The 144,179-nt window shown below is 41.6% G+C and overlaps 1 protein-coding gene across 1 annotated transcript; it reads right to left on the bottom strand.

The window, feature by feature from the left end:
• Positions 1-57,378: 57,378 nt before the first annotated feature.
• Positions 57,379-86,427, bottom strand: AMIGO2 (adhesion molecule with Ig like domain 2). Its single transcript, XM_054989034.1, has 2 exons — positions 86,285-86,427; positions 57,379-59,078 (listed from the first exon to the last, which is right to left on the bottom strand). The coding sequence occupies exon 2, from the start codon at positions 59,006-59,008 to the stop codon at positions 57,443-57,445; it is 1,566 nt and encodes a 521-aa protein (XP_054845009.1). The 5' UTR covers positions 59,009-59,078; positions 86,285-86,427; the 3' UTR covers positions 57,379-57,442.
• Positions 86,428-144,179: the final 57,752 nt, after the last annotated feature.

Below are 144,179 nucleotides of genomic sequence, written 5' to 3'. Positions count from 1 at the left end.
ATGCACACAGTTTGGGGCTGAGTGGCAGCTTAATTTATACCACAGATCCTACTCAGAGGCAAGACTGCATCTTCTGCCCCAAGAACAAAGTCTGGAGTGATTGTTCCTGGGGTAGGACAAAGGATTTAGAAGTTGTCTCCAGGACAAGATGAAGAGCCGGCGAACTGTCTCCAAAGTGGGAAAACAAGCTGGTAAACTGTCTCCAGGGTGTGACAAAGAACTAGGAGGGTATGATTGGGTTTTCCTGAGTGGCACTAAAGTTATTAATTATGATTGATGACCCACGAAGTGGATGGGTGAAGCTATCAGCTCTTGGAATGGCTTAAGAATAGGAAAGTGGTTAAGATGTGATTGATAGGTGTGCTGTGTTGTGTAATTCAGGAACTCCCAGAAGGCCCTATTGTATCAGGATTCTTAGGGTGCCTCTGGGGTGTGGGAGAGGGTGAGTTGGCCTAGTCTGTCATTCCCCATGTTTGCACATTTCTTCTCCCGGATGGGTTCTGCCTGCTTGGGCAGCAGCAGCCTCCATGTTTTCTGCCTGCTTTTTAAAGCAGGCATCTTTGCTGGTTGGAGGGAAATGGGATGAGTACTTTTTTTTTGTTTCTGCATTAGTATCTTTGTGTCAGATTGCATTGTGTATAAGTGATTGCTATATATTTCTAAACAAGGCAGAAATACCTCTGTTTGTTGTGAATTACGGAGATGTCAGATACTGAAATCTTACTATGGCTACTGAAGAACTGGATCAAAACATGTTTGAAGCATGTTTTAATCCTTGGCAGTCAGCACTGAGTGAATTTATGGATCTGATGAAAGGTCTGAAAGAAAGGCTGGTACAGAATTACACTTGATTAAAAGGGCAGAAGACACAGGAAACTTCCTGTTTGGTTTTTCTGTTATATCTTTGGCCAGTTCTGTTGAATGTTATGGCTAGGGTTGCCAACTACTGATTGAGAAATTCCTGGAGATTTGGGGGTGGAGCCTGGGAAGGGCAGGGACTTAATCAGGGTATCATGTCATAGAGTTCAACCTTGAAGCAGCTGTTTTCTCCAGGGAACCTGATCTCTATAATCCGGAGATTATTTGTAATTCTGGGGAATCTCCACGACCCATCTGGAGCTTGGCAACCTTAGTTATGGCTGTCTTCTTCTCATGTACAAGTTGCTGATATTTGCTCATATGTATGTTTGTTTGCATTATAAGACACTTGACACAAAGTGAGAAAATGAGGGTGTACATTGTAAATAAATAAGACTGAGGTGTAAAGAGTAAATCAGAGGGTCTCTGATGAAACTTCATTTATTCAAGATGTGTGAAGAAATGGGTTGGAACAGTAGGAACCTTGATAAGCAATAACTTGAGGAAGCTGTTACTACAGAAGATGTGGAGGTATGAGAAGAGGAGCCCAGGAGGATGAGAGCAAAGAGAGATTGAGAACCAGTTTGGTGTAGGGGTTAAGAGCAGCAGGACTCTAATCTGGAGAACTGGGTTTGATTCCCCACTCCACATGAAGCCAGCTGGGTGACTTTGAGTCAGTCACAGCTCTTCCAGAGCTCTCTTAGCCCCACTCACCTCACAGGGTGATTGTTGTGGGGATAATAATAACATAATTTGTAAAACGCTCTGAGTAGGCATTAAATTGTCCTAAAGGGCGGTATAGAAATAAAATGTTGTTGTTCTTGTTGTTATTATTATAAGCAAGAGAGAAGAGCATGTACAAGAGAGAGAGCTGGACATGGGCATAGGGTTTCTAAGCCTGCAGAAGTAGGGACATTCTGCTATCGAAGCTTCTACTCTCTCATCACAGCACTGTAATTTAGCATCTTTAAGCAGCAGTAGGGCTACATTTCACATATTGAACTAACTCATTGTTTCTTTGGGGGCAGGCTTCCTGCGCAGTTCTAAACATCACAGCGTCCCCATCATGAAAAAGTGGTAAGCCTACCGGCCTATTTGCCTTTCCATTTGCAAGCTCCAAAACTTTGATGTTTGAGCTGTTTGTGATATGTAACTTTTCTATTGAATGCTGACTTTGCTTTATCTCTGAGATTTGCAGCCTGTCTATGATGGTCTCCATACATGGAATCAGTCCTGCCTTGATCTCTTCAGCTCTGGATTCCTTTGCTTTGATATCTAGCATTTTGACACGATTAAGAGGTCTGAACTGAAGAGGCTGCAGCCTTCTTATCATGTAGAGCTGGCAAAAACATAGGCCACTACAGCAGTGTGGATATCTAGGTAAGCAAGTCACTCTGGAGACCCTTGGCTCTGAGTCAGCGTGACCATGACCATGACCATGACATAGGTTTCTCAGTCTATCCCACTAAACTGAAAAGTTAGCTTCCGATCCTTAATGTTTCTGTCTTGTTAAAATAACATTCTGATCTGCTAGCATATTGCTCTCCCATTTGTATGTTTAATTCTGAACTTGGCCACAGTGAAGATAAAAATATATGCACAATGGGGCTACCTAGGGATAGGGAGGGTGTTTCTATAGTCATGGGAATATCCACAGATTTGCAGAAAAATCTTAAATTTAACACAAGCTGGAGGAGGGAAATAAACACAAAATAGTCTGAGTGATTACGTCTCACAAAACTACTTTAATGAGATCTCAGCAGCCAGTTTGGGTTGATGTTGTCCATAGCTGACTAATAGACTACTGAGATCTAGTGAGGCAGTCTCATGATTTTTTTATTGGAAATTTATTCTACTATAAAGATGATCAGTAGGAAGTGAGAAGGACTGGGCAGACATGAAGTTCACAGAAGCCAAGAGCGAATAGAAAGGAACATGGAGCAAAAAGGTGGTAAATGAGACAGGATAAGAAAAGGGCCCCTCTTCTAATATTAAATGGATATCTATTAATTCCATAATAAACATCCATTTAATACATGTTTTCTACAGAAAACAATATTTATCCTAAGTTCACTTCAGCACCAGTATTCACTGAAATTGAAATAAGGCCCCACTAATTTAACAAATAGGGTCTCAAGGGGGTATTTACCACAGGAATTTACCAGAAGGAAAGGACTCTGAAGTTTTGTAACTGCCTTCCTGCCAGTAAGTTTGGTGTCTAAAAGACCACATCATAGGACTGCTCTGCTTCCTTGAGACTGGATAATTGGGAGAGCAAATGGTAAGCAAACAAACAGCAATTAATTAGTTGCTGCACAACATGAATGTGGAAGAACTAAGCTGTGAAGAGAAGACAGCCTGTTTTCTGTGTGTTGCTTGCTGCTGTTAGGCGAGATGAATGACTTCCCTGAAGCTGGAAAGAACGTGCCCCCGGGGTATCCACTACAACTCTGAGTTGATAGGAAAAGAGTAAGTGGTCAGATGGACTCATAAGAGGCCGGGAAATCTGATGTCAGTGGTCTAAAGAATTTTACAGCAGAGAAGCTTCACTTCCATTTTAAATACCAAATATAACCAGTAGACAAAAAGAAATTATGATTGTCATAGGTGGGGGCTGGAAATAACCTGGAATTACAGTGGAACTCCAGACTACAGAGATCAGTTCCCCTGGAGAAAACGGTTGCTTTGGAGGGTGAACTATATGGTGTTATACCCTGCTGAGGTCTCTTCCTACCCCAAATCTTACTCTCCCCAGTCTCCATGCCCAAATTTCCAGTAATGTTTCAACCCCTATTTAGCAAGCCTAAAAGAAATATATTTTGTTCTAGGGTTGCCAGATGGGCTCCACGAAACTTCTGGACACAAGGGAAAGGGAGGGGCAGTACTCATATGATGATTGATTTTTGTGTATGAGAAAAGTACACACACTCCTGGCTCCAGCATGACAACATCACTTCCAGAAGTGACTTCAATGCACCGCCCGCAGCTATTGTTACCACTGGGAGGGGTCCTTGATGGGATGGAAGTACAGTGGGGAGGAGAGAGGAAGCAGGAGGAGGGCCTCCGACACACAACTTCCGAAGTTATCGCTTTAGAAGCCACCGCAAGGGCTCAACAGAGCCTTTGGCATCCGGATGCATGCTTGGCCAACAGGAAGCTCCCTGGGTGACCATGCTGATCCTGCACTCTCAGCCTCTCCTCCCTCACAAGGCTGTTGTGAGGAGGAAATGGAGGCACAGAGATGGCGAGAGACACTTTGGGCCCTGGTGGGGAGAAGTGGAGGAAAGCAGTATCCGTGTTGCCTCTGACCCACAGGCGTTTCACAGAGGCTTGTTTCATGGGACAGAATCTTGAAGTGTAAGAAATGGGATGGTGGGACAAGAGATCGTGGTGGTTCTTCAAGTCAACTCTATATAAATGCTTTAATAAAAAACCAAACCAAACCCTAGAGCTCAACTAAGAATGGGAAGAGAAGCCACTTGATTATATTAAAGTCCATAAGGGGTACAAGGAGCACGTTCTCATTACCAAAACTACATCTCCCAGAAGGCAACACTAGTAGGGGGTGTGCAAAGTGAAACACCCGAGCCAAAAATATATACAGAAATAGCTGTTTCAAATCATTACCATAATTATCTGGAATGTAACACACATTCAAAATGCTTGCAATAGGGAAATCCTTTCCCCTAAATCCGCTGATTTTTCTTCAAGTTCCCATGCTTACCAGCCATGCTACATGAGCACATTTTTTCTCTGTATTGATTTCCTGAAAATGGCATTTCTCTCTTCCAAGCAAAGACCACTCGCAGCTTGTAAGGCAGAAAAGCCTTGGCTTGCTCAGGTGCCCCAAGAATTCAAACTCCCCTTCTGCATGGGCCTCTCTTGCAGCCCTGAGCCCCTTGCTTGCACAGGTTGTAACTGAGCTTGCTGAGCTAAGCTATGCTTTGCACTGGCTTAGATTTGCTTTACAGAAGCTGAGGTGTGTATTGCAGAACGTTGATTCATTGCAGAAAGCTGGGCAGTCCAAGAAAAGACCATACTGTCTGGGTGAAAACTGGACACTTGGCAACTATTTAGTTCATGAAGGTCTCCTTCAGATTTTCTTTCTTTTTTTTTAGTGTTGTGGTTGTACATAGGGTTGACACGTTGCCTTCCTCTCTTAATGGGACAGGGGCCTCGGAACTCACCTTCGGTTTGCTCTTCGTGCAAATGCACTCCCAAACCTATGCAATGACGTCACTTCCCAAACGTGACATCATTGCACAGGCCTGGGATCACATATGTGCTTTGCACAGGGCCAATTTGAGCCCTAGATGGGCCCAATCCGGCCATTTTGGTGCCCAAATCGGCCCTGTGCGAAGTGTGGGAGTACTCCTGATGTGGTGTGATGACAAGAGTGATGTAGTCGCACCGCCTTGGGAGCACCTCCTGGTGGCCCGTTCCCCCCCACCTTTTCTCCCTGCTGCCCTGGTGAGTGGTGGCAGGGGTGGAGAGTGGGAGTGGGGCATCCCCTGCCCCCACTGGGGGAACAGCAACCTGATTGCCACAACTGCTTCAGATTTTATTTCAGTCATTGCCACCAGAAAGCTGAATTGTGAGAGTGCCTCTTCTGGTGCATAAGCATGATTCAGGCCAATTCTGCCAAACACTAGGGAATCTTTCCTTTTAGGGAAGGTTGCCTAGGCCCAAACAACATAGGCAGCGCTTAATGCTGCTAACACTAATGCAAAAAGATATCTGTGCAATTTGGCTTCTCAGCAGCAATTGCAACACTAAAATCTGAAGCAGGCAAAAAAATCCTCCTCACTTTGAGGGACGAATGGTCATGCTTTTGAACTGATCTCTGGGCAATGCCTGAGTCATCTTTATTTGATCTATTGTGCTTGACATTATTCTGGCGTTGTTTCCTTACTGTAGCATCAATAGTCTTACTATGTTAGGCTGTCGTAATGGAATTATTTTGGGGACCATGCAGCGTTTTATTTAGCGAACTCTGTTCTGTACTGTTTATTGCCAATGGGGAAAAGTGCAGAATACTTTAGTGGCTAGGACCAGATTCTGAGGGCTCAAACAAACGACAGCAGCATCACCTAAACCACTACGTTGTAGTGAAGGCTGTGGCTTTATTCTCATGGCTTATGGTGCCTAAAGGTTTCAGCCACCCTCAAACAATAATCCATCTATTTGGCTTGCAAAGATAATCTGAATGAGCCACAAAGCCTTTAAATATCTAGGCAGCCCTTTATGAAAGTTAGCAAAACCAACCACAGAAGCATCTATATATTCCATTTCTAGCACATTAGTACTTTCCCTGGCTTTCTTCTCCTGGTCACCTAAATCTTTTTTGAGCCCACTCATGATAACATCACACATCCAGTTCCAGTGGTTCCACATTCCTTCTCTATCCCTTATTTATCCTTAAGAATATATGAAATGCCTTGTTGGACCAGACCAAGTTCTATCTAGCCCATAGGTGGCAATTCACAGCTGAGATGGAAACTTACTTCTTAACTTTACCATGGGTGGAGCTTGTCCTCTGAGAGACTTGGACAATCTGCAAGTCCCATTTGTGATAATTGATTCCCACTGGCCACCATATGGAATTGAACCCAGACTCTGCCTGCCTTGAGAGAAAGAGAGAGAGTGAGCAAGAGAGAGAGCTTCTGCCTCTCACTCCTCCTGGCTTTCAGTGGAGGCACATTCTGCCTAGAAGATCCAGTGACACTTACTTAGAGCAGCTAGCTGAGGGGTCCGTTAAGATCAAGCCTGGGGAAATAAAGATATTGCCCGTAGGCTTTCAGTCTGCGCAACCTGACTGTGGTATAAGGACTGTGTGAATGCAGGGGATCTTGGTTCTTCTTGACTTCTTCCTATTTTTAATTTGTGCCTTTGATTTTTCTTCCATAGATCCTGAACTTTGGCCTTACCCCAATGTTGTTTGCTTATGTCATACTTTCCCCAACACTACAGCTACCTGACCTGTGGCTTAATGTTTCTTGTTTATTTATCCTTTGCATTCAACCATTTATGGCAGCCATTTTGTTCAGCTCAACTATGGTATAATAGAACCACAAGTTCTTACAAACTTAATCTTCTGTTACAAGCACCTGTGTAACCGTTACTGTGCCTGCTCCCTTACATCTCATTAATAAACAAAACACGTTCAGTATATCTCCTACTGGATCCAACAACAGCTGCTACTGTATTTAGTCTGGGATATGGTCCATCATATGGGAGGCTTTTTTTACTCTAAGCTTCCAGTATATTTCAGTAGTTGTTTGTTGATGCTGCATGCTAGACCTAGCCTTAAGGGGGGAAAGAAGCAACGTCTGTCAAAACCTGGCTTCTTGAATCACTTTAGGAAATTCTTGTTCATATGTTGATGCTTTCATGGCTGCAAGTGAATCTTAAGGCAAGCACATTAGTGTGCCATCTGTTTCTGTGGCCTTTATGGCGAGGAATTCAATATCACCAAGTTTCAGAGCACTGTGGAGAGCATGAGTCTCCACTCTCCATACTTGCGACAGGTCTTATTTTTGTGCATAATAGAAGGCTGGTGACGTGCCAATGAAATCACTAAAGACTGAATGAGTTTACCCTAGTATGTGGTGCAGTTGCCTGTATATTCCTTTTCCTCCCCAAGACGCTGTGTTCTTGGCCATCTAACTATCCTAGACACAAGGACATTATTGTACATATATACATCAGCCGATGCAAATGCGACCAGGTCCTCGTTTTTCTATCTTTGACAGGCCAGGCAGCTTGTCCCCTATCTTTCATCCCACGACTTGACTACAGTGGTCCAGGCAATGGTCACCTCTAGGTCAGACTACTGTAACGCACTCTACGCAGGGCTTCCCCTGAATCTGATCGAGCTGGTGCAGAATGCGGCAGCGCGTGTCATCACAGGATTGCCGATGCGTGAGTATATAATGCCAGCACTGCGTCAGCTGCACTGGCTACCGGTGGAGTACCGAATCAGGTTCAAGGTTTTGGTATTAACCTATAAAGCCCTTTGCGGACTGGGACCGGTGTATCTGCGGGGCCGCCTCTCCCCATATGAACCCAAGAGGACTCTCCGCACCAGTAAGAAACATCTGCTAAAGGTCCCTGGCCCCAGGGAGGCCTGCTTGGCATCAACCAGGGCCAGGGCCTTCTCGGTCCTGGTCTCAGCCTGATGGAACGCTCTGTCTAACGAGACCAAGGCCCTGCAAGATTTGTTATCTTTTTCCTGGGCCTGCAAGATGGAGCTGTTCTGCCAGGCATATGGGTGGTGCTAGGCGGAGCCCCCCTGGCCAGTTGGATTAGGCCTTCCCCACCACCAATACCCCCGCTTAAAAACCTTTTTACTGCGAAGATGATCTGGAGATGATTTAGGTTTGTTCAGTTGGACTTTGTGCTGCTATGTTGATGTTTATATGTATTTTAAATTGTGTAAATTTGCATGTTTTTATGGTTGCTAATTTATAATAATTGTTTTATATATTTTAACCTCTATGTATCTGTAATCTGCCCTGAGCCTGTTGGAAATGTGGAGAGGGTGGAATATAAACTGAAAATAAATAAATAAATATAATTTTATCTGCCCTATCACTTTCCTGCTGTTTATATTTATTGTTATCACCAGCCCTTATCTGGCCATCTACCAGGCCAGGAAATTGCATCTTGTGACTGTTTAGCGTACTGCTTACTATTAAGATTGAGCCTGCACAACTTGTGACACCTGGATCAGAGCAGTGTATGTGGTGAGAACATTTAAATGAATGCAGGACAACATGGGATGCTTATATATGAGAATGCTGTAGGAATGCTGTCCTAAATATTCTGTCATAAATATTTGCGAGTTCGTATATGAGCATAGTAGATGGGCATCATAGATATAATAGTTTAGCATACGTGTTACCAAATTATGCTCTCAAGTCAAAAATATTGACAACAGATACTTTGAAAACAGAACCCACAAAAAGTTGTCCACTACTTCTCCTTTACTTTTTCCTGCTGCCACGCTCTGTTTATTACAAACTGCCTGGTCAAGACATTGGAGTCTGTCAGCATTGATTTGATTTTTATTGCTCTGCACTAATAGTGAAACCGTTTACAGAGTCTTTCTTCTATAAAACCCAGCCCAGCCTTTCTATGGTGTGGATGGGGAATGTGTGTCTTCCATTGAAAGTCTGTTTTGTAGACAAATAACTGTGATTTCAATCCAGTATAATTAAATTACAATTGGTGTCCAATTGACTTTGGAGACTTTCTAAAATTTGTATTAAATTTTTATGGAAATGGACAATTTTAATTGAATTTGAAACAAATTTAAAGCCTCAGCCCTGGCATCTTCTAGAATTTCTCTTTCTCCCTCTGTCTGTATATATTCAGACTCTCACGTTATGTTATGTTATGTTACAGGGTTGCCAGATTTCCCAGCAAACTGTTATGTTGCCAACTGGCATTTGAAGCACCAGCAGGAGGAAATGGGAGGTGGGAATGGGGAGCATTAATGTCACTTCTTGTGAAAACCGGAAGTGATGTCATGAACTCTCTAGGATTTGCAAAAAAATTATATTGCTTTATCATAGAATTTTTGCAAATCCTAGAGTTCATGACATCACTTCCGGTTTTCACAAGAAGTGACATTAATGCACCTAATTGCTCCCAGGGATTGTTGAATATGGCCTGACAAACTGTGTACGTGCATGCGTGCATGCGTGCATGTGTGTGTAAGAGAGAGAGTAGGGATGAAGTGATATACAGGATGCATTTTAATTAGGCTTAGCAGATTTTTTTTGGCAGCATTAATAGTGCTCTGTTTTGATATTTTTCAATAATCTCTTTGAAAGTGTTTCTCCTGGAGATCCCCACAAATTACAACTGATCTCCAAATGACAGGATTTAACATTCTCCGAAACATGGAGCCTCCATATGTCCTATTTTACCTAAATTGGAGACAATGGTGGTATTGGCACCAGCACGTGCTTGGTGTCAGGCCACAATCTTTGGTTGCGAATGTGGCCTGTCTCCAAGCACCCAGTATTAGACATGGCTTTGAATAAGGAAGTGGTGAAAATATAAGCCCTCTGGAACCCAAAACAATCTTTGGATCACCCCAAATCACACACCCCTGAACTCCAGAGACTGTCCCCTACAAGAGGACATGTGCTGGTGCTGATCCAGTCTCTGGTTCTGGACCTAAGGCCTCGAATGTGGCCTGTTTCCAAACACCCTGTATTAGACATGGCTTTGAATAAGCAAGTGGTGAAAATATAAGCTCCCTGAAACCCAAAACAATCTTTGGATCACCCCAAATCACACACCCCTGAACTCCAGAGACTGTCCCCTAAAAGGGGGCATGTGCTGGTGCTGATCCAGTCTCTGGTTCTGGACCTAAGGCCTCGAATGTGGCCTCCCTCCAAGCACCCTATATTAGACTTGGCTTTGAATAAGGAAGTGGTGAAAATATAAGCTCCCTGAAACCCCAAGTTGGCAACTACTGTAAGGAGGTGCTTCAGACACCCATTTGCCAATACCCAATACCACCATTGTCTCCAATTTAGGTAAAATAGGACATATGGAGTTCAGCTGAAATGGATCTCCAGGTACGGCAATCATAATATGGAGGGTCCTCAGTGGGGTATAATTTGTAACTCTCGGAGTTCTCTAGGTGGGTTGGCATCAATTGTCAGGTAGTACCTATGTGGGGTATAATTCCACATAGGCCAGCCTAAGAAGCCTCCATGTTTCGGAGAATGTTAAAACCTGTCATTTGGAGATCAGTTGTAATTTGTGGGGATCTCCAGGAGGGTTGACAACCACAGTGTCATCAAGCCAGGCGGCCTTAGCATGGACCTGGCTGCTGCCAGAACTGCCACTGTCTCCCAAAGAACCCCAGGAGCAGCGAAGGCTGAGGGTAAGGGCAGAGGCATGGACCAAGCACAGGAGCGCATGCCTGGCAGCCCATGGCCTTCCCCCTGCTGAGGAAATGCCAGGAGAGCCAGTACAGGATCTGATCTACTCCTCCTGAGTAGCAGAGATGAGCCAGCTTGGAGAAAGAAGCTTAATGAACCCAGCCTCACCTGTAGGAGAAACTCCCTTTATAAGGCCGCAGCTAGCATGGGATTAGCTAGTCACAATTGTGGTATTCTGGGCTTGGCTGTTGGTGAGCTCTTCGGTTCTGGCTGCCTGAGCCTTGGTGGGTCACAGTCTTTGATTTTGGAATCTGTTACTTGACCATGGAGTTTGACCTGAGAATCTTTGTTGTTGGCCCTGTTGTTGTCAGAACTTGCCTCCAACCTAGTGAGCAGGATACTTTTAATTCTTCTGTTTCTATTTGTTGCTCTCCATTATACTCTTAGATTATGTTGCTGCTGTTTCTGTGGGTTTGTCATGAAAATATGGTTTAGAGCAAATTATACTAAGTGATACATGTGTATTCTAATGAACTTTGTTTTAGAATTTCATTAGGCTGTCTTGGTTTGGGGCATAAATTGAGCCAAATGTGTACGTTTGGTTTTCTATAGTGCCTTTAATAAATATGAATCTGCCTTTCGGATCTCTTAGCGTATCTTTACGTTGGAAGGGTAAATATTTTTACTTTACCTTTTCAACATAAATTTTAAATTTCAGGCATGGGAGAGACGGAGCTCTTTCAAAGTGCTATCATTCTCTTCAACACCGACACCACACCCTCCGCTTTTCTCCATTTCTCAGCTTCTTCTGGTGGTAGCTAGGATAATTCACCCCATGAAGTAGGTTCAGGTATTTCTGCTGTTCTTAGTGCAGAGGTAGTCAAGTCAAGTTTATTATTACAGTCTGCGACCAGTACATATAAAACCATTTGCAAATCAGTTTAAAAGCAGTTGAGACTGGATACCGGGGAAGAACGATGAATAAATATAAGAGTAAAAAAATAAGATCATCTTAAATTAGTTGTTTAAGCTGCCTTATGTGATTTACGTTGCTTGTAGACCTGGGCACAGAATCTTGCTACTTGACATGGTGTCTGGTGATTCTGATCAGACAAAAGATAATCAAGTTTGATTTTATTTGAACTTCCAGGGAATCTTTCTACTAACGGACTGATGGTTTCCGCTCTAATTTTACTATGACTTGGGCAGTTGAAGAAGATGTGCTCCATTGAGTCAATTTCTCTTAGGGGGTAGGAGCAAAGCCTAAGAGAGTAATGGACAGCTTTAAACTTTCCTTCCAGAACGGCAGAGGGTAGAGTTGAACTTCTAGCTAAAGCAAATGCCCTTCTGGAGTTACTGGATTCAAGAAAGTAAAAATAGGCTGCAGGAGCGGCAATATATTTAGTAGTATCTGAAGAAATAAAACCTGGTGCTCTAAGAAAATGTTTGTCTTTCAATGTCTGTCACTCTCTGCTTAATGAGTGATTTTGCTCGGTCTAACCCCATGACTAGCAAACTTTGAGGGGAAAGACCCAATTTTCCCAGGGATTTCAGAGTCGCCTTTTGCCAATTAGATTGTCTTGGAATAACAGAGGGAGCAGACCTTGCGGGTTTAGACGTCCTGACAGCCATTTGAAAATTGAAAGGATGGTGATTCTGGCCTCTACCCTTAACATTCCTGTTTCCAGTCTAACCCATGAGTTAGGCATGCATTTGGGCACCTGTAATAGAGCTCTAAGGAATTTGGAGTGCACTCTCTCAAGTTGAGAGAAAGAGGAGGATGGCAGCCCCAAGAATGATCCGTATACTAATTGGGCCAATGGTTTGGCTTTAAACAAACTGAATGCAGCCAGTACATACTGCCCCCCTTGTGATCGATAGAATTTCAGTATACCGTGTGCTGTTTTTTCTCCCACAACAGCAATGAAGCTGCTATGTGTTGTTTTGGTACTTGAGGCTTGCAAAACTACACCCAAATATTTGAAGCTGGTAAGTTGTTCTAACTGATGCCCCTGAAGCTCCCATCGTCTGATCTTTGGATTTTTACCGAAAGCCAGGATCTTAGTTTTTTGGTAATTAGTTAGAAGGTGTTCAGTATCACAGAATTGGGAGAATTTTTTTAGGGCTCGTTTCAGCCCTATGGGGGTCCTAGAAAGTAATACAGCATCATCTGCATAGAGCAGTATGTGAATGTGCCTATTTGCTAATTTGGGAGGGTGCAATCCAGGGTCATTCAAAAGGTTTACCAAATTGTTGATGTAGAAGATAAACAGAAAGGGGGCTAGAAGGCACACCTGCCTGTAAGTTTGAATGGGGTCAGTCAAATGCCCAATTCGGCTGCACCTTACTCAGGGCAGTTTGCTTGTGCATAGCCCCCAAAAGGGACAGCAGTCGCCTATCAATAGAGGAGGCCTACAGTTTCCTCCAAAGTCTATTTCTAGAGACTGTGTCAAAAGCTGCTTTTAAATCAACAAATGCCCGGTAAAGTGATGCTTGGTCTCCTGTAGCATATTTCTCTACAAGGTCTTGCATTACTAGGCAGTGATCTATTGTTGACCTGCCAGCTCTAAACCCAGCTTGCTCATCAGCAATTATTTCCTCCTGTTCTAGCCAGTCTAAAAATTTCTTCAGCAGATGTTTTGTAGACAACTTGCTTACAATGCTTAGTAAGCTGATTGGTCTATAATTGGATGGATCCTCCTTCTTTCCCTTCTTATGGAAGGGGACTACTATAGCCATTCCCCAATCATTGGGGATGTAGCCGGTTTCATCAATATAAGTAAATAGGGAGGCTAGGAAAGTTTCCCACCAGTCCTTATTTGTTTTTAGTAATTCTGGAGATATTCCATCAAGCCCAGGGGCTTTTGCATTCTTTAACTGGCTAATATAAGCTTTTACCTCTTCGGCATGAACTGGGGGGCATTTGGCCAGATTTTCTATTGTTAGGGCAGGAGGGGGTTGAATAGGATCATCATACATTTTTTGGAAAAAAGAAGTCCATTTATCTGGGGGGATAGCGGAAGCCAAGGGGGAGGCAGCTGTGGAGGCGCGGTTTGACACTAGTTTCCAGAACACCACTGAGTTTTTGCTCGTAGCTGCTTCAGTTATATTGGCCCACAGTTTTCTGGTATGTTCTTTCTTACAGCGGGCAACCAGTGATTTATACTTCTTTTTTAAAAATGAAAGAGAACGATATGCATCTTGTCTGGTCTTTTCATCAGCTCTCAGTGCTAGCTTATAGGCATAGATTAAAGCATTTTTAGCACAAATACAGCTTTGATCAAACCAAGGTTTAGATGACAAATTGGTCTTGACCAGTTTTCCCTCTCGAGCACCTACCAAAAGTGGCCTTAAGGATTGGACGAGGTCATCATAACTCTGTAAAGGATTTTCAGATTTTGAGGAAACCTTAAAAGCTTGGCTATATAGTTGTCGGTTCTAGTGCAGAGGTATTTTTCCCTGCACTTGTTCCTCTGCAGCAAGTATGCTATGCGCATTGCTACAGCAGAATTTCCCTACTTTCCTCCCTTTTATTGCAGCCATGAAGCTGACTTTCTGCCCATTTCTTTCCAGACACAGCAGAATAGCTGTGAAGATTTTAGTGTTTTCCACTCTGCCTCTTCTCTTGGTGTTGTTGGGATACAGTTTGCTCTAAGAAGTGGGTTTTTTTCTTAGCTCTGGAGGCAGTTTCCCACCTTTTCCCTTTTGTTTTCCTTCTCACTTCTTGCTTGGCTTCCTCAAGTTGCTGAAAAGTTTCTTTTTCTAGCATTGGAAGCTATTTCCCCACTTTTTCCTGGCTGGCACAACAGAGTGTCTTCTACTCCCACCCCCTTCTCATGTTTGCTGTGAGACAATGAGAGAGAGAATTGTGTTGTACTTGAAAAGGAGATACTTTTGTCTGCAGTTACTTAATTTGTTTGCTTTTTTCTTTTTAGCTGGCTCTCTGGAGAGCTAAAAAGGAGTAGTTTCACTAAGGATTGTTCCTCTCAAGTTGACTGAGACTTCTGAGATAACTTTGAGTAATTGAGAGGGCGGTAGCAGAACAGCTGCAGGTATACCTGGGTGATGCCTCTATCCTGGATCCATTCCAGTCCAGCTTCAGGCCTGGCCATGGTACAGACCCAGCTCTGGTTGCCCTCACAGATGATCTGCGGCGACACCTGGACCGGAGTGGGTCGGCACTGCTGATACTTTTAGATCTTACAGCAGCATTTGACATGGTCAATCATAATCTTCTGACCCATTGCCTTGCCAATGTGGGGATTCGTGGAACAGCCCTGCAATGGCTGAACTCCTTCCTTCACAATCTAGGACAGAGGGTGGCACTCAGGGAACAGATGTCTGCTTATCATTCTTTGGTATGTGGCATCCCTCAGGGGGCGATTCTTTCCCCGATGCTATTTAACATCTATATGTGCCCCCTTGCACCGTTAGCCCGCAGCTTTGGGCTAGGTTGTCACTGGTATGTGGATGACAGTCAGCTCTATCTGCTGATGGATGGTGTTATGACCTTTACTTTCTTTAGGGTAGATTTTTCTTTTAATCTATCCCTTAACCCTCTGGGTAGTCTGCTGCCACCCGGAATATTTTATTCCAAGATATTTTATTTAAATTTTCCCTTTGGTAGCGTATCGGTTTCATAAACGTAGTTCTCGGTTCTTAAAGTTACTTCATTTACTCTCATTCACACAGCTGGCCTCTCTTTCCCTGACTGAGTGTCCTTTCACAAACATGCTCAGTTCAGGTTCCACACAGGTTATATTTCTCTCATAAACACTTCAACATATTCAGGCAGCACACAGCTAGCCTGCTTTCTTCTGACTAAAAATTTTCTCTCTACTCTCAGTCTCAAACTGCATTCACTCCACCCACCCTCTCAGTCCTCAACCAATCATATTGTCAAACTGTTTTAACCTAAGTAATGCCATATTTAATCGTGTAGTGTTTACACTTCTTTCCCTCCAGGCAACACCTGCAAGGAGCCGATTCCATGGGAAAGGATCCTGTCTTATCTGCTGTTTCGACCTTGGCCAGCTCAGCGCACCTCTGAGAAGTTTTGCTGTATGAACTCGGGGGGGAGGCTGGGCTCCGGGAGTGTGAAATGTAACAACCTTTGCTCTATGATTCATTCCTAGCAATGCTTTGCTCGGCCAGGATCTCTAATCCTGGAATATGCACATCTGGGCTTGAATGCTGTCTTTCACAGTAAACCTTTTGAAATCAAAAGAACTCGTCTTCTTGCAGAAGGGAGTGAAACAGACTATCAAGTCTGGAATGCCATAGCCTGACACATATCACTCACTCATCCATCTCCTTCACCCCCCACTCTTCACCTATCTCATCAAGCATTTAAAGATACATGCACACATTTACTTGGAATCATTACAGATGGCCAGTCCGATCTTGCTTTGGATTCCTTGGTCAAGGGTCTTGAGGCTGTGACGGTATGGTTACATCAGAGTCGCCTGAAATTGAATCCCCTGAAGACAGAGGTTCTGTGTCTGGATCATGGGGCAATCGAGCTGGGAACTGGCTCCCAGCTGTTGATGGGGTACAATTGAAACCTTCCCTGATGGTGAGGAGTCTGGGTGTGACCTTGGATGCTACACTTTCAATGGAGGCCCAGGTCATGACTGTTGCCAGGTCTGCCTTTTTTCATCTTCGACAGGGCAGGCAACTGGCGCCCTATCTTTCACCACAGGACCTGGCCACAGTAATCCATGCAACGGTCACCTCCAGGCTAGACTACTGCAACTCACTCTATCCTGGACTGCCCTTGGGTCTGACCCGGAAGTTACAGCTGATCCAGAATGCAGCGGCACGCATCCTTACCGGAACGCCCATCCAAGCGCACATTCATCATGTGCTGTGCCAGCTGCACTGGCTTCCAGTGGAGTTCCAGATCTGGTTCAAGGTGTTAACCTTGGTATTTAAAGCCCTTCATGGACTGGGACCTCCATACCTGTGGGACCGCCTCTTCCATTACGTCCCCTGCAGGGTGTTGCGCTCTGCAGACAAGCAACTCCTGGTGGTCCCTGGCCCAAAGGACATCCATCTGGCCTCAACCAGGGCGAGGGCTTTTTCTGCCCTGGCCCTGGCCTGGTGGAATGCTCTCCCGCTGGAGATCTGGGCCCTGTGGGACCTGTTACAGTTTTGCAGGGTTTGTAAAACGGAGATGTTCTGCTGGGCCTTTGGCTGAGTGCCAGCGAGTGTCCTTCTTCTTCCATCTAAGACCACCATTTCTTCCGGAGCTGCCCTCAGCCATCTGCCATGCCTGTATACGGACTCCCAATATTTGTTTAAGTAGCCTGCTCCTGGACTATTTTAATTATTTTTAAAAAAATATGATTGATTTTATGTTTCTGTGATTTTAATGTATTTTTAATGTTGTTAGCCACCCTTAGCCCATCTGTGAGGAGGGCAGGGTATACTTCAAATAAATAAATAAAAAAGTTACGGTGAGCTTTTGAGCTGCTTGATGTCTGTGGACAGGACCATTTAGGGGGTGCTCAATAGGTTTTCTCAGTTGCATTTTTTTCAAGAAAGTAATCTGTTTAAAACTATGCCCCTCTTGAGGTCTGTGCCCAAGGCGGCTGCCTAGTTGGTCTAATGGTAGCATTGGCCTTGTCTATAGTTATGGCAAACAGAAATGGGGAAAGGGGACAGACTTGTCTAGTTCCCCTTGCTAGATGGATATCTATTGAATGTACATTGTTAGTCCTAACTGTAGCTTTTGGAGAAAGACAAAGAGCATTAATGGCATTTTAGAATTGGTCGCCAAAACCCATTTTTTGAAGTAAAAGTTTTAGATATGGTATTTCCGCTTAATCAAATGCCTTCTCTATATCAAAGGCCAGAAGTAATGCAGGGGTTTTGTATGCTTCACAGAAATTAATTATAGTTAAAGTGTTACGTGTATTGTCTGGTCAAGGTGAATGTAGTTGGTTATTTAAATTTAGACAATGTTTTGGCAAATATGCTTGTAAAGATCTTTCGGTCTTGATTCAGTAAGGGTATTGGTTGAGAAGATTTAGTATTTGTAATATGGTTGTCCTTTTTTGGAGTAACTACTATTTCAGCCTCTGACCAAGATAGAGGGATGCTACCTCCTAACATAACAGAGTTGCATGTGGCAGTTAGTGGAGTTGAAAGTAGGTGAATGTATTTTTTTGTAAAAATTTGGCAGGGAATCCATCCCTTTCTGAAGCTTTGTTATTTTTTTCAAGGATTTGATAGTGACTGTAACATCTTCTGTTGTGACTGGTTGGTCCAGATATTGTTTATGTTCTTGTGAGGTTTTTTTCCAAATTTCCTGTGATGATAAATAATTTAAAATATGATTAGTGTCAGGATTGTCTGATGTACAAATGGTTTGGTAGTATTCAGCAAATACATCGGCTAATTTTACAGAATTAGTTTGAGTTTTTCCTGGGTGCCTTTAATAGCTTGTATAGAATGTGAGGGGGTTTTTTGCTCTAATTTTCATGCAAGCAAGTTTATAGATTGGGTGGCCTTTTTTGTGTTCATCTTCTAGTTTTCTTATTCTAGATATCATTTCATTTCTAATGTTTTCTTTTTGCTCTTCATGACAGGAGGCAACAGAGATTAATTTCCCTCTAAGTACGACTTCCATAGCATCCTACACGTGGATTTGAGGAATGCCACATAGTTTGTTTCTATTGTTTAATTTCTAAAGAGACTTCAGAAGAAATTTATTTGTTAAATAAAAGTGATTTATTTAGTTTCCAATTTGTTTGATGTCATTTATTCTCAGTGTACATTCTGTCCAAGCATAGTCTGTCCACAACTTGTCACCAATCCTTGATGTAAGAGTTTGACTAATTAATTTAGGAGATAAGAATATGTCATTTAAATATGTAATTTAGAAGATAAGAATATGAATCAATCCTTGTGTATATATTGTGGATAGAAGAGAAGTATGTATAGTATGTTACCAGTGGGTTTTGAAGATGTCACTAGATCAATAGATAAAGCCTAAGAGCCATTAATTGATCTGAGCAGCTTAGTAACTGTATTGTTAATTTTAATTGCTTTGACACGATAGGCAGTAAAATTTAAAAGGTCATTCAGAGAGGAGTGATACAAATGTTTACTGCTGACACATTGATTTACCCATGCTGAACGAAAGCAGAATTGAAAGCCAAGAGAATCAAGTGTACTCTGCATGAAGACAGCTCGTCAGGTTGTTTTGATCTACAAGCAGCTCTCCACACTGAAAGCAGTGAAAGCAGCTTTCTCAGTAATCATGCTTTGTGGTATTATCCAATACAATTTTTAAAGTTTGTATATGTACACTCACACATTATGCAATGCATTTATATTTTGTATCACTTTCATATTTATCAAAATACTTAATTTCACAGGTCAAGGGATGGTGTCATGGAAATATAAATAATAATAATAACTGTGCTTATATACCGCTCTTCTACACATATTAGTGCCTCACCCAGAGCAGTGAACAAGTTAGTGTTATTCTTATCCCCACAATGGAGCTGGGGCTGAGAGGAGTGGCTGACCCAAGGCCACCTACTGAGCTCATGTCAGTAGTGGGATTCAAACCAGTAGACTACTGATTATGGTTTAGAACACATACTTTGTGAAACATATGCATTCTAAATAACGCTGTATGAACATCACTGTAGTTCTTTTTCTAGTATGGTGTATAACTGGTGCTTTATCTTTGACAGCCAATTAAAAATAGTGAACAGTATCAGATACATGTTCTGTAATTGTTAGCAGAGACCAAGGATGATCTGGTCATGTAGCTTTTCTTGTCATTTTTACTATCCATATCTCTTATCTTGCAGCTGGGCATAGTGGTACTTTTGGCTAGGTAGAATGTCACATGATTGGAAATAGTAAAAAAGAATTAAATTATGATTGGTTTGATATTTATCTTTGTTATCATATGAAAAGATCTTAGATTTCTGCATAAGATAATATATAAAAATGGTAATCCAAATAGCAGATCAGGGTTTTGGCCAAAAGAAATCTCATGAAGATCTAGGCAGGAAACTTACCCTTGTAATATGTGCTACGGTAACTTGAATGCATTTCATCGTTAATCTGACTGAGTTAGATTTCATTAAGAAATGTTAGGAAACTTAATTCTTCTTGTGTTCATCTGTTCTATTTTTCTGTTTTATTTAAATAAACATTTATATTTTGATACCTCACGTAATGAAAACGACTAGCGTTTGTTAATGAAAGAAGCCATTAAACTCTTAGGAGGAGTCTGTCTCCTGGTTGGGAGAGTGCAACAAAAACATACATCCCGTTTATTTTGTACTGAAAAGCAGTTTCTCTAAAACAGAGAAACGTGTTTTCAGTTCTCACTTGAAGGTTTCAAGCTGCTCAGGATTTAAGATAAAACCTTCAACCCATCTCTACCGAGTATTTAATACTTTTTAGTTAATGTTTAAAAGTTATGTTTAATATTTATGCCTAATATGATTATAGAAGCAATACTATTTGAACTATCTATAAACTTATTTGAGTTGGATTGTTAGTAAAATTACAATTTTATGAAATTTTTACCATTTTATAACATTACAACTTTGTACCAAAAAAGTTTTGCATGTAGAAGAGGTTGCCAAAAATAAAATTCCCCATCCCCATCCCCATCCCCATCCCCATCCCCGAAGGGCGAAGGGCGAAGGGCGAAGACCAAAGACCAAGACAGCCGGGCCCCCGGGGGTCGCGGCTGCCATGGGAATTGGTTCTTCACCATTGGTCCCATCCCTCTTCCATCAACACTGCCTCATCTGGAGGAGATCCAACAGATAATGGGCTAATATGCAAGTATAAGCCAGCAGCAGGAGGCAGCACCACAGTGAAGCCAAGGACTATTGCTGCCTGTCTCCCTCGGCTCGTCTTTGCCTCACTTGCCTCATCATTGGTCATCTGTGGCTGGTGTCTCTGATCAAGAGGGATCACTGATGGGGCAACTGAGGCAAAGGCAAGCCAAGTGAAGAGGATAGGCAGCAGCTGCAGCACCAGGCTTTTCTGCACCACTAGACCACGGGCTGATTCTTGTCTAGCCAGCCTTATTGGCCCTCCTGGCTGCCTGGGCACTGACGTGTGTGTGTGTTGTGTGCAGACAAGTGGTACCCCAGACCACCATCCCATAGGAAATTTTCTCCTAGAGGCCATAATGGCAAACCTGATCTTGTTTAGAAGCCCTTTATCTGTTACATTCTAGAGTATGATATTTGCTGCTTCACCATCCTCAGTCTCCCCAGTCTTACAGTTGCTGACTCCTGCTTGTGCCAGCAGATTTAGGGGTAATATCAGAGGATGGTGTGGTTTAGGAAGGAAAGGAACCTCGGTGGCATATAATGTCATAGAGTCCTCCCTCCAAAGCAGCTATTCCAGGGGAGTTGATCTCTCTTATCTGGAGATCAGCTGTAACTCCAGGAGAACTCCAGGCTCTATCTGGAGGTTGCAACCTTACCCAGTCTCCTTCTCTTCAAATCAGCTCTGCTGTTCCCTCCTGTATGCTTGAACCGTCTCTCCAAGCACCTGCTGACACTTTATTCAAAACCCTCTTCAGATACCAATACTTCATGCAGCTTTCCAACCAAGCTGTCACGAATTTTTGCATCACTGATTTTGTTCACATTAATCCACTGTTCACTGTACAAACACACACACCCTTCGCATCATTTTTGCACTCACCTTCATTTTGACCCTCTAACTGAATTGGTCTATGGGAAGCAATCCTTAAAGTGGATTCCTTTTTTGGTTTATTATATATATTAATCGGACATCTCTTAATTTTTTTTTCAAATAAATAAACAAATAAATAACTGAAAAAATAAGACATATTTTTTGACTGTTACTTGGAGCATCCAGCCAGGTAACTCCTCTTCGCCTGAGGCTAAGTCCCAGGCTACCAACAGATAATTGTTGGGGTGGAGGGAAGTGAAAAACATGGTCTGGGTGTGCTTTCAGTCCCGAGTCTGCAGAAAACTGCAGTCTGTTTTGTGCTGTTCTGTGAGCATATTGGCATAGAAAGGGTTAATTGAAGGGTGCCAGTCCAGAGTTTTCATTTCTAAAATATTGTTCTGGAGTGTCTCTAACACATCCCACTGTTTTTTGTGGCACTGGCGTTTCTTTAGTGCCCGTTCCGGGCTGTTTTGTGCTGTTCCGGGAGCTTTTTGGCATGGAATGGGTTAATTAAAGGGTGCTAGTCCAGAGTTTTCATTCCTAAAATATTGTTCTGGAGTGTCTCTAACACATCCCCCTCTTTTTTGTGGCACTGGCCTTTCTTTAGTGCCCGTTCCAGGCTGTTTTGTGCTGTTCCGGGAGCTTTTTGGCATGGAACGGGTTAATAAAAGCGGGGCAGTCCAGAGTTTTCATTTCTAAAATATTGTTCTGGAGTGTCTCTAACACATCCCACTGTTTTTTGTGGCACTGGCGTTTCTTTAGTGCCCGTTCCGGGCTGTTTTGTGCTGTTCTGGGAGCTTTTTGGCATGGAACGGGTTAATAAAAGTGTGCCAGTCCAGAGTTTTCATTTCTAAAATATTGTTCTGGAGTGTCTCTAACACATCCCACTGTTTTTTGTGGCACTGGCCTTTCTTTAGTGCCCGTTCCGGGCTGTTTTGTGCTGTTCTGGGAGCTTTTTGGCATGGAACGGGTTAATAAAAGCGGGGCAGTCCAGAGTTTTCATTTCTAAAATATTGTTCTGGAGTGTCTCTAACACATCCCACTGTTTTTTGTGGCACTGGCGTTTCTTTAGTGCCCGTTCCGGGCTGTTTTGTGCTGTTCCGGGAGCTTTTTGGCATGGAATGGGTTAATTAAAGGGTGCTAGTCCAGAGTTTTCATTTCTAAAATATTGTTCTGGAGTGTCTCTAACACATCCCCCTCTTTTTTGTGGCACTGGCCTTTCTTTAGTGCCCGTTCCAGGCTGTTTTGTGCTGTTCCGGGAGCTTTTTGGCATGGAACGGGTTAATAAAAGCGGGGCAGTCCAGAGTTTTCATTTCTAAAATATTGTTCTGGAGTGTCTCTAACACATTCCACTGTTTTTTGTGGCACTGGCGTTTCTTTAGTGCCCGTTCCGGGCTGTTTTGTGCTGTTCTGGGAGCTTTTTGGCATGGAACGGGTTAATAAAAGTGTGCCAGTCCAGAGTTTTCATTTCTAAAATATTGTTCTGGAGTGTCTCTAACACATCCCACTGTTTTTTGTGGCACTGGCCTTTCTTTAGTGCCCATTCCGGGCTGTTTTGTGCTGTTCCGGGAGCTTTTTGGCATGGAACGGGTTAATAAAAGCGGGGCAGTCCAGAGTTTTCATTTCTAAAATATTGTTCTGGAGTGTCTCTAACACATCCCTCTGTTTTTTGTGGCACTGGCCTTTCTTTAGTGCCCGTTCCGGGCTGTTTTGTGCTGTTCCGGGAGTTTTTTGGTATGGAATGGGTTAATTAAAGGGTGCCAGTCCAGAGTTTTCATTTCTAAAATATTGTTCTGGAGTGTCTCTAACACATCCCCCTCTTTTTTGTGGCACTGGCATTTCTTTAGTGCCTGTTCCGGCCTGTTCCGTCTCGTTCCGGCTTTTACCCTGTCCCATTAATATCTGCTCTGAATTTCTGGATGGAAAGGACTACTAATGGATTAAATGGGTGTCTCTGCTTAGAATTGCACTTGAATACTGACCAGTTCACAGACAGTCCCAATATAGTGCTTACTTTTGTGCATAAAATACTCTTGCTGCTCTAATAAAGTATAAAAACAGTGTTCTAAAACTTTTTTCCAGCTGGCTGTCCATTATTCCCAACAGAAAAGTCTCAGGTTTCAGCTGAAGTTTAATCTTCAAAATCTTCTGCATCGATGATTGTATCTGCAACCAAAAACTCTTTGCTTTCTTACATGTCCACCACATATGAAAAAATGTCCCTTCTTGTTTAGCAGATTTCCAACATACATTCTTATACATTCCCTTATACATTCTAGCCAAATTTTCAGGAGTCATATACCAACGATACAGCATTTTGAAAAAACTGTAACATTGCCTACAGTGGAGGAATTGTTAACAAAAGTTTTGGAGTTTGCGTTAATGGCAAAACTTAGTGCATTAATTAGAGAAAGAATATTAGTTAACTTTTTGACTGAATGGAAACCGTTAATAGACTTTTTGCATGAAATGGATAACAAGGATTTGTTGCCATCTGGATTTATGGATTAAGAAACATGAACAATAGAAAAAAGAGGGGTTTTGTGATTAACTTAGAATAAGTGGGAATCTAGAAATGATATATACTTGTGGAGAAAATCAGAACTCAACTTGTAGTGTAATTTAGGTGTTTTTTATTTTCTTTTTTCTTTTCCTCTTAATTTTATAGATATATGTATTGTTAGTGTGTCATGTTTAGAATTGTGTTTTTTCTTATTCTCTATGTTTATTGTTTATTATGTTATGGTGTATAGTTTATAGTTTAAATAAAGAAAATTCAAATATAGTGATTACTATCACCAGCTACTGTACAAATTGAGTAGGTGAGCTGAGGACAGTCTTCAGCGGGATTACATTATTTAATCCTTCCAGGTGCACGGTGCAAATTTTTCATCATTTTGCAACAAATATTGCTTAAAATTGCCTGCTCTCAGAGCTCCCATAATTGTTTCTTGGGTGTATGCTCTTCTCTTGTTTGCTGTATTTAAGGACCATAAAACTGCTGGACACACGAGGTTACAGAAATAGAGATACAGGCACTCCAGTTTTTCAATTACAGGGTCCCTGAAAGAGAATTTCTTTTGACTTCTGTTGTACTCAGTTTCTGCAATACTCTGTATTAAAATGAAATTCAAAATTTCATTTTAAGCTTTCTTTGTATTAGTTTTTGACAACAATAATTGATTTTGATGAGGTCCTGAGATGGATATGCATTAGAATCACCACATTTTCTCTAAGTTGGAAAATGGTATTTTTTATTGATAGTCCATTCTCTAACAATGATTGAAACTCTGTTTAAGTATCATTGTCTTCACTGGTACCACATCTACTGGACTGCAGAAGGACATACTTCACTTATCCAAAGTCAAATCTGTCAAGGTTATTTGGCTGGTAATTGCACTTTGATATCAGAACAAAACTTCTACCCTCCTCCTTTTCCACATCATTGATCGGCCTTCTTGCTCCTCTTGACCAGATTTGTCAGGCGACATGTGTCCAATAAACTTTCTCCACTCAGGTCACTTGGTGCGCATTCTTCCTAGGAACTGTATAGATTGAAGAACCTTAATGCCTTCCTTTGCTTTAGGAATCTGTCAGCGCCTTTGTGATATCAACGGTCATTAAACCTATAATCATGCTAATCTTAGACTTATTTTCTCGTATGCCAATCAATAAGCTTAATACTAAGGAAAAGGAATAAAGGTATAACAACCATGGAAAAATATTAAGAATTATGAACAAGCCATATGTCCATAGAGTAGTTGTTACTCTATGTAAATTCCCACCATTTTGTGAACATTTTGCTCATTTTATTCATTTGATGGGTATCTGTTCTATACTGTATAAAGTTTCAAATTGGAAAAAAATACTGCTTTGTATTTGCTGGACTCCTTGGCTCTTCCCATCATCTGGTACTGAAAGGCCAGAAGGTTCCCATTCTTGGGCCAAAAGAATGTGTTTAGCAAAGTGTTTAACTGTTGTTTTGGGACAGAATCATTCAAACTCTGTTCGCTCTGCCGTGGCTGATCATCTGGGCATTACCAAATCAGCATTTCCTATTAATTCCATTTTACTTTAAAAATGACATCATCATACATTATAAATGTCCAGTCATCCCATTATTTTTCTCTCTCTACTTGTCCCCCTACGGTCTGCTGTCAGAACAATCTCTTTAATAGAGGATGTTGGAGTGATCTCTTTGAAAACATTGGGATTACATACAGTGCTTCTAGGACAGAGGAAATCTGTCTTTAGTCCTGTATCTAATTTCTTTTTCCCTGTAGTGCACAGTAGTTTTACCATGAGATCTCTCCATCTTTCTTGGCTGAATGCATCCCAGCAACAGCTTTCTACAGAGCTTACAAGAAGACAGAATTTTTTGCAAATTATTTTGGTATGTTTTATTCATACTGCTTCTGAAGATAACTAGCTTATTTTTTTATCATTCATTTAGGTCTTATCTATCAAACGGGTTAAGCAACAGGCAGAACCCCCAAGGGAACTACGTTAAGAAGGATTTAATAAATATCTGAATTGTCATGAAGGGAGGAAAAAACATGAAATAACTCCTCAGGCCTTCTTCTTTGGTTAACAATTGCAGCAGTAGAGGCAGTAAAGAGACAAATTAGAACTGCCATAATGTAATTGTCTGTTAAAAGATTTATTGTAGACGTCACACTTTCCTGAAAAAAATGGACTAGGTGTTTTAAAAAGTCTAATATTCCCACTGCACCCCATTAAAATCTTCATCAGACAAATAAGTATATATTATATTTATTTAATATTAGGTCAAGTTTCTCCTCAATGGAAGTCAACTTATTTTTCTTTTTCAGATTCCCTTTTCTAATTAGGTTTTTAGATGCTTTACTCTGTGCCTATGTGCCATTAAGTCACAACTGAATTACGGCAACCCCAGCAAGCAAGCAGCTTTCAAGGCAAGTGAGAAGCAGAGAGAGTTTGCCTCTGCAGGGCCTTCCTTGCTGGTCACCCATCCAAGTACTGACCCTGCCTAGTTTACAAGATCTAATGAGATTGGGCCATGCCACCTTTCCTCCTATGTTTTACTCTAGGCAGTTAAAAAAATATGAAGGGAGACCTGCAATGCAAAAGTGCAATACGAAAGAACAGAGTTTTGCAGTCCTGTTTTATCATTTTTTTAGTAGTAGTGATGAGTGAGCTCAATTTGGAATTAGCTGGGTGTGTTTGGAGAATTTTTTTTCAGCTAGTAGTGTAGGTGCAACTATGTTGATGGTGCCAAATTCCAATTGCCCCCTGGGAATGGTAGTCTGGTTTCACCAACTGTTCACTTATTGCACTACAAACGCCGTCACTGAGATCTGCTCAGAAATCCAATCACTCCTTTTGCCAAACAGGCAAGAGTGGATTTCATGATGGAAATGTTTTCAAGAAGCAATTAAGACAATTGATCCAAATAGAGACGGTACCAAACAAAAGCCCTTTGAATGAGTTGTTCATGCATTCACAGTGAGATTTTCATCAATCGATCACATACCCATGTGATCTCATATACGACATCACATTTAAACTGGCATTTGTGCAATACTGCTAGGCATGCACTGGTGCACCGCCTACTGGGGCTATGAATCTTTGGTTCTCCAGTCCTGAGCAGAGGAAGATTACATGGGTAGGATTTTCTTTACCTGCCAGCAATCAGATCTTGCACCAGCAGAAGGCATCGTCCGTGCTGGATCTGTGCTTTCCTTTCAGAAATGCGCTTGGAATTCCACAGGGCAATATACAATACAGTTTGCTCTTATATACCCAAAGTATGTTTACAATTAGTGATATCGTCTGCCCAGCCAGGTTCCTGGGTCAAGTTATCCGATGTGTGTCTTGCTTTTTGACTGAGTTCCCAAAGCAACTTGCAGTATTTCTGAAATGCAGTGGTCCAGTTTAAAACTGAAAGCATAAAAGTGAAGGGAAGTTTGTGGGAAGAATGAGGTAAATTTTAAAATACTTAACTCTAAAGCAAAGCATAACTGCCACAGAAAAAAGTATAAATCAACGGTTTACTCTTCGTAGAGTCCCAAGTCAAAACCAGAACAAAGTATTTATTTTGTCCTTTCTATAATTAGCCAATGTTGTGTAGTGGTTAGAGTGTTGGACTGGGATCTGAGAGACTCAGATTTGAATCCCTGATCTGCTATGGAAGCTTTCCGGGGGACCTTGGGCCACTCACACCCTCTCAGCCTAACCTACCTCACAGGATTGTTGTGAGGATAAAATGGCGGAGGGGAGAATGTCATTATAAGCCACTTTAGGACTTCATGTGGGAGAAAGGAAGGGTATAATTGCAGCAATAATAATAATAAAAATAGTTAATGCCTGCATTTTTCCACTCTCTGCTGCTGAGCTACATAAAGGTCGTAAAAAGTTCACAAAATACATGGGTATGTCTTAAGTGCATGTAATATGGATCAAATACATATGACAGTTTCCGACTGTGGAGAAAGGAAGGGTATAATTGCAGTAAAAGTGAAAATAAAAAATAGTGCATATGAAATGTCATATGGGACAATGTATTCACGGGGTTTTTTAAATCATGGTTTTTTAATTATATTTTTTAATATTCGCTGTGTATGTAAGTAATATTTAGTTGGGAACATGGGATTCAAGTAAGAGGACCTGGGTCTCCCACATCCTAATCCAGCACTCTAACCAGTAAATCACACTGGGTCTCATTATATTGAATCCAATGATTATTTGTTAGATTTGTGTAACCTGTCCTACAACAATTCTCATCAGGCACAAATAGGGTTGATGGTCTGCCAGTGGGGGCTGGGATCCCCTGCTCCCAGCCTCCTCCCATCTGTTACCACTCACCTGACCGGCAGGGGAAAAGATGCAGGAACAGGCCTCCTGGGGCGTGCTCCCAGCGTGGTGTGGTGATGTCCCAGGACTGACATTATTGTGCAGGCTCTGGGAGTGCTTCTGGAGTTTGCACCAGGCCGATGCCTGTTTGGAGGCCCAAATTGGCCTGGCAAGAAGCCTGGGAGCACTCCCAGGGCCTGCACAATGACTTCACTCCTGGAAGTGATGTCATTGCGCTGGGAGTATGCACGTGCTTTGCACACGGGTAAGAAGATTCCAAAGGCAAATACTGGGTCCCCTTCCCCTGTCAGGTGGATAAGGGGGCCTGACAACCCTAGGAACAAACCAAAATAAAGGTCTTGGAACATTTTACGTAAGGCAATATCTACTGGCCTTTTCCTTATCTTGCTAAAGAGTACAAAACATTCTTCACAACAGACAAGAAGTACATCATAATCTTTTGGTTCTAAACCAAGTATGTGCTGTTTTTGCTTACGCATAATGGCAAGTTCACAATGGCAGAGGAATATTATTCAGTAATAGTGAGAACCCAAATTTCAATACAAATCCTTTTTAATGATTAATTTGGCATCAACCACAACTAAAATTGAGTTTCCAATATGATGCTCATGTACTCTGAACTACAATGTGACTTCACAAGATATTTAAATTTCAGCCAATTGACCCCCATTGAAAAAACCTAACTAAAATGACTATGCCTTAGAGATGGTTCAATGGCCTGTTCTGATCATTAAAAGCCAGGTTCACGTCTCCACTCTGCCATGGAAGCTTGCTGAGTGATCTTGGACCAATCACACTCAATGTAACCTACCTAACAGGGTTGTTGTGAGACTAAAATGGAGAAGAGGAGAATTATGTAAGCCACCTTGGGTCGCTATTGGGGAGAAGGTGAAGAAAATAAATGAAGAAAATAAATAAATACCTGTCATTGAGAAAATGGCTGTTGCACTACACAGGCAGTTTGAAATTATGGCCAAATCCACACTTCCCTACCTTCTTCTTTTCATACACAATAATTGCGCTGGATTCTATCCTGCACTGTCCCAGTCTGTGTTCACATCCCCTCTCTTACTGTGGCAGCATTGCGCTCTACGTTGTCCACATCCCTTGGAGAATCGCGCATTAGGGGGCGGGTTTAGATCCACTGTAGCCGATGACAACATCACGTTTTATTTTATACTAGATTTCTGCTATAGCGATTTTTTGCTAAATTGCTATGGCGAGGCCAAATACCCCTTTCAGTGATAAACCACACAATGTAGCATCGCACACTCAGGCCAAGAGAAGCAGTGTTTTCTTTTTTTTTTATAAATTTTTATTTTTCAAACTACAAAACGCTACACAGCACTACACAAGACTATCACAAGGAAAGGGGAAAGGGAAGGGACAAAGGGGATGGAAAAAGAAAAGGGGGGGGATGACCTACAAACACTAAACACTAAACACTACACTTCAATGTTTTCCCTTCATACTGTCATAATACAAAAATAGCTCCATAGGATAATGATGGAGTGGTTAATCATACAGAGAATAGGCATTTCAAATTCTGATTAAACTTTCCTCCCCCTTCTAGGTCCCGGACGCAATTCTCTCTGTGCAACCGCTATTGCGGTGCTCTCCTCCTCCTCCCCCCCCTCCGGCTTCTCCTTTTCTTCATTCTCGGTGCAGCAGAATTCCGGGTTTTTATCCTCAAAATCCTTTAGTTGATCTTCTGATAGTATCTTATAGGCCTGATCTTTATATCTAAACCATATTCCTTCCGGGAATAACCATTTGTACTTTATTCCATGGTCCCTCAGAAGAGCTGCAAACTTTTTATACTTAAAACGCCTTTTCCGGACTAGAAATGGAACGTCCTTCAAAATCTTGACTTTCAAACCCATAAAGTCCAAATCCGCATTGTATGAGTTATATAGGATGGTGTCCCGAATCTTTTTAAATGAAAAGTCAATAATGATCTCACGAGGCAACTGTCGCTTTGTTGCATATTTTGAAGAAGCCCGACGGACCTCCAAAATGGCGCTTTTAACCTCTTCTTTAGTCGTCCTCGCGGGTATCGCCAATAGTTCCGAGACCACATCCCACAGATCCTCATTTTCCTCCTCTTTCACGTTTTGGAGACGCAAAATTGTCTGCGTTCGTTCCATCTGTAGCCCGATCAGCTGGTTCTCAACCAACTTCAGCTCCTTTTTTGTAGCCTTCACAAGTGACGCACTTTCCAGAGCAGACTTCTCTGCCCCCCCCGCTACTTCCTTAATGGTTTTCACTTCGCTTTCAATTAAGCCCACCCTTTGATCAGTTTCGTTCAGCTTGTCAACAAAGGGTTTTATGGCTTCCACCACCGCCCTGCGCACCAACTCTTCGAGCGACTCTCCCTTCAAGGTAGCCGAGATTGACTTACCGAGAGCGGGACTTTGCTTCTTTGCTGCCATTTTGGGGGGGGGGTGCCAACAAAATTCTGGAACTCACCGAAGGGGAAGAGCGAGTCTTCTTCAGATCAACCTCTCCTTCACGAACGCTTGTAGAACAGAAGGGATTCGCTTGTTTACAGGCTTCCGCCTGTTTCTTTTATTTGCCGTTTCTCGTTGCCCGGCGGCACTTGAGGCGCCGCGCACGTCTGCCGGCCTCCATAGGGACAAACGGGCAATTCCCCCCTGCATTGATTTCGGGGGGTTCTTCCCGCAGCGTCCCGGACCCTGGCTCCCTCCCTGGGAGTCCTGGGGGCTAATCCTTGCAGATCAGCCGCCCGGTCAGGGTGCCCGGTCGTTTCCTCCCGGACCAGCCGAGAGGAGCGTCCGGCATGGCTGAGAAAACGAAACCGAATCGAGAAGCAGTGTTTTCTGATAGTCATAGAGCCCCAGGAGAGAACGGGTCACTGGGAAGGACTGCGGGAGGTTGGTGCTGGCAGCACAGACTACTTATTTAACACTAAAATGTTATTGTAGAATAGCGGATTTTTGCTGTAACAGTAATTTCAACATTTCTTTTAAAAAAAAAAGGAGAGTAAACTTTGGCAGCCACAGATATTACCTAAGCAGTCCTTTGGCAGTAAAAAATGACACAAATGAAAATGATGACCCCCCCCCCGATGTCTCCACGGGCATTTTTAAGCGCCCCACTTCAGGGTGATATTGATGGGCAGGATTGTGCAATAGCACTAGGAATGCCCACTAAAAAAAAAAAAGCAATGTGGGGGGGCAGGCATGCTGTGGACAGAGTTAGAAACCATAATAATTGCACAGCAAAGAGGGATGGTATTCCGGAAAAGCTATAAACAAGGAAGTGGGGGCGGTTAAAAGGGGGTGGTCTCTTTATGAACCGCTTCTATTTGTTCACATCCATGGTGAGAACTACACAAGAGAAGTGTTAGAAAGCACGTCAAACTCATGTGAGGCACAACACAACAGATGCGAAAGAATGGCAGGATTGAGGTAAGAGTATGTGAACAGCCCCCTGAGAAGCACATAAATGGCAGGGGGGGCGGGGGGGGCGGGGAGCAGCACACTTGAGACGTGTGGATTCGGCCTGTGTCTGGAATATACAAGCAGGCCAAGACAGCTTCCAGTGATCAGGAATGGAATTCCAATACCCCCCAAAGCTCTGCCCAATCCTCAGCAATATTATCTTCTCACAGCTTCTTTCTTATCTCTCCCATTCTTCCTTGTATGCTGCCAGATTTTTTTATAAGCAACTTTCAAAACATATTTTGGATTATGCTGCAGAGAATAAAAAGATAGGAAGTAGAAGTCTATCAGAAATTAAATCATTCATATATGACAGCGTTTGACTTTAAACAAATTCTATGTAATGTCAAATGAGAGAGTAGCCTTTGGGGATTTACACACATATATGAGCTGGCAGGATTAATCTAGATGGCATGTTTGCCCTGAAAGAACGAAAGCCACCTCTGCAGCAGATGTGCTGTATTTATAGAGAAGAAAATTGTATTTGCAGCCACAGGAGTAAAAATGTACCAACAGTCTGGAGTGAACCCAGCTTCTGTTAGTGAGCCTTTCTGTAGCTTAACTTTAGGTCAAACACAGTGCTTCTGATACATGTTGCATTGCTGCTGCTGTTGTTTTAAATTAGGCCACTTCTTTTCATTCTGAATCAAAGAAGAGATGCGAGCAAAGAAGGCGAATCTTAGGAACATGTTTGCAGCTGGTTAAGATCGGGGCTGAGCTTCCATTCCCCTCCTGTGGCAGGTAGTGAAGCCTGGACACAGCCAGTGGTGAGTTTTTTGGCATGAATGAAGGGCAACAGCCTAAGTCTGTGGCCCTGAGAGAGTCAGCCCAGTGTATCCCGAACCAAATCGGAGGGTATTTTTGTGTATTCTATTGTTTTTTAAACTGCATTGTGGTATTTTTTCTCAAGCTGGTTCCCCCTCGGGGAGGAGGATAAAAATCTCTAAATAAATGATAAAACAAGCTGGGAGATTCATGCAAGAAATTCTCAGCATTTTGTCCTTTTAAAGAAGTGACAAGTAAGACCCTGAGTTGGACTATGGTATGTATGCGGGGTGGAGAATGAGGTGGGATAATAGATAAATGCTTTCCCACTTGAGTGTTCCCCAACCTAATATAACCCTCTGGGGACAGCAATTTGCCTCACTGGACAAACGTACAGATCCTAATTCAGAACCTGCAACCCCTTAGGGTCATTTTGGGGCAGGAAGTTGGCGAGAAGAGGGAGGTTTATGTGATCATTACCTAATCTGGAACAAAGTGGAAACAGGCTGATACTGACATCTGAACAAACATTTTGGAAATCTCCCAAGCTATTTAAATATAATTCAATATCATGCAAACAGACTTTTCTTTGGTTGCTGCTATTTAAATTTACGAAGTACAGTACAAAGGTTAAGCGACTGTGGAAAAAGCATATATCTGCCTACTAGCTTCTATCAGAAGTACAACAGATGCAAATACAGACGAACCTTGAGCTACAATTCTGCACTCAGAACACAGTGCATACTGCTAGATTCTGGGGTGGTCTTTTCAGGAGCTTGCAATCTCTCTGCCTGTACCATACAGCACATTCAATCTACCTGTATGCTATTGAGAACATGTATGAATAAGGACAGTGTTCCCTCATAGAAATTCAGCTCCAAGAGCCTCTAAGCTAACTTGAATACTCCAAAATATAAACGCAGGAGATGATCCACCCCATGCAAGTCAACAACTTGCACGGGTCTCACTAGAGAGACACTGAGAAGGTAACAAAGGCCAAGCCCAACTTATCCAAGTGCAGCAAGTGAACTAGACTAACAGGGGGCATAGGCTCCTAGCAAAAGCGCACCACTTTCAAGAGAGGAAGATTGGTCTTAAATAAGCATGGCTGAGAATTTACACACATGCATGCCACACCTTTAAAATTACTCTCCAGTTCTACAGCATTAATGTCTATAACATGAATGGGTAATTCTGGGAAGAATGAACAAAAGTATTGTTATCATTTTTACAGATCATAAAAATAATCTGTAAGAAAATTATCATAGGTTGAAGGACATTACTAGTCTTCATTCATATTCTAGAGATTTTATAGCTGGTTATGTATGCTGTATGTATGATGTAGCATAGTGGTGAAGTGGGTGGGATGTGCACTGCAGGTTCGACTCCCACTACTGCTATAAGCTCACAAGATAGCATTGGGCAGCTGCTCCTTTCAGCCCCAGCTCCCCAGCTGTATTGTGGGGAAAATAATAACACTGACTTTGTTCACGGTTCTGAGTGAGGCACTAATCTGTCCAGAAGGGTGATATATAAGCACACTGTTAATATTACTATATTAGTAACTAAGCCTGTTGTGGGGAAAATACAACCGGCTCTAGAAAGGGGAAGGTAAGCAAGCAGGCATTGCTTCCTCCCCCATACCTGATCCTGGCCAGGTGAAGGTGAGAAGCAGACTGCCACCTGCTCCACTTCTGATTTTGCTGGGTAAAGGGGGGGCAGGCATTGACACCTGCTCCGCTACTGACCCAAGCTGGGTGAAGGGAGGCAGGCAATGCCTCCTGCTCTGCGCCTGTTTCCAGCCAGGTGAAGGAGGGGTGGGCATTGCCACCTGATCTGTGCCTCATCCTGGCATTGTGAAGGGGGGACAGGCATTGCAATTTCTTCCATGCCTGATTCTGGCAGGGTGAAGGGGGAGAGGGCATTGCCACCTGTTCCACTCCTGATCCCAGCTGAGTGAAGAGGAGTTGGAAATTGTCTCCTGCCCTGTGCCTGCTCCCAGCCTGATCATGGCACCTGATCACGTGCCTGCTCCCAGCACCTGATCACGGCTAGGTGAAGGCGGGGGGGGGGGAGCATTGCCACCAGTTCCATGCTTGATCCTGGCTGTGTGAAGGGGAGGTGGGCATTGCACCTGCTCTGTGCCTGATCCTGGCCGGGTGAAGGGGGGGCAGGCATTGCCACCTGCTCTGTTCCTGATCATGGCTGGGTGAAGAGGTTTGGGTATTGTCTCCTGCTCTGTGCCTGATTCTGTCCAGGTGAAGGGGGGTGGGAATTACTGCCTGCTCTGCCTCTGATCCCAATGAGGTGAAGGGGGAGCGAGCATTGCCGCCTGCTCCACACCTGATCCTGGCTGGGTGAAGGGGGAAGCGGGCATTGCCTCCTGCTCTGCACCTGATTCTGGCTGGATAATGGCAGGGGGTGGCAATGGCCACATGCTCCACTCCTGATCTCAGCTGAGTAAAGGCAGGGGGTAGGTCTTGCCACCTTCTCTGCTCCTGATCCAAGCCAGGTGATGGCGGAAGGTCTGCTCCTGATCCTAGCTGCATGAAGGCGGGGGTGGGCATTGCCACCTGATCTGTGCCTGATTCCGTCCAGGTGAAGGAGGGGTGGGCATTGCCACCTGCTCCATGCCTCATCCTGGCAGGATGAAGGGGGCAGGCAATGCCTCCGGCTCTGTGCCTGATTCTGGCCAGATGAAGGAGGGGTGAGCATTGCCACCTGCTCTGCTCCTGATTCCAGCTAGGTGAAGGTGGGGGGGATGGACATTGCCACCTGCTCTGTGTCTGATCCAAGCTGGGTGAAGGTGAGGGGAGGGCATTGCCACCAGCTCCGCTCCTGATCCCAGCTAGGTGAAGTTGGGGAGCAGGCATTGCCACCTGCTCCTCTCCTGATCCTAGTTGGGTAAAGGTGGGGGGAAGGCATTGCCACCTGCTCCATTTCTGATCCTACCTGGGTGATGGCGGGGGGTAGGCATTGCTGCCTGCTGATCCCAGCCTGGGCTTTCTGCTGTGGCACACTCTAGGACGGATGGGCTGCCTCTTCTGGACTTCCCTCCATGGTAGCACCCTCTGGAGGTGCATCAGGATAGGAAGTGAGTTGTCTGGAACACCATTAGCCTTTTATATAGCAGGATGTGTGCATTGAGAACCAATTATTAGACTGAAAATTCAAAATACACAACTTAAGTAAGAAAAACTGGCTTACCAGAGTCCAAAAGAAGTGTTACAAAAGTTAGGCTAGCAGAGGGGAATCTGAGCTAGAAGCCACACATGAGAAAGCAATTGTATTTACTATTAAATACTGTCTCTTCAAAGATTTAAAAAGACAATGATAAAAAAGAATATTAATTAGAAATATAGCTATTTGCATGGCCATATTCAATACTAGTTTATTTAAAACTCCTGGTTCTCCAGTTCAAATCAGTTTTCTGGATAGATCCATTAAATCCTCTATGCATTTTACTACTTGTCTTACAGTGGTCTAAGACTGGAGTAACTGTATCGGACTGCACTGTGAATCTCTCAGGGCCCATGAACACCGATGCCCTAGGAAGTCCTCTTGAGCAAGTTTCGTTACAATAAAAAGCTGAAGACCACAGTCACTGTAATTTATTTCTGGATATTCCACAAACCATTCAAACAGACTAACTGTGCAATTCTAAGCAAAGTCATATCTTGCTAAGCCTATTGACTTCAGCAGATTTAGAAGGGCGCCACTTGACTTAGGAATGCATTGTAAACTGTGTTTTCTTACTCATGCATCAAATTTGTTTCATAGTTATTTTCTTTGTTCTCTTGATGAAATTCTGCATATTCAGGCCATTCTGATATGTAATAATGCACCTCCAATACTTGTAGACCCTGTCAGCAATGCCAGCTTGTTTCAGATGGAGCTGATTTCAAGGCCAATGTGAGATGTTCATCCTGAGTTGTCCATTTCTACTTTCAGTCGGGGGCAAATGCAGCTGCTTTTCCAGGCATTTATCTACTTTCTGCACATCCTGATTTGTTATATGGCAAAAAGTACTATTAATCGGCTCTTTCAAAAAATTACACCACTTAGTTATCTTTCTCTGCCATACTTGTGTGGAATCACACGTACTTGCTTTCTCATTATTTGATTTTTAAACCAATTTACACTAGCCATCTTTTGCACCTTTATACATGTGAAATCCATAAACACTGAGAATTGTTATTTCTAATTTTAGCATAGCCCTGTACCAACTTCATTTGATCACTAGTCAGGTTTGGAACAGGCCTCCAAAATGTTTCTTTGCGGTATCTTGGCTAACCTTGTGAGGCTTTGTCAAATAGAATTAGTAGGGTTCCAAAAACAATCCTGACAATAACAATACTAAGGCCCAGCTAATGAAAGTGATGGTTACTTTCCAATTTTAGGCTGGAACACCAAAATCTTTATAGAAAATTTTTAAAGCTTCACTGCATTAGTATTACTGGATTAGTTTAATAGAAAGCTTCAGAACCTCTAGAAGGGCAAGGCTGTAAAAAAAAAAACCCCACTTGGAACTGGTAGCAGTTTAAGGACAAACACTGCTACAAGATGGATGCTCAGTCTCTCTATACATTACTAAGTACCTAGGGACACTCTAGTGAACCTCATTTCACATGTCCCCTCTCCAACCTTCCATGTACTTGCTCGTACAGTCACACTTCAATTTGCTCCGCACAAATAAATTCACATGTTTGATATCAGTTCATCCTAAACTGCTAAAAGTATTCCAGTTTCAACCACATCCATTCATCAAAATGCAGATCTTGACACTTTCTCACATTTTAAAGAAATGCAAATTGGTAATTTAAAAGTTGTCAATGGCTGTTAGCTAAGAATACACCTCCCATATTTTCAAACAGGGTGGGGCAGGATGATGCTAAGGAGGTATGTGTTGGTTGTTTCCCTATATGGCTGACATGGGGCATCATCAACATACTATTTCTGGGCAACTGCCCTATGGACTCTAGTGCTGTTGCTGTGCTTTCTATTAGAGATGGGCACGACCAGCAATACGAACTAAAAAAAGCCATGAACAGCCCAATCAGCTGTTCGTGAACAAGCTGTTCGTGAGGCCCCATTCTAAACAAACAGGTGGTCGTTGCAAGCTTTGAGGCAATTTGGTGTCTGCTTCCCTATTCCAGAGGAGTTGAGATATGTCTGTTTGAAGCTACCTTTTGTGGTGACTGGAGCTGACGTTACTTTTTAATTTCAGCACATGTCATAACGTTGCAGTGTTGGAGCCTAGTGTACCCACCTTTCTCCTTGTCCCTGTATTCACTGATAGAGATGGGCATGAACAGCAATACGAACAAAAAAAAGCCACGAACAGCCCAATCTGCTGTTCACGAACAAGCTGTTTGTAAGGCCCCATTCTAAACGAACAGCTTGTCGTTGCAAGCCTTGTTCATCGCTGTTAGTCTTGCTGTTCATCAAGCCAGAGAGTCTGGCACCTGCAATCAGTTCCCTTGGCAACTCAGGCAGGGATTGTCTGAACTCTGTCTGAACTTCTACTGTTGCCCTGGAAACCCCAATCTAAGCCCAATTTAGCTTGATAGGCAGGTCTTCCTTTCAAGTGTGGAGCTCCAAATTTGTTACAAGGAAGCAAAGAGCAGAGGGGAGGGGGGCTCCCAGCTCTGGTTTTGCAGACAGTGAGGGAGAGGCAGTTGCTGTTGGCATTTTGAGAGAGAGACAGGGAGAGTGCATTGGAGCTTGAATTTTCTTTGTGTGTGGTGGGATAGGGATCTACCTCTTCAAGTTCCAGGACTGCTGCCAAGCTCTGGGCCAAGCTATTATTTATTACTAGTACTTTTCCTGGTGCCTGCTCAGGAAAGTTTTCTGGGAGTGGTGCGGTAAGGATCTTGATGGCTGGAGGAGAGCCTACTGGCCCCCACAAACAACAAACAATGAACATGTTCGTGAACAGGTCATGTTCGGCAATGTTCGTTGTTTGTTGTTTGTGGATGGCAACGAACAACGAACACCATGTTCGGGTTTTTTTCTGTTCATGCCCATGTCTACTCTCTATTTCTTGGATTTGTGTCTTTATTTTCTTTGCTGATACCATACTTGGAATGCCTTCTCTGGTGCATTGTGCCTGGCATCTACCTTTGTTTCTTTTGGGCACTAGACTAAAACATTACCATTTATTCAGGCTGTTTACTTTTTTTTATATATATCTTTTAGCAGTTTTATGGTATGCCTCTGGCCTAAGGACGGCTTTATCTGTATCATTTTACGCTGCTCGCTGTGTGTGAGATACTGTCTTTATGCCCTGGCTTGTTTTTATATCTGTTTTGAATGGCTGTGGTTCAATATTTTTGTTCTATTATTTTAACTGTATGCTGCCTTGAGCAGGTTTCTGGAGAGGTGGCACATACAAACAATACAAACGAGTCTCAAACCAACAACCTTAAGCATTTCCACTCTGAGACAACACTCTTATATAATAAGCTGCATGTTTTCTCTGTCATGATGCTTTTGCTGAAAACTTAACATAACACATTGTTTAAAACATTTATTCCTTATTAGATAGGCACGCGCTGTGTTGGAGTAGCCAGCTGTTAATGTAGCTCATTCATATTGCATTTGCTTTACAGAACGATCTGTCAGGCTCTTTGAAGGAGGTTTAAATCTTCTTATGCGGGAGAAGTGTAGGCCACAGTCATTGTCATCTCAGAAGCTAAACTTTCCATCAATTATATGTACATTATTATGTGTCCTCTTTTTAAAAATCTTTAAACAGAGGATTTCTCTGAAATATTGAAATAAGCTGTGATTTTGCTGTCATACAAAAAAACAGGGAAAGCTTAAGGCTGACTCCTTTATATTTAGAATACAGTAGATAGATGAGGGCCACAGTTTGGGTCAAGCTACTCTCTGAGCCCATTCTGAATCAAACTCTAGAGGGATGTCTACCTGACAAAGAATGAATATGGTTTTTATCTACTACATGCTCAAAGAATAAATATGTGTGATTGGTGGAAAGTTTATATTTTTCCCCTAAGAAGGTAAAATTGCATTGGCTGAATATCCAGTAAATACTCCGCTAATTAAATAAGGCTATTCACGTTCATTTTAAATTAGGCAGGGATAGTTTACACAAGTATATGTTTTGGTCCGCTGATCAGTTATGCTGGAGTACTTCCATTTGAAATTATTTTGGACTAGATGGTTTCAGTATGACTAAATTGGGACTGCCCAATCAGTGAGTAGAGATGGGCACGAACAGAAAAAAAACCGGAACATGATGTTCATTGTTCGTTGCCATCCACGAAAAGGGACTCATGAACAACCATGAACATGTTTGTGGTTGGCTGTTCGTGGGATTCCTATCTCACCACACACAACAAAAATTCAAGCCCCAATGCACTCTATCAAAATGCCAACAGCAACTGTCTCTCTCCCTCTCCACTGTCTGCAAAGTCACAGCTGGGAGCCCCCCTCCCCCCTGCTCTTTGTTCTCCTGTTGTAACAAATTTGGAGCTCCACACTTGAAAGGAAGACCTGCCTATCAAGCTAAATTGGGCTTAGATTGGGGTTTCCAGGGCAACAGCAGGAGTTCAGACAGAGTTCAAACAATCCCTGCCTAAGTTGCCAAGGGAACTGATTGCAGGTGCCAGACTGTCTGGCTTAACGAACAGCAAGACAAACAGCAATGAACAAGGCTTGCAACGACCACCTGTTTATTTAGAATGGGGCCTCGCGACAGCTTGTTCACGAACAGCAGATTGGGCTGTTTGTGACTTATTTTGTTCGTATTGCTGTTCATGCCCATCTCTATCAGTGAATACAGGGACAAGGAGAAAGGTGGATACACTAGGCTCCAACACTGCAACGTTATGACATGTGCTGAAATTAAAAAGTAATGTCATCTCCAGTCACCACAAAAGGTAGCTTCAAACAGACACATCTCAACTCCTCTGGAATAGGGAAGCAGACACCAAATCGCCTCAAGCGTGTGCAGTGCAGAATGCCAGGAGCCCAAGCTGATTCAGTGCTGATCAGCGTGAACACAGAAGTGCTAACTTGAAGCGTGTCATGAGGTGAAACAAGTGGCTATCAGCTGGCCACTTGTTGGGTTCTCAGAAGGATTGAGTCCTCCTGACACTTCAAGTTCCACATGAAAGAGAAAAGAATACATAGAATTTACTTACTTGTTAAATTTGGACTTATACATACCTTTCATGGAGCACCTCGGAGTATCCATGCACCTGCAAGAAAATAGGAAATATTATATTAGGTGTGTTTGGACTTTTTTATATAGACGGTCCGGTCGTTGCCCATATTTGAATGTATAGAGATGTATTTTTGTATGAGGATATTGCCTATGACTATTGTGTAATGTACTATTCATTGTATTTATTTGACTGTAAATTTCTGAGCACTCGTATACTTTATAACTTACAGAAATTTCCAAAAATTGAATTTATTTATTGAAGCATTTTTCTTGGACTGTGGATTTCCACTATTGATTCTATCTTTTGGTACTGGGAAGGCTTGTCTCGTAAGATACATCTGTATCATGCCTAACAAGAGTCACTGAGAACATGAAGTACAAAATGAAAACTTCTATTTTTTTCTGTGAATTGTTGTTGTTGTTGTTGTTGTTGTTTATTTATATGTCACCTTTCTCACTGAGATCCAAGAGACCCACTCTCCAAATATGTGGGGATTTTGTGTTGCAGTTAACATTTCCTAAAGAGAATCAACAGCTACTACATAAGTTTTATGTGAATGTATGCATCATAACTTCTGGTTCATGACCTTAAAAATCAGATATATTTTGACAAAGGATTTTAGCAGCCATAGACAAGATTTCAGCTTCTTCCCATGCTTATTCATCTAATAACATTTTAAACCTCACCTTCAACATACTTCACAGTTAATGACAGAATAATGTAATGTATATAAATTTTCTACTCTGTGTTTTTTGGCATGATGTATGCATGCTAATTATTTAGAAAATGTATTACAACCATATACGCTGTGTGTGAGGCTGGTCCCAGTCAAGGAATACACACTAAGAGAACTTGGGTTAAAACAGTCCACAACTTTATTGATTCCAGCCATTGGAGCATTGGTATGGCATTGAGCACAGATCCACTACCATCCAACAACCTGTTTGCCGTTTGATGGCATACCTTCCCTAGCCCCACCTTCCTGAGCACTATGGAATGGTAGGAGGTGCAGCCCCATCTGGGCATGATCCCGGTGGTCCATGCCACCCAGGGTAAAGCCTGCAATGGCCAAACCTGGAGTGTATCCTTCAGTTTCCCTCAGCTTCCTTAAGGGGACCCTAAAAAGGGAAGGCGAGCCACCCAGCCAGTACTACGCACCCTAGTAGATCCAGCCCAATGCTCTCAAACTGATAAAAGAGGCAGGTATGCTACCTGACTCCAACCAGTGCTCCAATGGCTGCAGATCCCAGTTGGAGCCAAATATCAGGCAATCTATGTATGATGTCCAGAGGAAGGCCAACACCCCCGCCCCTGCCCCATAGCCAGTCTAGCCCTACAAATTCCTTCCTGGCTCTCATACATGGATACACCCTGGGCATCCGTGTAAGGACCCACTTGTGTAACAGCATTATGGAGGAACCCTGATTCCAGCCCATAGGGGACAATATTGGTCTCGTTACGGCTTACCAGCCCAATTGCCAGTCTAAGGGACAACCACAGTTCCTACAACTAGAACAAAGAAGTGTTAGTACCCCCCTGGCCCTGGTTATATCCCTTGTAAGCCCGGGAAACCCAATGCCCATCAGATTAGATGCAAACTGGAGGCAGACCAGCCCCTACCACAGTGGTAGCTGCCCCAGTTCTGAAGAAAGGTAACCTGAAGGCCCACAGGAGGAACCCAGCAGCTAATAGCCAGGTCCACATAAGAATGAAGACCGCGAGAGGCTGCTAGTGTGGAACCAAGACCCTCCTGTGCTCCTCCCCATATATGATTATTGTTTTAATGTTACCCGGCAACGTTTCCATTGTACTAAATTGCCACCCGGCACTGCTGCTGACAGTCTTAAATGAACAATACTTAGTATTGTATGATAATTCACTTCAGTGACAAAGGAGAAAACAGCTGAAAAGAAACACATCTTAGAGTAGCCTGTTAGTGTTAGTTCTTGCAATTTATCTGAAGTGATACAATTTTAAGCACTAGTGAAATTTACTGAGGAACCCACAATTGGTCTTCTTGATTTGGGAGAGGATGGAGAGGAGGTTTGTTCCGTAATACATGGGTTGTTCGTGCTGAACTACTTGCTGTTTTCATGACTGATTAGAAATAGGTCAAACTGAAAGGCTTTTTTGGTACAGTAATTGTGTATGGACACAGAGGGACCAGTACGTGTGTGTAAGAGAGAGAAAGAAATAGCTTATGAACGTGGCATAAAAGGCATCCTGTGATGTTCTTAACTTCTTCACCAAATAGTGCCTTTTCTTTAGCCAGGAGAAAAAGCAAAGCAAGTTGCCTTTAACAAAAGCTGTAAAAAAAGCCTTTGAATAATATCTGACTCAGTCTGCTAATGAACTCAGCTTATCACTGCAGACCATATGGGTGGTGGTAGATAGGATTCATTGAATTGTGAATATATTATTTTAAGTTATAACAGCATGTGAAATAGTGTACCAAACCATTCTTCTATACCTGAAAACAAACAGAACACAGAAGCATATATATATTCCAACGGGATCAGAAACGCTCTCTTCTGTAGCCGGGGGTGGGGGGGGAGCAGAATTTTTATTTATAGATAATGGTCCATGATTCAGTCAAAATTTGAATATTTAAATCCCATCCATTGATCAGTGAGAGAGTAAGCACACATTCAAAACAGATGGGCACATAGATTTTTTAAAATAAAAGATATGTAGGTAATTGTAGCAAAACTGATACAGGAGGCTGAGCTGAATAATATCCATGATGGAAGAAGCAGCAAAATGTTCTTTTAAATATAAATCTTTTCAAAGGTGCTAGTCTGGATTATTGTATTTCACATAAATGAAATACAATAAAATGAATACCTAGGACATTTACTGAGCAAAAGACAATAATGAACAACAGTTAAGAGAGTCAGTGAACAGATACAATAGGGTATGGTAGGAGAAAATGTGAAAACATGCATAAAGCCGAGCACAGTGATGAAATCTTTTTGAAACAAAGGAAAACTAATTAACATGACATGTTTAGCAACATGGAAAGTCCCTAGTAGGAGCATATCTACATCATCAGATAGTATCCAATAGCGTAGTCTATAGTCTACCAAGACATCTTTCTGAGCTATTTCTGGGTAATTTGGGTAGAAAGCCTTCCTGAATCATTCAGTTTTGCATAGTTTGTAGAAAGCCAGGAGAGTGGGAGCTTTCCTGATCTCTGCAGGCAGGCCATTCCATAAAGTGGGAGTTACCACAGAGAAAGAGCATGTATGGGCAGCTGTTGATTTTGCCTAACTACAGGATGGTATCTGCAGAAATCTCTGTTCAGGTGAGCAAAGCTGCAGTGGCAAAACATAGGAGGAGAGGCAATTACAGAGATATAAGGGCCCAAGGTCATGAAGGGCTTTGAATGTGATAATGACCTTGAACTGACTGAGCCCAGTAACTACTGGGAAGCCAATGGAGTGACTGCAGAATGGGAGAGATATCCATGCTCTGTCTAGATCCTGTAACTAAATGAACTGCAGCATTCTGTGCCAGCTGGAGTCTTTGAGTTGACTTTAAGGGGAGACCTATGTAAAGTGCACTACTCTAGTCTCAATGTTACTGTGACATGAATCCAGGTGGCCAGATTGGCCATGTCAAGGGGCCATCTTCCAAGCTAGTCTGAGTTGGAGAAGGCCTTTTTTGTAGCTGCATTTACTTGCTTCTCTAGCAGCAGTCCATTATAACCCCTAAGCTCTTAACTGAGTCAGCCAGGGTCAACTGAAGCCCAACAAAGGTCTGGACACAATGTCCTTCAAGATCTCTGCTTTTCTGATCAGGCCAAAAACAGACTGAAAAGGGTCCAAAGTACAAGAATTGTCCAAGAAGGCCTGTAGTTCAGCTACTGCTTTCTCAACCACTTTGCCCAGAAACAGCAAACTAGAGACTGGGCAATAATTTGCAACGTTATTTTTGTCTAAGGATGGTTTTGTGATTTTCTAGATTTTGTGAACCAGGAGAAAAAGCCAGTATCCACCTCAACAGCCAAATGAAAATGACTTTCTTGCTACTTAGAAAGATGATTGTTGCAGGAAAATGCAGCATTATGTGTTTCACAGACAACAACCCTATGCATGCATGTATCCGCAAAGGTATGCCCACACAACATCCCCTATCATATTTATTTGGCTTGTCTCTTCATGTTGTATTTCAGTTCTTCATTTGTTTTCCATATTTCTCACATCTCATTAAATTTAACAAGATATCCCCATGTAGTGTTCATAGAATAAGTGCCCAAGCATCATTTATCTAGTCTCACTTAGAGGTGGGCACAAATCCAATTACGACCCCAAAAAATGCACGAACCAGGCCAGTTTGTGGTTCGTGAAGTGCCTCTCTACAAACTTCCACAAACTGGTTACTGGTTCAGGTTTGTTTGGGTCGTATTGGGAAAGGGACTGTTTCCCTGAGGAAATGGCCATTTAAACTTTTCCTGCAGCTTGCAAGCAGGAGATCCCTTTAAACTATCAGCTGGCAGGCAGCAGGGGGGATCCACCCCTCCAGCCCCACCCCAGCCCCTCCAGCCCCTACCCCCATCCCCAGTCCTACACATCTTGATTACTCCTGTGGTCTGTGGCATCCTCCTCCTCCTCATATGAGGGGCAGCAAGGCCATTTTTTCAGCCTCCTCCTCCACCCTGCGCAGGCCCGCAGAGGGATGGAGGCCAAAAACAGCCTTGCCACCCCTCAAATGGCCGCCACCGCTTTTGGCCTCCTCTGTCCCTCTGCAGGCCCGCAAGGTGGTGGAGGAGGCCTCCTCCATAACTCTGCGGGCCTGCGCAGAGGCGGAGGCAGCCAAAAACGGCCTTCCTGCCCCTTGCTGGAGGAGAAGGAGGACGCAGCGCTGCAGGGGAAGGTAAGTGTGGGGCTGGGGTTGGGGGTGGTGGGGGCTAGGGTTTGGAAAGTTTAAAGGGCCCTGCCACCAGCAGATCCCTTTAAACTATCAGCTGGCAAGTGGCAAGGGGGGATCCCCCTGCCACCTGCCAGCTGATAGTTTAAAGGGATCTGCTGCTTGCAAGGCAGGAAAGGGCCCTTTAAACTGTTAAATGCTTTTTTCCCTGCTGCTGCTAAGCGGCAGGAAAGGGGTATTTAAACCCCACGAACCGGTTTGTAACTGGCCCCAGTTCCATGCTAATTCGTGGTTTTTGGTTCGTCAAAATCCACGAACCATGAACCTCATAGTTTGTGGGTTTTTTTGGTTCATGCCCATGTCTAGTCTCACTGCAACCTGTAATATATACAGACTTAAAAATCATGAGAGAAAAAAACTATTTTATTTCTTAATTTATTCCACTATGCTATATATAGTATATATATATTTCAAAGTCTGGTGGGATATCCGCCAAGGGCAAGATATGTTCTAACAATGTTGCTTATTTGTCCAGACATAAGAGATGCCATGTAATGACTAGAACTTTTAAAATGAAGACTGAACAAGAAACTCAAAAGAAAAATGGAACTGGAAAGAAAATAAGAAGGTGAAGAATGTCTGAGATATTGGAGACGTATTCAGGTATCTTAATTGAAGACAGTGAAAATGCATCCAGAGTCATCTTTTCACAGGATGGGTCACATGTTCTTGAATATAACACCATGGATGTTCCAGGGCACCATCATTTTGTTATACCCCTCTTCTGCAGTAACAAGAAATTTCCATTATATTTATTTGACTCGTGCTTCATTCATTCATTCATTCATTCATTCATTCATTCATTCATTCATTCATTCATTCATTCATTCATTCATTCATTCATATCTGCCCTAAGCCTGCCAGTGTGAGGAGGGCAGAATATAAATTGAAAATAAATAAATAAATAAATAGATAAATAAATAAATTCATTTTCATTCATTCATTCATTGTAGTTCTCTTACCCAGCAAAAAGTCACACAATCATTTAAACTGAATGGGCAATATTTATTTCCAGTCAATTTAAATATTCCTATAAATTAAAAAAGGAAGTTTGTACAAAAAGAAAAAGAAAAAATGGATAGCACATGAAGTGAGAATATAAACACAAGAACTTGTGAAGAGAATACTAACACTTCCAACATTTCTTCATGAAGCTGTTTGATCCTTTAAAGGCAGTAACCAGCTAAAAGTAAACAACAGGGAAATACATTGAATTTTTTTTTAAAAAATTGCTCCATTTTAATGAGCGCTCCACTGATTATTTATTAAAGCATTTATATGCTGCCTTTCTTAAGGCAACTTAAAAATCATTTTAAAATTCCAGATTAAAACCAAGATAACATCTCTCCTTCTCCCCCCTTTAAATTATGCCTGTCCTTCATACCCCTTCAAAAACCTTGGCAAACAGGCAAGCCTTGCAGCACTTCCTGAAAATCTCCACGGAAAGGGCTCTCTTCACCTCCTCAAAGAGCCCATTCCGCAGAGCAGGGGACTCGTGATGGAAAAGGCTGAGGCTCTGGTCGACGCAACATGGGCTGTCCTAAATGACAGGGCAGCCAACAAATGGCTGCCTGAGGATCGTAGTTGGTGCACCAGAACATATGGAAGGAGATGGTCTTTCAAACACCCAAGGATAACATTGACTAATGTCATATTTTCACCAATAAATGTTTCTGGAGTTCTGTAATGGATGCAGGACTTAATTTGAGCTAGGGATCACCAGGACTTATCTCTAGAACCTGTTTTCAAGAAGAGGGCTTAGATTTGGCTCATGTGAAATTATAACAACGAGCATATTCCTGTTATATTCCTGTACCTAGATAGAAAACACATTCTGTTGGGATTAAATACATGGTTTTCAACCATGTTGGAGTCCTATCATTTTTAATTCTAGAAATTAAGTACTGAATGGGTCATACTTTATCAGTCTGTTAATATGGAGATATGTTAGACTTGTAGCTAATCATCTGGATGTGACGAAGAGAACTGTGATTCTCGAAAGCTTATGCTACAGTAAAGTTGGTTAGTCTTAAAGGTGCTACTGGACTCTTTTCTATTTTGCTACTACAGATGACCATGGCTAACTCCTCTGCATCTGGATGTGCTCTTATTCTTGCTTTGTCACATACAATGTACCGTTTATTTTGTTGTTGCACCCAGGCCAGAAACTATTTTCAGGAAGGACAACAGAATTTAAGTCCAGTTGCACCTTATGGGCCAACAAGATTTTCAGAGTATAAGCTTTCAAGGGTCAGAGCTCCCTTCTTCTACTGACTCTCGAAATCTCAAGTCCTGCTGTTCTTCTGCAGACCAACATGGCTACCCACCCAAAATTATTTTCAGGAAGGGAATCAGAAGAACTGAGTCAAACTAGGGTGACAAGAGATGAAGTCCAAAACTTATTGCAGAAATTAAAAAGTTTCCAGGTCCTGACCACATGAGGGTTCTTAGGAGGGGAACCAGGAAATGACAGGCCAGTTAGTCTAACATCTGTCCCAGGCAAAAAAGCAGAAACTATAATCAAAGATAGAACTTTTAGGCACATAGGTTACAAAGCCTGGTGAGGGAAAATTAACATGGCTTCTGCCAAGGGAAGTCCTGCCTAACCAACCCTTTGGAGTTTCAGGAGAAAGTGAATAAAATTGTAGATAATGACAGGGTTGCCAGCTCCAAGTTGGGACATTCCTGGAGATCTGGGGGGTGAAATCTGGAGAAACCTGGAGAAAGTGGGGTTTGGGGAGAGGAAAGGCATGGCATAATTCCATAAAGTCCACCCCCCAAAGCAGCCATTTTCTTCAGGTGAACTGATCTCTGTGGCCTGGAGACTTTGGACAAGGCACTTTTCAAAAGAGTAAGTTTAGCATTCAGAGAAGAGGACTGATCCTTTTATGGATTAAGAAGCAGCAGCGAGCAGACAGTTCTCACAGTGAAGGGAAGGAAGCAGTGGGGGGGGGGCACAAGCTGGTGCTATTTAATTTGTTTATGAATCATCTGGGACTGGAGGTAAGCACTTTAGTGGCTAAGTTTGCAGATGACACAAAATTATTCAGGATGGTGAAAACCAAGACTGTGAAGAGCTCCAGGAAGATCTTCACAAATTGCATGAATGGACAATAACAGGGCAAATGAAGTTCAATGTAGGTAAGAACAATAAAACATCCAAAATTTAAGTACATGCTAATAGGGCCTGAATTTGCTGAGAGTGAAAGGGAAAGAGACCTTAGGTTAGTAGTGGATAGCTCAATGAAAATGTCAGCCCAGCATATTGCAGTGGTGAAAAAGGCAAGCTCTGTGCTGGGGATTATTAGGAAAAGAATTGAAAATAAAACAGCCAGTAATGTAATAGCCCTATATAGGGTTATGGTGTGGCCTCATTTGGAATACTGTGTGCAGTTTTGGTTACCATATCTCAAAAAGGACATAGCAGAGCTGGGAAAAATACAGAAGACAAAAACCAAGATGATCAAAGGGTTGCAGCACCTTACTGGAACATTCCAGTGTTTTGTAAAACAGTTAAAACTACACGATTAGTTTATGAGTTGTCTCCTGGTTCACTGCTTTGATCAGTCACACATCAGCTGCTTTAAAAGCCCGCGAAACTGATTTTGCTGGAGACGGGCAACATGGGTGGAGGAGGGTGCTCCTGTTCCCCCCAGCCTTTTCCCTCAGCTTAAAGAACCCCAGAGGGAGTTATTCACACAACTTTGTAGTTGCATGAGGAGTACTCACAGCTATGTGAGTAACTTGCCACTGGGAGTTCTTTAGGCTCAGAAAAAAGGCTGATCCGGCAGGGCTCATCCTATGTTCTAATGGTATATAATGGATGGAAAATATGGTATCACTGAACCTGAGGCACAACCCTGCTCCCTCTACCAAAACATTTGGTAAAGATTAAAGACTCCCAGAACAAACATTCATGTAATCCTTTACAATATAGTGCAAGGCTATCTTGTCTCTATTTTGAAAACTATTTTAACGTTCTTTCTTCAAAAGATGTCTCTCGTCTCTTCCAGCACAAACCTCACTTTTTACACACACACACACACACCCTGCTTTATCCCCTGATGTGCAGGAGGGTCCCACCCATATATTTGCTATGGTAGGAAGTTTAAGGAGCTACTGGACTCTAACCTTGTGTTCAGCCTGGTAAGTCACAAGTGGCACAGATCAGTTTTGTAACCTACATGCCACCAGATATGCAAGCTTACTGTTGGAAAGTGTTCTGTGGCTAAGGAATATCACCATTCTACCACATTGTGCACCACCCATCTTGAGCATAAGGTTTCCCTTTGCCCCTCGTGACAGATACACAAAACGGATGATCCCTACGCCTTATAAGACATAAAATAGAACTTATGAGAGCTGCTGTAGCACAGTGGTTAAGTGGCTCAGCTGTGAATCAGCACTCTACTGGTTTGAATTCCACTCCTGCCATGAGCTCAGTAGGTGGCCTTGGGTAAGCCACTCCTCTCAGCCCCAGCTCCCCAGCTGTATTGTGGGGATAACAACAACACTAACTCGTTCACTGCTCTGGGTGAGGCACTAATCTGTTTAGAAGAGTGGCATATAAGTGCAGTTGTTGTTATTGTTATACTATTAAGTGCAAGACTCTGGTCACCCCATAGTCATTGCCATTATTTTTATTATAACTTTATTTTCTTATTCAGTTTGTTTTTCTGTTATTCCCTCTTTTCCCTTCCCCACTCAACCATCCCCCCCTCCAGCCATTTGTGGGATAAACTGGGTTGATACAGATGTCACTGCACTTCGCACCCTGGCCAAGATCTGTAAACAGTTGGCTCAGATTGGAAATCTCTCCCTCCCAGTACCTCAGATGTTTTCACATATGTCTGAGACAAGATGCCTTGGAATGTCAGGCATCCGGTCATCTTAGATGGGCCCCTCATTGGGCCACCAGTAGCTGTGATGTAAGCCCTGACATCACCCCATCCCACTTTTTTAAAAAAAAAAAATAGGCCAAGATAGGCAGCATGTACTGAAATCGCAGCCAATTTTCACCTCCATAGAGACCCTCATTTCTTCCTGTCTTTGTAATCTAATTGACAGATTCCTTAATGATTCTAATGTTAAGTTGTCAGACTTTTACTTTCCCTGTGAGTAAGGCTACACACTTTTCTTTAAAAATAATGCATAAACATTTAATGAATGAATGGCTTTCTTTTGCTATTTCTTAAATAAGGAAAATCAATACTAATCTACGATAGTGGTCCAGGGATAGGTGGGACTAGAGATCACAGTATCACTGCTGCTAGCCATTTGTTGCTGTGCACAGCTGACTTCTGCTGCTACGTATGCACAGCCATGGCTCATTTGATCCAACAAACCATTATATATTCACTGAGAACTGATTGTGGAAGGAATGTATGGACTAAAGTTCAGTCTCTTCTATTTATAAATAAAGCTAATCAAGTCACATTGTATGTTTTGATAACCAGAACTATATGCCTTTTTAATACATTTATTTCAATGGATTGCCTTTGTGATTCCTCTGTTTAAAATGTTCAACACAAATTGCCAGCTGTGATTTTCATTCTGCTTTGAATTTGTTTAACACTTAATTTAAAAAGATTAAAACACCCTCTTCTACATTACTCTTTGGTGTTATATGAAGATGTCTAGTAAGCTTCGTTCAAAGTAATGGTAAAAAATATCCAAGAGCTAGGATGAAGCAGTGAGGAGTTTTAATGGGGCTCGCTCAAAATCCCCTGGTGTTTGCCCAAACTTGTATGAAGTGATTTTTTTAAAATCAAAAAGCATCCCAGCTGATCAAATATAGGCCAAATGCTCAGACTCCAGCAGTGCTGTAACAACCAGTTCTTGTTGCTATCACAAAATGTTCTTTCTTTACAATAACTCATTTCCTTCTTGTACAGTCCAATTTCCCCATGCACAGATGGCACATAGTAAATCCAGCATCTTTTTTATCCTTCTTTTCAATAAACTGCTTAATCAACAGTCAATTTCTTCAAAGGCTAGGCTATGCTTTCTTGAAGGTCAGTAGCTACTTCGTTAACAATAGAGTTGGTCTGAACAGTTTCCTTGATGTTCTGTCAAAAAGATGCCTTGGTAGATAATTCTCCAGTAGAAATGTTCTAAGGGAAAAACACCAGAAAGAGAATACAGAAAATGGTGTGCCAAACTGGTTAAAGCTTAATCTGCTTAAAGAATGTATGGCCTTATGGGCATTAGAATTCTTAAGAATTGCACTGTAGTTTGTGTGTTTCAAGTATGAATTTGTCAACCCCATTTAAATATAGAGAACAACGTATTAAGTGGTTACCACATCGGAGGTATTCTGAATTCCTTTACAAAGATTAGTGTTTTATCAGCAATTTAAAAATATGATTTTTATATTCATGTGATTAACATAGCATTCATCGAACCCAAGCACTGCAGCAACAACAAAAACCCCTACACACTTGCAGCTGTACACGTGGTCTATCTTCTTTTCCTTTGCAAGATGGGCGATCAGCACTGTCAGTTCCGACACTGCTAAGTACTTACCTGTGGAAGAGTAGCTGGTTGGACTCAGTCATTATTCCATACGTAAATGGTCAGACTTTAGGCATAAATTCAGTGGTGCACACTCAAAATAACTAAACTATGGGTGAACCAGATGTACGCAATGCCCTTTTCTCAGCAGCAATGTTTATTATGAACAGCGGAGACAATGTGCATCCAGTTTTCACATACTACACTTCCTTACATGCAGAATTCTCATCACTGAATGCTTTAAAAAAATTAACATGGCAAATAAGTTGATTCTTAAAAGAAGCTCTTATCGAAAAACATCGCATGCCTGTATGTAAACTAATCATGGAAGTTCTGCCATTTAAGACATGAAGTTTTTCAATATAGTATCATACATTCAGTAGTATTTAGAACAGTGCTTACATTTAGAATATCTGCACTTAGAAATGCAATATTCTACTTGCTACTTCAGTATGAAGATCCTTATTTTCTTCTATAAGTTTCTTAATATACACTATGCTGAAATTTCATTGCCAGGTTACTTTTGGGTGTCAAATAATGATCAACTTTCTATTTTAAGTGCCGGATCCGGAGCAGAATTCATACTTGTAGTTAAGCAGAATAATTTTGTTATGGACAAGGCATTTGGATATCAAAAGCAGAGTACCAAACTTTTGACAGCATTGGATGAAGAAAAAAATGGGCCAGTTCTTTAAGAGGTTGTTTTCAGATGTGTAAATTATTTGAAAAGGTAGTTGAAAAACAGGGCACAGTGATAATAGACAGGAAACAAGTATGTAAATTGCAATTGAAAAAAAAAGATATACACCTGGGTTTAAGATTATGCAATAACACAGTCAGGGAATTATTCTTCAGCACTTGGCTATGGATAAAGGACTTTCTGTACATATATAACAAAAACCGAATGGCTTTAGGAAAGGGTGATCTTGAATAGAAACAGGTGTCAACCTTTTCTGTTGCTTCTGCATTACAAAGCTGCTTCCACTGCCACTGCCCAACAACTCTTAGGGGCAATTAATACATTTTTGGTGGATGCCAGAAGGACCTTCAGATACATTCAGGATCTTCCCATGGGGAACTTCCTAGAGGCATATGGGCCCAATTCAGATCAGGAGCACAGTATATAGTTCAAGGTATTGGTTATCACATACAAAGCTCTTCAGGACCTTGGTCCTGCATACCTACAGGACTGCATCCCTCCCTATGTTCCTTCACAGCAACTTTGCTCATCTGGACAGGGCCTCCTACAGGTGCCACTCTGCACAGGGGTGAAATCAACAGCAGCCCATACATGAGCTTTTTCTGTGGTGGCTCCTACCCTGTGGAACAGCCTGCCTGAGGTCAGGAGAACCCCGCCTCCTAGCTTTCTGCAAACAATGCAAAACTGAATTATTCAAAAAGGCTTCTGTATCATAGGGAGGAGTCTCAGATGCTCTGCTAATAAGTTAGGGACCACAGACTCCACCCATAGACTTCACCATTAAGGTGCCTTATGTACTATCTGATGCTTTAAATATGTGCTCCTATGTCAGCACTAGAATTGCTTATGTTCTGTTTCAGCATTTCTTCAACTCTGTATGGATTCTTGCTAATGTTATGTTATGTTGTAAACTTGTGCTTATTTACCCTATGGCATTGCTTATGAAATTTGTCCTTGATACTGACTGCACTAATCTCACACTGTGTGATCTGCCTTGAGTCTCAGTGAGAAAGGCGGACCATAAATGACACAAACAAACAAGGAACTTAATCCTCTCCCCCCATGCCATCTCCCTAACCTCAAATAGCCCCTGGGATCCAATGTTTGACCCATTGAGGAAACATACCATGTAATTATCAGTATATGTAAATTTCCCCAATGGGCAAATATGGTATAAATACTGATAGAAACGGGGGGGGGGGGGGAGGGAGCCAAAGCTTTTCCCCATGCACTGCAGTCAATTAAATCAAACTTGAGGAATTAAGGTCAAAGCAGGGAACTTCCAGAACACATCTTCTGAAAGTCCGTATGAGGGATGCAGAGACTTTGTAATGCGTGTTCCTAAACATATTTGGAGCCTGCTGTGAAAAAAACAGATTTGGAGTAGATAAATAGATGAAGAAGGGATTAAGCACCCCCCAATCATTTGTACAGGATCACTCCTTCCCCAAAGCAGTTCTTCATTAACTGCCATGCTTGTATTTCATCCCCATATATTAAGCTTGGTTTAACACATGGCTCACCAGATCAGCAATTTGAGGCCCTTTTCACCTTTAAAGTAGCCTTCACAAAGCAGTGACTTGGAGGGCAGGATACTCAGATTCTATCAAATGAGGGACAATTATCAATGGGAGGGGGAGGCCAGCTCTCAGCATCGGAGTTGGCACAGTCAACATTGCCTTCCTCTATCTGATACCACCTCAGCACCCATCAGCAAGCTGTTGAGTTGCAACTTTAAACTGAGCAAAGTTTAGAATGGTGCACTATAAACAGACTCCCAATCATGCCTGTATCTAGATGCGATGATGAACCACGCATAATCAAGTATTCATTCGTACTCCACATACTAGAGGAGGAAGATAGGAGTGAAGGGGCAAATGTAAACACAGCACACAGATGTTGCTTGAACCCAGCTGGAGTTTAATTGTGTCTTGTTTTGTGACAATGATGCCAAAGTCTCCAGATTGCTAAAATGGCAATTCTGTTCAGGATCTCCACTCACTTTTAGGTCAGCATGTGATTGCACTGAACTAAATCTAAGTAGAATATGTCCATGGCGAGATAACCGTTCTTAGTGAAGCAAACAGAAGTGAGACAAGAATTCCTAATTCTCAAGTGACTTTTTTTCGCTTCCTTTATCCTTGGATTAATCCCTTGATTAGTCAACAAACCAGTGAGTCAAAATGTTCTCAGGACAGTTTATTGTTAAAACAGGAATTGTATGAGGATCACACCAAATGCTGAATTACTGGGGTGATTAGAATTATATGCATTTAGTATAAATTTATAAGCTGCCCTATTGCACAAGCTCACAGCTAGTAACAGCAGTTCTTAATCTCACCTTTCAATGTAAAATCTCTGTGAGGTAGATCACAATCATTCCCACTTACAGGAGAGGAAGAACTGAAGCGACGAAACAGGGACTTATCTAAAAGGGACAGATAGTATTTGTATACAAGCTGGGTGCCCTGAACTAAGGCTTGCTCCCAATGACTGCTGCATCAAAGGGACACCACTGTTGGCATGGAGTTGGTTTAGGATGTCAGGCCCATATGGCTGCCATAGGTTGGTGAAACTATGCCATCTGCTGACAACACTGTCAGATGTGGCTGAAAGGTATCAAGTAAAGCTGTTCAGTGGCTTGTATTTGGACAAAGTAGGATTAGGAATAATTCAGCTGCCATCTCAAAAGTATTTCGTGACTGTGGAGTCAGCTTTGCCGGCAGAATGACTAGCTAGCATGACTGTTATTTCACAGCAACCTTAACAACAAGATTACAACTTATGGCCAATGTAGCAAAGCTGTTTCCATTGCTTTGGCAAGGCTGCGTTCCTTCATTTTCTTCTCATTTATGACGTGACGTTGCTGTCACAAGCTGTTGTGTGTGCCACTGAAGCCACTTGATCAGAATGTAAGTAATATGAACAGTGCTTAGCATACCAGAAGCTTCATTTTATGTGAACACAATCTTCTCGGTACTCATTTTTGTGAAGCAAACCACACGTAAAACATAAAAAGGCAGGTCACACAAAGATCTAATCCTACACATTTTTTTTTGTCTTCAGATTGGGATGGACCATATGGAAAATGGATATTATACATATATTTTCTATATCAAACCATGAAATGCAAACATATCGACTTCAATTTGTGCCATTCAGTTGACATATTACACCATGATCAACCGAATTATTCTGAATCTTTTACATAAGGCTGCAATCCAGCAAACTGCATGCAACCAGGTCTCACTGTCAGCGATAGAAGGCAAAGTCCACTGGCACAAACTATTACTTTGCTGATTCTCAGGAGGTCTGGCTGCACCGGCTGTATTCCATTCAAGGCTGATGGTTTCCATTATGGCTCTCATTGCATCAGCAAAAGTGTTCAAAGTGCAGTAGCTCTTATACAAAATACCTAATTGCACAAACCTTGGTTTCTCAACTTACAAAAAACTTAAGTTTGTTTCCCTCATGGTATTTTATGGTCAAGCCACAAATCATCTAGGCAAGTTTGAAGTACATGCAGGTAGGCTGAATGGCCCCATTCCAAAAAAAGAAAGGGCTGAGTTTTTTTTTTAACTCTAAATTACATTTTACAGGCACAACTTCATTTGGTGCTGGTGGAAAGACCATGCATGTTGAATGTTGTCCTGTTCCAGATGTTTTACTGGGAAAGAAGACCTGCCCCTTTTCAGAATACAAACACCAGAGACTTAAATAGTTTATGGGACAGAGGCAGCAATCCTAAGGACACTTTCCTGGAGGTAAGTCCCACTGAATACAAGGAATTTATTTCTGAGCAGACCTGCCAAGGACTGCTCCCAGAGTCTGCCCAAGATGAAATCTTGTAAAAGGTTCATATACCAAACATTCATACATTCTGTTTCTGGCTGTTAAAACTACAGTATAAAAGGGAAAAATTCAAACTCTATTTCATAATTTATATAAAAAAATATCCTGTGGAATAGTACGTGGAATAACAAATTTCATTTGTGTTATTATATGTTCAGGGCCTCAAGGTAGAAACCAGCAGCTGAATTGCTCTGAGATCTTAATTGAAGAGAAGAGATATAAAAATCGAATAAGTAAATAAATAATCAATGGCTACTTCTCTCTCTCTAAGTTCTAAGTGGCATATTGATTGTGGTTCTATTCCCTGATATTAATTACTACCAGCCTGATATAGTTAACAAGCTAAGGCCATAACCTGACGGAAAATTTTCCAGTGTAAGCTCCACTGCAGAGAAGGGGAGCAATACATAGGCATGACCCATCAGATTGCACCCAAATTCTTTTAAGCACAAAGATTAAAAGGACAGCAGAATATATCATCATTGAATCTCTTTCTAACAGCGAGCTAGGAAAACATGTAGCAAAGCACTCCTCCCCAGCTTTATATTGCCGCTTATACAACAATGGCATGTTTGCCATCTTTCCCTCACCAATAAGGGAAAGGACCAGACTATTCCAGTGCCTTCTCGCACTTTTTTTTTTAAAAAAGTCTCTTTAAAAATCCTGGCTGGATGCAGGGGGAGCTGTTGAGACGGGTAACAGTACAAAACGAACACGAGCAGAGTACTAAGAGGATGGCATGAATGGTGTGTCGGAGAACACAGAGTTCACGGAATCTGAGTCTGACTTCGTTCGAGGCGTTTTTAAGATACCTTCTGCAATGACATTCTCATTGGGAAACATCCTTACTTTCCCATTCTGTCCCAGCTTCAGCTCCTTTACAGGTTCAAGGAAAACCACCCTTTTACCGCTGCTTGCTTTCTTTTCATCAGCTGGGAGTTCATGTGGAGGATTGGTGGTCAGTATGGATGGGTGAGCATTACTTTGGTTCAGCTTCCTTTTCTTTCTCTTCGATTTACACCGACAAGGGCATGGAGTCAGGTAGAGGTACAGAAGTACCAAAATAATACTGGCGACACACGCCGCAAGGGTGGTGAAAGCAGTGTTGAACGTTTCATGAGAGTGAGACCTGTCCACTGTGAAATTGCTGACATTTATCCTCACCTCTATAGTTTCATTCAATAATCTTCTCTTGTTTATTGCAGTACAGGAATAAAGTCCAGCATCTTCGTACTGGGCCTCGTCTATTTCCAGACTCCCATTGTGAAACACTCTGAAGTGTTCGGTCGTCTTGTCTGGCTCCAGAAATTGATTGTCTGGGCTGATCCAAATGAAGTATGTGCCTGCATCGCTGATTTTAGTGTCACAGTGTACAATCAGCCTCTCGCCAACTTGGGCTTCGTGAATAAACCCGAATGCATGGAAAGAGCCATTAATCGTACTTTCGGAGCAATTCAAATAGTTATCGTGCAATAAAGGCAGCGTATTAGAGCCTTTGGAATCTGATTGCAACATGCAAGTGTACTCAGTCTTGAAATCCTCTACAGAACTGAAGTGTCTATGATACCAAAAGCTTAGCAAGGAGTAAAGAGTACAGTCACAGTAAAATGGATTCCCATGAAGATAAATTCCACTAAGACGTCTGGCTGGTACTAAGTTTATGTAATGAATGGGTATTGTTCGGATACGATTATAAGAAATGTCTAATAGTACAAGTTCTGAGAGTTTATATTTTCCAATGTACAATTCTACTGGGAACCGTGTAAGAGAATTGTAACTCAAATACAGCTTTTGCAATCTGTGTATTCCTCCAAAGGCTGCTGAATCAATCTGTGAAATATAGTTATTGTAAAGCAGGAGAACTTCCAGAACTCTCAGTTCCTGAAAGACAGGGCTCCCCAGTGACCTCAGGTTGTTGGAGGACAAGTCTAAGTACTTGACATTTGGAGTTACAGAAAAGCTTCCAGTGGAAATACTGCTAATACTGTTATGGCTAACAACAAGGGTGTTCAGTTTCTCAAGGAGTATGGGCATCCAGTCATGATCCAAAATCCCAATTCTGTTGTGACTGAGATCCAGCCTTTTAATGTGCTTGAAGAATGTTGATGGCACCCTTGAAAGATTCTTGCTGGTGCAGCTCACTATGTCACTGGCACAGATGCAAGATGTAGGGCACATCCCAGAGACAGTGTGACATGCAGTTATGGTGAAGACCAAGAGGCATACCAGTTTCTTACAGTTCACTTTAAGAACTCTACCTAGCACTGAAATTGTATACCACACTGAAGACATGACTGTACGTTAGCCGTCTTCCAAAGCTCCTTGCCACACTGTATACATGTAGTTATTTTTGCACCAGTGTCTGTTAAAAGAAAAAATAAAAATATGTTACCATCTGGGAGTCACACAATGTCACAGAAGCATGGTTCTCACTAGAAAGCAGTTCTATGGAGATGAGGAGATGATGCACTACTTACATTGCAACTGGCAGAAAAACAGTTCGCCTCATTCTTAGCCAGGCTCAGCACCTAATCCATATTTTTAGCTAGTAAGCTCCCCTGTCCTAACTCCCAACCCTTCTCTTTTCGGCACCTATAAAGCAGTATGTCTTTGTGTCTGTGTGTGCATTATGTTTCCAAAAAGAGCAGCTGTTCTTGAATCCCATGTTTGCACATCATGATCTCCAAGTGGCAGTGGGATTGATAGAACTGGTCTCTCATATTGCTCAACTGGTAAGTACCAGTCATGGCAAGTCCCCAGGGCGATACAGAAAGTCTGCCAAACTCAAACACAAATGCTTAAAGCAATGGGCAACAGCAAAGCAAGGCAGGGGCAGGATCTTTTTTACTTTATGTATAGTCCATCTTTCCTGCTGAGACTCAAGGCAAATTACACAGACAAATTACACAATGCAATCAAATAGCCTAAGACATTCAACAAACAACACATCAAAACTAGGATCCTCAACATTAGAAACAATGCAACAAGAATGTATTAGACATGGTATGTCAAATCATGCAAAAAAAAAGAATGGGATTACAAAACTAAAAAGTCATGAAATAAGAACAAAAGAATGTATACAATAAACAATGGAATAGACTACAAACATGCATCCTTTATAAAAGCACCATCCGTTCCATTATACTACAACTTTATTCCCTTTCTACAAATGCCCTCCTGAACTCTACTGTTTTATACAGCTGGCTCTCAGGCATCCCATTTCACTCAGTAGGAGCCATAACAGAGAATTCACTTGTACAGGCAAGTGAAGGATATAGTTCCTCTCATCTGCAAGCTCTATTTTTAAAAATGTAGATTTTACCATCCCACATTGTACATGTGAATGGAGGGACATGTAAATGAATAATATATGGCTCCCATCATGTTTAGTTTGGCTTTCAGAAAGCAAAGTACCTAGAAGTGTATATTTATCAGGATACTCCTCATGTCAGATTTTTTTTAAAAAATGATACGCCTCATCCGCTTAGAATTCCTGCTAAATACGTCTGTAATGCTGAGTGCCACAATGTACTACATAATAAACAGAGTGATTTGATACTTCTATCACCTAGCAACTTTTAAAGTTATTCACACGTAGCATAAGATACTTCCTGATTAAGTAATATACTACACTTTTGTGGAGGCAGTACAGAACAAAGCTTTTTACTTGTACAAACAAAATTATTTGATCATGAAACTTAACTTGGACCATGAACTCTCATTCCAAAGTGTATGTATTTTGGTTGTTGTGGGTTTTCCGGGCTGTATTGCCGTGGTCTTGGCATTGTAGTTCCTGACGTTTTGGCAGCAGGCGAAACGTCAGGAACTACAGTGCCAAGACCACGGCAATACAGCCCGGAAAACCCACAACAACCATCGTTCTCCGGCCGTGAAAGCCTTCGACAATACATTGTATGTATTTTGTTGGAAACATTTTTTGTATACATTATGCCATCTGAATCAGTTCTTTCAAATGTTAAGGTACTTCAATTATTTGTTATTTATCTAGTGGGTTTAACCTACAACATACTTTACAATTGTCATTGGGCTTACTGTCAATACTGCCCAGTGATGAACATCACTATCATTTCCATATTTCAAATGAGGAACAGAGCACTATTTCATGTAATACCTGGTATGATAATATTAGTTCAGTGTCCCAATCAAATGCCTAATCATATGGAGACTGTTTATGCACTTTGAACTACTTTAAGGAGAGAGGACATCAATTGAGGAGAACCCCCTGCAACTCATCATGGAGACCCGGTACAGATATTCTTTGAAGTGCCTGGCGAACAGTAAAGGTACTTTCTGTTTCTAAAAATGTATGAATTAAGCCAAGAGATTTGCTTATGGGACATCTTGAACCCAAGTCTCCCAGATCCAAGTCAAGCTAGACTACACTACCCCAGAGCTTACTATTTGCTAATAGTGATACACACTTAGTTCAACACTGTAGTTTCTAAGAGTGAACTGTGAAGTTGCCAGTTCTAATCATATTATATACTAATAGCCAAGAAGTCCTGATCTGAATCTGGAGACTAGAGGCATGAATGGACACGACAGATCATCCTACACACCTGAAAAATGCCCCAGGTTTGCAGAAAAATCTGAAACCTAAAATAAAAAAAAAACTGGTAAAAGAACCGCCTGTAGCTTTAACCAGATGTCCTCAGTGGCTGTTGCTAGGCAACCATAGCCAATTTTCCAGGCTTGGTTTCTATCAGAGAAAGGCAGGCGGAGGGGATACGGCCCTTTCCAGGGGTATTTTGACCTTTCATAGAGGATGCATTGGGGCCAAGCCCAGAAGCTACCAACGGACAACTGGATACTGCAAAACTTGCATGACTCATCCAGGCCTGGCTGCTTGCTACCAGTTTAGTGTAGCGATTAGGGTTTCAGAGTAGGATCTGGGAGACACAGGTTCAAACCACCATTTTGCTGTGGAAGCTCACTGAGTGATTAATCCAGTCACACACTCTCAGCCTAACCTATCTCTTGGGGTTGTTGTGAGGATAATATGATGGCAAGGAGAATGATGTAAGCTGCTTTGGGTCCCCATTGTGGAGAAAGTAAATTAAATGAAATAAATTAAGAAGTATAGTTGAAAATTGGGGGCAGATAAAAGATAAGTTGCTTTAGTGGGTCTGAAAGAAAGGACACGAGAAAGGTGAGCATATGGAAGATTCTAGGAGGAAGGAAAGAGGAAACAGTGTGGAAAAGGGAATACAAGGGAAAGCGAATTACCCCCACAAGTCCTGGCAGGTCCCCACCCCCCAAGCAACTGGGCCTGTCTCAGCTGACACCATGCAACTGGGCCATAGGGGAGAGGGTGTGGGGGGAAGGGGAAGTTGGGGCAGACAAAGGCAGGTGGGAAACAGAAAGAGAGGAAGAGGACGTGGTGGGGAAGGAGGAAATAAGATGCCCCCTGCAAGTCCTAGTTGGTCCCCCATTTGTTACATCTAATTCTCAACATGACAAAATCTGTGCTTCTTAAATCAAGAGACTGGAGCCATGAACGGACAAGAAGGATCTTTCTACAAATCTGAAAAACACCCCAGGTTTGCAGAAAAATCTGAAATCTATAAAAAATAGAAGCAACACCTGTAGCTATAAGAAAAGAATGTCCTCAGTGGCCATTGCTAGGCAACCACAACAGTACTGTTAGGCTCCCAGACTTGTTTTCTGCCAGTAAAAGGCAAGCAGAGGGGACAGGGCCATGTTCAGGGCTGCTTTGACCTTTGAGGGAGCACTCATTGGGGCCACCAGCAACCACCAGGCTACTTGCTACCAAAAGACATGCATGACTCACTCAGGACTGGCTGCTTGATACTGTTCAATCGTAAACCAAAAAGAGGTGGATACTGTTTAACAGAAACCACTCCATGAAAACCAGTGAGATGTTGTGGTTACAGTTACAGATTAGGCTCTGGGAGACAAAGGTTAGAAGAATCACCACTCTGCTGTGGTTGCTTAGGCCAGTTAGTTACACATTTTCAGCCTAACTCACCTCACAGGGTTGTGAAGATAAAACGAAGGAGTGGGAAATGACAAACATTGGTTCCACACTATAGAGACAGGTGGGGTATAAATACATATCGCTGAAGATGGAGAGTAAGTAGGTTGGTTGGTGAATGGGAGAGAAGCAAGCAGGGAAAGGTGAGGTGTTGGGGATTGCCAGGAGCAGAGAGAGAGGAAATAGTGTGGGGAGGATAGAGAGGGAAATGAACAATGCTCCTCACATTCTTGTAGGTTCCCCACCACACAACTGGGACCAGTGGGCCTGGCCTGGCATCAGCACTGCACAACTAAGCCATAGTTTTCCTAAGGCTGCTACGGGAAGGGAAAGAAAGAAGTAGGAAGAGGGGACGGAATCGAGAAAATAGTGGGGGAGGGAAAAATGTCAAGTCCCTGCAAGTCCTTATTAGTTCCCTGCTTGTACACGTAATAAATCATGAAAATCTGCTGCTGGGATCTCCACCCCCCTAACCAAGCATTAGTTTTTGAGTATATTATAACATGATCAGGAATATTATGACTTGTTGCCTTTGCTTTGTTGGGAAACTACATGACTCACATGTGTATTAAAAGGTTTTCCAGCTCTTTAATAAAGATGAGGACGATGGGAATCTTCAAAAAGCAATCCTTTTATGATGACGGTTTTGAGATAAATATGGCAGCTGATACAACCAAATAAAAACTTCAAAAATAGTTTTAATAAAAAGGTTCATCCCCCCGCCAACAACTGCCTTCTATATTACATGATGTACTAAGGAAGATAAATGCAATGACATGCAGAGAGAGAGAGAAATAGAGAAGCCCAGCATAGAACCTAGCTTATTTGATACTTTAAAAAATACTTTGTTTCTAAGACAGAGATGATACTTAGCTTGAATTTCTCATTAAATTAAAACTGAAATAAAATATATTATATGTGCCATATATAAAAAGGAATGGTATGGGTTTTTTTAAAAAAATTGTTTGATTTTCCCAACAATGTTCTGTATGAAATATTTTCTGTTTGAAGATTGCCTAGCATTTCTATCATATTTAAATGTCATTTCCACCTAATGTGGTATAAGAAGTGGAGGGAACCATAAATACTTCTGGGGGGAGGAATATCATTTCCCCTCCCCCACTATTTCCTCTTTCTGTTCCTTGGCAGCCCCCCATAGCATCTCCTCTCTTCCTGCTTCCTTCTCTCCTTCCCACCACCATCCAACCTACCTTTATCTACCCCCAGTCTTCAGTTTTCCCTCATTTCCTTCCCCAGGCAGTCTCTACCTGGGAAAACTATGGCTGAGTTCTGTGATGCAGGCTGAGCCTGGCCCACCTGCACAGTGGGGAACCTGCAAGGACTTAAGAGGGTACATCATTTTCCCTTGTATCCCTTCCCCACACTATTTTCTCATTCTGTTCTTCTGCCAGCCCCCATAGTCTCACCTTCTCTTGCTTTCTTTTCTGCTTCCCACTCACCAAGTAGCCTACCTTTTATCTACCCCCCCCCACATCATCTCTTATATTTATTATTTGTTTACTTCATTTCATGTTTTGCCTTTCTCTACAATGGGAAACCAAATAGCATACATTATTTTCCACTCCTCCATTTTATCCTCACAACAACACTGTGAGGTAGGCTAGGCTGAATGTGTGTGACTGGCCAAAAGTCACCCAGTGAGTTTCCACAGCAGAGAACCTGGGTCTCACAGATCCTAGTCTGAAACTCTTACCTGTATCCCACCGTGTCTTTTGTGGGATGGCTGCTGTTGAACAGTAGCAAGCAGCTGTGCCTGTGCAAGTCATGGAAGTTGCAAGGTAGAAGGAGTTGCTGCCAGGTCTGGCTTCAATGAGTCCTCCCTCAATGGCCAAAACAGCCCTGCAAAGGGTTCCTGACAGAAACCAAGGCTTGAATGCTGGCAGTACTGTTACGGCTTCCTAGCAATTGACATTGAGGGCATCCATTTCTTAAAGCTGCAGGTCTCCTTTTATTTTTCTGGTAGGTTTAACTCTTTTTTAGATTTTCAGATTTTTAAGCAAACATGAGCTTTTCTCAGGTTTATGGAAAGATCTGTCTTGTTGCCCATGGCTCCATCTCTGGATTTAACTATCTACAGATGGGACCATGTTGAAAATTAGATGTGTTGCAGTGGTGTACACAGCTCAAGTACGGGTAGGCTACTATACCTGTCCCAGAGGGTACAGAGAAGCCCAGCCTAGATTGTAGTGTAGCTTCCATTAAGGTTTTTAAAGAATCTATTCACTGGCTACAAAGTGAATTACATTATAGTTTCATGTTATCCAGAGAGCCAGTTTGGTGTAGTGGTTAAGAGCACGGGACTCTAATCTGGAGAGCCGGGTTTGATCTCCCACTCCTCCACTTGAAGCCAGCTAGGTGACCTTGGGCTAGTCATAGTTCTCTGGAGTTTTCTCAGCCCCACCCACCTCACAGGGTGTTTTGCTGTGGGGATAATAATGACATACTTTGTAAACCGCTCTGAGTGGGCATTAAGTTGTCCTGACCGGCGGTATATAAATCGAATGCTATTATTATTATACAATAACACTGATATATAGATTCTGCCAAGAGGCGCTGATTTAGGCTAACAGCTCCTAGTGAGTTTCCTTTTCCAATCTGTGATACTGCAATCGGACTGAATACCTACCATTTATGATTCTTCTTAATGTCACCCAGAAAATGGAAAAGAAACAGTGCTTTAGGGCTTCTCTATTAGGATCTTGGTTGCACACAACCATACATGGTTTGCCACATAAGGGGTGGGGGGAGAGGGCAATTCTCTGGCAATTTTTAGCCCGGTCTGTGAGAGAATGATATTCCTCATGAACCCTTCAGAAACAAACTGGCTTGAAATCCTTCAATATGCCTATAAATTGATTATTTTAGAAGAGTGCTATGGAAAAGGAGACTGTAGCAGACAGCCAGACTCTCAGCACCATTATGAAAGGAACTAAGCCAGTGGGGGGAAAGAAGGAATGTGAAGTAATTTAATTGGAAGCTGTGGGGGCGGGGGGAAAAATCCCCTACTGAGCCTGAAGGAGTTCTTGTGTTGTTTCATAGTATGTTTGTATTCTGTGGAGAAGGAAAGAAAATTACTTTTTTGATGTGCGCACATATTGCCTGCTTATTCTTTTTATTCTCCTTATCTACAGATATAGATACAGGGAAATCATAAGGTGGGTTCACAATGCAACGATACACTGAAGTCACCTCACTTTTGGTTGCTTGGTGAATGCCTGTATAAGATCAATTTATGTAGGAGCTTATTACCATGATATTATTATTGTCATTTCAGAAATAGAAACTGAAACCTTTATTTCATGAGCCCTGAAATTGTCTGTATATGTTGGGGGTTGGGCCAGTTTGTACTTGTCCCATAAATATTGTACAGTGGCCACGATAACATGGCTTTCCTTACCTAAAAAATCTGAAGCTATCTGTACACACTTTTTCTGTACTGCATCTGTTTTCTGTTTGTAGCACTGTCTTTGATATTGGTTAGTCTTTTTCCATTGAACAGAACAAGCATGAAATCTGGGGAACAGGGAATTTGGGGACAAATTGATCTTTTGGGAAATTTTCAGTGAGAGTTAGGGCTGAATTCAGATTGACAGGTTCAAGTTAACATAGGGGTACACAAGCAGTCTTTTCATATTTGGTTATATAGCTGGATTTATGCCAATCCAGCACAATGTGGCTATATCAGATCACATAAGAGAATCTTAGATCAGATCTGGAAACCCAGATCTGATGCAGTGGATTAAACTGAGTTTATTTGATTTCATTTGGTAAACAACTTTTGCGGGCTTTCAGGCAAGACCATATTCCTCAGCCCATTGCCCTCGTGGATACCGGTGCTTCATGTTGGCTTCTCTTCCAGCCCCTTTGCCTGCTGCTGCCTCCTGACTCTCCACCCCCAGCCTCACACTGGTCTCTTGTTGCACTCTAAAGCTTGCCTCAGAGTTGATGGTGCTTTGAGCAGCCCACTGGCTGCTCTTTTGCAGCCTGCGCTGCTGCCCTCTCACTGATCCTCCATCTCTGAGCTGAGATCCAAAGAGTCTTCCAAGCTGCCACTGGCCACTTCTTTGTAGTTCGTGCTGCTGCCCTTTCACTGCTCCCCCACCCTCGACCTGAGCTCCAAAGAGCCTTTCAAGCAACCCTGAGTCCAATCTTCCTAAAACATGGGGGAACAGGAAAGAGTAGGTTTCCCTGCACATTTGGTGGAGTCTGTTTGAAAAATGCCCCCCTCCAGCTCTCCTGATAGTTTTCCTCATAGGGAATAAAGGCTAGATAAATTCTGGATTCTACAGTCTTCTTGAGCCAGATTAGAGAATCTGGCCTGGATCAACCAAACTTTTTTTGGTGCACACCCCTATGTTAACACTGCTAGGATGGTCTGTTCCTGGTTAAAACTAGGATAGAAAAACATTTGACTTAAAATGACATTTGCATTGCTGTTAGAAAAATGATTTAAAAATTGGGAAGCTAACTGGGCACTCTAATTAGCCTACAGATTTTATTCCTGAAGTTCAGTATTTTTTCCAAATCCCAATCTGTACAAAAATCCAAGTTCCTGTAATTCATGGATACCAATAACAAGCAGCTTTCACAGGTAACATTAAAAATGCTTATTAGCTACAATCTAAGTACCATACAATAACGAATGAGGCACAATGGTTAAGTGGTTTGGCTGTGTATCAGCACTCTACTGGTTTGAATCCCACTACTGCTATGAACTCAGTAGGTGGCCTTGGGTAAGCCACTCCTCTCAGCCCCAGCTCCCCAGCTGTATTGTGGGGATAACAATAACACTAACTTGTTCACCGCTCTGGGTGAAGCACTAATCTGTCTAGAAGAGCAGTATACATGCACAGTTATTGTTGTTGTTAATTATTACGTTATTTTAATGTGTATACTGGCATTCTCGCTCTCTCACAATTAATGTTTTCCAATAAACAGTCTGTAAGGTCATATCAGGCTCTTCCACTGGCCTGCTGTGTTTTTTGTCTCTCTCCACATCAATATTTTCTCAAGTTCTTGAAACCACAGTAAAGGAAGGTAATTCCTCTCCATGCCATTTTCCCTGCTTTTAAATTTCCAACTGTACTGTAATACAATACTGTAAAATGTGCACATTACTTGCAATACTGTAAAATGTGCACAATGTTCTACACAACATTGAGCTTACCAGTAGTTAGTGCTTTATACCCTTCAGTCTCCCAAACCTTGAAAAATGAATGCTATTTTAGGCCTATTTCCTAGTAAACATATCAGCATCAATAATACCAATCTTCGTTGCAGGCCTCATGAGCTTGAATGTTCTTTCATTAAAAAAAAAATCCCCTCCACGCAGAAAGCTAAAGTATCAGTGCAAAGGATTCCAATATACTTTCTGCCTGAAAAGCTAGCTTTCTCTGTGGATAAATGTTTGTATTTATTCAATTATGAGAATTCCCACCCATACCTGAACTTCAGATTCTGAAATGGTACATCTCAGACTCCAGGGCATCAAAATTTTAACAAGAATATGTCAACCAATATGGAAACCAAAACAATGGCCTGCAGACTGGAAATGCTCAATCTACATTCCAATTCCAAAAAAAATGATGTCAAAGAGTCCAGCAACTATCTAACCATTGCTTTAATTTTCTACGCAAGCAAAGTGATGCTCAACATTCTACAACAAAGATTCTTACCATATATGGAATGAGATATGCAAATTACACCACATTACTGGCGGAAAATAGTGAAGACTTGAAATGACTACTGATGAAGAATTTTTACTGATTACAGAATTTTAAGGCTTCCGTTGAAAATACTGAAATTATTATAGATTTTCTATTGTTTGGCTCAGTCATCAACCAAAAAGGAGAGTGACACCAAGATATCAGAAGAAGATTGAGCCTTGGAAGGGCAGCTATGAAGAAACTAGAAAAGATCCTTAAGGATAAGGATCTGTCATTGGGGAGCAAGATAATCCACACTATGGCATTCTCCTTTACTATGTAATGAGAAAGTTGGCCAGTGAAGAAAATTTGACACGAAGCAAATTGATTCATTTAAAATGTGGTCCTGGATGAGAGTTTTATGGATAAAGACAAATAAATGGGTTCTAGATCAAATCAGGCCTGAATTCTTCACAGAAGCTAAAATGATGAGACTGAGGCTATTGTACTTTGGTCACATCATGAGAAGTCAAGACTCACTAGAAAGGTCAATAATACCAGGAAAGGTGGAAAAGAAGACGACCCAAAATGAGATGACTGGACTTAAAAAAAGAAGCCTCGTCCTCCAGTTTGCAAGATCTGAGTAAGGCTGTTAATGATAGGATGTTTTAGAGGTTATTCATTCATATGATTGCTGTAAGTCAGAACTGAATTGATAGCACGTAGCACAGACACACATCTCACTAAGAACTGGGCCTCTGATTCACATACCCTATATTTATGGTGGACATGCTGAAAGGGAAAAAAGGGACCAAGGCTACTGAGATTTGCCTTAAGATGTGTGAAGGAAGAAAAACAGAGAAGCAAAAAGCTTATGAAAATAGATGCACAATGTTAACCAAACTCCAAATTGGCCATGGTTTGAGAATAAGCTGTCATTTATAGTGCCAAGGTGCTTTATAAAAATTTAATAAAACAAATCTTCCCAGAAACTATTATGAAGTTATCATTGTACTTGATTATTCATGAATCTTTTGTTTTAAATAAATATATAAAACATATCACACTCAAACAGAGCACCAACAGTTCTACAGCTTGTGCTACACTGGAAACTAAAATCCCTCAAATTTGTCTAATCTAGATAAGCATGAACCCCTCACCTGTTCATCACCTAGTTTGTTCTCAGTCTTTTCCTATTAAACTGCTTTGTGGGCCACAATGGAAAAAAAGTACAGGAATCTGCCCATTCAAATACTGTATTTGCAAAAGAAATTATCACCAATCCAGGATAATTATTTGATTTCTATACTCCATTTGGTCAACTGACATGTATTATCTAACAATTTTCCTATGCTATTTATACTATTTAAAATTGCTTAGTTTTCCTTCATTGAATGGCTTTAACTTTGAAAGCCCTGGTGGTGGAAATGCCATCAAGTTATGGTTGACTTATGGCAACCCTGCTGGGATTCTCAAGGCAAGAGACTAACAGAGGTGGCTTGCCGTTGTCTGCCTTTGCCTCTGCATAGCAACTCTGGTCTTCTTTGGTGCACTCTGTCCTATTACTAACCAAGGCTGACCCAGTTTAGCTTCCAAGATCTAAAAATTAGTAGTGGAAATCCACAACTGGGAATGGATACTAAGACACAATAATCCACTCCTGGTTGTGGGTTCCCACTACTAATTTTGGGCCTGTTTGACTGGGAGAGCTTCCTTTTTGTTGTGTAGCTTCCAAGATCTGACAAGATCAGGTTGCCTGGGCTAGGCAGATTAAAGCATTATATCCTATGGATATAAAGAGTTTGAACAATGTAAATCATCTTAAACCATCACAAATGTAGTTACTAAACAAATAGTCAGAAACAGAAAGAAATAAGTTCAACAATAGAGCATGTGCTCTGCATTTATAAAACCTTGGTTGGAATTTTTGACATCTCCTGGTAAAAGATGTCAGGTAGTGAAGCTGGAAAAACCACTGCCTGAGACACTGGAGACCCACACTTAGCCACTGGTATGTACAGAGCTCTATATACAATCAAGTAAAAGTGAAAAAGTAAGTATAGAAGGAAAAGTTGGGGTGCCACTAGGAAGAAAATGATATGTAATTTATAGCAAACAAAAATTGCAAAATATTTTCTCAGGGTGATACATTTGCAGGGTAATCTTCTCCACAACCAGAATGGTTTAGGAGGAGAAAAAAAACCACATGCTGATATTTCAAACGCACTAATGGCACACAGAATCAGCCTGTGATTTCTCCATGGTTGCATTAGAGAAAGACACAATCCTAGAGCAAGGCTTTGAGGGGGAAAAGATTATGGAAACCATTATGTGTTTATATCAGAGAATGAAAAAGCAGCTGATTTATGTCACTTCAACTAAATGTCATGGAAAGCAAAGCAGACCCCCCCTTTTTTTTTACAAATTCTTGAGCAGGAGCATGTCTCTCCAAATGGACAGTCTTCTAATTTTGTTCAACTGGGATGTTCTGAAACAGAAAACACAGCTCCTTGGCTTAATATTCAGATGGGAAGAGACGGTTACTTTTATTACATGAAAAAGCACAAAAGGTCACCAAATCATGATGTTATCCTTCGGTTCCCTTGCAGCTGTGTGGTTTCCACAAACCAATGGATCTTTTCATGATCACAGACTGAAAGAGACATTTACATGAAGACTCCTTACACAAGAAAAGGCTGCCAGTCCTAAACCACGTATTCTTGAAGTAAACTGTATATATATATATGGCCTCTGCACATCTTAAATGCTTTCTCAAGCCCTCAAAATATCCCAGATGTCTGGTTATTAATGCTCCTAAAAATTACAGGCTAGCAGCTAGGAATGTGAAGCATTTCTACAGCTCTGGCCTAGTCTGCCATATCTTATCTTTAATAAATAAAGCCATTCATAAATATGAAATGGTATTATAGTTTGACAAGACTGAAACATGTACAGAATAAAAAGAGGCTGGAGGCTGTCAATCAATTTATGATGATTTTATGCATAGCTGCTCGAAATGCATAGTAATTAGGCATTTTCGGAGAGAATGCAAGGTAAGAGCTGTTAGGGAATATACTAATGCTAACATCAGGTCTAGCTCAGTAAGATATTAGAGGCTGGCTAAGGAAAAATAGTTTTTTCAGGTTAAAATATTAATAGCAGCAATGTGGTTTTTTGGCAGTAACACCGGGAACAAGACCTGTGCTTAGAGACTGGGCTCAGATGCTTCAGAACACTATGTTAATAGCAAAATTACATCAATTTCTCAGTCATTTGATTAAATTAAATGCAACTCAGAAATCTGTAATGGACAGGAAGTCATTTATTGGAATAGTCAGTATATAAAATGGTTGTATCTGTTATGTATACTTGTATAATAGTGTTATTAGTATTAGAGAAATTGTATTTCAATTTATTACTTTCTGAAAGGAACAATTTGGATCACATTTTGTTCGTATTTACATTTTTATTTTCTTTATAAACTGAGTGTTTCAAGTATGATGTGTATGTGCCTATGTGTGTGTGTGTGTGTGTGTGTGTGTGTGTGTGTTAAATATAATCCACAAACACGATAAATATTGGGTGGCAAAGAAGCTGTGTTTGAATTAAAAGCAGGAAATGAACAGGAAAAAATTCTTCCTCCTAAGAGATTTGACTTAAATATCTAAGAAATCATTCCACACTTCACTGATATCCATAGCAATTCATACATAGATGTATTAAACTGAAAGTTAGATATCAAGATAGGAAAGTCATGTGACGACATCTACTAACAGAGAATAATTGCTTAGCATAGCTTAGATGTTAACAATGGTTTGTCTTCAATACATCAAACTTTCATGTCACTGGCAGACGAAACACCGTTTGCCTATCATTTACCATGATACTCCCGAAGATAACCTGTGTCACTGCTGTATTTCGTACAGCAATACAATTTAGTCTGTGGAAAACAAACACTTCCTTGTTGCTACTCTGAAAGATAAGTCAAATTGCTCAAGGCATTGCTGTGCTTATTTGAAGGGCATAGAACATTAGAAACTAGAAAAATCTGGCTATATTCCAAGCATATTCACGATTTCTTTTTCTTGGTGTGCAAATGAAGTTGTGAATCTCAACTACTTGTTCAAGGATAATTGTGTGAGCTGCACAAACTGAGAGCGGAACTACAAGTGACAGAAGTCACAGGTTGGACACGTCAGCTTCCCTCAAGTTTTGATGGGAAATGTAGGCAGCTTGGCGGAATGTTGGACAAGTGACAGTTGAAAAGTCCATTGGACAGCAGTCAGAGAGCCAAGCTGCTAGGATGCCTACATTTCCCATCAAAACTTGAGGGAAGCTAACAAGTGTCCAACCTGTGCCTTTTGTCACTTGTAGTTCCGGTCATAGTCTAAACAGCATCAAATCCTTGTCTTCCATGTCTTCTGAAGACAATCAGCGCAGAAGGGTACAACACTGTTTAGGGTTGTACTGTTAATGTGTATTTAAGGGATGCCTAATACTTGCATATGAATGTTTTTTTTTAAAAAAAAAATTAGAACCACCATCTCATCATCAATAACAAATTTAATCATTACAAAAATTCTTTTTGATCCTTGTAAAGTCCAAAGATCCATTTTAATGAATGGAACGAAAGTAATTTATGCAATGAATTTTATCTGCCAGCTTTTCCATTTCTGAAAGTTCCAAAACGTTAATAAGGCCTTTTAAAATTGTGTTACTGCTGTTTTCCTATCTTAGCAGCAATTAAAAGATTTAACACATACATTCTGGTGCCTCGGAAGAAGCAGGAATGATAGGAAAGTGGTTTTTTTCAAAGAAGCTTGCCTGTTTGTACTGGTCTTCTCAATGAAATATCCCTATCAAACCTCCAGGAACATCTGAGTTCCTAGAAATACAGATTCAAGCAAAATTATTTTGCTTTATTCAGGGATTTGCCAAAGACCTACTTTAAATATTATTACAACAGCTTAGTTTCCCTTAATTTTGTATACATTGTCCACTGTTACAAAATATCCAGACTCTCCTCCACAATACATCATAAACAAATTCTCTGCTAATGACCAAGGAGGACAGGGAAAACCCAGGAGAAATTCTCGTTATAATTTAACCCTCACCTAAAGAATGTAAAATACAGTCTCTGTTCTGCATACAAACAGCAGTAACCTGCATTTGATTGCTGCAAATGCTCCTGCATCTTTGACAAAGAAAGACAGAATTCATTAGATCGGTGGTTTCTCAAACTGGATGACATGACCCCAAAATAAATCTGGTTTCAGGTGGGTTGCAAGACTCATCTCCTGAGTAGAGGCCCTTCTTCCCAGTGGTGGGTTGGCCAAGCGGCCTCATTCCCTTCACCTCCCCTTTTTCTTTTGGCATTCCCATTATTTGACAGGGATTTGGCTCACTTCCAGTCTCTGGCAATGCAGCTATCTGGTATAGCTTACACCCCTTGTCTTCCGAACCTGTTAAGTGGCAGCTTGCAATGCCAGGTCCCAAAAGGTAGAGTAGAAGTGGGTTCCACTTAAAAAAGTTTAAGAATCAATGCATTCGGTAATTTTCATTCCGAAGTCCTTTTCATAGATACTAATGGTATGTCAGAAACACAGTGCTCTGTTTTAAGTGCCTGTTTTAAAACTTTTAGTATTGATTTTCAAAGAAGATGGCCTTCTCTGGCGGAAATCCCCAGTATTTCAAAATAATCCTACTTCCCAAGGTCTACTGATACTGTTTCTGGCAATAATACCAAAATCATGATACTCAACAGGCCTGTGTTAAGAGATTTACATTAAAATTCTGGACAGATGAGTACAAGATTACAGCTAAATTCCTTATGGTGATGTAACTCCGAGTGATAATGGAATAGTGAAATTATTACTGTGCCGTGACCTGGATGGCCCAGGTGTGCCTGATCTCATCAGATCTCAGAAGCTAAGCAGGGTCGGCCTTGGTTAGTAATTGGATGGGAGACCTCCAACGAAGACCAGGGTTGCAAAGGCAGGCAATGTCAAACCACTTCTGATAGTCTCTTGCCATGAAAACCCTGCCAGGAGTCATCATAAGTCAGCTATGACTTGAGGGCACTCTCCACCAACAACAACATTATAACTTTAAGCATGTGCTATGCTGTCAAAGCTACTCCTGAGTAAGGAAGAGAGAATCAGAGGAGTGGCCAACTTATTTGGGGCCAGACCCTCTTCTCACCTCTCCTTTTGGGTGCAAAGTTACAACAGAAAAACTGAATTGATGCAACTCCATAAAAGTTAATGAAGAACCCAACCTGACGGTCTGTCTACTTTCATGACCAGCCGCAGCAGAAGACAAGATACCATCTGGTTCAGGAATCAGTTGCCGCACAACACCACTCTTTGCCTGTCTGCCAACTATGCTCATAATAATAACAATAACTGCACTTATATACTGCTCTTCTAGACAGATTAGCAACCCAACTCAGTGCGGTGTTATTATTATTCTCACAATACAGCTGGGGAGCTAAGGCTAAGGGGAGTGGCTTACCTCCCCCTACTGAGCTCACAACAGTCATGAGATTCTAACCTGCAGACTGCTGATTTGCCAGTCCAACCACTTAACCGTCCTGTCACCCAGAGTGAAGTAGAGTGGAAGACTGTTCCAAGACACTCTCTGTAACTTCCTTGTTATTACGGAATGGGCATTCTTTTGAGGTTCAGAGGGCACATTCTTTCACCATGTTTAAGAAGGGCTTTAAGGTAGCTTTCTTCCAAATGGCCTTTACATAATGGAAAATTGTTTCTTCTGGTTTTGCTAGTCTGCTTTTCTTATGGATTTCCTTTGGTTGTTTGGGTATTGGTTTTAAATCAATGTTTATGTATTATCATTCATCACTCTGAAATTTTGTTCGAAAAAGGTAATGTATATAACAAATACATAAAATACCAGAGCTGCTTTCAGACAGGGGTGTAAAAACATGTCCCTGCTCAGCAGCCAGCAGTATGGGAGCAGACAGGAATGGCATCTCCATACCACTATTCATGTTTTGCTTGCTGCACCAGCCACCTGCCACTCCTCCCTCTTTTCCTGTCACTCCTGCACAAAGCAGACACAAAGGTGATTTCACCAGGACCCCCACAAGGCCCAGAACTCCCTCCTTTCCCCCCCTTTTTACTAAGTCATGCTGCAATAGAACAGCTGGGCTCAAGAGAACTGAAAAATGCTCTTTAAAGGGCTGGGGGTGGGTGGCTCACAGCAGTGAGCTGCTCCGTGCCATTTTGAATGCCGATTAAATTTATCCAGATTAGACAGAAAAAAACCCAGAGAATACCCACAGACATGAAGAGGTTATCAGGAGAGACTTAAACCTCCCCTCCCTCCACCCCTCCAGGCATTCTAAGGGACTGTCTGCAGAGCATCTAAAAATCTGTTGCAGTTGTTGCCCATTACACATTACCACCCTCAAGTTTCTCATATCTCTGTAGGCTACAGAGTATAAAATTGGCTGATCGCTACGGCTGCAGTAAAACTCTATTTCATGTGTGATCCTGCCTGTTTTTCTGGCAAAAAGCTATTCTGCTGCTCTCTTTGTCTGAAATGCCAGAAGATACAGACCCTTGTTTGATGGGAGCCTCGGAATGTGTTCCTTTTCTTAACCACTAAGCAATGGAGTTAGCTTCAGGGGACACGATGAGCACTTCTCAGCCATTCCATGCATATATTTACTCAGGAGTAAATCTCATTATGTTCAGTGAGTGTTACTCCCTAGAAAACACACAGAGGATTGTAATCTCAGCATGAGCTGCGTTGGTGAGTCAACATGTGGCTAATATGAAGACATCACTGAGAGTAACACAGTGACTGATGGGAAGGAGGATTCAGTGGGAGTGGTCATCATTGTTGCTATGTTAGCTCTCTTCTCCATTGCTCTTGTTATGCCTTTCAGGTTGTTGCTGCAAAAGCACAGGGTATATAATGTAAAACCTAGCATAATGGCAGCCATCAGGGCGGGATCGCAGGAGTGCTACCTAAAGACTGGCATGACTTTGAGACACAAGCCAGAACATTCGTTTTTAACAAAAACATGACACAACTTGCGTATGGGCAACTCCATAGTAAGTTTGTTATAATAGTGTTGTTATTATATTTAAGTATACTGTGGCTACCTTACATACTGGCTCATGATCTACCACGCCTATCTATCATTTAGAAAAATGTTAGTATCTAGATATCTTAAAGATGGATTCAGATTTCTACTCAATTATTTCCTCAGGTTCCTATTTTTATACTACCCCAAATATATAAACCTAATATTGCATCTACACATACCAATCACTGTACATCTGGTTCTAGAAGTTCTAAAATGTCCAGATTCATAATCAACATTTTTACTTAAAACATTCTTCACAGAGTCAACTTATTAAAAATTTCTTAAGTAAGGTAGGGGGAAAAAAAAAAACTAGGACTAGCATAGAGTTACGTACACCTGGTGTTGCTAATATACTATATGCATTAGAGCAATGTAATGAGCAACATACGCCTACACATTTTTATGAGATTCAGTAGATATTATCCTTGGAAAATCTATTTCAGGCTCAGGACCAATTTTATTATCATATAAAAGAAACAGCTATGGGTAGCTCATTTGTACTGAACATGTTTTTAGAGGGAAGAAGACAGGATAGTGAAAGTATAAAATAGTGTGTATGGACAATAATATTTTATGCTACAGATATATACATGTGTGCTATTCAAAAATTATATGTACACAGGACTTTTCAGTTTGGATCACAACTGTATAGTTTATGTCAGATAGTTTATGTCAGACAGGAAGAAACTGCTTTCATTATCTACACAATGCAACACTGCATGGCAGGAGTTATGAGCTAAATTATATATGTAGAAATTTATTTGGGGGTTAGTTTTAACAATGTATAAGAAATTGTAACGAACAGGAATATTTAACACTTTTATTTAAAATATTTATATCCTGCCTTTTAACTCACTGGGTTCATGAGCTGGAAACCTCTTTTTGTCCCTTTGTTTTTTCATTTCATGATGAAGGGTCATGGAATGTCACTCCATTATCATATGGCAGAACTAAGTCCAAGGCAGTTTTATTTATTTATTTATTTTATTTTATTTACGTCATAGAGATCAGTTATTTCTGGTTCAGGTCAAAATCAAGAATATAAGAAGCCATCAGCCAGAACTTCATCAGTAATAGTATTTGTTTTGGAGAATACAACTGATATTAATAAATAGCAGTTCAACAATGTGCTCCAAGAAATAATTTTGGAAGGGTGGTGGTGGTTACCATGATTGCTTTTGGGTAGGATTCAAATCTGTGTATATTTGGGGGGTTCTAGAGTTTCAGGAACATTATTTTCAAAAGGAATGTATATATGCGGGTCTGTGGCAGCTGTTTATAAAAATAATGGCGCCCAATTTGCATGAATCATAGCCATCCCTCTAATCTAAAGACCCCCTAAGTTTGAAAGCAGCATTAACAGGAGGATTCCATATTCAGTGTTTCTTGGCACAGACACACTTCTCCACACGGACTCCTTGGGGACGGGGATCATGGCGGTCAAGTAATGGCCTAGCAGGAGAGCGCTGGCTGGCCATTCTCTGAATTTATTACATTTTCCTAGTCTTACAATGACTAACAATTAAAAGAAATTTAAATCTTTGTGAGTGGCTGATTCCGCACTCATTGGATAATGCACTTTCAATGCACTTTATCAATCGTTTGAGGTGGATTATTTGTTCCGCACACAAAAAACCCCATTCCAAATGATCTATAAAGAGGATTGGAAGTGCATTATCCAACGTGTGCAGAATCACTCAGTGTGAGCTTTCCTTGCTGTGGCCTGCCCCCCCCCTTTACAAAGTGGAGAAGGCTTCCTTTGAAGAAAACCTCCCAGTCCCATCCTGCAGCTCTGCTGTTATTCCATTTGGGGGTCTTTGGGGGGAAGACTGGAGTGTCTGTCTTTGACACAAGTGACACCAAAACTGCAGCTGAGGTAGTGCTTCCTTTACACTAAATAACCCCCATATTTCAAGCAAACTGGACCAGGAGACTGAATTCTGAGGACCCCTGAACAAGGTGCCCCCAGCCATTTTACTTGCAAAGGAAAAAAGGCTCCACACCCAAAAGGACCACAGTCTACCATTAGTCTATATGGGAGATTTTGGGAGGGCATCAAAATGGCTGGGAAGCTATGTTGTCTTTCTGTTAAAGACTCCCCAAGTTTCAAGTGAATTGGACCAAGGAGTCCAAGTCTATGAGCCCCGAGAAAAAAGGGCTCCACACTCAAAAAGGAGGGAAGGAAGGAGAAGCCAGCGCCTCAGCTCTGCTGGACCTTGCACTTGGCTTGTGTCAGCTGGGAGCTACGTTTCCTGTGCCAGAGTCTGGGAAATAAGAGCAACCTTTTGCTAGGGAAACAGACTGAAAAGGCCATTTTAGTCCCAACAGCGAACCAGATCTGTAATGAGGCCGAGAGGAAGTGTCTAGGCTGACTCCATTGGTATCTTTCCTATGAATCCACAACAGGCTACAGTCTCCCAGGAGAAGGGATGGTGAAAGGCGCATGCATGTAGCTTAGACAGTGCATTGTTGTAACCAATTAGAGCAAGTAGTGCAAAGACTAATGGCCTCATTTAAGTTCTTGCTTATCCTCCATTGGGCTTTCATCTTGCTCAGCTCCCTCTATTCCATCCAGGACCACTTCCACTCTGTTTCTTTGCACAATTACCATTTATGTTCCATTAAACCATCTTTGTTGTGGGTGCTTGGCTAACAGTGACAATTAGGAAAGCACAGTATTGGGGTTATTCCCACTGTATCAACATTGGTGGGAGTTCATCAGCATTTGCAAGTTTATGGATAAAGATGCCTTTCCTGCAACTCACCACATGGTCTCTCTGCAAGCCACATTTGTTCCTGACAGTTGAATAAAGGAAGATTGTTGAGCAAGGATAGAGCTTTTCTAATTGTGGGAGTGGGTGCAGGAAAAAGATACTCCACGGCCAGAGGTATGTGATGCTTTGTCTATCCATCTCTTATCGGGGTGATTAAGGTGGGCTGGATGAAAGATACACAGACATATAGTTTTGAGACATGATATTCCCTCCCTTGGGTTACCTATGTGATGTGCCTTGTCTTTGCAGCCCCAGAGGCATGTGGGGATGTTTATACCTGGAATCCAGAGACCAGGAATCTGTAAGGATTCTGGGGAAAAAAAACAAGTATCAGTGATTTGCCCTTCTTGTATTTGTTGTTAGCCTGCCCAATTCTTGTGTGTGCAAAGGGTCCTTCTACCAGAGTAGAGCACTCCTTTCTAGATAGTAATATATTCTGCATGCTTTAATAGGAGAGATCAGTTCCCTGATCTAGCTTATATACCATTAACTTTGGACAGTGATTGGGTGGAAATCTAACTTCCTACTGTGTGGGGGGGGGGGCAAGGAGGGAGGGGATGGTAATCTGGTGGTCCCCATTTTAAGTTGCATCACCTCTTTCACATGAATAGTACTGAGCTTTAAGCATATGATTTTGACTAACATCTGTTTTCCCCCCTCATGCCACACGTAGTATCTATATGTCAGTGTAAAGCCATTACACTGGCATGCCTGTTACCCTGGCAGACGGAAATTTAGCAACAATATTATTTTTTGTCAAGGATTATATCATGGATTTATTAGTGAATACTGATCATTCTTCTCATTAGTAAGTTCTAAATCAGGGTAAGAACTCCCAGGATCAGTACTGAGCAACGGCACACCAGAACATTTTACTCAGCACACAGGGCCAGTTGTCTACCCAAGCGGCCAAGAGATACTGGCAGTGGTGGTGGGGCAAGGAGCATGCTCAAGGCCTTTCCTCATGCTGGTCATAAAGGATGTTTCACATAATTTTAGGAGTAACATAGCTATATATTCTTATGTCAATATTTCATGTACATCTGCATATTCATAATAAAACAAAGGCTGAATATACTGAACAGTTTGAATCTGCTAAAAACAAATAGGAAAACATATAGGGAGAAAATGAGATAAGCCACTGAAAATTGTTGATAGGACTGCCTCCCCTCTCAAAAACTAGCAAATTTGACAAATCTATTGGAAATAACCATATGATTAGGAAAACCATGGAGCCACTGTTCTTAACAAAGCACAAAGAAACCATATGCAGTTTGAAATGGAAGTAACTGAAATCTCAACAGACAATACACACTACATACAGCTAGAGCTGCTACTGAGATTATATTCCACAAAGAATACAAATACAGAGTAGATTCCAAAGACACAATTAGTTAATGAAGCATTAGCTGACCATAAACCAGCCAAACTTGTTTTCAATAGCAGAACTAAGCTTATACTCAAATCTCTTATTTCAAATCCATGAGATTTTAATTTTATTTTACTTCATTTATACCCCACTTTTCTCCTCAAAGGGGACCCAAAGCCGTTTACATTGTTCTCCTCTTCTCCATTTTATCTTGACAACAACCCTATAAAGTAAGTTAGGCTGAGAATGTGTGACCGGCCCAAGGTCACCCAACAAGCTTCCAAGGCAGAGTAGGGATTCGAACATACGTCTCCCAGATCCTAACCCACTATTCTAAGCACTTCATAACACTGTCTCTCTGTTTAATTGTGGCTGAATTGTGACCTCTTCTTGGGAAACTGTTCTAATTCTTCCCCCAGCACTACAATGCTTATTCTGTGCTCAGAATAATTTTTTCACAGTTTCATGTATGGAACTTTACATGAACATTTTCAATGTCCTATTTCATTCTAAACTCCCTGTTTTTGAGATATCTTGCAAAGAATGTGATAATGTTTTTTGAGGAAGTAAGGGAAGATAAGCATCAGTATATCTATTTTGAGAGAGGGAGAATTGGGAGAACGTTATTTAGATGTCACAAGAAAGGTTTAAAAATCTATTTAACATACATACGCCTTGATCCCTGAGAACTGATTCCAAGATATTTTTATTGATTGCTGCGGCAAAATTGCTTTTAGCCTCAACCTGGAGACAGGAAAAAACTCCAAGTGTATCACAATGGCTCAGAAAACTATGGGACATTTTCATAATGGAAAAAATAGCGGATCACCTTAAAGGCTTAGATAATCCACAATATCAATCGTGCTTTCTTGTACAATGGCTACCATTTTTAACCTATTGTCATAATACCAATCAGTTACCTAACGTAGATTTACATACACTTAGCTTCTTTGCTATAATGTGACTTCTTATACTCAGTGTACTGTTTTCAATGTTAATATTGGCTGTTTGTTAAAACATCAAGGTTTTCATCTCTTCCATGTATTGCCCATTATGCTGTTGTTTAATTTGGTTATTTGTAGTTTTGGAAAAAGTTATATAAAAATGCAAAATAAAAAGTTAAAAAAAAAAAAGAACTGATTCCAAGATATTTTTTTAAAAAACACTTGATCCTAGAAAGCCCTACTCATACATGGAAGCAGACATCTGCGTGCACTGAAAGCTTCCAGTGTACCATTATTGACACTGAATGGTGTTATATGACACAAAATACCTCTTTGAGGCAGTGAATGGGAAATTGAATCTTTAGGATAGGAATTTGGCTAGGTTCTAGAGTCTACATGTGATATGTGTAAGTCCCAATTTTCAGTTCCTGGAAATGTCCAGTTGAATAATCTCAGGTAGCAGGTATGGAGAAAGAATCTTCTCTGAAACCATGGACAGTTCTGCCACTCAATCAGTTGATGGTCTGACATTATGTAAGCCATATTCATTAGTGGTGCACGCCGAGAAAAAAAGTTGTTATAATTTTGGATTCAAGATTTGGGGAAGGGACATCATGTTGCTGTGATTGCTGATTTTTGGGTAGGACATTACCAGTTTGGGATTCAAATTCATGTGGTTTTTCAGGTTCTGAAATTTTGGGATCATTATTTTCATTGCAGAATACATTCAAGGTCTAGGACAGCTATTTATAAAACTAATGGCACCATATTTGCGCAGAACATACTCCTCCTAATACAGAGACCCCTTAAGTTTCAAGCAGACCAAACAAAGCAAAGTGGTTCAATTTTAGGTGCCTCTTGGCACAGTCACATTTCTCTCCAGTTATTCCAATTGGGGGAGGGGGGTGGTGTCAATCACTGGCATTTTAAAAAGAAAAGCATGTCTGCATTGCTAGAAGTGCTTATGTTCTGTTTCAGCATTTCTTCAACTTTGTATTGGATTCTTGCTAATGTTATATCCTTGTAAACTAGTGTTTATTTACTCTATGGCATGGTTTATGAAATTGTCCTTGATAATGACTGTACTAATCTCACACTGTGTAATCCACCTTTAATCTCAGTGATAAATGACATTAAATAAATAAATAAATAAATGTTATTCATTTTCCTATTGTTACAGTGACTGACAATAGCTTTTCTAATCTTTCTGGTGAAACTCTGGGTTTGCCATCCTTTCTCATTGTGGTCTGTAATTTACATTCTTTCACAAAGTAAGGAAGGGAAAGTAAAAAGGATAACTGCAGTGCTTCCATTATTCCCCATGGAGACTTTGTGGGGGAGGGGGGGTGCTGTTTTTCAACTAAATGACAGCGAAATTGCAGGGGAGATCGGGCTACCTGACCACTAAAGAACCTCCAAGTTTCAAGCACATTGGACAAAGGAGTCCAATTCTATAGGCCACTAAACAAAGTGCCCCAGCCATCCCGTCTGCAGAGGAAAAAGGAGGAGGTCTGCCCCCACCAAGAAGGGAGGGAAGGAGAAGGTATAAGCAGAACTGCAGCTTTGTCAGACACTGGGTTGCCCCTTCCCTGGGCCGCTGCCCAGGAAATCAGTAGAATCAAAGAAATACAGGATGCCTGAACATGAAAAATAGCACAGTTGGGGGCAGGGGCTTTCATAATTCCCCAGCATCTCAGACTGGGTTACCATTCCAGAAAATCACAATAATGACCCAAAACAGCAATTTTCATGTATATTTTTGGCTCAGGAGTTTTGTAATGCACACCACTAATCTCCATGTATGCACTATACAGATTTTATCGGCAGCAGTGTCTGCTGATCTGTTTGTTCTTTAAACAAACCACCATCATAGCTCTGGGCCAGTAAATATTCTACATGTCCAAATGAGCATCACAGGTGTAACAAACCCCCGTTTCTTTATACGAGGACAGGGGAAGGACTGTGTAGCAGGAAACCATGCATGTAACTACAGGAAAAAAATGACCTTGGCAAGTCTCAAGCTGCAGAGACTGGATTTTGATAGGATGATCAAATCCCAGGTGTCTGGGTTCTCAGCCACAGAGAAAACTGGTGCTGATACATGCAAATCTAAAATGCATTTTTCCTTAGCCCTGGGTTAGTCAGCCAATTACAAATGTATTAGGTCTGTATTCATTTGATTTTTAATCAATTACACTATTCCATTTAAAGATCTTTGCTTATCATTAGACTCTTGAGGAAGAGTGCAGTTACTCAAGTGTCAAATAACTAATATTTTATAAACAGACACCTGCTACTCTGTTAGAATGGCATTTTAGTAGGTTTTTTCATAATTTTGCAACCAGGAATATAGAATGCTTATCAAAATGCTGTGGGGAATCCTGCATACAAATAACATACTGACATTGAATATTGTATGTTTCAGCTGCTTCCTACCAGCAGAAAAAGGTAGCTGGAAGAAAAGCCAACTTTATGGTACTTGTCCATTAAATCTGGCACAAGGAAGAGAAAGTGGATAAATCTACGAAATATGTCCTTGAGTATCAGCCCTACCAATTAATTGAGGGGCAAATTCTAATCTGTGATTAAAGCTCTAGGTTGCAAAACTTAGCATATGGGACTGACTGAAACGTGTTTAGGACCGGGCTATTCATTGATTAATCCCATGAACCAAAACAATTAACATTTAAGTACAGGAGCATTTTTAAACTTCCTTTTGTGTTAACAAAAAAAGTACAAGTAGCAGTTGCCTGCTTAGGAGACTGCAGAGCTCTGTATTTACTATATTATCTTTCAGAATAATTTTGATTTCTTTGAATTTCTTTGTATGAATAAAAATATTTGCATATTTTCATACCAGTTTTTTTTCTACATGTAAATCCTAATTTTGTCCCCTAAAGACCGTACACATATTTCACATAAAAGGCACAGGACTACATACAACATGGATCTTTACCATTTAGAAAGTGGTAGTTTGAATACAGGATGTATATCCTGTGTGCAAACTACCACTATCTAAACTCTCATCTAAACTGAGAGCGAGTTTGGTGTAGTGGTTAAGAGCGCGGGACTCTAATCTGGAAAGCCATGTTTGATTCCCCACTCCTCCACTTGAAGCCAGCTGGGTAACCTTGGGGTAGTCACAGTTCTCTGGAGTTCTCTCAGCCCCACCCACCTCACAGGGTGTTTTGTTGTGGGGATAATAATAACACACTTTGTAAAACATTCTGAGTGGGTGTTCAGTCATCCTGAAGGGCGGTATATAAATCAAATGTTGTTGTTGTTGTTACTATCTCAGTTTCCGAGAAGTATTTTCCTATCTCCAGTCGGACTCACAGGATTAACCTAGGATGTCTACATTCAGACCTCATGCAGAACTATAGTTAGGATTTACTATGGAACATAAATCCAGACAGCTAATCATGTTGGTCTATAGCAGCCATAAGAATTTAGTGGACCTTAAGCCCAACAAAATTTATTCCAGCATAAGCGTTCACGAGTCAGAGCTCACTTCATCAGATGCACTGAAGTGTACATCCATCAGACTGATGCTTCTATATTCACAATATAAAGGTGTGTGTGTGTGTGGGGGGGGAGACATTACAAAGAGAGACTGATTTAAAACAAGATGAAATCCAAAGAGTAATCAGTTCACTCAGAGTGGGTGACTACAACTCCGCTGCAGGATTAATATAAAATCCAGAGCAAGATAAGCAGATGCGACAAGTTGTTACAGAGGTATAACTGAACTACTTCATATATAGATTTGAGTCCAATCGCACCTTAAAGATCAACAAGAGTGCTCTTGGATTTGAATTTTGTTGTTCTACTCCGCCCCAGCACAGCTACCAACCTAAAACTAACTGGTGAGGTGCAGGATACGGGCACTGAGTGAGAAATACCAGTCACTATTAAGCCCTGGAGGGTTGATAGTTTTGAACTTGTTAATGAACCAGTATCAGATCCTGGCTTGATAGACCCAATGTCATCACTGCTAGCGCAGCAGCCTGCATTCTCACAACCACACTAAGACACAGTTTCACACACTGTCTGAACTGACTCTGCATCTAGATTGTCTATGGGGACATTTTTCTCTCGCAAAATCACGCCGCCCCCCCCCGGGGGTCTTTGTTCCTCTACTTCCTTTCCTTATCACTCCGCCCTTTCATTTTTACACCAGCACTCTCCTTATTGCCCCTGCTCAGAAAAAGGAGAAATGTGGTGCCAGGATCACAGCTGCCAGAGAGGCTTGACAATCAAAGTTTCAGAACAAAGCGATCCAATGGAATTGTGGTGCCCGACCTTCTAAGGGCTGTTACGTTCTCGGGCGCTGCCAGGTTCTCAGGCATGCATCCGGATCAATATTGATGAAAACCACGGGCATCCTGCAACTCCGGAATTTACTGAAACCAGACTTACCCGCGCCTTTCCGGACCACTCACTCTCCCTCCCTTGGAAGCGAATCTATTCGCCTCGACAGGAGGCTTGCTAGTGCATCTACCACGTGTGTATGCGTGTACCTAGACGCCAAATCAAAGGACAGAGCCTCGGGCGAACGAGGATGCAAACCCCACCATAAAGCAGAACGTGCAATTTTACCTCGAGGGACAAGCCAAGGACGCGCGATCTCCCACTGCCCGTCCGCCCCTTTGGGCAAGCGGTCGCTCCTTCTCGAGAACTCACCTCTGATGCCGGAGGTTCAGCGGGCAGCGATGCATGGCAGGAGACAGGGAAGACGTGGCGCCCCAGCGGACGCGCGGAGTTCGCCCCTCTGCCTCGCCCTGCCGCCGTGCATGCTCCTGCGCCCTGCCTACGCTGGAAGTTTGAGACCGGCGGGAGCCCGACTGGAAGCGGCGGCGGCAGACCGGCGCACTGGGCGCCCGCTCGACACCCGCCCGGCATCTGCTCCGACGCCTCCGCCCACCTCTTGAAGCCGGATTGGCTCACGGCAGCCGGCAGGGAGCGAGCCTTAATGGAAAGCTGTTGGGATTGGAGGGGAAAGAGAAGCCCGAGCTGGACGGAAACCGTCTCGGGCGGTCCGGTGGCGCAGGGAGGACTTCGCTCCAGTTAGCGGCGGTGGCGTTTTTATCCTGGTCTCCTCGCCCCTCCCTCCCCCCAAACACGATCCCTCAGTGGCGAGGCTATTCCAGCTGCAGCAAGATCGCGCTTTGCCTTCCAAGATGAGGGTCGCGTATTCTCCTCCCCCGCCCTGCCCGTCTCCATTGTAGGGGGGCGCACGTGGAGGGGGAGAAGAGGCGCCGGGAAAGATCGAGGCTGTGCAGCCTCAGGGGGAGTTTCTTCAGAAAGGGGAACCAGAGAAAAGTTGCTCAGAAACAAAGGGGGTGGTAGCGATCTCTTCCTGCCTACAAGGAAATGGGTCTTCTTGAATGCATCTGCCATATCAGAATATCAAAACTAACGTTGCAGTTTTAAGGTTTTAGGAATAAATTGCGCTGAACCGACTGAGATTTACTGCTGAATGAACTTGCATGGAATTGGGCTGCACATTTACAAGCTTATACACTCTTATTGGGTAGAGATTTGAAGTCATCGTGCAATGGATTGGATATTTTGCAACGGATATTTTGGACCTTTGGTTTATGAGGTTACAGATATCCATAACCACTTCAGATACCTGTCGTTAAGAGGGGGCACGCCGACATGTATTTGCTTGTGTGAGGAGCTGCAAAATTCCTTCGCGATTTAAATATCCTCTGGAGGGATTTAAATGAGGAACATTCGATATACATTTTCATTAGGAGGTTTGACCAAAAAACATGTTCCGTTGAACTCACTGGTGCTTACCTCTGAATAAACAACCACGGAATTGTGCTGTAAATTTTTAAAAAAATGTTTAGTGATTGTTGAGTATGCAAATTTTGTAATTATGAGGTTTATTATAGTATTGCGCTACTATTAACTATAATACTTCCCAATCCATTATGCTCCAGGAGTCTCATATAAGGGACACAAAATCCTTTAAGATAATAATAATAACATAATAATAATATTCAATTTATGTACCATCCCTCAGGATGACTTAACACTCACTCACAGCGGTTTACAAAGTATGTTGTTGTTATCCCCCCAACAAAACACCCTGTGAGGTGGGTGGGGCTGAGAGAGCTAGAAGCTGTGACTGACCCAAGGTCACCCAGCTGGCCACAAGTGGAGAAGTGAGGAATCAGATGAGAGTCCCATGCTCTTAACCATTACACCAAACTGGCTCTCAGATGAGGGATATCTGTTAAAATAAATTCCAGAATTTCATAGTAGCGATCTATATGCAGGAGGGGAAGAAACTTCAAAGGAACACACAACACAAAGCCAGATGAGAATTTTACCCTTAAGACACAGCAAGTCTTGTTTCACACAGGTTTGTAATGTGAATGTAAAAACCAGTATTAACTAGAATGCTCATTTCCATTACAAATGCTTCTCCTGTATTACAGATTATCAGACAAAAGAGATTCAAAGGTAAATTCCCTTTTATATTTGTGAGGAAAAAATCAAAAACTGCCTTGGCATTTATTTCTTTATACTCTGCCCTTTTCACTGAGGCTCGAGGATTATTACAGGGTGTAAATCCCATAATGATGCAGTGCTTATTATCACATGATAATAAGCAATGCAATGGGACAAGCATTACAAACACTGTACAAAAAAGAATCAGCACAAAATGGAATTACAGAAGTAGATTTTTTTTGATCTGTGGGGGAGATTGTCATTAATCTCACTTCCAGAGGGTTGGAACTCATCCGCACAGCTTCAACCATACATGAACCTTCTTTCCTCCAGGGTTCAGCAAATGGTACCCTCCCCAGAAGAAAATTTTAGTGGCAGCTATACACTGAGGAACAGTTGAACCTCAGTAGTTCACTAAATTGTGAAATTTTGTAGACAACGCCTCCTTTCTCCAGTGCATTATCAGCAGGCTTCCTTTGGAATAGTGTTGGCAATGAGGTCCTCCCTTCTGCTTTCAAGGCTGATTATTCCTGTGTGTTTGTGTGTGTGTGAATGCATGCAAGTCAATCAGAACAATAACTCATGTCCCATGCTGAACTATTGTTGGGAGAGAAGAAATCTGTAAGCTGCTAAGCCACCAGGAGCTTCCTAATGTAGAATTTCCTAACATTTTCTGAAAAATAAGGAAACACTGCTGCCTACTTATTGACGCATGAGTTCTGGCTGTGTTAACTTAGCCGATGAAAGGAGGAACACTCAGCATAGGCTCAGAGGCACAGTATTATTGCTTCAGATCAACCTCTGGCTCAAATCAGTCTCTGTCTTTCCTTCTGTGCAGCCCAGTCGTATGCATGATACATTCTGTCAAGTTCATTGGAATTTATTGTCAAGGAAGCAGGCAGAGGATTATAGTTCCATATGAAACTGGATTTTTCCATCCTGTTTCTGTGACAGACTTTCCTCGAACTATAGGGGAATTCAAGCAAAGACCCCCTGTTATGTTTCCAGGGCTGTGAGTGTTCTGGAAGAAGGGACAAGCTTTTCAAATAAGAGGCATCTGGCACCCTGTCTCCGTTCATACCAGAGTCTTCATAGCAAGGCGGAAGCCAAGCTGGGGAAGATTTCCTTCCCAGTTAAGCAGGGAACTTCACTGCTGCGGCTGCCTTTTCATTACCATCTGTCTTGTAGGCTGTTTGTCTTCCATGTTGATTCCCCCCCCCCCCTTCCTGGTTATTCACTTCAGCTGTGCCTTCTGTACTAGTAGGGGCTTTCCCCATATTCCTGAGAATTAACCAAAGCAGTGATGTGACTTAATTCTCCAAGAAGTATCCCAAATTAACCAAACAACAAAAAGAAATACAGGCTCTTCCTGCTTGAGTAGACGCTTGCAAAAATGCACATTTCATAAAGATTTACTGTCATGCTAGCAAACATCTCTTAGTTTGTATGCTTAATTTCTGGCACAAATAAGACAAGATGGTGAGAGATATTGAATGAAGTCAGAAACCAATTTAGCTCAGTGACATCTAGTCACCACGTCGGCCTCTACAGACCCAAAACCTTTTTTTTTTTTTTTTTTTAAAAAGAAAGGTTCTATCCCTGCCATATTGATAATCTTGAAAGTATGTGGACAATGGCTAGTGAAGTTTCAGAAACCTTTGTAGGGAGAGGCCATGACTCAGTGGTAGAGCATCTTCTTGGCATGCAGAATGTCTTTGGTTTAATCCCTGGAGCATCTCCACTTGAAAAGGTGATGTAAAAGACCTTGACCTGTGACCCAAGAACTGCTGACAGTAGACAACGCTGACCTTAATAGACCAAGGGTGTGATGCACTGTAAGGTAGCCACATGTCTTTTAGGTGTGCTTATACTCTAGCTTTCCAGCAATACAAAAGCTTCAGTGGTCTACACAGCTCCTCCCCGCCCCCCAATTTAGCCTTTCTTGGCAGAAAATTTGGAATAATTTGGTACAGAATTTGATAAAGCATAAAGAAAATAGAAAATGACTATATTGATAATTAACAGTATTAGTCTATCAATCAACCATATCACATGAATGTGCTGATGCCCTGTCTCCTGTCCCAACCAAGATTTTTATCTATCTAGTACCTTTAAAAAAAATCCTGCTCATCTTCCAAGGAGTTCAGGTGACATACACTCCCCATTTTATCTTTAACAAGGTTAGGTTAGACTGAGAGCTGTGATTGGCCCATGGTCACCCAGAAAGCTTTCATAGCAGTGTGGGGATTTATACTGGTGTTTCCTAGAGCCTAGTCTACCAGTGTGCCCCGGAGAAGCTTATGTTCCTAAATATGGCTGTTTCACACATTGAGGTCCACTCTGTCTATTACAGTAGAGAACAATGCGAAAATGAAAATTTGACATCAGCTATAAGCGCTGAGAGTGAAGATTCTTTCTTCTGACTCAAGTTATAGCTCTGCTCCACCCCTACTCCCATACAAAACTTGATCTTTCCATAAGACAACGGCTCTTACTAATTCCCACATAATATGCAACATACAGTGCATTTACAACTTGTGCTAAACACAGCGCGGGGAGCCTTGACCCCCACTTGCAATTCTTAAAAAGGAGCAAAGGCTCTTGGAGTTCATGTAATATATTGAAACAAGCTGTTATTCAAATAATGTAGACAACCTAAGCCACAAGAACACACTGAAATAAATGGCTTGAAACAATATGATTCCTATGGTAAAGCCAGTGAGAGAATATGAATTACCACCAGGATAAATTTGCCTCAGTATGTAGCAATAATCCTCAATTCCTAACAAGCTTCAAGCTTCCTAAATCCCCAGCACTGATAGGGAATCACAGACATAGTTATATAAATAGGAAAGGGAAAGTTCTAATCCAGGAAATACCTCTGGAATCAATGATCTAACATAGTACTGACGCCATCCTCCCAAGATTGCTATGGTAAAGTCGAAAAAGCCTACAGGGCATGAATAAATACAAGAATAAAATAGGCAGATACAAAAGGCACTGGGTCTTAATGTAGTAAAGAATTATCTTCAGTTAATTAAATGATGAAAATCAACAGGGACTGATTTTTTTTAAAGCTGTGCTTTGATCAGAACAAAAGAATCCATCAAATGATACAAAGATATATTTAAAATTAATTGCCACGAACTCTCATTGCCTTGTAGAGCTATTATTTTGCAAGAAAGTAGCTAAAAATAGTAACATATCATCAGGTAAAGCTTAGCTATAGCTGGTTCAAATGTTTTGTTTCCACCTTCAATAGCTCATAGTAACATTTGCAAATGGTTCCTCTTTGGTTTTTTACTGGTTTTATAGGCTGATTTTAAAAACGTCCATTGAAAGCTATGGGATCCAAATCAATATGTTTAAGAGCAAGGAACAGACAAACAAACACTTTAACATAAAGCAGAAGAACTGAATTTACAGTCAACTTGGCATCCTATTTCTAGAACAACTCTTAGCTAGTAAGCATTTGTCAGAAAGCCACTGTGAATCAAGATTTCTTTAATAAAGCAAATAAATAAGCTAATTTTTCACACGATACTTGGCTGCTCTTTATAAGTCTAGGAGCACTGCCATTCAAAAATTATTCTGTCGCACATGAAGGGGGGTATGTCACTGAGGGAATTTTTTTACCCAGTTTCAGTTTGTTGAGACAATGAATCCATAAAATACAATTTTTGGTTTGCTTTTTGCATGGCTTAATTTCTTTGCATTAAAAAAGCCAATAATTGAACCGAGTGAACTCATTTTCATTCCAGGTGCCTAGTAGTGAACTGTTTTAAGTTTCATATTCAAATATTTAGGACTGAGGATTCAGTCCTCTTCATTCTCAAAGCTATTAACCGGCCACTCTTTCTTTCTTAGGGGAATATAAACTGTTTTATATCCTTCCTTCCATCCCTGCATCCATAAAATGTGAGTTGAAAGTGAATTCTTGATCTGCAGAGCAAGTCTGGCTTCACCAATGATACAACAGAAGTACATATCAACAAATCAAACACTGGTTTCTATTACGTTGTAGCAGGAACCTTAATTTACAACTCCAATGCTTTCTGGAGCATTACTGAATTTGTGAGAGACATCTCTTCTTTTAATTCTAGTGTTTCTGTGGGTTTTTAAAAAGAGAAAATACACCAAATTACACCTCCTGCATCAAAATTATACAAGAGTCAAGGAGCACCTTAAAGATTAACCAAACTGATTTTGCATAAGCTTTTGTGAGTCAGAGCTCATTCCAGATGTGTCAACAAGTGTAGCTCCATTGCGCTTGATTTTGTATACAGCGTGTGTTACTAGAGGTAAGTGTAAAACAAGATCCAACAGAAGAAGTAATCCATTCATACAGAGCGGGGGAGGGGAAACCTCAGCAGAGAGGTTAACTCCACTTTCCCTCACTTTTCCCTCAAACCATTCTTTAGGTAGGATTCTGCCTGAGCTGTCTAGCTTGGCCACTGGTCATGCCACCCTGTTGCTATCCAGTGAGAGAGAAAGAAGAAGGCAGTCAGAGATGAACCTGTTGCTGCTGTGCAGCCCTCTGTCAGCATGCTAGAGTGTCTCTTGCAATGATCACAGTTTAACAAATGTGCCCAAAGATAGGGTTGCCAACCTCCAGGTGAGACCTGGAGATCTCCTGGATATACAACTGATCTCCAGATGACACAGATCAGTTCCTCTGGTGAAAATGGCTGTTTTGGAGGGTGGCCTCAAGGATATTATATCCTGATGAGGTCCCTCCCTTCCCAAACCTGCACATGAAAACTTTCTATAATAATTAAATTGCCTACCAACCATTTTTAGAAGATTTCTGGGGCACTCAGAATAGGTTGTACGTCCCTAGAGAGGAAATGGTCCATTCCAAATTCCACAGTGATAGAACTGATATCTCAGAGCCAAGCTACAAGTGACGCATGACACAGGTTGGACACTTGTCAGCTTACCTCAAGTTTTGATGGGAAATGTAGGTGTCCTGGTCTTACAGCTTGGCTCTCCATTTAATTGAAGTTTACAGACCACCCCCCCACACACCCAGAGGAGAAGAAGGGGGGCACCCAGTGAGAGCCCAATGCCTGCACTCCCCTCCCGACCGCATGTTCTCCCTCCCATAGACTGCCGCTCTGTAAACTTCAATTAAATGGAGAGCCAGGCTGCATGACCAGAACACCTACATTTCCCATCAAAACTTGAAGGAAGCTGACAAGTGTCCAACCTGTGTCAGGTGTCACTTGTAGCTTGGCTCTCAGTTTCATAAGGAATAGACTGTTTACGGATTTAATACTGACTGCCTTATATGATAACTGTTGGACCACCAGCACATGCTTATAATGATTATATAATTGAAACTATCTTCCTTCACTCCGGATATACTGTTTTTCACAACTTGCTATGCTACTACAGTGTGCTTCTACAGAAATGATGATTTGTACATTCTCCCCTCCCCCCTTCAATGGTTGCACATAAGTGACAGCACTGTATAAGTGACAGCACTGCAAAATTAAGTTCACGTTAGCATCATTAGTACTTGCTGGTTATTATTTCAGAAGACATAATTAACAATCAGTCACACAAGTCCTCCCTTCCTAGGCCTGAACAGTTTTTACCTTTTATAATTAAAAAAAAAAAACTTCTCCAGAGGCTATGTAACTCCACAGCATGAATGCTCAAAAGCAGCATTATGTTTAATTTCTTTTAAGCTTCTCAAGTACTTAAAAAAATTCCATTTCACTATTCTCAATGACTTCTTAAACATCCAGGAGGCATACATTTAATTAAAAAATGAATGGTGGATTAGACCCTCTTGGCATGCTTTCATATCAGCTAGATATTTATGAGCTTTCTTGATGAACACGAAAATAAAGCTAATACAAGTTTTGATACAAGTTCTTTACTGCCTCATAATATTGGAGGAAGGGAGAATGGGGGGCGGGCGGATGGACGCAGGATACAAATATCTAAATAAATAAATATATTGGTGTATGCACATTGATGGTACTATGTGTGCATACATTATTAGATGGCATGCTGTGTATTGTACATTGATTAGACCGAAGATGCAGTGAATGGGAATATTTCTTATTTTTTAATAATGATTGATATATGACTAGCAGAAGGATGAGGCATGTGATTACTACCATTTTGGATTCATCATGAAGATAGGCTTAGAGGAGTGAAGGAGAGCCATGTATGCTGCTTGGGGGAGGGGATAGATATGTTTTTTTCCTTTGCTGGCAATGTAGGCAGGGTTCTTTCACTGTTGGACAAAGGTATTCACTTTTATTTGTAAAATCTGTGGGTAACTGGTTTGCTAAATGCAAATTCATTCTCATGCTTTACATAGCTGAATATTATAAGTTAGACAAACAAGTATGTTGTTCAGGCTAGCCATGCCAAATTCACTAAATAAACCATGGAACAATCATACAGTTATGGATAGGCTATCCCTGCAAAGGGACTATGACCTTCCTTAGGGAGATCTTGTTTTTTTAAGGGTGGTGTCCATTCATCAGTGATGATCAAGCCAATGATGGAAGTAATTCACTGCAGCAAGTCATCCTTATGATGACCAGCTTAATAAAATGTACTGGGATTTCTAGGGTATCAAAGCACAGATGATGTATATGTGAGTGTAAGGGAAAAGATGACTATTTTGAGCTGTTTAAGATTGATGCTGAAGTTAATTGACTGACAAATGAATCCTTGTTTGTTCTCAATTTTGCCCAATGGGTGCAGGGGATACCCCACTCCCACCCATCCCCACCACTTCTCACCTGGCCAGTGGAGGGAAAGGTGCTGGAACAGGTTGAAAACCTCCTGGAGTACACTGATCACTTCTGTGTCATGCCAGAAATGACGTCATTCCTGGCACAATGAGGAAACCAGGCGTCATACCAGGAGCCAACTGAGTAAAAATCGCTCCCCCCCCCCAAACCAGCCCCAATGACATCATTCCTGGCATGACATGGAAGTGATATAGAGCGAGGTACTTTCTCCTGGTGTGCCCTCTCCAGCGACCCCCATCCCCTGGTTTGAGCTGCGGTGGTGGTGGTGGCAACCTATCAGGTCTATCAAAGTCCATAGTGTCTACTCAACTAGCAGTGGACCCCCAGGACCTCAGATGGTTTTTTTCACATCATCTAGTACCTGATTCTTTTAACTGGAATTCCTTTTAACTGTAATTAAAGCTGGGATCTTCTGCATGCTTTACCACTGGGCCACCGCCTATCTACATGGCACCTCCTATACTACCTCTTTGTTTTTCCAATTTCATCTCAGTCAATAAAAGACATGCACAGAAGTTTTTATAAAGAAAAGGAATATGATGGGCCTACTAAAACAATTGGATTACAGCCAGATTTTTATAGAGCAGGGAAGAAAAACATAATGGCCAAAACCTCAGCCTTTTATCTCTTCAATAGCAGATCCACAAGTCACATTGCAAACTACTTTTAACATCGAGGAGACTTTCAAAAGCCGTTTTGGAGTATGGCAAGGAGATGTACTGTTAAAAGCTAAAAAGAAGTATGCTTGAAATAACTCTGAGCCCTGGACTACAATCGAAGTCTGACAGTGACAAGCATTAATTAATTCTTGCAACTATTGTTGGTTTGTGGTTGACAACTTCTCAATCTTCTTTAATGACAGTTGCACAGTGGGAAGTATAACACGAGAGTGAATGTTAAACCTAAATTCTAAGAAAGGCACCTTCCGGGGTTTTATTTAGAAGCAACATTTCATTTATTTATTAGACTTATAGTCCGCTCCCCGCGCACTGCAGGCTCAGAGCAGATCACAACCTGATTAAAACACAATACAATATACAATAAATAACATATAGCTAAAAGCAATTTAAAACTGGCAGCAAAATTTAAACAGACAGTGGATTTCACAGTCCTACAAGATCACTGGGGCTGCGAAGGCTAATATACAGTAATGAGCTAAAAACCAGGAGTTGGAAGAGTGCATTTACAGTGCATGGACATTTTTAAACTATTGCTATTCAATAAAAAGACTGCATATGTTACACGCCTCAAACCAACGCTGTGCAAAATGTTTGCTTCTCCTGGTGGAACTCTTAATTATTCTGTTGCAAATATGGGACTACCTCACGGTACCTGTTACCATACTTTCAAGAGAAAGTTATTGAAGAATTGCTCAGCTACCTATTCCAATCAGTAGCAAGATAGTGATATTAGATACCTTTCCCCCTACCAAGCTGTTAATTAGAATAGGTCCCACCTAGGAAAACCGGTCTTTCTTTTCTATACTGTGCAATGCAAACTTTTTCATCAGCACTAAGTATGTTGACCATAATGATTTTGTTCTCTGAAAATAAAATTGAAACCTCTAGACAGTTTTACAGGCTTGGGAAGTTTAATAACTTTTGCATCTAATAAAACTTGATGATTGTTATGCACACGTTTCACTAAAAAGATTGCTTCAGTACTTCGTAGGAGCAAGGCTGCCAAGAGCCACGGGCTCCCAAAGATACCATCTGCCTGCCACACCTCCCCGTATGATCCCAATTCAAACAAAATATCATAACTAAACAAATCACTTGGCTTTCTGATACCATGAATATAATATAATAATCGTTCTTTAGATAAGAAACAGCAATGGAAAAGGGACAGAATTATTATTATTATTATTATTTAAACAAAATTTTATTAATAAAAGCATACAATAAATTACAAGATCGCATAGATTAACAAGTAACAATTGGTAACTAAAACACAACCAATAACCAAATAACAATACTATATACAGTGTAAAGTAACAGTGAAAAGGCTTAGATTCTAAGAACTACATTATAGCAGTTCAAAAACAGATTTGTGAAACTTTGATACAGCCCAGATATTATTGTTTTCCAGATATTCAAAGAATGGAGACCATTTCTCCTGAAAATCAGTGCTTTTGGGAAAGTGCTCGGCTTGATAAATTTTGTCACTTAATTTTTCCGTAATGAAATGATCCCAGATCTTGTTATGCCAGACAGATAATGTTGGAATACTATTACTTTTCCAATAAGTTGCAATAACACTCTTTGCAGCTGTTAGCAGGCTTGTTATAAGATCCTTTCTTATTTTGGGAATGAGTAGGTTGTCCCATTGATCCAAAAAGATCCTCACTTCAATTAAAGACATCACTAACTACACAATCCCTCTAAAGCCTGAATTAATCTTTTTGGATTAATCTTTTTGGAAAAGGGACAGAATTATTAAAGAATATATTTTACTGAATTTATGATTTACACTATGCATAGTTTACTCTGCATCCATATAGGGTATGCTGCAAAAAAAGAAAAGAAAAAAAGAGCAAACAGAATCGGAAAGATTCCTCCGCCAAGAGATCTACCCAGAATGCTGTAGTACATTATAAATGAAACACAAATGAGACACATATTACCTTGGAATAAGATGCACTGAGTGAAGTGAGACATCAGTCTTCTTCAAAAAAATTCTCAACTGAAAAAAAACCTAAAATATTTCTGCTCACCCAAACCAAAACACTCCCCCCCCCCTCAAACCCCTCTCTGCATGTACAAATGCTTAATGGGGAAGGAAAATTGGGGAGATGTGACAAGTTGGTTATATCCTCCATGGAAAGGAGACACTTTAGCTGAGTTCTCTAAATTTTCCTGAAATTGTACCTGCAGTGGCTATTTCCTTCCCCTTTCACAGAAGGCTTTAAATTTTAAAACTGGTGTTAGAATATCATTACATTGATATAATGTCATAACAAATATGTATATCACATTCTCTGAATTCCCAGCTTTTATATTTTCTTTATGCCTTGCTGAGACATCCAAGAAGTTAATTTAGATAATAGATGCTTGCCGTATAACTTGTCTAGGCTAGAGAGGAGGCTGATTGGCCTATAATTGGAAGGATTTGTGTGGTCACCTTTCTTATGGATTAGGACCACAATTGCATTCCTCCAGGCATCTGGAATAAGTCCTGTTTGGTTGATCATAGTGAAAAAAGAGGCAAGAGGGACAGCCCACCAGCTTTAAAAGCTCTGGGGGAATCAGATCAGGACTGGGAGCTTTTCCAGTCTTCAGTTGACCAATTAGCTCTATTATTTCATCAGGGGTCACTGGTGGCCAATCGGGCAAATCCTCATCACGGATGCCAAATGAGTTAACAGAATTCCCAGCTTTTATATTTTAAAAAGTATGTCTGTAGCCCCTTCCATTGCATTGATATAAGGGGAAAGGGAAAAATGAAAACTGGGAATTCAGAGAACCTGATATGCATGGCCCCCTGGTATGCCCCCCCTGTCCCCCCACACTATTGGTGGCCTTGTGTAGGGGAACTTTGGTCCTGTGAACAAAGCACATCCTGGGAAAATTACTTATCTGTTCAGCACCATACAGTGCAGTGCGCTTAAACCATCCAAAAATAAATTGGTACTTGTTTGTTACAAGGGAAGGGATTTCAATAGATAGGAGACAGTAAATTGACGCTCTGTTCAGATGAGACTGAGGTGCACTTGGTCAATGACAAAGTCACCCAGAAACAGGAGAGTCAACATGTCTTGGATGAGGTTGCACTCCTATGAAGGCGGAGCAACTGTGTGGCTAACACTGTCATCTGGCCACAGCAATCTTAATCTTTGATTCAGGTTTGATTCCTGTAATGAACTGGGGGGGGGGCTTTGAAAACTGTTCAGAAACTTCAGGTGGCCCAAAATGTGACAGCCAGGCCAACGTTGGGGGCTAGATACAGGGCTCATGTCTCCTGTGCTGAAAGATCTACATTGGTTGCCTGTTTGTTTCTAAACACAGTTCAAAGTGCTGGCTCTTACCCTAGGGCTACCAGGTCACCTTACGCTCTGGGTGCGTGAAGGACCTGGCACTTACCTTGGTGATCCTCATGTGCATGCTCCTGGAAGGCACGATACCATCACTTCCAGAAGTGACGTCATTGTGCTTGTGGGGAGCATGCCCACTGCATGCTGACCTGGGATGTTTCTTGCTTCAGGGCCCATTCCCCTGGGACTTTCCCCTGCTGGCCAGGTGGGTGGTGGCAGGGGTCAGCGTCTGAGGACAGGAGATTCCCCCATCCCCACTGGAGGACAGCCATCCCTATCTTACCCTGGCCCCAAACCATACAGGCCCTGAGAAAATTCATCCTTCTATACTGTCCAGCCTGCCACTTAAGATCTTCTCAAGACCGTCTCTAGGTGTTCATGCTTGCAGAGGTGTGGTGACAGAGGCAGGGATTTTTCAATGGTGGCTTCTTATCTTTGGAATGCCCTTTCCTTTGAGGCTTGCCTGGTGCCTACTTCCCTCTCTTTAGAAGTCCGGCCACAATATTGCTTTTAACTCAGCATTTTATTGGAAGGCTTTCATCTTTTCCAGGTTATCTTTACAGTCTGTATCTAGGCTCACAAATGTTTTTATTAATATTTTAGGCGCTGAATGTTGTGCTACCCTCTGCCTGATTTTTAAGGGCTTGTTTTAAAATATTAATAAATTATGCTGTTTTTAAAATGATTTTATCACATAGTTTTTCCTTGTGAGCCAACAAAAGCAAGTCTCTGGAAAGATGGCATATCAATGTTCCAAACAAGTAAATAATTAATTCTCTATATGTGAGTGTGTTATGTGCTGTCAAGTCACCACCAACCTATAGTGACCCTATGAATGAAAAACCTCTAAAACATCTTATTATTAATAGACTTGATCAGATCTTGCAAACTGGAGAACGTGACTTCCTTTATTGAATTCAATCATCTTGTTTTGGGTCTTCCTTTTTTCCTACTGCTTTCAACTTTTCCTAGCATTATTGACTTTTTCAGAGTCTTGTCTTCACATTATATGACCAAAGTACGATAGTCTCAGTTTGTCATTTTAGCTTCTAGGGGGAATTCAGGCTTGATGTGATCTAGATCCCACTTATTTGTCTTTTTGGCTGTACATAGCATCTGCAAAACTCTCCTCCAGCACCACATTTCAAATGAACTAATTTTCTTCTTGTCAGCTTTCTTCATTGTCCAACTTTCATATTCATATTATATAGTAATGGGGAATAACATGGTTTGGATTATCTTGGTCTTGGTCCCCAGAAAAACATCCTTACCTTTAAGGATCTTTTCTAGTTCCTTCACAGCTGCTCTTCCAAGTCTCAGTCTTTTTCTGATTTCTTGGTCACGGTCTCCCTTTCGGTTGATGATTGAGCCAAGCAATAGAAAATCTTGAACAATTTCCCAGTGTCAATTTGTGAAACTGTGCTGAGATGGAATGCTTAAAAGCTCTCTACTAGGGTTGTCAGGTCCCTATACCCTCCTGGCAGGAGAAAGGGGGATCTTGCACTTACCTGGAGGCTAAATCCCACACGTGCGCAAAGTGTGTGTGCACTCCAGGGGCTGACACAATGATATCACTTCTGGGAAGTAATGTCATCATGCAGGCATTGGGTTTGCTATGGAGCTTTGCACAGGGCCAGTTCAGCCTGTTGGGGGTTCTAAACTGGCCCCTGCGAATCACAGGAGCATGCCCACCATTGGTAGCAATGGCATTACTTGAGGAAGTGACGTCTTTGTGCCCACTGGGAGCGCGCCTGTTTCCTTGCCTCCCAGGCCCATTCCCCATGCCTTTGCCCCCTGGCAGCCAGGTAAATGGTGACAGGGGGCAGAGGCTGGGAGCAGGGGATCCCACATCCCCACTAGGGGATCCCCACTCTCTATCCTAACTGCATGGCTCTACTGAAACCAGGGATCCACATCACAATAATTTCTTTAAAAGACACAAGATCATATCTAGTGTGTGTAGGGATATATTCTTAGGACTTAAGTTAGCAGAGTTTAGTGGAAATGTGCATTGGATATAATGAAAACACACACACTCCAGAGTTAGCTCTATAAAAATAGTTCATGAAAGGATAAAAATAGGAAGAAAACAAGAAATGCCTTACTAGCTACATCTTGCTAGCTTTTAGACTAGACAGAGACTTGGTTCAGACTGTTACATCCTAGATAGTAAAAGGTAGACTCAAGAGTGAAGACTGAAGTCTGAAGACAACTGAACAAAGAGCAATTAAGTTCTGCATATCTTTCCACTTAATTAAGCATAGACACACCTATTCCTGTGGCAGAAAATCTTTCTCGACAGCTAAGTACTAACTAAGTAACACAAACAATTTAACTCTTTCATGACTGAATGTAAACATTTGCTAATTCCCAACAGTGTGACCCTTACTTCCAAGTAACCATATTGGATTGCCTGTCAGATTGGAAAATTCAGAAATCTGAGGAAGAGCAGAGAATGAAAAATAGAAATAAACTCAGTGAACAAATTACTCCGGGTGGTATGAAAATGTTGATTGGTTTCATTCCTTTCCACTTGAAGGAAGAATGTTTGTTTACCACAAAGATGTTTTTATTACCTTCACAACCTCTCTGTGTCTTCGCCGATGATTAGGTTTTTGGAGCACACTTCTGTGATAGATGAATTCCTTATAAGAGGCTCAGAAATAATCCCCATTTAATGATCAAGTTGTATCCTGTTAGACCTTTCTTTTCTTTGACTTGTTGATTTTCTCATTCTCAGTCATTGAGAACAGTTGCTGTTAATGATCACAAAGAAGCCAGAAACCATATAGGAAAGTTATAAAAAAGTCCTATCTGGGGCCTCTGTGAACCTAATTAGCCAACCCAAAGCCCTACTAAGTTCACCAGGAGTTTAAACGTAACCTTTAGTGTGAGCACAGTGACAATAATTAGGACAGGACACACTGGCAACATATTATAGCAAAATGAGGACCAAGGAACCTGATTGCATACCTCTTGAAAATCATTTTGCATCTGCTGTAGTTCCAGTAATTTGGATCACATGGTGCCATACTTGCAGTATTTTGCATCCATGAAAGAAAGCCTGTGTGTCGAAGGGAAGCGTGATAATGTAACCTTGACAATCAATGCAAGTCATTCCAATGAGCTGCTTTTTCTATCAGCATATTTAATTGATGCTCCCGTGTTTTAAGTTGTTTGCTGCAGAGCCACAAAAGAAAGCCACAGAATTAGAGAGCAGGTCAGTTTAAATGTCACTAAAGCTGTGCCAAGCAGCATTATTTTCATGCCTCTTAAGGCACAGGTGTTTCAAAGTCAATCTCTGTATAAGTGTGATAGACAGCAGTCCTAGATATGCAAGGCTTTTTCACTGATGGCACTTCACTTGTGGAATGCCCTTCCCCTTGAGGCTTATCACCTGGTGCTTACACTGGTTTCTCTTAGGTACCAAGCCCAAACTTTTCTTTACCCAGGGGATGATTTATTTGAAAAATCATTTTGTAACCTCTTTTCAGCCTGAGTAATATAACACCCATCTTAAACTGTTCTATGTTTCATGTTGTGTTTTTGAATGCTGGGTTTTCATAACTGTTATGATGTTTATATTCTTATGATGTTTTATTTTATAAGCACCCTTTGGCAGGTTCTCTGAAGAGGCAGCAGAGAATTTTTTCAAATAAATAAACAAACCTATATTTGTTACTTGTGTTTAGGGAATGGATTGCAGGTGATTGTGCCAAGGGAATTGATTGCAGGTGCCAGACTGTGGCTGCTTCCACACACGTTGGATAATCCACTTTCAATACTCTCTAGTGAACATTTGAAACTGATTTTCCATGTGCGGAACAAAAAATCCACTTCTAAAGGATTACGAAAGTGCATTGAAAGTGCATTATTCAACATGTGTGGAAATGGCCTGTCTGTCTTGATGATCAGCAATGAACAGCAACAAACAAGGCTTGCAACGACCACCTGTTCGTTTAGAATGGGGCCTCACGAACAGCTTGTTCACGAACAGCAGATTGGGCTGTTTGTGGCTTTCTTTTGTTTGTATTGCTGTTCGTGCCCATCTCTAATGAGAAGCTATTTACTTATGAGCAGGACAGCAATACCTGTTATCCTCTGCAGTGGAGTGGTCATTATGACTTTTCTGTTAATCTGGGAGTTTGGGATAGGTGGGGATTCCTCGGTGCCCCTTGTTGATGGAGAAAACAAAAGATATAAATAGCATCAATATATTCAGCCTGCTGAATTTGCACTTTTTGTTTGCATTGATCTTTCCAGAGACCAGAGTGGAGATTGAGGCATAATGCTCAACTCTAGTTTAGTGTGATGTCTGCTGGCCACCCCACTCATTTTGGTTAGTATGAGTGCTACAAAATGGAATTCTTAATCAATGTTAAATCTAGAGGCAGGCATGAATCAAAATATGAACCAAAGTTCATCACAAACTGGGCTGGTTCATGGCCCCAGAAGTGAAGTTTTCATGAACCAAACAAACCGGTTCGTGAACCAGGGCAAGTTCGCGAAAGTTCATGGTTCATGATCTGCATGGTTTGGAATTTTCCCAGTTGTTGTCCATTGTTGGAATTTGCCCATTGTTGATTCTGCGCACGTTGGTTAATGCACTTCCAATCCTCTTGAGAGATCATTTGGAACTGATTTTTTTGTGTGTGAAACAAAAAATCCACTTCAAAACGATTGCTAAAGAGCATTGAAAGTGCATTATCCAATGTGTGCGGAATCAGCCCATCTCTTGTTAAATCGCATCATGTGAAGCCTAGTTTGTAGTAACTCTGGTTAGTCATGTTTGAATGCAGGAATCCTGGCTTAATCCCATCTTTCCTTTCCTTTCCTTTCCTTTCCTTTCCTTTCCTTTCCTTTCCTTTCCTTTCCTTTCCTTTCCTTTCCTTTCCTTTCCTTTCCTTTCCTTTCCACATTTCTAAATGCAACCATATTGGTAACTGTTGAAACCTGAACTTAAAAGATTTATATAAAAGATTTATATAAATGTATACGGCTAGAACTACAATCCTGTACATTGAATATTGAAGTTGCAGTTCTAAGAACACTTTCAGGGGAGGAAGCCCTACTGAATAAAATGGGAAATCTTAGGCTTGTTTCCTTTGATTATTAACAGTTACACATAGAATTGCAGACCTTCATTTGGGGCCTGAAGCAATGTTCCCTCTAAGCTATGCAGCATTGTGAGCTAAAAATCTACTTTGTGAGCCAAAACAACAACTTTCATTAAAGTTTTGAGTGTGCCTCCTTTACAAATATATATATATATATATTTCAGTCTACAAACATACAAAACATACAAACATAAACTACAAACTACTTTAATTTGTATTGTTTCTCAGAAGAAACAATTCAAACAGTCATTCAAACATGGATTCTAAAAAACATGGATTTCTAAAAAAATGTTCAGGGTTACTCTGTTTGACTCAAGAAAATCACCATTTTATAGTTCAAATCGGAAAAAATAAATGCAGTCAATGGACAAAATTACCAAGAACATGCATTACCTCATATTACACAGCTCACAATAACTTCCAGATTGTCATGAAACACTTGCTTCCATCTGAGATTCTGGAAACACCGTGAAAGGAAATGACATCAGAAGACTGTCAGTGATGAGAATTATGGGTATCAATATTGCCAACCAAGCCCCTCTATAGTGATGTGCTCACAACCAAAGAGTTTCGATATAGACAAACTCTTTGAACTCTTTGCGCAAAATGTACACAAATACACAAATTGGTCACCGCCATCGGGGGTAGCAACAAGACTGACCAATCACCATGCTAGATTCCAACTACCAGAGCTCCAAGTGGCTTAGAGAAGACTTGTTTGTATTTGTCTGCACCCTAATGATCACCGATTATGCCAGCGATCTCGGTGGCGTATTCGATGCTCAAAGATGTTCCATTTTTGTAAGACAAACAGCACTCCTAGTGAGTTTAAATATAACTAAACATCTTCGTTGCCAACATACACTACATAAAACTTAACAAATCACGTAAATATCCATAATAATACATTTGGAGTTGATTTAGCGGGAATTCCAACATTTTAAAATTTTTACTTTCTCCTGTTAGATTCACAAAATGTTTAGGGGTACATGTACCCCTGCGTCCCCCCAGAAAAAAAGCACTGATTCTAAATATCAAACTAAATAACTCTACAGGTGAAGTTATTAATCCTTCTCCTTCCCAACTATTTGATATACAAATATAAATATATCTGAGAAAAAACAAAACCCATGTAATACATTTTGATTACAATCAAAACAAATTAACAATAAAAACCAATTGTCCAAGACCATCTAGGGCCACAAAAATCAGAGTATACTTCTGTATAAAAATGGATATGTTCATGCTGATTGCAAAAGGTTAGCAGACATCCAGTGGCACCTTAAAGACTAGCACATTTATTTGAAGATGAGCGTTTGCGAGTCAGTGCTGACTTCTTCAGATATGTATGGAAATTAACCTGAGAATCATTCTCATGTTTTCCTTTTCCACATAATGAATCTGCACTTGAAAAACTCATGACAGAATTCATCCTTGATCTTAATCCCCACCCCACCCAATCTACCCCATAAGGATTCTAAGATTGATTTCCACATCCGAAGAGCTCATAATGAAATACGAAGTCTTTAAGGTGCCACTGGACTTTTGTTTTACATTCATGCTGGCTTTTTTGTGGTTCAGGTAGGATTCTGACTTGGATTTCTCAGGTCAGGCAGTTTGCCATTACCCTATACAAGCACCTGGAAATCTGACACCATACAACATTTGGAACAATTGTGCTTTAGACAATTACAAAATACATAAATGCAGTATCTCTCTTTTCTTCTCCATGTCACACACACACACAAAATGTGACTCATCTACCCTTTCATTTTAGACAGAAGCTGAGGAATGGCAAACCTGGCGCCTTAGTAACTTTGTGCATGCAACTTCAATAGCCTGAAGTCCATTTGCCAGTTTTCTGGAGCAAATAAACAAGATCTGCACAGTGTTGCAGCTCAGAGGGATAGGACGTGCAAATACAGAATTGTAAGCTTTGGGTTTTCTTTAGAATATTTATGTACCACTTGTACAGAGAGCTGCTTGAGGTGGCTCACCAACAGAAAACAACATAATTTTAAGAAGTCATGATGACAGAAGGAAACTTTTCCATAATGCTTTGATCTATCATCATTAGGATACTATTAAAATTGTGCCCATCAGCAGGTTGTGAGCCAAGTTAACATAAACTTGATCAAAACCTAAACCCCTGGAATTGGCCAGTAACCACTGGTTTTGGACAAAGTGAAAGAGGAGACTTGATCAAGTGGAGCACAAGTGAACAGGGAGGAAAACGTGAGTCTGTTCACTTGCCAGGCAAGTGCCATTCGTCACTTGTAGCTTGGCCCTTTGTGACACCAAAAAAGTTTCAGTTTGGTAGCCACCTTGATCTGCAGTAGAATAGCAGGATCGGAGTCCAGTAGCACCTTAAAGAACAACAAAAATTTCAGGGTATAAGCTTTTGAGAATGAAAGTTACCTTTTTCTTCGTATCTGAAGAGAGCTTTGACTCTGGAAAGCTCATATCCTGAAAATCTTGTTGGTCTCTAAGGTACAGGCACAGCTGCCCTTGGAGGTTCACTTTAGCTTCAGATGCAGATTTCGGGTGGAGGGACAAAGAAAGGCTGTGAGCCTGTGAGCCTGCAAAGAAGAAGGCAGCTTAAAAAAAGAAAATGACAGAGCCAAGCTGGAGCGAGCCCCAAAGTGGCTGCACTAAAATAAACCCCCAATAGTGTGATCCTATGCAGAGTTACTCTGGTCTACATCCATTGATTTCATTTTAGATGGAGATGCTCGGCTTGCCGAGACAGGGCAGCTAGATCCAGTTCTTGGCCTAGTCTGCATTTCAGGCTGTAAAAGCCACTTTGGAAGAGCCCTCAAAAAGGAGGCCTCATCAATGGTAAAGTCCAACCAGCCCACTTCAGCACCGCAATAGTCTTCTCCTCCTTGTCTGGCCCTCAGCGGGCATGATGAGCACCTGGCCCAGCTCTCCACCCTCTTTCCCCTCCTCATCCTTCTTCTTTCCGGCCTCCTATTGCACAAAGGCCAAGTTAAACGATACCTTCACCATGGCAGCAGCTGAGGTACCACCTCCTCTCTGCTCTAGGGCTGAGGGGATCCCAGCAGGGTCAGTCTGGGCCACATTGCTCAGCTCTTCTCTGTTCTCCAGCTAGAGAGCTGGCAGGAACTGGAGCCGCTCTCTGGCTCTGCCCTGAGGGCTAAGCCAGCCACAGCCAGGAAGGAAGGAGAGAAGTGGGACAAGGCTCCATCCCTGCTCCATCCCTGCTGTTGCTGGCTGAGTGGAAGGGCAGGGCCACCTAAGATGTTAAAACCTGTGAGCTGCAGCTGAGAATCTGTGAGCAGAAGAGTCAGAATCTGTGAGCAATTGCTCATGTGCTCACATTAGCAGGAACACTGGCCTGAAGTTCCACCCCCAAATCTGGAATTTTTCAACCTGGAATTGGCAACTCTCATTACACAATAGAATTTGCCTGTCTCCATCTTTCATTGTCTTTCACTAGTGGGCAAAGACTTTTTTTGTTTGTTTCGACGTGCCCCTAGTAAACTCTAGTTGATCCTCCTCCTTGGTTGTGTGTATGTTTTTTTAAAAATATGTCTATATGTTTTTATTGCATATATATATATATATATATATATATATATATATATATATATATATATATATATATATATATATATATATATATATATATATATATATATATATATATATATATATATATATATATATATATATATATATATATATATATATATATATATATATATATATTCATTTTAAATATTAATTTAATGTTTCAAATGTTTTAATATCTGTTGCTCACTGCCTTGGAGGCCATATTTTGGTGGAAGGGTGGCATAAAAAAGTTTCAAATAAAATAAAAAATAAAAAATAATTGTGCATAGGATTGTCAGCTGAAGCACCCCTACAGATTGAGTTGTCTTCTTGAGTTTTGTAGGATTTTGAAGCAGGAACTTTTTTTAGGTCTGTCTAGTTGCTACTTCAGAGAGTTTTGTAAACAGAAAAATTAAAACAAGCAACAAAAAGAAAGATAATTTACACAACATATGACAAACTGCGTTGTGCTAATAATTCCACATACCAGATGGTAGGGGATACAATTAAAAGAGAGATTTGACATCAATACTGCACAAGTTTTGTAAACTTCTTTAAAAACACTGTTATAGGAAGAAAATATCTTTTTAAAGGTTTCAGAGTGGTAAGCTGCAGTACTGCAGCCCAAGCTCTGCTCACGACCTGAGTTTGATGCTGGCAGAAGCCGGGTTCAAGTAGCCGGCTCAAGGTTGACTCAGCCTTCCATCTTTCTGAGCTCAGTAAAATGAGTACCCAGTTTCCTGGGGGTAAAGTGTAGATCACTGGGGAAGGCAATGGCAAAACACTCCGTAACAAAAGTCTGCCAAGAAAATGTCGTGATGCGACGTCCCCCATGGGTCAGTAATGACTCGGTGCTTGCACAGGGGACTACCTTTACCTACCTTTACAAAACATTAATGCAAGGGCTATATTACTCAATACTGTATCATTCATCAGGAAGGTGTCATGGTATAGCCCAATCTTGTCAGATACCGGAATCTACACAGGATCAGAACTTGGTTGAGAGTATGCAGGGGAAGGCAATGGCACACCACCTCTGCTTCTCACTTGTCCTGAAAGCCCCTTGCGACTTGATGGCACTCACATACATATCATTCATCATGTTACAGAGCTATACTACAGGTCAGGAACCCATAGAAGGTCTTCCTCTCTGTGAAATGCTTGAAATCTCTCAGCATTTTGGAATTCCTCCCACCCCTCTGTTGCAGCCACTTGTAGCAGCATACCCTACACTTCATCTGAATTCTAGAAGTGCCTGCAGCCTCTACAAAACTGGTAGCTTCTGCCCTAGGACATGAACATTTACCAGGTCAGACAGTTACCTGAGTGACAGTGCCATCCTAAACAGGATTATACCTTTCTAAGTCCATTGTACTGCTAGATTGCTGTGACTATCTTACAGCATTATCTCAGCTGCATGTATTTTTCTTCACAATCCTCTCCTAGACCGTACCCAGGGATCAACCCTGGAACTTTGAAAATGCTAAGCTTGTGCCTTTCCAACTAGTCAACTCCACACAGTGCCAAGTACTTGTGGCAGGATCCCATTATGAGTCTCTTTTTCTGCAACCCCTGGTGTTATTTTTTTTGTTAGGATGGAGCTTTCTACAATGTATGTGTATAAAGTGCTGTCAGGTTGTAGCCAATTTGTGGCACCTCCTGCTGGATTTTGAAGGCAAGACATTATTGGAGGTGGTTTCCAATGCCTGCCTCTGCATATTGACCATGGCCTTCCTTGGTGGTTTCCCATCCAAGTACTAACAAGGGCCCATCCTGCTTTGCTTTCAAGATCTGATGAGATCATGCTAGCCTGGGCCATCCAGGTCATGGTATTTTCTACAATAAGATGTCTGAATTCTAGACCACCATATCTCTATTTTCCCATCAACAATTATTGTTGTTAGGATGTTTCCCAAACATTTTTGCCCTGTGCAAACCACATGAAGATCTCCCTGGTGTGGCAGGGAGGGGCTATGACTCAGTTGCAGATCATCTGTTAAGTCCTGGGTTCAGTTCCTGGTCGGTCCAATTTAAAGGTGATGTGAAATACCTGTACTTCATATACTGTAGAGCCACTGCCAGTGAGTGTAGACACGACTGACTTCAATTGACCGATTGATCCATATAACGGCAGCTCTACATGTGGCATTGGGACCTAGTTCCCTTCAAAGGGCACTGCCCTTTCTCACTGAGCTATGAGGCAGCTCACAAGAGTGCGTGCTGTGAGCTTGTTGTAGTTTCCATTTTTTGTGTGTGTGTGGAAGCACCTCCCCCCCTTATCCCACACCGGCTCAAAGTGCCAAGGGGGTGGCAACGTATGACTTACCATTCGTGGCTGTCGTACGGCTAAGTGTGTTGGGTTGGGGAAAGCAATGGTGAACTACCCTGTAAAAACTTCACTGCGAGACTCTGCGGATCTCTCTCGACACGCTATAGGACAGAAAGGCCTGGAGGGGGACGATCTACGGAGTAGCTGAGGGTCGGACGCGACTGTGTGGCTTGAATCGGATCAGATCGGAAGCACCTCCACCCCTCTGCCCTGCAACACATTTCTTCCACTCACAGTGATATACAATGTTGCATTCAGTGCTATGGACATGGTTTACATAAGTGTTTACTTAAAGGTCCAAGCTCTTGTAATGGAGAGCCATAGGTTGCTACCAGTACGTACTGCTCCATGGTGACTTGTGCAAGTGAAGATACCAAGGTCTTTTCACGATTACCTGTTTGTGTGGTTTGTGATGTGGCTGGCAAGAGAAAGTAAGCCAATTTGAGTCAGTATAGCATAGTGGTTGGAGTGCTGGGCTAGGACTTGGGGGACTCAGGTTTAAATTGTTACCATGCCATGAAAAGTGCTGGGTGATTTTGGGCCAATTACATTCTCTCTCTCTCTCAATCTGCCTAACCTACCTCACAAGGTTTTTGTGAGAGCAAAATGGAGGAGGGGGAGAACCATATGTTCTTCCCTGAACTCTGGAGGGTGGTCAGGGTAAGAAAAAAAAATCTACTAAATCAATTGTGATGTCATAGGGTCTCTATTCTTACTGACTGGTGCCTTCCATGCATTGCGGGGCATTGGGAATGGCGTTGTGATTGGTTGGCAGCAGAGTTGCCAGGAATGCAGCAAGAATGTCTGCCTCTAATGCTACGCTGTTGTTTCTGCAGCAATTGAGCTACATTCTATTGTGGCTATTGTTTTTTCATGCCCGGGGCTGCAGGCATCAGGCTTGGTGGGGCAGCCGCCTCCATGCCAGAATTCTCCCCTCATTCCTGCACAACAAGCTTAATATATAACAAATGAGAATAACAAAAAAACGTAATCCTCATTTTTCTTATGAATTACGATCAGTGCCATAAGCAATATGTGATTATATATAAAAACACTAATAAGGAACTAGATGGTTATGCAATAGAAAATTCATCAGATATGAAGAGCAGTCACAAATTTTAATATGCAGTCCTGCCTAACCCACATATACATAATTTGATTCTGGTTTAGTGAAGAGCACTGAAATTATCATACCAGATTGCTTTCTTTCAGAACAAAGTGTAATCCGTGGATTTTCTACTTACGTTATTTGTGCAATTAGAAAGCCTATGGTGGAAGTCAATGTATTAAATTTCAGTAAATTGTGGCAGTTGCATACCTACTAGCACTAAACCCCAGAAGATTCAGTGACATATTTAAACTAATCCATGATTAAAAGGGTGATTAATTTGCTGTGATATGAAACAACCCCATTGCATTAAAAGTTCAGCCGCATTTTGTTTTGCTGTATTATTTTTGTAAAACAAGAACAACAGTGCTTCCTTGGAACAGGCAAATTGCTTAATATAGAAGTAAAAATCAAGCTTGTTCTCAAAGTCATAAGGAGTACTTTCAGTTGTTGTTGGGGTGGGGTGGGGTCCCAGTTTTGCTCTCATCATGGCCTGGAATGCAAAGACATTATCTGCAATGGATGGGAATTTTCTCCACTCATGTCTGCCTACCTCTGGCATTCTTTTTGGTTTAAAAATACTGGCAGTAGGCATATGCCTAATGCGTCCAGACACTTTATATCAATATACCTACTACTAATTTTAAAAATGGCAAAAAGCTGGCAGAATGAGGAGTAGAATGGCAAGAGCAAGAGGAAACAGGGAAAGATAATGAGAAAGTAGGTTTGGAAAACTGCAGAGCACAGTCACAAGATGGACAGTTGAGAACAATGTTTTGTGGAAGCCCTGCCCTCTATGAAAACAACAGTGAGATTTAGGTGTGGGATGTGGAACTAGAGTTATGTGTAGAAGTAACAAGAGTGTGTTGATGATGTAGGCTAATATCAGTTCTGGTTCTGTGGGGAGGTGAGATACGTGACAACTTGGGGATAGTTTCAGGAGGGTAGCTGGGATGGTCTGCAGTCGAAGAGTAAGATCTGGGTCCAGTAGCACCTTAAAGACCAATTAGATTTCCAAGGTATAAGCTTTTGAGAGTCAACTTGGGACACGTGATGATAGAGAACAACCTCAAGGAAGCCAAGCTGTGCTCTACAGTGTTGGTTTTGTTTCCTTACCCTCTCTGACTGGGAGCTGGGTATCTGAAGGACCTCTCCATGCTCATCCTGGAGCTGTTCATCCTTCCTGATTTCTCCTTCCTTTTATGCAATAAAACTGAAGCCAAGAGCTTAGCATGTAGCTACTGTTCTTAAGTGGTATATGTCCTTCTGATCAGATGCTTTCAGGCTTACGGGGGATCACACAGGTACTGAGGCATGCAAAGAAGCTGGCATAAAAGAAATTTGAAGTGAATTTTCTGATTCTGCCCCCAGCCCTTTGAATGTTTCGCCAAGAAGCTTCCATTTTAAATGCAAATTTGATGCAGTTACTATTGGCTACTTTCAACTCCAGCCCAGTGCAAACTGAGAAAACCAGCCAGGGGCTATACTGGAAGGTTTAGCAATGGTGAATATGAAAGTGGAGGATTTCGGGGAGTGACTTCAACATGGTTTTATTTATTGACAAAATATCACATTTAATACCTAATATGAAATTGTTTCCTGTGTTCTAGGAAGATATTTTTTAAAAAGTAGCTAGAAGTTGCAAAAGGGGAGGGATAAAAAAAACAGGTGGAAGTATTTTTCTCTGGAAGAAAGGTTGTGGGCTCATCGCTGAAAATCCTGCCTAATGTCCAGAAGCCACCTGCCTATGACCTATTAAGTGCATGGGGAGGCAGGAGATTGCAATTCTTCAGTGGTGGGGAAAGGCATTCTGTACATGCACTCCCCCTCCCCTCTAGTCCTGAAAACCTGGAGTTGAAGTCTAGGCACAAATTGAATGATTAATTCCAGAAACAGAGGGACAGCCATGTCAAGTCTGTTGCTGCAAAATAAAGCAGGAGGGTTTTTTTGCCACCTTAAAGATTTATTTCTTGCAGCATAAGCTTCACTACTAGAGCTCACTTCATTAGATGCCTGAAATGAATCCTCAGTCAAGATATACAGTCATACAGGGCCGGTTCTTGGGTTCCCGGTGCCCAGGACAACCCAATTCTGGCTCCCCTTGTGTGCGTGAGCAATGCGCACGCGCGCTCCTGGTGCTGCATGATGATGTCACTTCATGATGTCATCACGCAGGGCAGCGTGCCGCCAGCGGAGCGGCAGCAGCACCAGCGGCTGAGAGGCTGCCCGCACCACTCACCTGCCCAGCTGAGGGGGCGGCCGGCTTGCCGCGCGCTCCCTGTCCTGCAGGGCAGGTGAATGGCGCGGGCAGCCTCCCAGCCCTCTGTGCCACTTGCTTGCCCAGCAGGACAGGGAGTGCGCAGCAAGCTGGCTGCCCCCTCAGCCGGGCAGGTGAGCCAGTTCAAAAGCAGAGTGGAAAAAACACCACCCGGGATTAAAGAAACAGTAATATAATCTGCTTAAAGTGCTAGTTCTCACAAATTCATATACATTTACAATGTGCAATTCATACAACAAGATCATATATTAAATACAAAATATATTAAATATCTGCGTCACTCTCCAGGTTCTATGAGGAAATGGACATCTGAAATATTTAATCTCCATACGGTGATCCTCTGCCTGCCCCTGAGGAAGTCAGAAGACGAAATCTGGCATTGTAGCCGGCCCCCAGTTTGGGCTACTACCCTTCAGGATCTCTCACATGGAATATTGAAGAAAACCTATAAGCAAGAAAGAACTTAATGAGACTTGTACTCTCTAAAAAGCACAGTACTTACCTGCTATTGGACTTGCAGTTGGCATCCTGCTTCCTTGGAATGTATGGGAGGGGAATATGTGATCCTTGTTCTTAGAACTTTGTATTTTGTATTTAATATATGATCTTGTTGTATGAATTGCACGTTGTAAATGTATATGCATTTGGGAGCACTAGCACTTTAAATAGATTATATTACTGTTTCTTTAATCCCGGGTGGTGTTCTTTTCCACTCTACTTTTGAGCTGTTGCTCCAGGATTTGCCCTGTTTATTTGCTATACAGGGTAGGTGAGCCAGGCAGCTCTCCCAGCATGGAGAGATGGGAGGCTGCCCGCGCCATTCGCCTGCCCAGAAGGACAGGGAGTGCGTGGCAAGCCGGCTGTCCCCTCAGCGGGTCAGGCGAGTGGTGCAGGCGGCCTCCCAGCTCTCCGTGCCATTCACCTGCCCGACTGAGGGGGCGCCCAGCTTGCCGCGCACTCCCTGTCCTCCTGGGCAGGTGAATGGCGCGGGCAGCAGCTCAGCTGCCTGCGCTGCCGCTGTTGCGCTCCCGGCACCTGGCAGCTGTGCCCGGCGCCCCCTCTTTGGTGGCGCTGGGGGCAGACTACCCCCTGCCCCCCTCAATCTGTCCCTGTAGTCATATACATAGATATAGAGGAGGATAACTGTGAATAGTCATGTTAAAATACCAAGAAATGCAAGCAGTGCATGGAATAGAGAAAGAGGATAATGAGCGCTTTGTTGTCTTCTCCCGTAGTACTTGAACTTAGGGGCACCCAATGAAGTTGAATGCAGTAGATTCAGGCTAGGCAGAAGGAAGAAATTCGTCACTTGATGAATGACTAAATTGCACGCTTCACTGTCTGTAGATGTAGTGATGGCAGGTAGCATAGGTGGCTTTAAAAGGGCATTAGACCATTCCAGGAGGCAACATTGGAGGAAAGCCGTGGTTCCTGTGCCCTGTTGCTGGCCTTCCTGAGTTCCTATGTTTTGTTCTTGGCCATTGTAAGAGACAGGATGCTGGACTGGATGGACCAATGGTCTTATACAGCAAGGCAACTATTATATTTAGTAGGAATCCAGCACTAGAGGTTTTATGAAGGGCTGCCCAAGTCAACACATTATTTAACTTCCGCTAAACACACGACGACACACACTTTTTGCTCCAGAATCAAATGTTTAATAAAAATGCATAGCATTTAGATGGTGCCACTTTTCCTTTGGAGTATTTGAAACATTTGATTATCACAGTGATTCCTACAATATTCTTGTAAGCAAAATCAGTGTCAATAATGAGGCCAAACATCAGACCTAAATTTATTGAATGAAATCAACATACATACATACATACATACCCATACTGCAGGTAGAGGGCTGAAATGACAAGATAGCATCATGCCTTAAGATACGTAGCAAATTCATGCTGAGGTGAGATTGGAACCTGGGATTTCCTGGGCTGTTACACTACAGCAGAAACCAGATATTTAGGATTCTAGCTTAAAGTAGTTTAATTAAATTCAAGTACATTGCCTTAATGGATTGGTAGATTGCACTGCCTGATACAATTTTTTACCTGTGCAATCTTATTTTACTTTCATTAAACTAAAGCTTGGAAGTAATTGATAGCCCAGCAGTATGATTTACATGGCTTTCTTTCTTTCACAGGGTAAACATCTGCTGCACTGAAAGGTCCGATAAAAGCAGCTGACACTCTGCATGATGCTGAGTCCCTCCATCTCATTTTGTGCCTTTTCATAAATATCAAATTTCATGCTCTTCAGCAGGCTCATTGTCTAATGTTGCTATAAATATCCTCATCTTTCAGCATCTCTAATTAAAAAGTTGGTCTCGTGTATCTCTATAGAGCAAGTATCTTGAGGAAAACTGATTCAAATAATTTAAAACCTTTTTTTAAAAAATCAAATATCTAAGGAAATGTATGTAGAAGAAAGGTTTGGTTGAATGGTTATAGAAAAACTAATGCATAAGAAAAAATAGGCTACTAGTTCATATTCAAATAGAAGTAGAAACCAGATTTCACCTCAAGGATTCTAAATTGTGCTAATTTGAACAAGTGTGAGGAAGGCTGTTGGATTGGGTAAGAATACTCTGGTCTGAAGCTGTTGTAAATGAGGGCCTGGCTACAAGATACTCAGTCCTCAGATCCCAGACCACCACAAGGACTTTCAGCCATTTGCATGCTTGCAATTTCTCTGTTGGGAACTCAGTTCCTAAGGATGTGGGAACTAATTCAGAACAAGTGTTTGGGGAGAAGCAGCTTATGTCTATCCTCATGTAATTTTCCTCACCTGAATAGCCTGGGGAGTGCTATTTGCCTCATTGTGGAAAGTCCCCAAAATAATGCAGAGCAGGGAAGATGTAAGCCATGGTCCCAACAGGGAACTTACAAGAACACATCTAATTGCAAAGGACCTGGGGGAAAAACATAATGTGCAGTTAGGCCCTAATAAGGATTAGTTATTATCAGTCTTCTGTAAAAAGGGATATATATCAATACATTTTAACTGCATGTGGAACATATCAGAGTACATAAGAATCCCCATATATCATCAGCTAGTAATCTCCATAGGTTGTAGAGATGTTTTCAAATTTTTATTTGCTGTTTCAGCCTGAAACTTTCCATCTCAATGTCACTTCTCTCTTGTGTAAATTAAAGTTCTAATTCTTTGTTTTCATACCAGTTTCTGTTTCCTTGCACTGAATTTCCCCCACAAAATACATGCAATTTAACTATTATTTGTGTGTCAATAAAGATAGGTTATACATATTAATAGTGTACATTATGTATATAAATATTGGAATATAAAGGAATTTGGTCCCCACCCAAATGGTCTCTGTGAATCTGGAAATTGAGTTCTCAGTAGGGAACATGCAAGCTCTTATTGATTGTGGATTTGGGGAGTACCTGAGGAAAAAACTAACCTGTAGGTAAGCTGCTCTTGACATCCCCGCTATCTGCCTGAAATTTGCCCCTGAATGATTCATATTTGTTAAGTTGTATTGCTCCCATTGACCGAAATCATGTATCTTTTCTATCTTTTGGATCATTTGGTGACTAGACACTTGGGATCGCTTCCTCAGTATTTGAACCTCAAGCTGACTTTCTATAGACTTCTTTAATTCCTCATTCAGTCTTGTTTCTTGAATAGGATAACTTGCATATCATTTGTTTTCTCAGTGGGCTTTTAGTGCTTCAACAATAAGTGCCTGATATCTTACTATTTACTAATTTCTCTGCCCTTAAACTTTATTTCTGATTTTCACTCTACCTGGATCTCAAGCTCCCTTCTAAGCTTGTAATGGCACCCCACATCTTAAGAAGAGATCCCTTATTACTAGTATGTATGCTAGTTTGGAAGATTTTTTAAGCTGGACAAGAAATTTAAGCCATCTGCATCTTGGCGTGCAATCTGCATGGACTACAATGGACTTAGGTGAACTCTCCACAGGATTGTACTGTGAGAGGCAGAAGAAGGAAAGTAGTTTCCTTATGCTGAAGCTATCTTAGTATGAATTTGGGCTTAAATTGGAGAGTGAGCCTTATGCTGAAGCTATCTTAGCTATTTGGGCTTAAATTGGAGCTATCTTAGCTATTTGGGCTTAAATTGGAGAGTGAGCCTTATGCACACCTAGTTCAAATCTGTTTCTTGACCATACTTGGTAGCAAAATTGGTGTAGAATAAGACAGGTTTTTCTGGATGTACTTAAGCATTGCTGGTACATCTGGTGGAACCAGGTAGCCTCTGTAAGAGTCTGAAATCCATCTTGTGAATTGTTTAATATTGGTGTGCCAGCACACCAACATAAGTGATGTGTGGATTTAATCATGATCTTAGGTTTATATTAAACCCACTTTTCAGTAAATACTTTATCAAGTAATTGTCTTCCACAGTCAAACAAATGCTTCTGGAATGTCTTAGAAGTCTGATGTCTTTTTTGTTGAATGAACCTCTTGAAAATTAATATTCCTATCCCATGACATTAACGGTAGCTAAGGACACAGCTGAAAAAACAGTTTAGAATGGAAGGCTGTGTAACGCTTGCTCATCTTTCCCCCACCTATTTGCAAATATTTAAACTTTACAGTGTTTTAATCTCATAATATTTCTCCTGGATTGTGAAAGACTTTTTCATAATGAGAAAGAAGCCTTTTTGAGGTCTGAAGCTTCATTAGGCTTGTTTGAATTGTGGGTAGTGTAATTTCAAATTTAATAACATATTATACCAAAAACAATAATGATAAGGTTATAACAAAAATTACAGTGTGCTTTCAAGCAGACAGGCTGAAAAGTAATATTGGAGATGCATTATAAAGCCAGGCAGGCTTTCCAAAGACATTTGGATCTGAGATTGCCTGACTTGCAAGTTACAATCTATCATTATTCTTAAATTGCTGAATGTAAGAGGGCAATTCTTCCCAGTTCTCTCTGTAACTGATTTACCATTTTATATTGTTTATTACTTGTGAGGCTAATCAGGAGGTAATCTACCATCACAGACCAATATCTATTATTACTATAACCAGTAGGCATTGCTAAAGTGTCAGGCAGTATGTCTATTACTTGTCAAGTGTAAAGACTAAAACAAAGGTAAAGGAAGTCATACTATTTAACATGCTGGTTCAAAAAGTAAAGCAATGAGATCAGAGCTGATTGCCATTTATGGTTTACTATTTTTAATATTTGCATTGTAAAATGTTTAATGCAGAAACATCAGTGAATATTTATTTATTTATTTATTTTATTTAGTCCGTTGTCCCTGGAAGTGGGCTCAGAGTGGATTAACCGCATATAAATACATGTAATAAAAACAGATATAAAACACGGGTAGCCATCATATAAATACAGCATTAAAACATACTAAGACAGCCTACATTGTACCCTACATCTCAACATCAAGATCTGCGGGGCAGGATGGCTAAGATTTAATAGATACAGGGACTGGGTACATATCCCTCCCCACTGAGAGGGGCTAGTTGGATGATTTGCCTGCCTCAACCCCCATAAGCCTGAGATTGAATTACATTGTGGAATGCACTGAAAAGCTGAGATTGAATTACGTTGTGGAATGCACCGCTTGTTGATGTAATAATGGCCACCAGCACTGATGATTTCAAAAAGGAGTTAGACAGATCCACAGAGGATAGGTCCATCAGAAGCTACTAGCTATGGTGACTAAAGGGAACTTCTGCATCCATAGCCAGTCATAGATCCAGAGGAGTTAGCCGTGTTAGTCTGTAGTAGCAAAACAGTAGAATCCAGTAGCACCTTTAAGACTAACTAACTTTACTGTAGCATAAGCTTTCGAGAATCACAGTTCTCTTCATCAGATAGATGGAGGGTATGAAGAAATTGGCCAGATATATATAGGTGGTGAGGGGAGGGGGAGAAGATGCAATCAGTTGCAAAAGTTATGAAAGAGATGGAGTGCACAATCCAGGCTGGGTGTGACCCCTCCATAGCTGAATCTGAATAGCCAGTCAATATCTGAATATCACTATTATCCTCTTTGGTGGCCTTCCATTTCAGCAGGCTGGCCACTGTGTGAAACAGGGTGCTGGACAAGATGGACCACAGATCTGACCCAGTAGTTTTCCCCTTGTTCTTATGTTACTTAGTTGAGGTGATGGCCACATATTAAAAATACAGCATCATTAAATATTCCTTTATGTAGTTTTATTTTTGTATGGAGGTTGCCTTCAGATCCGTTTGCGTGCTCAGCCATTTTATTGAATTGTTCTTCCCTTTTGCAGACAGAATGTCTCAAATACAGTGGCACTTCTTGGATTCTTTATGACACCCTTTAGGGCCATTAAGGTTGTGCTATTAAGGATCATGCTGTGCTTTTGTTCAGTCTTTCCAATATTCATGTTTTGAACTATGAGGATTTGATATCATACATTTTCCCCTAAGTACTCAAGAGACAAGGTAGGAAAATTGTGTATTGACCATCTACATAAATCTAACATTAGTGGCGGTAGATTGGATATCTCCCTTCCAAAGCAATACATATTCTGGGAAGAAAGAATTCAATATAAATATTCCCCATAGCCCTTGAGATTTATGATTATGACATTGGAAAATTCTTAATATATGTTAATTTCATAATGTAAACTACATATCTTGAGATAAGCATTTTGTTTATGTCTTCCTGTTTGTAGATGCCTATAAATCTTGGGTATGACTAAAGGTACAAGCCTTGGCCATGACCCAAAGGGCTGTTTGCCCTTTAGCTCTTAACTCATGGCTCATAGCTAGTACCATTGAATGAGCTTGCTAGAGAACGCTGATCAACCTAAGGCATAGTTTGCTGTTTTATTTGGTTTCAGAGCCAGTTTCGTGTAGTGGTTAAGAATGGTGGGACTCTAATCTGGAGAACCGGGTTTGATTCCCACTCCTCTGCTGAAGCCAGCTGAGTGACCTTGTTAGTCACAGCTCTTTGGAACTCTCTCAGCCCCGCCCACCTCACAAGGTGATTGTTGTGAAGATAATAATAACATACTTTGTAAACAGCTCTGAGTGTGCATTAAATTGTCCTGAAGGGTGGTATATAAATCAAATGTTATTATTATTATTAATACATATTGCATTTTTATGAATTTATGTATCTATTTATTTATAGCGTATTTGTGAACAAAAACCCTGCTCTGCCCCCAAGTGTCTACGACATGCTGATTCACCTATTCAATTACATCTAAGGCTTCATGAGTGAGCACTGCAGAGTGGTTCCTTCTCAGCAGTGGAACCTAAATTGTGGAATTTCCATTCCACAAAAGTTCACCAGGATCACAACTGATGTTTTAGGCACTAGTCCGGTGTTTTTATTTACCAAAGCCCTTTGAAAATCTTCCCTAATGTGGATTTACTAAACACTGTACTTTTGTGTCATTTTGTTTTAAAGATCTTTTTCTGTCTTGTGGAGTTTTGTTATTCTGTCTGTTTTTAATCTGCTGTTTTAAGGCTCACTTTTCATAGTATGTTGGGTTTTTAAAAAGAAGGTGAAGACCTTAATCTATTTTTTTTACTTTGATGTTGTTTTGAATGGTTTTACTCACATTTTATTTTAGTGCTATTTTATTATTGGTGTTTTATCATTTTCAGCTTGTTTTTAATGTGTAGTAAGCCAACAAACCAAGGGTGGGAACGGTCACAATTGAAAACCAAGCTGAAGTGAAAGCGGACCGTGAAAGGACACAAATTCATTTCCAAAGTTCTTTTATTGGTTCATCTCAGGCAACGTGTTGTATATCCAGTTTAGTAATAATCATACAGGGAGCAAACCCCCACAAACAGTTGGGGGTTTCTCCCGGCGGGAGAGTGGCAACGGGTGTGCCTGGCTAAGTATCCCGTTTCGCTATATACACGCTTCTTCAAAAGCCTCCATACATTTGCCTGGGAACATAAATTAAATGGATACAATTCAATGTATGTCCAAATACATGAAACTTAATAATTGCACTGGAGTTATAATGTAAAATGCAAAAGAAACCCACCAGTTTTATGTACTCACCAATGAAACCTATTTTTTATTTTTTATATGAAGCAGGAGTCGAATATGTGAATTTCCTTATTTTAATCCTGGGCAAAACCTCTATCCTTTCTCGATCTCCTCTCCTGTATAGGTATAATTCTGGGTATAATTCTGGTCCACCCAGAATTATACCTATACAGGAGAGGAGATCGAGAAAGGATAGAGGTTTTGCCCAGGATTAAAATAAGGAAATTCACATATTCGACTCCTGCTTCATATAAAAAATAAAAAATAGGTTTCATTGGTGAGTACATAAAACTGGTGGGTTTCTTTTGCATTTTACATTATAACTCCAGTGCAATTATTAAGTTTCATGTATTTGGACATACATTGAATTGTATCCATTTAATTTATGTTCCCAGGCAAATGTATGGAGGCTTTTGAAGAAGCGTGTATATAGCGAAACGGGATACTTAGCCAGGCACACCCGTTGCCACTCTCCCGCCGGGAGAAACCCCCAACTGTTTGTGGGGGTTTGCTCCCTGTATGATTATTACTAAACTGGATATACAACACGTTGCCTGAGATGAACCAATAAAAGAACTTTGGAAATGAATTTGCGTCCTTTCACGGTCCGCTTTCACTTCAGCTTGGTTTTTAATGTGTAGTAAGCCAATTTATGAATATTCATATGGAGAGGCAGGGTATGTTTTAACTAAATAAGCAATTGGTGCTGTTCTGAAAGATTCTAGCCTTTCTTAACAAAGAAATTAAAAAGGAAGATAACAAATTGTATGAAATCAAGATGGATAGCTGTGTTAGGCTGTCTGTAGCAGTGGAAAAAAGAAAGCATCCAGTAGCAGCTATAAAACTAACAAAATTAGTGGTAGTGAGCATCAGGTATCAGTATCTGAAGAAGTGAGCTGTGGCTCATGAAAGCTCATACCCTACCACTAAGGGCCAAGCTACAAGTGATGAATAACACAGGTTGGACACGTCAGCTTCCCTCACGTTTTGCTGGGAAATGCAGGCATCCTGGTCTTGCAGCTGGGAAATGCAGGCATCCTGGTCTTGCAGCTTGGCTCTCCAACTGCTGCCCCATGGACTTTTCAACTGTCACTTGCCCAACATTCTGCCAAGCTGCCTACATTTCCCATCAAAATTTGAGGGAAGCTGACAAGTGTCCAACCTGTGTCATCTGTCACTTGTAGTTTGGCCCATATAGGTTCTACTGGACTCTTGCTCTTTTCCACAGTATGAAATCAATTTAGGTCCTCTTTGCCTCTGAGTTACTACCTGAATTCCTTCCTTTACTTTCAAATCTGGTTATCCCATATGATGTCAGCCACCTAATAGAGCAGTTAGAGTTCAATGCGTTTGCAATTTGTTTTTAAAATTGAGCAGAGTTACACTGGCACAGGCTCAGTTGCTTAAAAATGACAAATGATGAATATCTCAAAACCAGATTGCCTTTCCAAGTGACTGGGGAAACAATTTTTAACATTCAATGTATACTACAGGAAGAAATTAATCTTTGTGTATGAGATGGTGAATCATTAGCTTGTATGTAGAAATATTGGCAAAACCCTAGCAGAATTGTAAAATGTAATTTATCTAAAATTAAAATATAATTGAACTCTTGGAAAGTTATTTCAACATGTCTGTTTTTTTAGAGAGTCATCAATGGTTAATATATTATACTGCAAGCTCAATTTGTCTTCCTCTTTCTGCACTATCCAAAATTACACTAAATGACTTATAATATTAATATTGGCTCCAAGGGAAAATAGTACATGACAATATCTATTTAAACTATGTTTCACTGATACGTTTGCTGTTCTGGGATAGAGAGCCATATAAGCCCACTCAGAAACAAATGATTGTTAATGTATTTGTATTTTTGTGTGCTGAAAAACAATGATTTAATTCTCACACAGCGGTGGTAAAATAATTACTTTTTCAACAATTGCCAAACATTTTAAATAGCTTGTGAATTGTTCCATTCTAGGTTGATCAATCCAGTTTCTTACAGCCTATTTAGAATAACCTTCAACGAATCAATGAACAATTTAACTAAGCAGAAAACATTGGATATCCATTTATTTATATAGCACCTGGCTAAGGACCCACAGGAAAGGACTGGGGGGAAAGGCTCGATATGCCTTGAAGGAAACCCTCCCATGAACACAAAACTGCACACACAGAGCAGCTAAAAATGTTGGCTTAAACTAAGTCCATACTTTTTTGGAAGTTTTTCTGAACAATTTAATAATTCACCATATGGAAGTTCAAGGTGCCTGACTATAACTATGCCAGGTACAACAGTGAACACAGGCAGAGACCTTGAAAATATTAGTTTACAGGAAACATTTGTCATGTTTCATAACGCAGAGAGACATTTAAACAAAATAATAATTCAAAAATTGCTTAGACATCCAGTAAACCACAGAAGATAGAAAATAATTACTGTTGATAGAAAGTCACCTGGCAGTTCTGCGATCATGTACTGAAGTGACAGCATCTGAAACACCCATTTGTTGAGGGGTTTATTGTTTTAAATATTAATGGAAGACTTAAGGAAGTCTTGAGCATGACAGAATTAGCCTTGTGACATGTTTGTTCACAGGATGTATTCATAAGAGGAATGGGAATAATAGCATATTTAGAACAAAACTGTTCATTTACATTTCTGAAGGCCAAACTTTGAAAAGATATTCCTCATTCAAATCCTCTCAGAGACTTAAATACCCTCAGGTAACTAGACCGAGCCAAAAGAATATTCATTGTTCAGGCCCATTGTCAGAAACCCATGTTAGTAGGGATGATTTCATAAATGTATAGTTGTCAGGTCACGCACTCTGTTGGCAGTGGCAACAAGACATGAGCTTTGTTGTAAATCTGTCAGTTGCTTCCCTTTATAGATAGCATACTTCAAAGGAGGCATTTGGAGCAACATAACCATGTGAACACCAAGACATATTGAGATGTTCAGGAATGTCTGACAAGCGCACTACTTGTCTTGACACATCAACATTACTGTGGCAAAGGATTCAAAAGTAATAGAGATAATAAGAAGTGATCTGGTGTCAGAAGGATCAGTCTCCACTTACACTTTGAAGATTTAAAAAAATCCAGGATGGAATCATTGAAGAAGGGCTACATTTGGCAGATCTCTTATTAGGCTGCTATGTACATTCAACTGTAAGGCCTGTACAAGTAACCACCACACAGAGGTGCTACTCATGATTTGGCTGTTTATATGGCTCTCCCCTCTTTTGTTTTATCCTCTGTGAGATAGGTTAGGTTAAGAAAGAATAACTGCTCTGAGGTCACACAGCTTTATGGCTGGTGGGAAGAAATTTGAACCTTATCCCTCGGATCCTGTAGACTGCATGGTATTGGCTGTCTTATAGCAACGCCACAGGAGTGGTGCCTTGCTGTAAACCTAAGAATGGCGCTTTTATGTTACCATGGCACATACAAGGAAGCTGGTGTGAATGGACTTTGGTCCAAAGACATCCTATAATCTAATTGACTGGGGATAGCAGAATGCTGCACACTCAACAAAATAATTGACAAATGAATGGAACATCAGGCAATAATTCCCGACTGATGAAATATTCAGCCGTTGCAGACAAAAATTTCAGCACTGGGACTGTGTCAGCCTCTGCCACCCAGGGCCAGGGGCTGGAGTCTGTTCACCATCCGTGATGCCTTTGTAGTCAGGATTATTGGCAGGGAGGCCTCAGAAAAGGGGAGGAGGGGGTTTACAGCCCCCATGCACTCTCTCCCCCCTCAGAACAGGCTGGCTTCTTCTCTCTGGCACCCACCAGAGCTGTCTCGCACTTCCTCCCTCGCCTCTCTCACTGGACCCTGTTTTATACGGTTTTTCTGGATGTCTCCCCAGGCCCAGCCTCCGTTACATCCCAGGGCTGTTCCCTCTCTCTTCCCCAGATATTAGAGGAGTAATAAATCCACTGATAAGGAAGTGTAATTTCACATTGCAAGTGTGTTTTAGCGATATCCCATAGAAAAAAAATTAAGCCATTTCTTCCAGGACTGTGAAATATTCATTGTAAACTATGGGTAGCATCCAGCCAGCTTTTTCACTCTGTCATGCCCAATTCCCCTCCTTCTTACAGCCCCCATCTCACATGGCTTTTATGCATGCAGGACCCATGATCGCCTTAATAGCCTTTTGGGTGATCAAAGGGGATTCCCCCACTAGTAGAAAACCTAGTAGGGATGGTTGGATGCATCCTTAGGAACTGCGCTTTAGCATATAAAATGGAATCCTTGCCTGACAGCCTCATACCAAATTGCATCCTCCTCCTCCTCCTCCGATTTATACACTGCCCTTCAGGGCAATTTAACACCCACTCAGAACAGTTTAAAATTATATTATTATCCCCACAACAATTATCCTGTGAGGTGAGTGGCGCTGAGAGAGCTCTGGGAAGCTGTGACTGACCCAAGGTCACCCAGCTGGCTTCAAGTGAAGGAGCGGGGAATCAAACCTGGTTCTCCAGATTAGAGTCCCAGCACTCTTAACCACTACACCAAACTGGCCATGTACTACGTAGCCTATGTACAGTGGGGGCTCCTCCCATCCTCCAAGCAATACTGTGCAACTCTTATCATCTACAGTTTTAACAGCAAGTTTAGGAACGCTGTTTTTATTGTCTATGTATGACCTTCAAGACAGAGTAACTGCTCCTAGAACTAGAGTAGCTGCTCTCAGCAACAGAAAAGGCCAGCATCACAAAAACTGAATGTCTGATGTTCAACAGAAAACTGCTATTGGGTTTTACTGTCCACAGATGTAGAGTTGCAATTCTCTCTCCTTCTCTGCTGAAATCTTTTTGTCTGTAAAGCAGAGGGAAAACTATGTGATTCAATGTGAGTCAATGCCTTTCTACATTGCTTGTGACATGTCTCAGCCTATTGATTGCATCGACTCACACTGTGAAATCCACCTTGAGTCTCGGTGAGAGAGCCAGATTATAAATAAAGTAAATAAATACCATAAATAACTACAGGCCAAACTACACATTTGTTGGGGGAGCTCTTTTGGCACTTGAAAAGGCACGTGGGGAGGAAATGCTCGCATGGTGCTGCTGCGCTGTGGGCTGTGATCAATTTTTAAATGGCTAAATTCTCTTCTAAAATGGCATCGGCGGCCTTGTGTTGAACCCGTCACCGCTGTAATGTGTAGCTTGGCTGTAAGATGGCTGTGTGACACACTTCTGGTATACTTGTATGTTAATCTATATATTCTAATATAGTTTCATAACCTTTGTAAGTTTAATCACTATGAGAAAATGTAATGAGAAGACAAGTCTGTTCTTAGGATGAAGAAACAGCAGATTTATCAACTTGTTAAACAGGGCTGTTTTTAGTTAGCCTCAAGAAGTTCATTCAGATAAGAAGTTACTAACAAGCTGTAGCTTAGGATGATACTATTCATTAAAACAAGTAGCTTTAGGTAGTTACCAATTATTTTACTTCAAGGACAAGTAAGTGTCAAAATTAGAAGATTTATCTCTTTGTTCCTAATTGTCACCTTCTTTATAAAAGTGTACCTTGTGAAGGTTTTAACAGGACTCTGTTGGTGGTGTCCAGTCAAAGAAGACCTTGTATTTTAGTGAGCATTTGTTATGTGCTGGGATCCCCATTTTTCATAGCATTCTGTTCACCAGTTGAAAACCTACTTTGCCTTATTATTAGAGAAATTGTGTACTTAGATCAATGTTAGGAGATTCAATTTTAATAGCATGTGTATTCTCTGCAAATATTTGCAGAATTTGCATCTGATTTCTTGCCTAATAAAACAGTTCTGTTTTATTTTAAATACAATCATTAACTCAAGAAGGTTCTCAGCTTGGATTACTGGCAAGGAATCTAATGTTCGGATGACCATATTTCATTGTGCTGTCAAAGTGATTCTCTCTCAGAGAGGTTTGACTTAAAACAGATCTAAGTGGAGCATTTTGCTCTATTTTTATTTCACGAGACTTTAAGTCTCCATGAAGCTGAGTTCAGAATAAATCTTTAAATTGGGTGTGAGTAAAATAATTTATCACAGTTGCATTAGGACTCTATCTTCTTGGTGCCACTGAGCCAACACAGCTTCCTAGGGCTGTTTCTTCACTTTGATGGGTGAATTTTGCAGTCTTAAGAATGCCTTCAAGTGCAAGCCCCAAGGAACAGGAGCAATTGTGAATATACCATTGTGCATGTAAAGTGCCGTCAAGTCACAGTCAACTTCTGCAAAAGAATTTAAAAGGGAAATAAAATGCAAATAAAAATTAGCATGTATTCCCAGTTAACTCTTGTCAGTCTTATTGGGTGCTTCTGCAGATGGGAAAACTACACTAGAACAAAGTCAGCGGAACTTTCCAATTGTGTTGCATTGCCAATCCACAAAAGAATTCTGAAAGTAATGTTCAATCTTACATCTATTTACCTGGAATCGTCCCTTTAAAATAAATGGTAATAATGGTTAAAATAAATTGTAATAATGGTTAAAATAAATCGTAATAATAGTTAGGATCAGAATCCTATTACAAATTAATCAGTGGAAGAATTTGACCTCCAAGAATAATTTCTATTTCATCTCTCTAGAGCCTGCAGAGATTGCTCCTCAGAGGGTTTCTTAATTTCATCTTAGTCTCTCTGAAGGCTATATCAATTTCACCTCCTCTTCAGGAGGCAAAGATGAAATTAACTAACCCTCTGAGGAGCAATCTTTGCCATCTCTGTCTTTTAAAACTACCCTAGTGGAAAGAGGTGAAATTGACAGAGCCTTTGGCTTTGTCTTTTTAAACTACGCTTCTCAGCTGACATTGCATCTCCCTACCACATGCACACACACAAAGTGTGCGCATGCTCCCAGGCCCGCACAATGATGTCACTTTGGGTCAGCTGGAACAAGGGGGGAGTTTTTAAAAATTTAAATCGCCCTTGGTGAAAATGGTCACATGGTCGGTGGCCCTGCCCCCGATCTCCAGACAGAGGGGAGTTTAGATTGCCCTCCACACCATGGCATGGAAGGCAATCTAAACTCCCCTCTGTCTGGAGATCAGGGGGCAGGGCCACCAGCCATGTGACCATTTTCAAGAGGTGCTGGAACTCCGTTCCACCGCGTTCCTGCTGAAAAAAAGCTGTTCTTACTTAATCAACAGTCCTGATGGATTTCCAATCTTTTCTCTTATTAGCAATCTATTTGTCCTAAGCTTGTGCTGGAACCCTTTCAGCCTATATGCAGTCCTAACATTATACTCTTGATACCATATAACATGGTTTTATTCAAACATGCTCCCAGTGTGCCTCACAAAAACCTGTCACTGCAGCAGTGCTTTTTCGTTTTTCCTAAAGTAAACGAAGGACACACGTGGGCTGGGGGGACAGCATCACATCAAGATCCAGATAAACTGAATCAAGGCATCAGATCCCTGCACTAATTCTATATGGCATTGGCCATATGGAGGAAAGTTGCACTCAGCTGCATTCAGCAGGACAGGCACTGGCTCCACCACTTTCTCCAACAGTTCTTGGGGCTTGTGGTAGGACCACACACTTCATGCTTTTGTCCCATGGAAGACATGCCTAAAACATAAAAAGGATTATTCTTCATGATGCCTTCTCCTCCCGCCACTTACTCAATATTAAGTTACTTCAGTTGATTTTACTTTTGGTTTCCTCCACGTTGAGGGGGCTAAGAAGGGATTTTATCCAGTTCCTAGTTGTTGGAGGTTTTTTTTAGTGCTGATTTGTGGCACCTAAAGGCAATAATGTATTTTCTGTGCAGAAGGAAAATATATGATTTTGAATTAGTCCCAAACTTTGTGCCTGGGTCATAACAAATTATTACACAGAAATGGCATTTTTGCTCCCTCACTGATGTTCCTCAGTCAAAACTCAAAGAGAATATATGACAGGGACAACCATAGCCTCGTATTGGATAGCATCTGAAATACTGTGAAACTAAAAATCCTTATGCTTGTTCAGTTACTAACATGAAGCAAACCTGTATCTTCACTGATAATAAGCATTAATAGTATTAAACACTAATACTAGTGTTTGGGTAGCTGAAATCGGGGGGTGGGGGAGAATCAGTCTTTTAAAAAACCTGACTTCAAGTGAATATTTGTATTTATAATCTTCTGAAATAACCTGAAAATGCATCTGTTCAAGTATAGGGATTCCTTTAACAAAAATGCATTGTTACTATGTTCTATCATCATACAAAAGGAAAAGGAAATCTTTGCTGTTACCATGGCACTAAACATTTGAGCGATGCAGTTTTTTTTTTAACTTACTGGTACCTAACTAATTCTCACATACAAAAATAGGTCTAAGGAAAACATTTTTCCTATGCTGTCTGGATTTTTTTAGAGACAAAATATATAGCTTGATTATTCTATAATAGTTCACTAAACAACTGAACAGCATTGAACTGATTTCATAAAGAAGTAATTTTTGTAGGGATGAAAGATGTCCCGTTGGAATAAGGCATAGCTTGTATAATAAAACCCTCTATGGGAATGCTGGAATTGTCACAGTGGATGTTTCTTTCCCCCATTTTGGTCTTGTTCTGTCAGGAAGTTGTATAATTGTGAATACAAAACTGTTTTGTATACAATAACAAGAGACTGAGCTGTACTGCACTGGTACAGTCATACCTAGGAAGTGTATATATGCACCCGCTTTGTATTGCAAGAAGCTGCATATAAGTATGTGGTGAACAGTCTACACATTGATAAATATTGGTATTTTTTTTCTATTGAACTGTCTTATTATCAGCCCTAGATCACTCCCTCCATTGCACACTTTCATTTATTTTATTTTATAAAATTTATACTCCACCTTTCAGCCCTCATAAGGTCCACCAAGGCAGCTAACACATTAAAACATACCTAATAAGACCACATTTAAAAACCATTAAAACCATCACAAACACATCATTAAAACAATTAAAACCAGAGCTAAAATACATGCAAAATAATAAAAAACAGCAATTTCCATTCACATCCATATTCAGCTGAATGCCTCTGGAAGTGAACAAGCACACTTTCATTACAACTGTCATCCATCTTCTTATCTGCCATTTACCTGGCTAAGCAACACTACCCCTCCTACTCTTTGCCTGGAGTATAAGGAGTCCTTCCTTTTTCCCACTCTTCATGTTGGACAAAGGGAGTTCTGACTCTTGAAAGCTCATACCTTGGAAATCTAGTTGGTCTTTAACGTGCTGCTGGATGTGAATCTTACTTGTAGTGATGCTGCAAACTTTGCAGCAAACATGTTTGATAGTAGACCATACAGTTTGTGATCACCAATGAGCCAAATGTCTGTTTGCCTGTGTACTATCCACTAAGGGTGTGGATAACAAAAAAAGAGCCAAAAACACACACAGAAATCGCTGGTTTGGTTCATTAAAGCAGCTTCCAGAATTCTGAACCAAAGCCAGGAAATGAGGCTGTTATGACTCCCCTGCTACTGAAAAGTCTGTGTGTTTCATTGCAGTTTCTACCATGCAGAAGCCGTACAGGCAGGCCAGGCAGTGGGGTGGGCCATCTGGCAGCATCTTGTTTTCCTTAATGAAAAGTCTACACTTACCATGATTGGATCCAAAGAGCTCTTAGCATTAACTTTGTTAGCGGGAAGGGGATGTGCACAGTGTGCATGAGTGCACTTTTTATTCAGTGCTTCCTGAGCATTGGAACTGAGTGACTCAAGGGATTAAAATGCAAAAGGTTGGCTTTGCACCTAGGAGGGGAGCAGCAGGCGGCAAGGTGTTGTCAGTGCCAGCATAACTTTGCCATCCTTTTCTGTGCATTTTTATGCGCAATGCAACAAAAGGCTAGCACCATGTATGTGGGCATGCACAATTGGAGGTCTGAGGATGCAGGGGCCTCTTAGCCTCTGATACCCCAGATACTACAAAGGCTCATGTTATGCAGATTGGGGTAAAATGGGGGGGGGGGATGAATTATTAAGACAGAGTCTCACTGAGAAGGTCCTTCCCAGGCACTGAGGAAGTCCCTCTGCTGCTGCTGCCCTTTACTTATGTGCCATGGTGCCCCTGTGATTTAAGAAGTTCTCCAAAGATAGAGGGTTGAGGAGCAGCAGGAGGAATTTCATCTGGCCCAGAAAGCCTTCTGACTTCTTGGGCTTTTCTGATTAAAACTATTAACCCAGCATTAAATGACAGAGAGGTAGCAGTGCATATTACGCTCTCTCACAAGCACGCACCCACAAGCCTTTCCAGATCAGCATTCTACATGGAAGGACTTACCTGAGGGACTTGTTCAGTTCTGGACATCATGCCTGCCACTTTGGCTTCTTCTTCATTCAACTCTGGGTTAACGGTTTTAGTCGGGAAGGGAAACTAGCAGCAAGGAACTTGTCCAGTCTCCCACTTTTACTAGTAAAAAACAGGAAAAAGGGGGCCATCCTCCCTCTACTTTCCTTCCTTTTGAAGGAAAAAATCAACATTTAGCCCTTTCTTTCTGTGCACTTTTATGCACAGTGCAAGAACAGGCTGGCGGCCAGCAGGTTTAAACAGGGAATCCTGGGCTGCTGCAAAGTGAATCCGGGAGAGGAGGGTTCACCTGACTCTCCTTGCAGAAATGAAACTACAAGGCACAGAGGGGAAAAGGCATAAAAGCAGGATTCAAAAGTAATAATTTATTGTCTTTGTCAGTATCATAAAGAAGCAATGGGGGTTTTTCCGCAGCACTGTGCTGATTGGCAGTGCAGCACTTCCCTGCTTGTATGCCATTGGTGTGCCATGCTGACGCCGCTTTGTTCAGTTAGTTTCCCACCATTGTGTGCTCCCACCAATACTCTTTCTTTGGGGTCCACTGTTGTGCGAATTTTCATGTGCTTGAGGAGAAACTCATTGGATCAAAGGGTTTTTGGAAGATGTGGTTTTTGGCTAAGCACGAATAGAACCTTGTTTCCCCAACGCCTCCCTTGAAAAGAACAGTGTGTAAGCGAGTGTGCAATGTGCAGATTCCTGTCACTAGCCTTGATGATGACCTTCCCGAAGCATAAACAGAGAACCCCATTGTTGGGTGGTCTCAAACCTGGTGGAATAACCATTAATGAAACAGAATGATTCCCGAACCTCTTGGAACGGAAACTGAAATGGAAAGTTTCTTGGTGCACATCCCTACTGTCCAGCCCAAATGGCTGTCAAATGCCTGTGAAATAGTGTGATGGTGGAGTTTTGTTTCATTTCCTTGCCTTGAAGAGGCTTTTGCATCTGTGCAGTAGGTGCAAAAGTTCTAAGTAGGATCATTAATGGTCAAATCAGGTAATTAAATGACAAGGCTGTGCAAAAATGTGCATGTGTGAAATAATGTACTTAAATGAACACTAAATAATTTAAAAATACAATATTTATAATTGTTGGTTGATCAGTTTGTTTACTATTTATTTATTCAATTGGGTGCCTAGTGATGAACAGCAGCAACACATCTGTGGGGGAAGCCAGAAACTAAGACTCCCTTTTGCCTGTGTGAGAATGTGCATGTGTAAGGCATTGATGACTGTATTGCATAGACACCCATTACACACCACACTGTAGTAGGGATGGAAGGCAGGTTTTGCCTTCATTAAAACTGTCCAAGTGCAGTGCTCTGCATTTCCCCTCAGGAGTAAGTGGCCAGCCCTTCATGTGTATAGGAGAGAGTTAAAGGTGTGTACTCCAGTCATAATCATTCATTGCTATCTGCACAGCCTTTACTGGGTTTCTTGGTTACATGACTGAATACTGTGATCTGGGTTTTATAAAACTATTGAGATGCTTTTGTGTGTGTATGTGTAGGTATGTGGAGATAGTAATCAAGCAGGCACAGGATTCCAATCTATGTTCAGAAGAATGAGACTGTGGGGACTAAGCAGAACTTTAACACAGGCAAGAGGGCTGTGCTGGTTCAGAGAGGCTCTGGTAAAGGGACAGGGACCATAGACTATACTACTGCATACTGTTGATGTAGATAATGCTCCTACTGGGTAGTTTCCATGTTGTTTAGTAAGTCACGTTCAAATTACTTACATTTGTTTTCAGCAATGTTTCATCTCTGTATTCCTGTATTTGAATTTATGCTTCCTTTCAAATTTCTGCAATTGTATTGTATTGTTTATTGAATAGCCCAGCTAGTGACCATATTGATTTACATTGTGTAATCTGCCTTGAGTCTCAGTGAAAAAGGCAGACTATTAAATAAATAAATAAATAAATAAATAAATAAATAAATAAATAAATAAATAAATAAATAAATAAATAAATAAATAGACAAACCTGTGCCTTCCATTAAGAGATGCACTCAAACAGAGCATTAGTAATCTATGTTTTGTAGAGCAGCGTTCCTAATTCCAGGAGAAACCTTGTCTGTAAGTTTTATATGTCTGAATATCAGAAATCTTATCACTGTCAATCAGAAATCTCATCTCCATTCAATCACTGATTAAACCATGCTATGATATGAAATATCAGTTACTGGATCTCCCCTTGTCATTATTTTTATTTAAAAGCAACCAGGGGTAAATTGGATCCAGTAGTGGAACTTGGGAAGGGTGAATGTCTTTTTTCGACAGCAAGACTAATAGCAACTTGGGCAGGTGATTTAAACTGGGGAAATTATGAGAGGAAAAGGTCACCCTTGGTCTTCCTGTACCTCTACCCCGGATCCAGTTGCCTTTCCCCCCATGGCTGTTTTTTAAATTAAAGATGCTGGCAGATCTTATCACAGATTTCTTGCATTACATCTACTTTGGATCTTAATATTTGAATCACCACGGAAGATGATGTTGTATTTCTGTGAAAGTCACAATATCGTTTCTTCCTAGTTTTCAACCTGAAGCCTACAATGCTTTGTATCTCAAATAGTAAAATAATGTCCATTGGATGTGGAAACTACAGAAGGGACTTCCATAACTTACTCAGAGATTTTTTCCCCATGTGACAGTGTTCACTGATGTTGAGTACCGGCACCTTTTTCAGGGCTTTCCCAAGTTCTGGTCCAAGTACATCAGCCAGCCCCACTCAGCTAGAGAAAGAGAGAGCAGACTCTATGGGATCTGTAGAGGGAGAGGAAATTGGTTGAAATCAGTGTAGCCTTATATAGGAGTACTGGCAGCACTTTTATTACAAAAAAAAGGGCTGAATATATTTTTTAAAAATAAATCTAGTTAATAGAGGAAATGGTTTCCATTTGTTGTTCAAATATCCTCTCAGCAAAAATATATATTGTTCAAATATCCTGTCAGCAAACACGTGCTAGATGCTGGTTGATTAGAACATGAACATGAATGGTGAATTGAAGGAATAGAAAATGCTGAACAATGAATTAACTGCTGAATTGCAGTTCCAAGAGCGAATGGTAAATAGGATTTTAACCTTTCCATAAATGAATGCTTTGGTGATTCTTAATGACCTTTTCCTCCAAAATTTTCACAAACCATTTACCCCACTCGGAAATTTATAGTGCAGGGAAAATGTCATGTCAAATTTGGCTCCCAATTAGGCATCATAAAAGCACATAAAAGAAAATCCTCCACCCTACAGAGCAATTTCCATCCATTTGTGATTTCGAAAGTGACAATATTTTATGAGACTGGGTACTGGAATTAAAAACTGAGATCTATTCTGTTCCTTCTCTACTCACTAGAAGCAAGGGCAATTTTTTGTTAACATCAGAGTTGTAATTAAGGTCTTGTTGGACAAGATATGTCTTGACCAGAAATGACATTCACTACTCTTCTTTTGCCCCGGCTGACAGAGATTAGTATTAGATAAGAAAAGTTATCCAAGAGACTGTCCCTGCATCTTTCATTTTCTGCTGCTTCATTCTCTCTTCTCTTCTGTGTTGTTCCCGCTCCTTCTCATGAGAATGTGACTTATCACTGGCAACAAGCAATGCTGGACAGATCTCTGGAGGAGTGGGTGTCCTGTGTCCCCTGTCAGCTCCATGAAGAACAGGAAGAGTTGTAAGTGTATTTAGAGTATGGACATGGGAAAAAAGTCCTCGGGATGACTTCCTTCATTGTTTCCCTGCTGTGTGTGCTCTCTTTGAATTCTTGAATGTTTATGCATCCCCATTCTAAATAAAAGGCATGCAGTTGTCCTTTCTGCTGTCAAAATTCCATTGCTTTATACAGGTGGAAGGCATGCACATGAATACACAAATGTGTCTCATTCTGCCAAACCTATTTTGGTCATTAAATGCCAAGATGAAGATTTATACTGTATATTTGCATAAACTGGAGTGTGGCAATTCAGTACCTGAAAAAATGCTTCTGGCAATTTGGTAAGTTTCTTTTTTGAATCAATGATTTCCAGCAGAATGAGTTTATAAAGAATATTTTCTGAAAAAATGCAATAAAAATTCACAGCTTGCTTGAATGTTTCTGAAACATTTAAAAGCATGCTCATTTGATCAATATAGCAAATTTCTCAGTGAAAACAAACTTTAGTTTAACATAATTTATTATTAGTATTTGGCATAATTTAAATGACTTGTTTTTCTATAGTATAGGGTTGGCTATTAATAGGCTAATACTACAATCCTAAGAAGAATTATTCTTCTAAGTGCATAGACTTAAATGGATGTAGAAGGGTGTAAGGCTTAGAAGACTTAGAATTGCACTCTGATCAATCAGTTAAAATGATTAATGAAAACTTATTTTACTCAAAGTTAAACAAGAATGAGATGGAAGGTGTGTATTTTAAAAGAACATTCAGTACTAATAGTTGTACTATATAGTGATACTATCTTTCATGGAAACTGGAGCACTGATATGCATGTAGAGCTGAAAACATGCCATCACCATTCTCTTTGATGTAAAATGTATCTCTTTGCATATAGAGTTGCCAACTCAGTCATGGGAAATTCCTGGAGATTTGAGGGTGGTGTCTGGGGAAGGCAGAATCTGAGAAGAGAAGGGAGCTCAAAAAAGATGTGATGCCCTGCTCTCTGAAGCTGCCATTTCCTTCAAGGGAACTGCTCTTTGAAAGTTACTTGGAATTGAGAAATCCAGGCTCCACTTTAAAATTGGCAGCCCTAGTACGGTTGCATGGTCACCTGCTTTGGCAAGAGACCTCCCATTGCCAATGACCCCCCATTGTCAAGTCAAACATTGCCAATGTTTGTAAAAAAAAAAAATTAAATCAGTATCACACATGACTTTACTTCAAAGGAAAACCTGGAAGTGATGTCACATCACTCTAGGAATTGCCAGAAACTCAGTGGGTTTACCATAAAGTTCTTGGTGATTCCTAGACCAATGTGATGTTACTTTCTGTTTTTCTTATGTCACCATGGTACATGTGATATTGTGCCCCTCCATATCCCCATCCACAAGCTCACACCAGTTGCCAGGCATGGACTAGTAACTCTAACCTCTACATATATGGATGTGCTCATGCAGGGTAGTCATCTGAAGAAACCATAAACATGAAGGGGTTCTGTGTCCACACTAAAATACAACAATCCTGATCCAGCTACAAGAGATATATATGTAGACGCAAGTGCACACATTTATCTATTGCAGAAGAAGGAATCAATATAGTTAGAATGTCAGAATTCTTTTATGTGATTTTATTGTTAGCTTGTGTGATGGATTATACTTTTTAATAAGAGCCTGGAAGTGCTGTACAAACAGCTGAAGAACTGTTAATCCCTCACATACATTGGGAGCTTTGAATGATAGGCTCCTCCAAGGAATCTGATTGGGTAGCATGAGCTAGAAAGAGGAGGGTTGGTTTTTCAGCCCTAGCTGAGAGGAATCCAGTGTGAAGGGTTGGGAGTCCTAACTGAGAGCAGTTTACCACCAATGGAACTGGGGAAAAGTTGACAAGGAAATTTGTGAAGTAAGCACAGACTCCCATTTGGGCCAAAGAAAGGGGATAGATCTCCTAAAGAGAGGAGACTTTCCCTACCCAGTTAAACAGGGAGGCAGCTCTGGAGAGTAGAGAGATTCCTGGTTTGGTGTAATTGGAAACTGCCCGTGGAGACCTTCAGATTCAGTTAAAAAAACTTAAGGAAAGCACTGATGTTGGAAGAGAAGGGGTCTGGGGTACTAGAAAGTGAGTGCCAGCATTATTAAACCCAAAAGAGACGAAGAACACTAAAAGAAAATGTACTAGAGTGTTTGGAGAAAACATGGGAACAAAAGCCTCTAATCATAAAAGTTTAAGTATATGTGAAGAGCATAAGAACTAAAGTCTGTGCATGTACTGATTTTACCTCAGAGATATCTATGTTGAATTACTTCAGAAATTTTCAGCCTCCAATTTCACTTGATCTTTCTCCTCTAAAATAAATAAAATAATTAGTTATTTTTGAATTTTAAAAATGCCTTTGGTGCCATTTCTGCTGTTTAAGGAAAAAGAAGAGGGAAAGAGGAGGAGGAGGGAACATCATAGCTGGAATAGCAGTCTTTCTGACAGAAAAGTTGGATTGGAGATTGGTAAGCAAATAAATAAATACTGCCCTCTTTTATTTCAATATATCTCTCCTACTCAGAGAATTACAGTGCCTAGAATTCTCTGGGAGATGAAATGACAACTAAAACTCTTTGGACCTTGAAGGCTGTGCCATAAACAAAGAGAAGGCTAGGCAACTGGGGGCAGTAAAGAACACTCATTAGGTTTAAAACAATGGCTGCAAAAGCTGGGTTTAGAAAGCTACACAAATGCCTGAATGTTTTCAAACCACAAGAGTTCTTTTTCAGGGAAAATTATTCAGACTGGCTGAGTAATTAGTAAGTTATATTTGGCAAGAGGAGCTCCTGTATGAAAAGTATCTTAAATTAACTTGTAATTATGTTTTCTGATGTCTAATTGCTGATCAATTTTCCACAAATGAGCATTTCAGTTGAAACCAATAGGGATCTGGCTTGGTACAGTTTTTGCATCCATTTTGTTTTTTACCTCTTCCATCCATAGGCAAGTAGGTGGTCATTTGAACGTGTATCAAGTCAATTTTTCTTTTATTCATTAGTAGAAGTTCTGTTTTTTTAAAAAAAAATTCTGTGCATTTACTAATTCTTGATGTTTGTCCTACAGATTCAGTTACTCAAATTTAAAATTCAATTCTGTAGCTAATCTACAAGTCAACTATTCTTCTAAAGTCACTAAAGTGCTCATTCTAGATACCTGAAGAAGGTATCTGGAATTTTGATCCTTGAAAGCTTATACCATGACATTCTTGTTGGTCTTTTAAGGTGCTACTGGACTCAAATCTTGATGTATAAACAGAAGTAAATCCCCATGTGTTCAATGGGACTTACTCTTTAGTATATTTTCTTAGGATTGCATCCTAAAACTATATAAGATGGGTAAACAAACAAAAGTAAAATCCATACTTTTTGCTCCATATCCAGTAGTATCTGGTATGTAACTTTAGATTTCCAGATGGTTTGGAAACAAACATCCCAGTTGGTGGAGCCAGCATCACCTAGGGATATAAGTGCCCTTTTGTAGAGAATGGGCAATCCATCCTGTCCCCCCTTCATATGTTCAGTTTGTGGGGTGTTCTGAAGAACAGTAGTGGTTACAAATAACAGAGTTAGAACATTGTTCAGAGAAGTCATATGGTAAGATAGAATAATGGAAGCAAAAAGGAGGAGATTTGACCTGGACCTAGACTGTCTTGTTTAAAACATTTCTATGCCACTTTCCCACCCAATCGGGATCCCCGATATGACAAAAATTAAGACATTTCAAACATTAGAAACCATTTAAAATACAACTATATATAAAATATTTAAAACAAAACATATAAGCACATGAAAACACACAAAGAGAAAAGCTAATAAAAGTTAGTGAGGGAATGCAGTACAAAACAAAAAATTCTTCAGAAGAAAACAGAAGAGGCAGATGAATTTTCCTGAGGAGGGATTTCCAAAGTTTTAAAGCCATGACCATTCCCGAGTTTCCACTCATTTAGAGCCAAGCCACAAGAGAGGCATTACATGTGGTGGGGTGGCACAAGTTTACCTAGGAAGTGTAGTGGGAGACTCCTTCCCCTTCTGCCGCTGCTTACTGCCTGCCAGCTTCAGACTCCCCTCACTGGATGAAGAGCTGGAGGAAGCCAGCAGCAGCAGCAGCCATCACAAATAATTCTTCCAGGCACAAGCCCACCAGACATGAGGGCCCTGAAAGACCGTTCAGGGGCGGGCAGCTGATGCGCTCTCCTAGGGTACTCTGCCTCCAGCGGGCTACCTGCCTGCTCCAGGAAGCTATTCTGGAGACAGCTGCCACGTCAGTGAAGCTCCAGTTTCAGCAACAGCAGAGGAATCTGCTGCTGCTCTGACATGCCCTCACACCGGTTTTCCTCCAGAAGCTAGTGGGTAGGGGAAGGGCATGTCAGAGCAGCAGCAGCAGCAGATTCCTCTGCTGTCACTGTGGCTGGAGCTTTGCTGATGTGGCTGTCTCTGGAGCAGCTCCCCAGGGTGGACAAGCAGCCCACTGGATGCAGGGTGCCCTGGGAGACAACAGCAGCTGCCTGCCCCCAAACAGTCTTTGGGGGTCCTTGCATCCAGGGAGCTTGTGCTTGGAAGAACGATTTCTAATGGCTGCTGCTGGCTTCCTCTGGCTCTTCAGCTAGCGAGGGGAGCCTGAAGCTGGCAGGCGGCAAGCAGTGGCAGAGAGGGGAAGGAGTCTCCAACTACACTTCCTATATAAACTTGCGCGGACCCACCATGTGTAATGCATCGCTTGTGGTTTGGCTCTTAGCCTCTGATGGCACAGCACCTGAAGCAGGGCATCTGAAGATGACTGCATCTTAATAAGTGATGCAGCAGTTGTAATGCTTAAGACCTTCACTAAGCCAAATTTGTTTGCTTGTTATTTATAGTCTGATATTCTCACTGATGCTCAAGGCAGATTATACAGTGTAAGTCAATAGGAGCTTAAACTGTACCTCATTGTTTGATACAACTTTGTGGTACTGAAGGTGGCTTTTCTACCTCGGAACCTCTTCCTTCCTTCAAAGTCTACGTCAGCCTGCAAATTTATGTATTTATTTATGCATTTATACTCTACTTTCCACTTAGTTTAATTGCTTTCATTGTTTGAATTCAGAGGGTTAAGAATTTCTTGACAGCGATTAGTAATACAGAGGCCCATGAAGTAAGAAAATGTGCCATGTTCTGTGGAACAAAACGGCAAAATATTGCCCACACCTCTCCCCTTGTAAAAGTTAAGTATGAGCCTGTACTGATTGCATTAAAGATCTTTTTATTTTGTTAATGTGATAGATAATCGCTACAAATTTCATCAGTGTGGTCAGAAAACAAGGGCAACCAACACTACGAGACATTAGTCCTGAGTAGACATGGGCACGAACAGGAAAAAAAAAATAAACAGGCTGTTCGTTGTTCATTCCCGACACGAACATGAACACGAACAGACAAACGGAACTGAACATGTCCCGTTAACTAATGTGTCTGGTGTCCGGTGTTCATCGGTGTCAGAGCGCCCCCCTTAACACTTAAGAGAGCCCATATTGACAGGGAATGTGCAGCAGGCTCTTCTCCAGCCATCACCCAAGTTTGGTCAAGATTGCAATATGGATCTCGGCATTATACATTCCCAAATTCAATGCCCCCAGGAAACTCCCATTCAACACAAATGGAGCCACCCTTCTCAGTTCACTTTGGCCCTGTGTGGTGGTCCTGAAGGCGGGCCGCCTCCCCTCTCAGGGGCGGGGGGGTCTGGCCACTCACTGGCGGCACCCCCCATGTGCCCGCCCGCTGGGCCTCCAGGTCAGAGGCAGACACTTATCCGCTTACGCAGCAAGGTGGTTGAGGACTGTGGCTGCCGGACCTGGTGGGCTCAGGGAGGTGGTGGCAGGCCGCCTCCCCTCTTGGGGGCAGGGGTCTGGCCACTCACTGACAGCACCTCCCATGTGCTTGCCTGCCAGGCCTCTGGGTAGGAGGCGGACACTTATCCACTTATGCAGCAAGGTGGGTGATGACTGCGGTCGCTGGGCCTGGCAGGCTTGGAGAGGTGGTGGCGGGCTGCCTCCCCTCTTGGGGGCAGGAGGTCTGGCCACTCGCTGGTGGCACCCCTCATGTGCCCGCCCACTGGGCCTCTGGGTAGGAGGCGGACACTTATCTGCTAATGCAGCAAGGTGGTTGATGACTGCGGCCACCGGGCCTGGTGGGCTTGGGGAGGTGGTGGTGGGTCACCTCCCCTCTCGGGGGCAGGGGGGTCTGGCTGCTCACCAGCAGCACCCTCCATGTGCCTGCCCACCATGCCTTGGGGTCAGAGGCGGACACTTATCTGCTTATGCAGCAAGGTGGGTGATGACTGAGGCTGCCAGGCCTGGTGGGCTCAGGGAGGCAGTGGTGGGTCACCTCCCCTTGGGGCCGGGCGGTCTGGCTGCTCGCTGGTGGCACCCCCTTGTTCCCGCCCACCAGGCCTCTGGGTCAGAGGCGAACAAAGTCTCCGCTTACGCAGTAAGGTGGTTGATGACTGCGGCCACTGGGTGGTCAGGGAGAGGGAGACCAAGGGGTTCTGCAAGGGGGATGGGAAGACCTTGAATCCTGCATGGGGGACAGGAAGACCCTGAATCAGCGGCTGCTGGCATCAACCACCTCCCTGCCATCATGGAAAGTTGGGGACAGGTTGGTGCAAGTGGTGGGGAAGGGGCTCGTGGCAGTACCCGAGAGGGAGAGGAGGAAAGAGGGAACACGAAGTGGTCAAGGTGGGAGAGGGGGACCAAGGGATTCTGGGCATGGTGATGAGCTGCACCTGGAAGATCCTTCGACAGGGCCTAGAAGACCCCGAATCAGTGGCTGCAGGCATCACCCACCTCCCTGCTGTCATGGAAAGCAGTGGATGGGGCGGTGCAAGTGGTGGGGAAGGGACTTGTGGCAGTACCCAAGAGGGAGAGGAGGAAAGAGGGAACATGAAGTGGTCAGGGTGGGCGAGGGGGACCAAGGAGTTCTGGGCATGGTGATGAGCCACACCTGGAAGATCCTGCGAAGGGGATGGGAGACCCCAAATCAGCAGCTGCAGGCATCACCCACCTCCCTGCCTTCATGGAAAGAAGGGGACAGGGCAGTACAAGTGGTGGGGAAGGGACTCATGGCAGTGCCTGAGAGAGAGAGGTATGGACCGGGAACTGGAAAGCTCCCAAGCAAGAGGTAGTTGGGAGAGGTCGGAGTGGTCCCAGAGAGGGAGACGAAGAAATAGGGCAGTGGCAGCAACTGCTATCGCCCACCTTCCTGCCTTTGTGAAAAGGACGGGAGTCGCGGGACACATTCCCCCTTGGTTCAAAGGGGTCTAGTTAGTCCCTATATCATACAAGCAGATGTGCAAATGCATCCGAGCTGTCCCTCATGACCAAGGAGGCAGCAGTAACAGGATAGTCCCTCGTGAAGTGGTGGCTGACATGACCCGCCATCCTGCCTTCATGGAAAGAAGGGGATGGGAAGGACAGGAGAGGTCATTCGTAAGGGTCAGAGTGGTTCCATAGAGGTAGACAGAGGGACCTGCAGCCCCAAGAAATGAGGAGGGCCAGAGCAGTTCCACACCGTTCCGAGACACCTCACCTGTGCAGGCAGTACGGGCACTACTCATAACAGTTTGAGTGGCACTGCCAGACACCAACTGCCTTCCTTTCAAACAACAAGAGGAAAGTGGTCTCAAACACAGCAAGTTTACATGGAGGACCCCGTACAAAGACACAGTCCTCAGAGACCACTGTATATAAGGTATAAATTTAATATATCAGTGAAAGTGCAAGAAAATCCTAATCAATATCAAAGCTCTTAATAAGATTTCAAAGCTCTCTGACAAAAATTTAACCAATGCCTAATACCAGTGTTCACAATCAGCCAGTGTCCCAATAACTGGATAGTAGTAGTATCCAAGATACCTCACCTTTGCAGGCAGTATGGGCACTACTCATAACAGTTTGGGCTGCACTGCCAGACACCAACTGCTTTCATGCCTTCGCGGAAAGGAGGAAATGGACGAGACAGGAGAGGTTGCTTGGTAGGGTCAGAGTGGTTCCAGAGAGGAATAGAAAGAAACGGGGCAGCAGCAGCAGCTGACATCAGCCACCTTCCTGCCTTTGCAGAAAGGGCATGAGCCGAGGGTCCCATTCCCCCCTGCTCAGAGGGCACAGCATTTGCAATGGGGCACCATGCAGCTCAACTACATGTGCAACAGCTTTGAGCACAAGTGCCCAAAGGAGGCTGCCGCCAGCATCACCCACTTTCCTGCCTTCACAGAAAGGAGGTGCCATGATGATCTGGCTGTTCCAGGAAGGTCTAGCAAGGCCTCAGAAGCCTGTTAGCAGTGGGAGTGGGCCTGGCTAAACCTGACCCAAATGTGCCAGCCCACATTCGAGATACCCGCAAGACTCGATGGGCAAGGGTGTGTGGCGACGGCATGGAGAACCAAGGGGCAAGATGCTTTAGTAGTCTGCGGAAGCCCACGCACTCCACGATGGATATGAGCAAGCCATGTAGGACAATCATCTCTGCCAAGACATGAAGGCCTGCCTTCTGAGCCCTCAACCTCGCTGTTTTAAGCGGCGCTGTCCCAGACCCTGAGGGGACATCCTCTGTGAGTGCAGCCTGCCTGAGCACTCCACTCCCACCAGCGTCACCCTCAGGGCAAGGATTCTTGCTTGGGGTGGATTCCAGTGACTCTCCCACTGATCCCCACTCAGAAGAGCTGGTCACCCCCTTTCTCCCCCCAACAGATTTTTCGCTGGGCGAGGATGGAGACCACAGGCTCGGGTGGTGCGTCTTTAGGTGCCAAGTCGACGACAGGTGCTTTGGGTTTTTGCCTCTGTGCACTAGGACATCACAGGCACGGCACCGCACCACACGAGGGTCATTAGGAAGGGCCTGAAAGTACCTCCATACTGAGGCATTGAAACGTGGACCACTA

This window comes from Eublepharis macularius, chromosome 9 (assembly GCF_028583425.1).
Source record: "Eublepharis macularius isolate TG4126 chromosome 9, MPM_Emac_v1.0, whole genome shotgun sequence".
NCBI classification, from domain to species: Eukaryota; Metazoa; Chordata; class Lepidosauria; order Squamata; family Eublepharidae; genus Eublepharis; species Eublepharis macularius.
The sequence above is the reverse complement of the archived record's forward strand: the minus strand, read 5'-3'. Positions and strand labels throughout refer to the sequence as shown.

What these genes read in the sequence shown, in the direction of transcription:
- AMIGO2 (XM_054989034.1), bottom strand. Translation starts at nt 59,008, where the DNA reads ATGTCTTCAGTGTGGTATACAATTTCAGTGCTAGGTAGAGTTCTTAAA.